We start from the raw sequence: 142751 nt of genomic DNA, 5'->3' as shown, positions 1-142751 counted from the left end.
GTAATATTGTTTTGTCGATATTTATGATAATATTTTTAAATTATAATTTATAATTTAATTTAATAATTATAAAAAAAATATAATTTTCTAAAAAATGGGCTGACCCAGCAAGCCTGTAGCCCACGTACTTGTGAATGGGCCGACCATTTCTTGACCCACACCAAAAATGGGCTAGCCCGACCTAGCCCGTAAAATGTCAAAACCTGTGTGTGTTAGCCCGAATGGGGTGGGCTAACCCATAATGACAGCTCTAGAATAAAGCTCCAAAATTTACTACATTTGGCTTAGAAAAGAAATAGCACTCACATTTCGAATCTCACCAAAAAATTTCTATATATACATATACATAAAATCAGTAAGATAAATATGCTTCTCTTGGACTTTTTTATTTTATATATATAAGAGTGTTTTACAAATGCAACTTGACAATTATAACATGTTCTCAAAATAAATGTTGACACCCAATTTTGACCCTCGTCGGTATAAGTTAATTAGTTTTTTAAATCTTGCAAAAATAAAATATATGTACATATATACATATATGTATATACATATATGTATATGTATATATGTATATCTTAAACCCATTCCTTTACCCATCAGCCCACTCTTATTCCCAGGCCCAAAAACCCCTCAACCCAACACTAACTTAAATATCCCAGGCCCAAATCCCTCATGCCAGCCCACTAGAATAATTCCTAATCCAGCCCACACCAATTACTCCCCTCCGTTCGGCCCACCTAAAATCGACCCAACCCTTTATTATTTAAACCGACCCAGCCCAGTCCCCTAACGACCCGGATCCGACCAGTTTCCCCTTCCCCTCTTCTTCCCCATTCTCACTCACGCGTTCAGCAGCCACGATAATTCCCCCAGAAAACAGACGCCAACAAATCCCCAAGCCAGCCGCGCTCTCTCGCTCTCTCCCTCATCTCCCCACGTTCTCGTCTCCCTCACGCGTCTCTCCCTCACGCGACCTCCCTCCCTTTCCCTTTCCCTTTCTCTCCCCATCCCATCGCAGCCTGCAAAAACACAGAAAAACAGAACCCCCAACAACCCCGCGTCTCTCTCCCCACACTCTTCTCCCTTCCCCTTCGCGTGAACAAGACGGAATGGCAGAAACCTACTCCTGCCGCTGTCACGCAGGTCTGCGACACGCAGGACGTCACAGTCGCCCTCGCCAGCACGCAATGGGTTTGACCCAAAGGGATTTCAAATTTCGAACTCGAAAATAGGCCGAAACCGACCTCAAATCGAAGCCCTAACGTTTTCCATATAAACCCCCCACCCTAGACTGAATGGGGTAGAGAAAATTTTGGGGAAAAAAGACTCGGCTCCCTCCGTCTCTGGTTGGAATTTTTGGGGTTAGAAAATTTGGTTAGAGATTTTTGTTGAAAAAAAAAGAGAGGCAGAACTTGGGTTGAATACTTTTGGAGGTTTTTGAGTTGGGAAAATGTTGACAAACCGTAGAGAGATTTTTGGGGAAGGAAAATTCGTTTGACTTCTTCTCGTTTTGGTTTCGGAAGATTGAGAGGTTGGAAGTTTGAGATTTTAGGGAAGGGATTTTCAAAGATTGAAAGTTTCCGGTGCCGTTTTCGCCATCCGCTGGTTAGTTCGAGTTGTGGAAGTTCGTTGTTGCCTCGCTCGTCGACTCCCGTTCGCTGCTCCGAAGAAGGTACGTTCTCCATTTTTATCGGTTTTCATGAAGCTTGAAATATGGCCTGCATTGCTGTGAATATGAGGTATTATGTCTGTTGGTTGCATTCGAACTCGAGAATATCGTATACTATGGCTTGTTTTGTTGTGTCCGCCTGTTTGTGTTGATTTTGTTCTTTCACGAGTTCATCATGGCATTGATTTTATTGTGGTAGTCGTGGTTGGTTCTGTTTCTTAGAGATCAAAACGACATCCTTGGTTCATTACTGCCATATATGTTAAGGTTTGCTTGATTCAAATGGGTTTAGTTTCGTGGATTAATGTATGAGATGTATCTACTAATCTTCAATCATCGAGTTGCTCAACTCTAAGTATCAAATGGAGATAGTGAATAGAGCGTGAGTTCTTTTGTTGATTTTGTAAAGAGGATTATGTGCTGCCGGTTTTCTGCTTTTTTTTTTTTGTTTGTTCGTGAAGGTTTCAAGTGTTGTCATGTTGCTCTTTTAGAGTTGTTTACTCGAGTATATGGCTGGAGTTCGGATGTGCAGGCAACATGTAGCTTGAAGTTGTTTCCATCCCTAGACATCACTAGTATTCTTACTTATTTCCTTGTGTTCTTATGCCTGCTATCAGCTTAGTCTTTAAATCGCTTGATTTGTTTTGGACGCTAATAGTGTGTTTTAATGTCACCCTTTTGTGATTGTCAAGAGTTTATGTGTTGCTATCCCTTGTCCATGTCTTCCTGATATAAGAACATGATCTTTTGTTTTCTTTCTTATTATCAAAAATTATCGTTCTTACTTTGGCATGAGGAGCTGGGTCTGACAAGTGTGCTACGTAGTTTTCTTCGTTTCTTGAGTTTGTTGTTAGCTGAATATCATGAATATAGCTTACAGTTTCATTTTAAAATCATATGGGATGGTTTGTTATTGTGCATCTTTCTTAGATAAAAGTGTGTTTTTGTTTAGTTTGTTTTCTTGCATATGTGTCGGTCGGATTATATATTAATTCTTTCAGTTGCTTTGTGGCATGTAAATCTGCTTGAGTTCATTGTGAACTTTCCTCCTCCTCTTTGCATTTCAAGAGGGAGCCATAAAGGCTCGGAAATCTCTATCGAGTCAACCCTCCAAGGCGTGAGGCATAAAGACTAGATTTTACAGAGATTGAAGAAATTTGAAGAAAGCAAATCAGAAGACCCTTTTTTTATATTTATTTTTGTATTTCATTTTGTAATGGGCATAAGCCCTTGTTGTTTACTTTCTCGTACTTTATTTTGTATGTTTAGACTAGGACAGGTGGCAAAATGGGTCGAAATACCCAAAAACAGGTGGGTCCAAAACTCGGTCAAGGCGAACAGTACCCGAGTTTGGACCCAAAATCTCTCTCTCTCTCTCTCTTTCTCTCTCTCTCTCTCTCTTTGATTAGTTGTTTACGTACTTGAGTATCGTTAGTTTTAGGGTTATAAAACTCCAAACCCCGTCGAAACGCCTTTCAAACTTTGTCAAGCTTAAAACTAACTTCTAAATGATAATTGGTTTCAAAATTTGTAGAGCTCGTTTAGATAAAACTATCAGGGAGCTTGACTCAAAAAATAGACTCGCAAAGTTGCAAGATAAATATTTTGAAACTTGTCAAATTGTCTTAAATATTTTAACTTGTCTAAATGAACTTTATAAAGGTTCAACTTCAAAATCGCAAAAAATATAAAATAGTCAAATAAGTTAATCGTCGGAAAACCGTATTTAACGGAGTGTCTTAGGTGCCTTACACCTTCCTAAGACACTAATAAGAATCCCGAACCCTTAAAAAATGTTTCAAAACAATTGTTCTGTTTAGGTTGTTTAGAAACGAAGTTTTCTTGATTTTTCTTAAAAATTAAGTGGCGACTCCTAAAAGTCTAAAAAACAAACTCTTTTCGAAAATCACCCCCTCTTTCGATAAAACAGAAATGGCGACTCCGCTGGGGACTTGGAGGATTCTAACCTTAAGATTAACGTATCTGATTATTTTTGATTAACTGTTTAAGTGTTTAAATTATTTAGATTTTTTAAACTGTTGCATACATAGCATACATACTTCCGTCAAACGACACTTTTTACATTTCCACTAAAGGACGATTATGCGGGTTCGCAGTCGTTCGTTAACCAAAAATCTTCTCGGGGCACCCTGACGAGTGTAGTTGATTACTTGATAGTCAACGATCGTTAATTGTCCCAGCCCAAGTAGTCCGCTTGGGTTACCCATTCCACTCTAAATACAACCCACTCTTAGTCAAACTAGGATAGAGCGAAACCAAATCCCGAAAATAGCGCATTGGCCTAAGATGAACCGACACCCAAGGAGTGTCGAGCCCATTAGAAAAGTCCACCTTGAGTCCAAAGAGTCTGCGGCTCGATAGGACGCTCATGTTAGTTGTTTAAATTTGAAGGATGTATTGCGTGTTTAACTAGTTGTTGTATCGGGGGATTGAAAATTAACTAGTTGTATGTTTTTGTAGATGTCAAGTCAGTTCCTTCACTTCAAAATGGTCACCCAGGCACCCGACATTCTTCGAGTATGGTGGGGCAATCTTAAGGAGTGTCAGAAGAGAGAAATCTCGATTTACTTGGGTCACCTACCTTCGATAATGGACTTCAAGGTATGGCCCACGTTTGTCGAGGTCATCACCCGATTTTGGGACGATAAGAAGATGGTCTTTCGATTTGGAGATGTCGAAATAACACCCACATTAGAAGAGATCAAAGATTGCCTTGACTCGATTGGGATGTGTGGCAAAAGGAAAAAGCGTCCCGATCATCACGTTCTCCTGCCAGATAGGCCAACCGAGACTGAGCTAAGAGACATATTATCCCTAGTGAATGCGAATTGGCTAGAGACCCACAACATTCCACTGATGAGGTTTTTCGAGAGGTGGGGGCACGACAGTTATTTTAGATTGTTCCCAGACGAATTTCATGATCACAGTACTTGGAGGCAAACTCAAGCTATCGCTTTCTCCGCATGCCTCTTGGGAACTATGGTGTTCCCTAAAGACGAAGGTAAAGAGATCGACACTCGGGTAATAATGGTAGTGAATGCCATGTTCAGAGGAGTCGGTAGAAAATCTGAAGAAAAGAAATATTGCTGTTTGGCCCCAGTCATCTTGTCCGACATTTACCGATCTTTGAGCCTGTGCAAGAATGGTTTCCCGTTTTTCCAAGGTTGCAACATCTTACTTCAATGGTGGTTGACGGAACATCTATGCAAAAGAGACAACCCCTAGCTACAGGGTTTGGCCGAACCAAGTCAAACAAGTCCTCTCGATAATTATGAGTTCTACTTGAGTATCCGTAAATTTCCAATTCACACCACCAGGGATGCGTGGGCAAAGGTGTTTTACAATTTGAAAGAAGGAGACATACAATGGGTATTACCGAGCTTCAGGTCTCAGATGATAGCAGCACAAGGGGCCAAATTGCCATTTTTAGTCCTTCCCGGCATCAGAGGATTGCGTCCTTACAACCCGACACGAGTAATGCGGCAATTTGGGAAAGTCCAAATCATACCCGCCCAAGGAGATGCCAGCTCTTTCATTGTCGATTACAACGAGAAGGACAAAATACCTTTCGCTAAAATTATCCTCCAGGAATGGGCCGGGCGTGTCAACATGAAGTGGGAGGTCACCGAAGACAAGTATGGAGCTGGGTATGTCGACGAATACAAGACATGGTTGCACAAAGATTTGCGTGGTGTAGTGGATCCAACACCACGCACGAGTCGGAAAATCGAAGACGTGGAGACAAGGCTTCAGATTTACGCGTACCATTTTCAGCAAGAGTGGGACTGAAGGGAGCAGGAATTTCATAAGAAGGAACAGGAGTTTCAACAAAGGGAGCAAGCGTACCAACTCCAGGAATTAGAAAATCAGAGACTTTTGGCCGTGACGTCACAAGAATTAGCCGACACAAGGACTTGTCTAATACGTTTGGACACTATTCTGGATGAGCAGATGAACACCTTACAAGCCGTACCAACATCTTCCAAAGCTGCGTTCGCTGAGCCATACGTGTTCACCAGCAAGTGCATTATCCGAGAAGAAGTGGAGAAGGCCAGAAGAGCAGCTGGATCATCAACCTTTTAACTCCCCTGCGTGGGATTGATTTTATATATGTATTTGCATTGCATCCCACTCCCAAGATGTATCCCGTTTGATTTTGATTGTGTAATGAACGCTATGACATCTAGTGAAATTCGTTTCGAGGGTACAATTACTTATTTAAATGGCGCAATACATCCTTCAGATCGCTAGGCCTACCCTTGGCACAAAAGGGTCACATGCATGTTTAGGACGCGATATATTTGTTTAAATGTTTATGTGTTATGTTGCTTTGAATGAGGGTATCGTAGACCCACTCCTAGCCAAAATTCAAAAGAGTATACAGAAGCCAACATTACAAATGTCCGACCAAAATTCCCGAGTCTCAAGTTTCTCACACAAAATCCATACCATAAATCCTAAATACCGCTCTATCATCTCAGGAAAGTTGAATCACCGCTATGGACAAAGGCAAGAACGTCCAGACGGAGCTCACTGAGGAGGAATTGCGAAGAAAAATCGAGCGAGTTACTCGAGAGATTCAGAAGGTTAAGGAGGAAGGACTCAAAGTAGACGTGACCACGACGATCTACAAGGCTGCGGTCACAACCTTGGATGGAGATCTGGCGTCACAGATAAAGAGAAAGAAGGAGGTCGAGAGGGAAACCGAAAGCCTAAGGAAAAGGTTGAACTTGCTTCGTTTGGAGATACACGAAGGAAAGGCGAGAGAGGCGAAGATAGATATTGAGACTGTTGTGTTATTGGACAGAAGCGCGGCGCTCGACGAGGAATTGGCGACCCATAGCGACCCAAAAGGCGGAAAATACCTCGCCCATGATCAGGGAGCAGATAACAGTGGCCCCGACCGTGAAGTGACTGAGGAGGATGATGAAGAAGAAATCGTCTACAAGCCTCCATTTCCGACTGTCTGAAAGGAAAGGAATGACGCAGCCACAAGACAAGAAATCCCCAAATGTGGTCTTCTAGAAATATCAATGTTGTTTTTCAATTCCCTTGTAATCACAATGAAAGAATGAATGGAAAATTTTCATCCTAAAATCCGAACTACGTCGGGCCTGAATTCTCCTCGTGAGATACGTAGGCAGCCTTTCCCGGCCCGGCCCCTATCACAGAAAATTTTCATTCTCCTCCATGTTTCGGAGATACGAAGATAAGATCAACGGACGTCGCAAAGCAGCTGCAAGAAGACCATAGCTCAATGTGATTCAGATTTCCCAAGATAGCGCCAAACAAACAAATTCCTGTTTGTTCAAAATATAAATCTGTCCTTATTCGTGGGTTAAGATATCCTCAAACAAAACGACTTGTGTGTTCATCTGTTTTATGTGCGATATTATGCATTTTGTACTCTGGATATGCACTAACAAATTTGCCTTTGAGTTGTTTTTACCTCTCAGGTACCTTTTACTGATCTGTGTCGATAAAGCTGGCAGATCATCCTTACTTCACCAGGTCAAAAGGTCCTACAGATTCCTTCCCTCGATCAAATTCAGACAAAGGAAAAACAGTTATGGGAGACAACAATGACGAAGTGCGTCTTACTGACGTTGTGGTGGCTCAGCCCACTGTAGTGGAACAGAATGAATTGATCATGCAACTGATGCAACAGATTGCTGAAATGAAAGTTGAAATGCAACGGAGACAGGATGCGCCTCCACCTGGATTTGGTACTAATATTGCTGATGCAAGACCTCCGGTCTACTTCCCTTCATCAAACATAGATCCAACTCAGAACCAGCCTTCTACACCTGTGCATAATCCGTCTGTGATTGACCTCACAACCCAAAACCCTCAATACGCTTCTGCATCTTACCAAACTCCTTCACCTCTTCCAAATAACCACCCTCAAATACCACCCCATCCTCAGAATACTCAAACTGCCCCATCGCCACAAAATCAAAACCAAACTCAAACTGCCTTCAATACCCAAGCATTTCATCCGCATTTGAGCCAGAACACCAATCCTCAGGTCTACCCACAGAACTACCAGACCGCCCAAAACGTTCCAAGTCCCTCTATAGCTCCACCCCTCCCCAAAAGAGCCACCTTCCAAGTTCCCGTTCCTGCCGAGCACGAGGTGCACGGTTCTGAGTTGGATCACTATGAAGAACAGGAAAGAGAATGGAAGGCGAAAGAAGAAGTGAAGATCGATATAAAGGAAGAAATCAAAAGGGCTATGAAACAGCTGCAGTGCATCCCGGACGCCGTCGGACTTAGCTACGCAGAATTGTGCATCCATCCAGATTTGAACCTTCCCGAAGGTTTTAAAATTCCGAAGTTTGACACCTTCGGAGGAGTGGGCAATCCTATGGCGCATTTGAGAGCGTATTGTGACCAGCTCGTTGGAGTTGGCAGGGATGAGGCCTTGTTGATGCGGCTTTTCAGCCGAAGTCTGTGTGGAGAGGCCCTCGAGTGGTTTACTTCACATGAAACCAGGCAGTGGCCCAGTTGGAATGCATTGGCTAAGGACTTCATTGACCGATTCGCCTACAATGTTGAAATAGTGCCCGATCGGTATTCTCTAGAGAAGATGAAGCAGAAACCAACTGAAAGCTATAGGGAATTTGCCTATAGGTGGAGGAAAGAAGCGGCGAGGGTAAGGCCACCCATGACCGAGAAAGAGATTGTGGACGTGTTCGTGCGGGTACAGGAGCCTGAGTACTATGATCGAATCATGTTGCTAGTTGGAGCTAAATTCGCTGAGATAGTCAAAGTTGGTGAGACTATCGAAGATGGTCTAAAATCGGGGAAGATAGCCCGTGTATCTGCGTCTCCTGGGTCTTCAGGATTGATAAGAAAGAGAAGAGAGGAAGTTGCCGCTGTCTCGTATGGGGGAAGAAAAACCCCTAGAAACCCGTCACACTCCCAAGATCGTTCCAGGCCGTCCCCAAAGTCTCACCGATCCTACTACCCACAATCCAATCATCCTAATAACCACAATACTGTCCCCACCTATCAGAATGCTCAAATTTCGTCGTACCAAGGTCCACCCTCTAATCTCCAAAATTTTTCTCCCATATACCCAAATTACCCTCAACCATGCCAGATCCCATCCCCTTATCAGAATATTGCTCCCAACTGTGCCAACGTACAGTCGAGCTATCGACCACCTCCGTCCACTTATCAAGTCCAAGCTCCATTATACCAGGACCCCCTCCCGAATTACCAAGCTACAATGCCAAATTTCCAGGCAAACCCTTATCCCCGGAGCCAAGCTCCTCGTACAAATACCCAAAATTATCAGCGGATGCCTCCCCCTCGGCAAAGCAGTTATGATACTTCCCGTCCGAGATCTGAAAAAAGGCCTTCAAGGAACTTTACCACACTTGCTGAAAGCCGGACCAAACTATTTGAGAGGCTAGCCGCAGATGGATACATCCACCCTGTGGGGCCCAAACCCGGGGATGTTAACTCGAAGTTCTACAGGCCAGATCAAAGGTGTGCTTATCATTCCAACAGTGTTGGACATGACACGGAAGATTGCATCAACCTTAAGCACAAAATCCAAGACCTGATCGATCAGGAGGTAGTTTCTCTTCAACCGGCGGTGCCAAACGTCAACACAAATCCGTTGCCGAATCATGGAGGTGACAACCTTAATATGATTGAAACGGATGAAGACGGGTGTGGAACAAAGATGATTACCCCTATTATGCATGAGGACTTGGAAAGGGCTGTCGCTTCTTTAAGCGTCAAAGAAAGGAGGAAGTTTGTTATTCTGACACCTGCAAAGGCTGTTGCCTTGGTGCCTTCGAAAACCCTCGTTAAGCCCAAATTTGTCATTGAAACTGTCGTGGCCCAAGGCATGACCAGGTCCGGAAGGTGCTACACTCCTGATGAGCTTGCTCTCGGAGGACAGAAGAAGGACCATGCTAAGAGGCCGATAAGCGAGGGGGAAGCAGAAGAATTCTGGAGAAGGATGCAACCGAAGGACTATTCCATCGTCAAACATTTAGAGAAGACTCCGGCTCAGATCTCTGTGTGGGCCCTGCTGATGAGTTCTCAGTCCCACAGGCAAGCCTTAATGAAAGCTCTTGATGATACATACGTACCCTCAGGTACAAGTAGTGATAACGTAGCCGCTATGATTCATCAAGTCATTCGGGGGCACCGAATCAGATTTTGTGACGATGAGTTGCCGGTCGAAGGAAGATCCCATAACAAAGCGCTACACATTACCGTGATATGTCGTGGAAAGGTTGTCAACTGTGTTTTGGTAGATGATGGGTCCGGTTTGAATATTTGCCCATTGACGACGTTGAGGCAACTAAATTTTGACCTTGGGAAACTGGAGCAGAATCAGGTCAATGTAAGGGCATTTGATGGTGTGCAAAGAGACACCTTAGGGGCAGTGACTTTGACCCTTCAAATGGGCCCCGCAGAGTTCAGTGCAATTCCAAGTATTGGACATAGAAACTAGCTACAACCTTCTTTTGGGAAGGCCGTTTATCCACATGGCTGGAGTCGTCCCCTCTACTCTCCATCATATGATGAAGCTTGTGTGGAAAAATGAAGAGTTAGTGATTCACGGCGAGGGAAGTCGCTCGGGCAAGCAGGTGTCGGTCATTGATGAGATGCCGCAAGGCGCAGACTTTTACACGGTGGAGGTGGTGAATGCCACCAACGAAGATTTGGCCCTCAACTCCATGCCAACCGTGTACAAAATGATAGCCACGGTGATGCTGCAAAATGGGTTCGAGCCAGGTTTCGGATTGGGAAGAGATTCCCAAGGAATTATTGAGCCTGTTCCGGTCCTTGCTCAGGGATCAAAGTATGGTTTGGGGTACATCCCCACAGATGATGATATGAAGATGAAGAGGAGAAGGGATCAAGAGTTGACTAAGCCGATCCCGCATCTCTATCACTCCTTTCCAATTCGGGAGCATGCCGAGCCTGAAGACGACGGGGAAGGAATCTGTGACCTGTTCAAGGAGATCAATGCCGTCATAGAGGAGGAGGCTGAGCCAGCTGGCTTTCGCGATGCTGAACCGGGGGAGATGCTGAAGAACTGGACGTCCACACCAATCCTGATGTCCCGGACTTTTGGGTAGAAAGGAATTATTTTGTGCATGCCAAAATCGGTGGTCGTTCGGAAGAGGCCCGAGACCCACCATTTCTGCATTTTCTTGATTTTGAATTTTGTTATGATTGTTTAAAGGGCGACATGGCCTTGTGCCATGACCCAACTTTGCATCTTGATTCAATTTAAATGAAAGCCTCCTTATTTTGACTTTGTTTATTCGATTGCTTGTTATATTTTACTTTTCTAATTTTGTCTGTTTATGATTTCAGTAACGTAAGTTACAAACCTGCCAACGTCATGTCATGTCATGAGCTAAACGAACAAAATGAGGCAAATGACGACGAGGCTGACGACTACGACGAAGAAAGTGGGGAACCAGACTATGTAGTAGAAGAGTTTCGACAGTTCGAGAATCAACATAAACCGAATCTGGAGGAAACAGAGACGGTAAATTTGGGAGATTCAGAATGTGTCAAAGAGGTTAAGATCAGCACTCACCTGAATGAAACTCAGAAGGAGAGCCTGATTCATTTGCTTACCGAATACAGCGATGTGTTTGTTTGGGAGGTCAGTGACATGCAGGGGCTGAGTACCGATGTCGTATCTCATAAGCTGCCTATCAACCCAGGGTTCGAGCCAGTGAAGCAAAAGACTCGGAAATTCAAGCCTGAGTTGAGTTTGAAGATTAAGGAGGAAATCACCAAGCAGATAGAGTCCCGGTTGGTAGAAGTAACGCAATATCCCACCTGGTTGGCGAATGTCGTTCCGGTCGCCAAGAAAGATGGAAAAATCAGGATTTGCGTTGATTACAGAGATCTCAACAAGGCTAGTCCAAAGGATAATTTCTCGTTGCCAAATATCCATATTCTGATTGATAACTGTGCCAAACATGAGATGCAGTCATTTGTGGATTGTTACGCGGGTTATCACCAGATTCTGATGGATGGAGAAGACGCGGAGAAAACGGCCTTCATCACACCTTGGGGGGTATATCACTACAGGGTGATGCCGTTTGGGCTCAAAAACGCCGGTGCCACTTACATGAGAGCCATGACGACTATCTTCCACGACATGATTCACAAGGAAATTGAAGTGTACGTGGACGACGTCATAATTAAATCCCGCGAGAGTTCGGATCATTTGACACACCTGCGAAAATTCTTTGAACGTTTGCGTAGGTACAACTTGAAGCTAAATCCCGCCAAGTGTGCTTTTGGAGTCCCAGCTGGGAAATTGTTAGGGTTTATAGTCAGCAGAAGAGGTATTGAGCTCGACCCTTCCAAGATCAAAGCAATTCAGGAGTTACCTCCGCCGAAGACGAGAAAAGAGGTGATGAGCTTCTTAGGGAGGTTAAACTATATCAGCCGGTTTATAGCACAATCGACGGTGGTATGTGAGCCTATCTTCAAGTTGCTGAAGAAAGATGCCCCAACTAAGTGGACTGAGGAGTGCCAGACCGCTTTCGACGCTATCAAAAGCTACTTGTCTAACCCACCAGTATTGGTTCCTCCGCGAGAAGGGAGTCCTTTGTTGCTATATTTGTCTGTCTCGGATAACGCCTTTGGATGTGTACTTGGTCAACACGACGAGACAGGGAAGAAGGAAAAGGCTATCTACTACATCAGCAAGAAGTTTACTCCGTACGAGTCTCGTTACACTTTGCTGGAAAGAACATGCTGTGCTCTGACATGGCTTGCCCAGAAGCTGAGGCACTACCTGTCGTCGTATACTACATATCTTATCTCCAGGATGGATCCGTTAAAGTATATTTTCCAGAAAGCGATGCCGACCGGGAAGCTGGATAAATGGCAAATGCTGTTGAGTGAGTTTGACATCGTGTACGTGACTCAGAAGGCAATAAAAGCACAAGCTTTGGCTGATCATCTTGCGGAAAATCCCGTTGATGAAGAGTATGAACCTCTCAAGACATATTTTCACGATGAAGAAGTGTCATTTGTGGGTGAAGATATCTCTGAAGATTATCCAGGTTGGAGATTATTCTTTGATGGAGCGGTGAATCACCAGGGTAAAGGTGTTGGAGCAGTCTTGGTATCAGAATCTGGTCAGCACTATCCTATGGCGGCTAAGCTACGGTTCAACTGCACAAACAACATGGCTGAGTATGAAGCTTGCATTCTCGGTTTGAAAATGGCCGTTGACATGAATGTTTACGAGTTACTGGTTATTGGAGATTCAGACCTCTTGATCCATCAAGTTCAAGGAGAATGGGCTGTGAAGAACCCAAAGATTGTACCTTATGTACAATATGTGCAAAACCTGTGTAAAAGGTTTCGCAAGATCGAGTTCAGACATACTCCCCGAATACAGAATGAATTAGCTGATGCTCTTGCCACCATCGCTTCAATGATCAAACATCCGGATATTGATTACATCGACCCGCTGGATATAGATTTGAAGGAGCATCCAGTCCATTGTTCACACGTGGAATCAGAACCAGATGGTTTGCCTTGGTATTTCGACATAAAGAGATACTTGGAGTCTGGGACATATCCAGAAGACGCCACATCTAATCAAAAGAAGTCGATACGTCGTATGGCTCTCAATTTCTTTTTGAATGGAGAAGTCCTTTACAGGAGGACTCCAGATTTGGGTCTTTTGAGATGCGTGGATGCTGCTGAAGCCGTGAGGCTTATTGAACAGATACATGCTGGAGTCTGTGGCACACATATGAACGGGCTTACCTTGGCAAGAAAAGTCCTTCGAGCCGGTTACTTCTGGATGACTATGGAGAACGACTGTTGCAAATTCGTGCAAAAATGCCATAAATGTCAAGTGCACGGAGATTTGATAAGGGTGCCACCTCACGAACTCAATGCTATGAGTTCACCTTGGCCATTTGTAGCTTGGGGAATAGATGTCATCGGCCCTATAGAACCGGCCGCTTCCAATGGACACAGATTTATTTTGGTTGCCATCGATTATTTCACCAAATGGGTGGAAGCAGCCTCTTACAAATCGGTAACCAAGAAAGTGGTGGCCGACTTTGTCCGCAACAATTTGATCTGCCGATTTGGAGTTCTAGAATCCATCATCACTGATAACGGTGCAAATCTCAACAGTCATCTGATGAAAGAGATATGTGAACAATTTAAGATTATTCACCGAAGGTCAACTGCTTATCGCCCTCAAATGAACGGAGCTGTAGAGGCCGCCAACAAGAACATCAAGAAGATTCTGAGGAAAATGATTGACAAGCAGCGGGGTTGGCATGAAATGTTGCCATATGCTCTACTGGGTTATCGAACGACGGTCAGAACATCAACTGGGGCTACTCCATACTTGCTAGTATACGGAACAGAAGCAGTCGTACCTGTTGAAGTCGAGATACCGTCACTGAGGATCATCCAAGAAGCTGAGCTAAGTAATGCTGAGTGGGTTAGCAAACGGATTGATCAACTAGCCTTGATTGATGAAAAGAGGATGGTTGCTGTTTGTCATGGCCAGTTGTATAGACAAAGAATGACTCGCGCTTTTCACAAAAGAGTAAGAGCCAGAAATTTTGAAGTTGGTCAGTTGGTTCTTAAGCGTATTTTTCCTCATCAAGACGAGTACAAAGGAAAGTTCGCACCAAACTGGCAAGGTCCTTACATGGTCCGCAAAGTACTATCCGGAGGTGCTTTAGTCTTGTCAGAGATGGATGGCGCGGTATGGCCCAAACCTATCAACTCAGATGCTGTCAAGAGATATTACGCGTGAAATTCGTTTTGCATTTCCCATCATTTACTTGTAATCTTCTGTTTGCTTGTATTTGTTCGAATTTGAATTCTTATCCCTCTTGTAACGAACTACGTCTGACCTGAATTCTCGAGAACGAGATACGTAGGTGGCCTATGTCGGCTTCGGTCACCCCATTTACCCCCCTTTACTATTTCTTTGTACCTGAACTACGTTCGACCTGAATTCTCAAGAATGAGATACGTAGGCGGCCTGTGTCGGCTTCGGTCGGTTTCTTTGTAAATTTTATTCTTGTTAACCTTTAAAGGGGAACTACGTTTGACCTGATTCCTGCCTCAACGGGATACGTAGGCGCCACAAGGGCTCGGTCATATCTCTCGTAAGATTTCTATTTCCCCCTTCTACAATAGAAACTGGGATAGAATTTTTGAGAGGGACTCAAAAATTCTCCAAAAGGAACCTTCTCCTCAGCGGATCAAACTAAAGACATTTCGAGTTTGCGACTGGGACAGAATTTTTGAGAAGATCTCAAAAATTCCGAGATTTGTTCGGTTACAGTGGAAAGATGAGCAAGATACTAAACTGGGACAGAAATTTTGAGGATGGCCTCAAAATTTCGTCATGGGACTTCCCCACAAGTCCGGAATGCCTCTGAAATTCATTCGACAAGCGTCGGACTCAAAGAAGCTCGTTAAGCCTGACATGACATGACTTGGCATTGACTTTTTCGAGATACTATTTCTTAAAAAATTTCTTGCTTCTCTTAAAAATTTCCCTTTTATATTTCATCTGTTTTGGCATAAGATATTTTCTTATCTATCAAGAGTCGGGAAATCGGGAAATCAACCGAGGACGTCAAGACAAGGAGCAAACAATCGAAGGGATCGACACAGATCAGTATGTTTAAAACTGACAATTTTTCTGTGGATGCAGGTTTATAGCTTCACTTCGAAATCGGCCGAATTCTTCCGACTGATGAATACGGAGAAGGAGAAAACTATCTCCAAAGCCGGTGATTTTATTGAAAACAAGAAGCATTTCATATCTTTATGCCAAGATGCTTGTGAATGTGTTTGTTTATTTCAAGCCATTCCCCAATACATGAAATTTACAAAGTGCCTGACAAGATTCAAAGGTGGATCAAAAAGGAATCTTAGCGAAGATTTCACGATTTCTATAGAAGACGCTATTTGCATTGCGTTATCAAAGCAAGATGATTATTGTCGATCAAGACAATGCATTACCTCAGAAGAGACAGCTATGCAATTATTATTTTTATCATTATCGATCAAGTCGATATATTATTTGGAGGTCGTCTTGCCGTTATTATTCACGGGGGCAATATAAATAATTATGCATGACGAGAAGATTTCATGCCTCGTCGAAATTTATACATCGCGAGAAGAATTTATGCCTCGCTGGAATTCATGCATCGCGGAAATCATGCATCGCGAGTCAATAATCATGCATGACGAGAAGATTTCATGCCTCGTCAAAATTTATACATCGCGAGAAGAATTTATGCCTCGCTGGAATTCATGCATCGCGGAATCATGCATCGCGGAAATCATGCATCGCGAGTCAATAATCATGCATGACGAGAAGATTTCATGCCTCGTCAAAATTTATACATCGCGAGAAGAATTTATGCCTCGCTGGAATTCATGCATCGCGGAATCGTGCATCGCGGAAATCATGCATCGCGAGTCGATAATCATGCATGACGAGAAGATTTCATGCCTCGTCGAAATTTGTACATCGCGAGAAGAATTTATGCCTCACTGGAATTCATGCATCGCGGAATCATGCATCGTGGAAATCATGCATCGCGAGGCAATAATCATGCATGACGAGAAGATTTCATGCCTCGTCGAAATTTATACATCGCGAGAAGAATTTATGCCTCGCTGGAATTCATGCATCGCGGAAGCATGCATCGCGGAAATCATGCATCGCGAGTCAATAATCATGCATGACGAGAAGATTTCATGCCTCGTCGAAATTTATACATCGCGAGAAGAATTTATGCCTCGCTGGAATTCATGCATCGCGGAATCATGCATCGCGGAAATCATGCATCGCGAGTCAATAATCATGCATGACGAGAAGATTTCATGCCTCGTCAAAATTTATACATCGCGAGAAGAATTTATGCCTCGCTGGAATTCATGCATCGCGGAATCATGCATCGCGGAAATCATGCATCGCGAGTCAATAATCATGCATAACGAGAAGATTTCATGCCTCGTCAAAATTTATACATCGCGAGAAGAATTTATGCCTCGCTGGAATTCATGCATCGCGGAATCATGCATCGCGAGTCAATAATTATGCACGAAGAGAAGATTTCATGCCTCGTCAAAATTTATGCACGATGAGAAGACTTCATGCCTCGTCAAAATTTGCACATCGCAAGAAGATTTTATTCTTCGCTGAAAGTTATGCATCGCGAGAAGATTCATATCTCGCAGGAATTTACGTATCGCGGGAAGATATTCATGACCCGCAAGAAGACGTACTTGGATAAAGAAAGAGCAATACTTATCCATTGGCCTCGACTGCATTATGTTATTTCTTATAAAAATAAACATCATGGAGAGCATCGAAGATGACAACAAAAGAAACATCAATATCGCATCAGCATTTATTTATTTATTTCGACATCAAGTATGGAATGCATTGAAGATGATATTGCAAAACACAAGGCATAAGCTTTATTTGCTGGACGTCAGACCGATCGAGTCGACATCGAACATGGAGGAGAACAATGAAGTGTCGACATGGTAAAAAGACACTGTCTCCCATCCTAATTGCATTTTTAAGCTGACGAGTTTTATCTCAGTCTTTGTCGAGAGCATCCAAAAGGGTGAATTCTCCAAAACCACAGGTGCGGACGACATCAAAAAGGATGCAGCACAATGTGGAACTTTTCTTAGCAGCGAACTGGGACATAGTCCAAAGAGGAATGTCAAACTCTTAGGACGCGAGCAGAGGAGCGACTTCCACCACGATCGAACCACCCCTCTCGAGGCATACGGGTTTTCTCTAGTTCTGTCAGTTTCCGTCTTGCGTCCGGAAGTTTTGTTTTATCGGGGGCGAGTTTCCAATCTGAGTGACAATGCGCCAGGAGCTTTGGAAATTATGTCCGTGTAAGTTCTTACCTATGGATGTGAAGAGCTCCACATTCATGGCTAAGAGGTTACAAGCCTCTTTTTCATACTCGTTTAATGTGTCGCTCGTCCAAAACCGAAGGTTAGCTAGCATAATAGTTTTCCTTTTCCAACGATCTAGTCGAACTACACACAGCCTGATTCCGAAGGTTTAAGGGTATGTAGGCGGATTCAATGTTGAAAACTCGGCTGTATTCCAACATTCGCTCTCGAATTCTATTCTCGAGCATTTCGATACCTTCATAATTCGGTGTCGAGGTGGCTTTTGATTCTTTGAAATCGTGCGGTAAATCAAGCTTATCGAACTACAAGTGGCCTGAATTCTCATATAGCCTGAGATATGTAGGAGACCCTTTTGCAAGAGTTCGGCCATAATTCCTAAACTCTTTGTCAAATCCTTCTTCTTAAAGGCGAATGGAGTTGGTCAAAATTGGTTCGGTTAACTTCATTTTCCTCGAGTTGCTTGCGTCAACCCAAGTAAAATGAGGGACAGTTGTTGACACCCAATTTTGACCCTCGTCGGTATAAGTTAATTAGTTTTTTAAATCTTGCAAAAATAAAATATATGTACATATATACATATATGTATATACATATATGTATATGTATATATGTATATCTTAAACCCATTCCTTTACCCATCAGCCCACTCTTATTCCCAGGCCCAAAAACCCCTCAACCCAACACTAACTTAAATATCCCAGGCCCAAATCCCTCATGCCAGCCCACTAGAATAATTCCTAATCCAGCCCACACCAATTACTCCCCTCCGTTCGGCCCACCTAAAATCGACCCAACCCTTTATTATTTAAACCGACCCAGCCCAGTCCCCTAAGACCCGGATCCGACCCGTTTCCCCTTCCCCTCTTCTTCCCCATTCTCACTCACGCGTTCAGCAGCCACGATAATTCCCCCAGAAAACAGACGCCAACAAATCCCCAAGCCAGCCGCGCTCTCTCGCTCTCTCCCTCATCTCCCCACGTTCTCGTCTCCCTCACGCGTCTCTCCCTCACGCGACCTCCCTCCCTTTCCCTTTCCCTTTCTCTCCCCATCCCATCGCAGCCTGCAAAAACACAGAAAAACAGAACCCCCAACAACCCCGCGTCTCTCTCCCCACACTCTTCTCCCTTCCCCTTCGCGTGAACAAGACGGAATGGCAGAAACCTACTCCTGCCGCTGTCACGCAGGTCTGCGACACGCAGGACGTCACAGTCGCCCTCGCCAGCACGCAATGGGTTTGACCCAAAGGGATTTCAAATTTCGAACTCGAAAATAGGCCGAAACCGACCTCAAATCGAAGCCCTAACGTTTTCCATATAAACCCCCCACCCTAGACTGAATGGGGTAGAGAAAATTTTGGGGAAAAAAGACTCGGCTCCCTCCGTCTCTGGTTGGAATTTTTGGGGTTAGAAAATTTGGTTAGAGATTTTTGTTGAAAAAAAAAGAGAGGCAGAACTTGGGTTGAATACTTTTGGAGGTTTTTGAGTTGGGAAAATGTTGACAAACCGTAGAGAGATTTTTGGGGAAGGAAAATTCGTTTGACTTCTTCTCGTTTTGGTTTCGGAAGATTGAGAGGTTGGAAGTTTGAGATTTTAGGGAAGGGATTTTCAAAGATTGAAAGTTTCCGGTGCCGTTTTCGCCATCCGCTGGTTAGTTCGAGTTGTGGAAGTTCGTTGTTGCCTCGCTCGTCGACTCCCGTTCGCTGCTCCGAAGAAGGTACGTTCTCCATTTTTATCGGTTTTCATGAAGCTTGAAATATGGCCTGCATTGCTGTGAATATGAGGTATTATGTCTGTTGGTTGCATTCGAACTCGAGAATATCGTATACTATGGCTTGTTTTGTTGTGTCCGCCTGTTTGTGTTGATTTTGTTCTTTCACGAGTTCATCATGGCATTGATTTTATTGTGGTAGTCGTGGTTGGTTCTGTTTCTTAGAGATCAAAACGACATCCTTGGTTCATTACTGCCATATATGTTAAGGTTTGCTTGATTCAAATGGGTTTAGTTTCGTGGATTAATGTATGAGATGTATCTACTAATCTTCAATCATCGAGTTGCTCAACTCTAAGTATCAAATGGAGATAGTGAATAGAGCGTGAGTTCTTTTGTTGATTTTGTAAAGAGGATTATGTGCTGCCGGTTTTCTGCTTTTTTTTTTTTGTTTGTTCGTGAAGGTTTCAAGTGTTGTCATGTTGCTCTTTTAGAGTTGTTTACTCGAGTATATGGCTGGAGTTCGGATGTGCAGGCAACATGTAGCTTGAAGTTGTTTCCATCCCTAGACATCACTAGTATTCTTACTTATTTCCTTCTGTTCTTATGCCTGCTATCAGCTTAGTCTTTAAATCGCTTGATTTGTTTTGGACGCTAATAGTGTGTTTTAATGTCACCCTTTTGTGATTGTCAAGAGTTTATGTGTTGCTATCCCTTGTCCATGTCTTCCTGATATAAGAACATGATCTTTTGTTTTCTTTCTTATTATCAAAAATTATCGTTCTTACTTTGGCATGAGGAGCTGGGTCTGACAAGTGTGCTACGTAGTTTTCTTCGTTTCTTGAGTTTGTTGTTAGCTGAATATCATGAATATAGCTTACAGTTTCATTTTAAAATCATATGGGATGGTTTGTTATTGTGCATCTTTCTTAGATAAAAGTGTGTTTTTGTTTAGTTTGTTTTCTTGCATATGTGTCGGTCGGATTATATATTAATTCTTTCATTTGCTTTGTGGCATGTAAATCTGCTTGAGTTCATTGTGAACTTTCCTCCTCCTCTTTGCATTTCAAGAGGGAGCCATAAAGGCTCGGAAATCTCTATCGAGTCAACCCTCCAAGGCGTGAGGCATAAAGACTAGATTTTACAGAGATTGAAGAAATTTGAAGAAAGCAAATCAGAAGACCCTTTTTTTTATATTTATTTTTGTATTTCATTTTGTAATGGGCATAAGCCCTTGTTGTTTACTTTCTCGTACTTTATTTTGTATGTTTAGACTAGGACAGGTGGCAAAATGGGTCGAAATACCCAAAAACAGGTGGGTCCAAAACTCGGTCAAGGCGAACAGTACCCGAGTTTGGACCCAAAATCTCTCTTTCTCTCTCTCTCTCTCTTTCTCTCTCTCTCTCTCTCTTTGATTAGTTGTTTACGTACTTGAGTATCGTTAGTTTTAGGGTTATAAAACTCCAAACCCCGTCGAAACGCCTTTCAAACTTTGTCAAGCTTAAAACTAACTTCTAAATGATAATTGGTTTCAAAATTTGTAGAGCTCGTTTAGATAAAACTATCAGGGAGCTTGACTCAAAAAATAGACTCGCAAAGTTGCAAGATAAATATTTTGAAACTTGTCAAATTGTCTTAAATATTTTAACTTGTCTAAATGAACTTTATAAAGGTTCAACTTCAAAATCGCAAAAAATATAAAATAGTCAAATAAGTTAATCGTCGGATAACCGTATTTAACGGAGTGTCTTAGGTGCCTTACACCTTCCTAAGACACTAATAAGAATCCCGAACCCTTAAAAAATGTTCCAAAACAATTGTTCTGTTTAGGTTGTTTAGAAACGAAGTTTTCTTGATTTTTCTTAAAAATTAAGTGGCGACTCCTAAAAGTCTAAAAACAAACTCTTTTCGAAAATCACCCCCTCTTTCGATAAAACAATAAATAAAATAAAATAAAAAATAAACAAATACACATTATGGCTTGGTCATGAGAGAGCTCTTATTTTTTTTAGTTTATCATCCTGTGTTTGGTATTCATATTAGAGTTCGATTATAATTTTGATTTCACGTCAGAAAGTTCCACGTTGAGAGATAAAGTGCTCCCTAACAAAGACGACTCAACAACTGGAGAAGCAAACTCTAGAAGCTCTTTGTTATTTTGAAATAGTAACATATCAGCCTCAGTCAAAGTGATTAGTACATTTATCCCTTCTCCACTTGGATCATCCAGGAACATAAATTTATTTTTAGTTGGATGTTTCACTTGAGTCACTCTTAGGGGGCTACCCCATCCAAAATCAATCTTATGTGACCCAAAAGTGCACAAACTTGTACAAAAATATATGTCAAATACATCCTCATTTGCTATGTTTACAATCTCTTTAATTTTTTCGATTGCATGTAAGGCTAGTTCCTTTGTGTTCATATCTTTCAATTCGTATCGAATTTGTTGTTTAGCCTTTTGTAACTCACCAACATAGTTTGGTAACGTTGTTTTATCTATACTCATTGCTCTTGTGCTAAAGTAACAAGTAGCATTTCCTATTGTGTTGAATGGAATAGGAGGGCGTAAATTCATTACATGGAATAACACAGTTGGTCTAAACGCGCCTGATTTTGCCATTGACACATCAACCCCACACTTATGAATAAGTGCTGTGGCAACTTCAATGCGAGATGGATTTTGTATTTGTGGATTTGTTGAAACAATACGATCCTTGAGTTTAGACAAGCTCGAAGATGACAAATTGTACATTCTTGACACACATTGTTGAGGGTCAGGCACAACATTATTATTTTAATTATTATGAGGTCAAAAATATATATTTTAATTATTATTTGTCTCATATTTATTATTCATATTTATATTTTTAAGTATGAATTTTATAGATTGCGCTAAATAGTATATTTTACTTGTAAAAGTAAATTAGTGTAAAGTTGAAGAAGTTCGAAGATAAAATGAATTAAAGATAAAAGGTTTAATAAGGAAATAAAGCAGTCAGCTTTAAGGGATTAAATTGAATATAATATTAATATTATAGATATGGAAAAGATCGGCAAAATTCAAATTGAATTGCAGTTAGTTGCTTCCACGAGTCATTCACATCAGACACCCTCAAATTTTGAGGCGGTTCGCGCACGGAAGTCGAATTCCGTTCAATTTTGGAATTACAATTGATTTTGTCTCAGTTATTTTATTTCTATAAATAGTCCATAAAAATAATTATTTCGGGATCAAATTATAGGGCGTAGGAAGTTGTCAATACTTTTTAGGGTTCTTTTTCTTCTTCTTGTTTTCTTAGAGATTAGGGATTGTTGTTACGGATTGAACATTGGTTTTATAAGGTTTATGAATTAATTCTTGGTTGTCATTATAAGTTTCTTCTATATTTTTATTTTAGTATTTTATGCTTTTGCAAAATAAGATAAATCTATTGACTAATCTTAAAAATGAGAGAGGAGGGATTAGATAGACCAGAGAATATAGAGAGCTTGATCGAACCATTAAGTTGAGGTGATTTGTGCTCAGGAGTGACGCCCGGACGAACAACTCGCTTGGTTACGAAACATGATGAAATATAAATGCTCACCAGTTAGTCTATTTATCCCCGCTCAACAATGTAGTAGGGGACTAGAGGTGTGAACCCGACTCATATAATTAACCATGTTAATTAGTAACTTGACAAAAAAAAATTAGTTTTAAACCAAAAATATGATACATGACAGCCAATACATGTTGCAGTCTTGGAATCTTTCAACTATTGTAAGTAATCTTATTATTTAATTTCTGCATTCTTTTCTTTTGGCACTCTTAAATAGATAACTAGAATAGTATAATTTAGAAAAGAATAGCTAATTGACAAGTCTATTGAGTTCGATAATCTGATTCTTTTAAGAGTCATTATATTACTTGCGCAACTACGTACACTTGCGTGTGCAATTGGGATGCATGTCATTTATGTCATATATGTGATCATCAATATTTTCATTGAAATGGTTGTCCTAAATCTTATTCTCTTCCCTCGAACCCCTATTATGATTCTTCTATTATTTATGTGGTGGTAGGGGCGATGAAGTGGAGAATGCAAAACAAGAGGTGCACAATGTGAATTACTTATGAAATGTACATGTTGGACAAGGTTGATTCAAAAATCACCGAACAATTATTTGAATGCGGGGAAGAGCACATAAAGTTCATGAAACAGCTAAATGTGCTGGACGCAATTCAATAGAAATTACAGTCCAAGCTGAATTAGAAGAGATTGAAGCCTAACAAGAAGAAAGTTATGGAGAAATAGAAATACTGTGTCAATCTTGGCTACAAGAACAAACTCAACTTCTAAAGTTTCAAGAGTCTATCCATGATTGTCTGACACACATGAAAACCCAACTAATTGAAGAAAGAGTTGAGCTCACACAAGAAATATATCGATTTGGCTCAGATATTCATGACTTGGAGACTATCTTGAACAAAAAGATTGAGGCATCTGATGTCCAATAACCAATTATCGTGGATAATGACCACCTAATGGAGCAAAAAGAAGAACTTCAACTATTGAACTACACATAATTCCTTAAAATCGATGTTGATAAAGAGTACACAAGTGAGAATATTGTAAAAAATGCTGCTCTGGAGTTGAGGCAACTTAAATCTCATTCAAAACATTTTTCTATAAAAAATCTTAACTAATGGATGAGTGTATAGATGAGGAATAAGGCTCCAACATTCTAAAGTTTTTTAGTCTACGCGGATAAAACGACATTCCTCACCTAAGGGCCAAGAAGTGCATGATGCGACATAAATAACTTGGTTCCTTTATCTTTATACTACCACCCCCAGAGAGGAGCAAACAAATTGATACAAAGTTAAGAGTACAATTCATAAGTTTAAAATGGAAAGAAAAATAGTGAATTTACTAATGTCGTGCCACGACGTTAGATTAGACGCTTATTGGGAGGCAACCCAATTTATAGAATAACTTCTTATTTTTTATTTTAATTTTTAGTGTCATTTTTTTTGTGTTTTTTATACGCGCAAAAGAAATTCATTAACTTACTATAAATTAATATCGTATCAATAGGCGCAAAAGAAATTCATTAACTCATAAAAATGTAACACATTGCAAAGGTAAGTTGAAATAAACAAGTGTTCTACAAATACAATTATAACATATTCTCAAAATAATAAATAAATAAACAAACACACATGCATTATGGCTTATTTCCCACCCAGTAGAGTCCGACTAAATTTAGATTCACACTGAAAAGTCCATATTAGCGAGTAAAGCGCTCCCTAACAAAGACGACTCCGAATTCCGGAGTTTTATCTTATTCTAGTGACTGGACAACGGGAGAAGCAAACTCTAGAAGCTCTTTGTTATTTTGAAATAGTAACATATCAGCCTCAGTCAAAGTGATTAGTACATTTATCCCTTCTCCACTTGGATCATCCAGGAACATAAATTTATTTTTAGTTGGATGTTTCACTTGAGTCACTCTTAGGGGGCTACCCCATCCAAAATCAATCTTATGTGACCCAAAAGTGCACAAACTTGTACAAAAATATATGTCAAATACATCCTCATTTGCTATGTTTACAATCTCTTTAAGTTTTTCAATTGCATGTGAGGCTAGTTGATTTGTGTCCATTTGTTTCAATTTATGTCGAAGTTGTTGTTTAGCCTTTTGTAACTCACCAACATAGCTTGGTAACGTTGTTTTATCTATACTCATTGCTATTGTGCTAAAGAGACAAGTAGCATTTCCCATTGTGTTGAGTGGAATAGGGGGGCGTAAATTCATTACCTGGTATAACATAGTTGGTCTAAACACGCCTGATTTTGACATCGACACATCAACCCCGCACTTATGAATAAGTGCCATGGCAACTTCAATGCGAGATGGATTTTGTATTTGTGGATTTGTTGAAACAATACTATCCTTGAGTTTAGACAAGGTAGATGATGACAAATTGTACATTCTTGACACACATTGTTGAGGGTCAGGCACAACATTAGGCATAGGTGGAGGATTATCTATTGGTGGAAGGAACAAAGCTCCATCAAACTGAGGAGATGGTTGGAAATTTAATTTATGATCGTCTCTAGCCATAGAAATCCAATCACCAAGGAACTTAAACGCGCTGTACCCATCAGCAACCTTGTGGGATAGACATATACTAATTCCCACTCCACCACAATCAAAATGGCTCAATTGAACCACTAGAAGGCTACTTCTTTCTTCTGATAAGGAATTACCCCAAGCCATATTTTGTGGGAACACTATCTCAATAGCATCATTATACGGATTGCTAAGTATTTCAGACATTTGACAATTGATATGAACATTAAAATACTCAGCGCCTATATCATTGCAATCAACATACTTATTATCCTTGATACGTCCCCCGAAGGGATAATAAAAGTATAATATTTTTGAAAGGGAATTTTCAAGAATATTGGATATTTGAGTTATGGTATGATTTTCAGGTTTAGAGTACAAGGCAGCAATTGGTAAATATAGAGTATTAGCTGTTTGATCTCTAAATGAGAGATTGCAATGTCTATGTGAAGAAGGGGTGGGGGGAGAAGGTGTAATGATTTTTCTTGAAAGAATTGTTGATGAGGCCATTTTTTTAGCTCTATGTTTTAATTTGAATTGCACATTCATATTTATATATAGTCTAATAAAAGTAAAATATCATTTTAATTTATGTGGTTTGATTCAGGCTAAGAGAATCAAATTAACTAATATTCTAATGTAGTTTTTTAATCTCATTTTAAAATAAAGCTCATATCATAGAGATTCTATAAATCATAATGATCAATAACTTACGAGATTTAGAAAAGATTGTGATTCAAAAAATAATTATTATTAAACTATTCAACTAATAATTAGGACATATGAGCCTAAAAAGAATATATGAAAATTTCAATTTAAGTCTCATAAAGGAATGCACATGGATAATTCCACCTTACAACTAAGCGATTGGAATTATAATCTCGAAAGTCGTATTATCTTTTGGAGTACTTTTATATCTATCCTAACTTTTATGTATTATTAGAAGGGTTGACTTATCTATTAGGAGAGATTAGTCCATGATAGGTGTGGGCGGTTCACCCAAAATGTTTTGGTTAAAAATTACGATTTTATGTTGTTGTATAGATTTTAAATTACTAAATATAAGATCAAAGGTTGACTAGTGGTTTGCGTTCAAATTCACTTTGAGGTTTGAAACTCAAATTAATTTTGCAAGCACTATGTTTAATTTTTTGAACCCCCTGACTCCAAATCTGTATTGCGACAATTTTCGATATATTAATTTTAAACATAGAAATATTAATAGATCCGAATCCTCTCCATTAACTCTTTAGTCCTCCTCAATTATCTATTAGTTTATTTTTATTAGAGTTGAATTGGTAATAGTTGACTTTGAATAATTTTTCCGTACGTTAGGCACACGATTAATTATTTTGAGTGTAATGTTATCAAATTGAAGATGACATGAAGAGCACTACAAGAAATCCCAACCAGTTAAGAATTAAAAAAAAATTAAGATTTCAATAATATATATATATATATATATATATATATATATATATATATATATATATAAAAGAAAAGACATAAAATCACAATAGAAGTTGTTCCTAATTTTATAAAAAGACACTTTAACTTTGTAAGCGTTCTATTACCTCACAAAAGTACTATATACCTTTGTAAATAGATCATTTTTGAACCATTTCTCATCAATAAAGTTTTTTAGTCCACATAGACAATACGACATTCTCCCGCTAAGGGCCAAGAAGTGCAAGATGCGACATGAATTACTTGGTTCCTTTGTATTTATACCATCGCCCCTAGTCAGGAGCAGAAAAATTGATACAAAGTTAGGGGTACAATTCATAAGTTCAAAGTGGAAAGAAAGTAGTGAATTTACTTGTGTCGTGTTACAACGTTAAATTAGGCGATTATTGGAGGCAACTCAATTTAGAGTGTAACTTCTTAATTTTTATTTTATTTTTTAGTGTAATTTTTTTGTGTGGTTTGTACAAGTTTTGGAGAAGTCTAAGTATCCGATATTTGGAGTTAAGAAGCACGTTTGAGCTTAAGTCTGGGTCACGACCCTTGATGTAAATAAAGTAAACTTGTTACTAGCTAGGCCTAAAGGCTTCAGGGAGTTTTCCTAAGCCCATTTTTAAATTTTATTTGATGTTTTGGGGACATGACATCTTTTTAAATGTGAGGTGGTGGAATGAACTCCTAATTTGTATTGTTTTATTGAGTCTTTTATTTTTTAGGATGAGTTCCTTGGCTTTTATTTTCGGTTCTTTTCCTTAGGATAATCCTTTTGAACCGAATATCTTTTATTTTTTTAGAAATAAGTTTTCTTTTAATTTTGTTTTGAGAGAAAATAAAAGACCCTTTTGAGTGGTGTGATACTTGCTATTTTGGCCTAATTTTTGAGTAGTACTTTCTTGTGAATGCTTGATTAAAAAAATGCAGACCCTTTGACATCTAAGCTCATGGTTGTGACTTTGTATATAACTTATTTTATTTTGTAATTTATTGTTATGATCTCGTCTCTCATAGAAGTGGAATTGATCCATTTTGATTAATACTTGTGCCATGTGTGATGAGAATTTGTTTATTCCGTATGTTACATCTTAGTCTAGAACTTGTATTGTAAATAATATCGGAATTATGTGTTGTCTCCATTTAATTAAAAAAAAATCTTTCAAAAAGAAAACAAGAAGAAGAAGAAAATAACAATTCATTCAAAATGAAATATAGTTCGAAGTACAAGCATTTCAAAACTTCCGAATACTAAATTTATGTTTACGTTCAGATGTTTTATTCGAAAAAATCAATTCATAAAAATGTAACAAGTGTTTTACAAATACAATTATAACATATTCTCAAAATAATAAATAAATAAACAAACACACATGCATTATGGCTTATTTCCTACCCAGTAGAGTCCGACTAAATTTAGATTCACACTGAAAAGTCCATATTAGCGAGTAAAGCGCTCCCTAACAAAGACGACTCCGAATCCCGGAGTTTTATCTTATTCTAGTGACTGGACAACGGGAGAAGCAAACTCTAGAAGCTCTTTGTTACTCTCAAATAGTAACATATCAGCCTCAGTCAAAGTGATTAGTACATTTATTCCTTCACCACTTGGATCATCCATGAAAATAAATTTATTTTTCATTGGATCTTTCACATGAGTCACTCTTAGGGGGCTACCCCATCCGAAATCAATCTTACGTGACCCAAAAGTGCACAAACTTGTGCAAAAATACATGTCAAAACAATCATCCTTTGCTATGTTCACAATCTCTTTAATTTTTTCGATTGCATGTAAGGCTAGTTCCTTTGTGTTCATATCTTTCAATTCGTATCGAATTTGTTGTTTAGCCTTTTGTAACTCACCAACATAGTTTGGTAACGTTGTTTTATCTATACTCATTGCTCTTGTGCTAAAGTAACAAGTAGCATTTCCTATTGTGTTGAATGGAATAGGAGGGCGTAAATTCATTACATGGAATAACACAGTTCGTCTAAACACGCCTGATTTTGCCATTGACACATCAACCCCACACTTATGAAAAAGTGCTGTGGCAACTTCAATGCGAGATGGATTTTGTATTTGTGGATTTGTTGAAACAACAATATCCTTGAGTTTGAGTAAGGTAGATGATGACAAATTGTACATTCTTGACACACATCGTTCTGGATCAGGCACAACATTAGGCATAGGTGGAGGATTATCTATTGGTGGAAAGAAGGAAGCTCCATCAAACTGACAAGATAGTTGGAAATTTAATTTATGATCGTCTCTAGCCATAGAAACCCAATCACTAAGGAACTTACACCCGCTATACCCATCAGCAACCTTGTGGGATAGACATATACTTATTCCCACTCCACCACAATCAAAATGGCTCAATTGGACCACTAGAAGGCTACTTCTTTCTTCTGATAAGGAATTACCCCAAGCCAAATTTTGTGGGAACACTATCTCAATAGCATCATTATACGGATTGCTAAGTATTTCAGACATTTGACAATTGATATGAACATTAAAATACTCAGCGCCTATATCATTGCAATCAACATACTTATTATCCTTGATACGTCCCCCGAAGGGATAATAAAAGAATAATATTTTTGAAAGGGAATTTTCAAGAATATTGGATATTTGAGTTATGGTGTGATTTTCAGGTTTAGAGTACAAGGCAGCAATTGGTAAATATAGATTATTAGCTGTTTGATCTCTAAATGAGAGATTGTAATGTCTATGTGAAGAAGGGGTGGGGGGAGAAGGCTTAATGAATTTTCTTGAAAGAATTGTTGATGAGGCCATTTTTAGTTCTATGTTTTTAAAATTTGAATTGCACATTCACATTTATATAGTAGTCTTAGTAAAATATCATGTCAATTTATGTATTTTGATTTAGGTTACAACATCAAATCAACTAATATTTCAATATAGTTTTTTTTTTATTTTTATATTTAAAATACAACTCATATCATAAAGATTCTATAAATCATAATGGTCAATAACTTACAACATTTAAAAAAGATTGTGATTCAAAAAATAATTATTACTAAACTATTCAACTAATAATTAGGACATATGAGCCTAAAAAGAATATATGAAATTGCAATTTAAGTCTCACAAAGGAATGCACATGGATAATTCCACCTTACAACTAATCAATTTGAATTATAATCTCGAAAGTCGTGTTATATCTTGGAGTACTTTTATATTTACCCTAACTTTTATGTATTATTAGAAGGGTTGACTTACCTATTAGGAGGGATATTAATAGATCCGACTCCTCTCCATCAACTTTTTAGCGCTCTTCAATTATCTATTAGTTTATTTTTATTAGACTTGAATTAGTAATAGTTGACTTTGAATATTTTTTCCGTATCGTTAGGCACATGATTAACTATTTTTAGTGTAATGTTATCAAATTGAAGATGATATGTAGAGCACTACAAGAAATCCCAACCAGTTTAGAATTAAAAAAAACTAAGATTTCAATCAATATATATATATATATATATATATATATATATATATATATATATATATAAAGACATAAAGTCATCATAGAAGTTGTTCCTAATTCTTAAAAAGACACTTTAACTTTGCAAGCGTCCACAAAAATACTATATACCTTTGTAAATAGATCATTTTTGAAGCACTTCTCATCAATAAAGTTGCGTGTGACACTCACTCTATTTGAGCCCTTTTAATTTTATTGTCCTACTATCAATATCGAAACTCCATGGTCTTAGTAAAATATCATTTCAATATAGGTGGTTTGATTGATCCCTCTTCAATTATCTATTGGTTTATTTTTATAAGAACGGAATTGGTAATAGTTGACTTGAATATTTTTATGTATCGTTAGACACATGATTAATTATTTTTAATGTAATGTTATCAAATCGCGCACTAAAAGAAATTCCAACCAGTTTTGAATTAAAAAAAAATAAGTGAAAATATGATCATGCATGTTGGTGATCTTATCTAAATCATGATTTAAAGAATATATATAGATAAAACTTTCATTGCCAGTAAGATAGAGTAACATTGTTGGACATGATAATGAGATGCATGATTTAAACTAAACAATTCCACCACTCAAGTTCCATGTAAATAAATAATATATATATATATATATATTATTCCAAAGTTGATAGAGTATGAGAATAAATATAAATAAATACAATTCCAAAGTTGATAGATGTGACGATCTGATTTCTTCATTAGGAAAAAGTCATTGGGAAACATTTGGGATCAGAAATTTTTTTGGTAGTAACTTGATATTTTTCTACCTAATTTAGATTTGGACGAAATTGGAGTTAGTGAGGTCTAGGGAAATCCGATAATGAATAAGAAATCTAATTATGAATTTGACCACATGAATGGATAGCTAAGACGTTAAGACCTCAGTTATGTGATTATTGAGCGTGACTAGATTCAAGAGTGAGTCACTTCTTCCAGGCTTCCATGGCTCTCTCTTCTTTAATTTCACTCTCTTTGGACTTAGACTATTTGTTTATTTAGTTTTGGAGTTGTACCCCTTGTTCTTAGACTTACCGTTAGTAGAGTTTTGGAACATTGACTTTCATGTTTTAGGGGTATTTCCACATTTGTTATTAGTTGTTAAACCTTTTGAGTTTAAGGGACTCTGTATTTACTATACTGTCAGTTAAATTTGCTTTTATATCTTTAAATGTCTAGTTTTTTTGGTTAAATTCGTTAGGTAGGTTGTAGTAATGGTTCTTCCACTGTAGCGTTAGTGTGAATGTCACTCTTGACGGTCTGGGTCGTGACAATAGAGAAGTGTAAATGCTTGATTGTATATATTAATTTGATAAGAATAAGAGTGTGTAGTATTACTTCTAAAAATTGCTTATTTTTATAATTATTTTTAAAAAATAACTTATGTTTAATTAATTCTTTTGAAAAGTGTTTTTGATAAACTAATGTGTTTGAGTAATTTGTTTTAAAAAAATACATTTGAGAATCAAATTACAAAAAGACGAATGTTAATGCACTTTTAATATAAATATTATTATAAATATTTATTATAATTTTTTTAATTAAATGTAAATGTACATATTCAAATTTTAATCAATATTATACATAAATAAATAAGAAAATAAATTAAATATAGATATAATATTAACATGACGATTTAAATATAATTAAAAATATCAAGCAACATAACTTTCAAAATCATTTCATCAATCAAATCACAACATACAAAAAACTTATCACAAATATAAATATATATATATATATATATATATATATATATATATATATATATTTGCAGTGATACTTTGATCTTGTAATAAATAATTTTCTGCTATTTTAAAAAAACAAAATCTTGTAGCTCCATTCCAACAATAGAAAAACTTATTCTACTTTTATCTATAAACAATTTTACCGATCTAAACACACAATTTTTTTTCCAAAATAAATATATTTTTTACTCAAAATAAGTGTTTTTGGCCTCGTAACAAAAATTCGAACCTCACCAACTTGTTTCAATTGCCTATTCCATCTCATCTTTTCACATGTTCATATATTCCCTTTTTTGGTTATTACCTCTAAATATAATCCTAAAAAGGGAATTATTTTTCCTATATATGTACCAAAATTTGGAGTTGTTTTCTTATCAATTATCAATTTTTGATTTTCTTGCATTCCCCCCCTTCACCAAAGAAGAAAGAAAAAAACAAAAATATGTCGATAAACATGAAATACAAAGAGATAATTTCATCCCTTCCTAGAAGAGAAGTTTCTCAAAATTTTACTTCTTTTGATTACTATCAATACAAAGGCTTTTGGTTCCCTTTAGCCTTTTTAGAATCAATTTTATTTATGGAAGAAAATTTCAAAGCACAACCTTGTAATATTTTTCTTTGTGGTTCTCTCAAAACAGGCACTACTTGGCTTAAATCTTTGGTCTTTTCTATTATGACAAGACATCATTTTGATGACTCTACAAACCCTATACTCACAAAACTTCCTCATGATTGTATACCAACATTAGAAATTGATTGTGACATCAATTTTACTTCTCTTGATGACACTAAGTTCCCATTATTAGGCACACATCTTCCATACACTTGTTTGCCACAATCTATAATAGATTCGAAGTGTAAGATCATTTATATATGTAGAGAACCAAAAGACACATTTGTTTCAACATGGCATTACACTAAAAAGCTTGAAGAAACCATCCCTGAATTCAAAGATAATCCTATCACACTCGAACAAGAAATCGAGTGGTTTCTTGAAGGAAAATCCTTGTATGGACCTTATTGGGATCACGTGTCTGAATATCTAAAAGCAAGTAAGGATCGTCATGGAAAGAACGAGATTTTCTTTTTGAAATTCGAGGACTTGAGGAATGATACGCTGAGTTATGTGAAGAAATTGGCTGAGTTTATGGGAAAACCATTTTCTCAAGAGGAAGAGGATCAATTTGTACCTGAAAAAATAGTGGCAACTTGTGAATTTGGAAATTTGAGTAATTTAGAGGTGAATAAGAGTGGATCGCATAATCCAAAACCTGGGATAAAAGTTAATAATAATGCTTTTTTTCGTAAAGGAGAGATCGGAGATTGGAAGAATCTTTTGAGTGAAGATGTGGCAAAATCAATTGACAACATAACTAAGGAAAAACTTCAATCTTTAATTTGGGATTGAATTTTTGAATTTTACAATATTAATATTACTTTTACTTCATTCAAATTTATCATGTTCTTTATTTTTCTTCTATTATGTCATTTCATTGATGTGTGTATTTTGTTATGGTTTGCAATTAATTAATAAAATGGTTTTTATGCACCTATGACCTAAGTTTGCTGACCAATTTTTCATTAGACATAATTATTAATGTTAATTGTTGTATGAAATTAATGTTATAACCTTAGCTTGAAACAAAATTATAATTCTTAAAATATTTTGAATGTTTCTAAGAAATCAATTAATTCACATGACTTTGACATTTTTCCCCAAAGAAATAAATATTTAATATTAACACCAAAATAATTGCACACACAATATTCCGTATCTTTAAAACTTCAAAATTAATTTAACAAGTACATTTTATTTATCATTATTAATTCCTTGTTAACCACCAATTCATTTTCCATCATATTCTGATATATTTTTAGTTTTTTTATTTGTCATATTTTTAGAATTATATAAAACTCAAAATACTTATTTTATATAGATATTTACAAAGAGTGCTAATTACCGCAAAAAATATATACTTAGTGGCAATTAAACTATTACTACTAAAGATTATTTTTTTATGTAATATTATTAGGAATTTGATTCCCTTGATTTCTTTTCCTTTTAACTATTTTGATATATCAACCTCTATCAAAGTGATTAGTACATTTATTCCGTCTCTACAAAGAAGAACACACGATGTTTTAGTGAAAAGACTGCTCAATTACTGCTAGATGCCACCATAGTATATAATAGATGTAGAAGCAGTCAATTAGTGAATAGAACAAATGGGTAGCCGGATAAATAGTTTAGGCCGGGAGTTCAATCAAGATAAATATTAAAAAAATTACCTAAATACATATCTTATTTTACCGTTATCTCTAAAGTTCTTTACCATTTAATTTTTAAAAAATTTCCTCCCGGATGCATCACTTTTCTCTCACTGATACATCCCTACTTGCCTCACAGATACATTTCTCCCCTCTCTAATACATCCATTCCCTCACGAATACATCCCTCCTCTCTCGGATACATTTCTATCCTATGTATGTGAATATCATATCCCCTCTCGGATACAGTCCTACCCTCTTAAATTCATCCCTCTCCGGTGTATTTGGATATCTACTAATGTATCCAGAAGTCCAATTTTGCATTCAAAACTCCAATGATGTATCCACATTCCATAAATAAATTTTAAGAGATTCTTGTAATTTGGATAAATAGTAGGGAACTACTGTAATTAGCACTTAACACTATGAGGTTGCATGGTCTGAGGATACAAATAAGTAGTGATGGAATAAGAAAATAGTGATCATATACAAATTTTGTTTCTTGTTTGGTTGCTATGTTTGGGATAACTTATCTCAGCATTTATACCATATAGATAAGATAAGTTAACCATGTACCTGATGGGATAAGTTTTTCTGTGATAGCTAATCCCAAGATAACTTGTTCCAAACCAAATGACTCCTATGTGATTTATGTAAACTTACATTAAATATATTGGGTTGGGTCTAGTGTTTTCAGAAAACGTTTTTGGGGTGAGTCCAGTCGAGTCTTGGGGCGGGATGTACAAAAAACACTCCGGGACGTAGATTCACTAGGCGTAAATCCTAAAATTTGAGGCATAAGTCCTGAGCATTAAAACGTAAATCCTAATCATTAATTTATTTTTTAAATATTTTTTGCTTTAAATCATTTAATTATTCGCGTAATGATACTTCTCAAATAGTATTTATTATACTTATTTTCTTCATTATTGATTATTAATACTTATTTCAAATCATACTATAATTTCTATATGTTTATAGGTTATTCATAAAAAAATATTTGTAAAATCATTGAAAGGTTTAGTGTTGCTTATTATTAGTAATAAAACTATAAATTGAATATGCATGAGACTACGCCAGTATGCTCCGTAGATCCACGAGGCTTACGCGTTGCTCCATACGGTATAAAAAGTTTCGCCTCATGCTGTCGTCTTTTAAAACACTGATTCTATCCAATTTGGGTAAATACTTTGCCTAAGAGGTCCAATTTATGTAGTTTTCCCTAAAAAATTATGTTACTTAATTGGGGGTATGGGATTCAAACCAACTAATATTCGATGTGGAGATAGGTTTTGGTTCGTGAACCGAATGTCTCACCTGGCGACTCTAGACTTGAGTCCCAAAATCACAGCCATTCAACGGGATTCAAAATGTCAGGGCTCGAAGACCTCTGGGACATGAAACAGTACTTTAAGGTTGTTCGCGCCCCTATCTTTTGACGACCGGACCAAGACACCTAGAATTTGTAATTGTATATTTAAAACTTAAAAGAAAATTCACATTATTAAGAAACTATATTAAAATCCTATAAATCACAATAGATGACAATTGAAAAGATTTAAAAAATATTAGAAAAGGTCGTGATAAAAAAATAATTATTTTTAAACCCTTCAACTAATAATTAGAATATATAAATTGAAAAAATCTTTGAAATGGATTCCTTCCCTTATTGGATCCTATGCTGTTCAATTCTAAATTAGTTAATTTAATATAAATATCAAACGTCGAATAAAAAATAAATGAATTAAGAAAGTGCGCACAACTTTGTTTTATTTATAAATAATTTAAAATAATTGACTCGTTGGTATAGGAAGATCAAATCATATCCACATTATAACTATAATGATGCTAATTTTTAATGAGATTATTATCATTTAATTTGGTTAATCTATTAATTAATTATTTGACATGTGCAAGAAGCGTTGACTTTACATGCAGGAATTTTTATTCCTTTTTTTTTTGGGGTTAAAGTTGTCTAATTTTGACGTTTTATTACAAAATAAGAAAATACAATATATTTATCTGTTATATTTTTAATTTATTTTAAAAGTTAATATTTTTCAAAGAGGTATAACATCTTTAATGAATAAATTTGTTTTGATATTCTATCTATTAATATAAGGTAAAATAATAAACTTATTATATTATTTTTTACCTCTGTCCAATTTTTTTTTTATAATTTCCCTTTTTTAAGTCAAATGATAATAATTTTGACTAACATTTTATGATGTATTTTTTTTACCATATTGATATGCAAAAAAATGAAATTTATAGTATTTTTTTATATAGTTTTTGAATATCTATTTTTTAAAAAAAATTGAAATTAATATAATCTAATTTAACGTTAAAAATTATTCAAATCTATTTTCAAAAAAATGCAACATAACAATTAAAAGTCAACAAAAAAATATTATTTTCTTAATAAATGTATCAAGTAAAAAAATAAAAAAATAAAAACAGAAGTATCAATTAATGAAAGATCAAACTTTGACAAGTTATTCATAGATATAATTTTGATACAATTAAAATGTGTATATTTACAAATTTCATAAAGATTCTATAGATTATAACAGTTAACAATTAAATATAGTTTTAAAAATGATCTAAATAATTGTTTTTAAAATTCTAAAATAATAACTAGGGCAAATAAATCATATCATATCCACATCAATGATGCAAATTTTAATAAAGTATTTACATGTAATGTTTTTCATTAATTAGTTAATTAATTAATTATATGATCAATGTGCAAAAAGAGTTGACTTCATGTAATATTAGTCGTGTGGACACATACTTTATTTTTTAAATAGGACATTCTTTACCATTTATGGAACTAAAACGAAACTCGAATCATCACTTATATTTTTTATAATTAAGAATAAATCAATAAATTATCAACTTAGTAAATTATATGGTCTTTGAAAATATTCGAATTTTTATTCAGGAACTAATCTAAATATGTATAAAAAATTTAAAAGAATAGAATATTCTTTTTATTTTTTTTATTTTTATAATTACTTATTTTATATTTATATTGTAATTGGACTACAAAGTTGTGAACCCTTAATGTGAAGGGTTAGGCTTGATTATGCCTATGTCTTATTCATTTTTTCTTAATCAATTTCAATAATATCTTATACTAATAAATTGGGAGTCCATAAAGATGTAATTTTTCTGTTGTAAATGAAAAATAATAATTCAAAAATTGGGATAAAATAAAATTATTAAATAATTTCTATCTTCCTCCACGTTGCAGAATTTTAATTGGACACTATAATTAAGTCCTAATTAATAGGATCCTAAGATCTCGTTTCATATCTTTGACAACATAATTTAAGTTTTAAATATATTGAAAAAAAAAATTATACAAATTTTGAGTAGTTCTTTTGGCAAAAATTAGAAATATTTCTTGATAATTGATATGGTCCTATGTAGGGCGTAAATATTGAAAAATCGAATCGAATCAAACTAATTTAGTTTTTAGACTTTTTGGTTCAGTGTTTGTATTTTTTTTATATCAAAAGTTGAGTTCTTCGATTTGGTGTAAGTATCGAATTTCGTGCACCAAAGAATTGAATTGACAAATATGAATTTTTAAGCATAATAAGTGGTCCATGATAACATCAATCCACCACTACTCCTATGTTTATACATAGTGAAAATTAATTTATGATTGTGGTGTAGTGGTGGAATATTACCGTTAACGAGAGGTCTTGAGTTCGAGTCTGAATGAGTCTAATAGAGTGTGATCTACATTAAGCTGGAGCTCTGAACATCGGATAGGAAACAAAAAAAAAAACTTATCTTGGAGGCTTAATTTTTTATGTTTTATTGGTTTCCCACCTAGTCCGTTTGATTAGGAGTGTGCATTCGATTTTTCGATTCAATTTTGTGTTATTCGATTTGGGTTATACTATTTCTGGTTTTCAAAAAGTATAACCCAATCTGAATAAAAAAACTGATTCGGTTCGGATTTTCTCTTGTCGATTTGACTATTCAGTTATAACTTATTTCATAACTACTTAATACCATAATCAAAGTTATATTTGCATGTTTAAAACATAAAATTTCATATAAGGAAAAAAAACTAATATTGAATCTCTTAAATATCCTATCCAATATATTGATGAGTAAAACATTAAAACACAATACTATCAATAGATGTCCAAACATAAAATCCAAACTAAATGTTCATGATGAAAATTCCTATGAAACTAACTTTAAACTCTAAAGTACTACCACTAAACACAAATCGCATCGAGGCCGTTGGACCAACAATTCGACTCATGTCTTAGTTTTGCTAGTTTTTTTTCCATGAGAGTGCAAATAATATGTGATATTTATAGTTATAATGTAAAATTTAATGCCTAAAATTTAGTGAAATATGATGGCAGTAATTTGGACCTAAATATTAAGGTGATATTGAATTACTAGTATCTTATATTGTAACCCTAAATATTATATGTGTAATTATTAATCTATCTCCCCCTTTATCCATAATCTCCTCCATCAAATTCATGTCTCAACACAGAAAACTTCTACGAAAAAGTTTCTCCAATAAAAACATTTATTACTGTCAAATAGGTTACGACTAGAACTATATCGGCCAAGATGAACACCCAATTTTTAACCTGGCTTCATCATTGAACAATCGACTATTGAACCTCGCTTAGTCATTGAATCTGGATCTAATATCATTTGTTAGGACCGAAAAAATTCGATGTTATGTAAAAGCTAGCAAAGCAAGCTTCGAAAGACCACGAGTAAGAAGACAGAGGAGAAATATACCAAAAGACACAAAAATTTAACGTGATTCAGTCAATTGATGTAAGCCCAACAAAGGAAATGAACAATTTACTATATCAATGAGAGTACAAAATATAGAGAAAAACAACCTTAAACAATTCACTCGGAATACATAGGAGGTTCACACAAGTATAACATACAGGGACGGACCCACATGGAGTCAGCCAAGTGCTCGAGCGTCCATTAACTTTGTTACGAAATATATATATATATATATATATATATATATATATATATATATATATATATATATATATATATCATTAAAGATAGCTAAAGCATGTCATATAATTTCAAAAAAACTATATACTAATTAAATTAAATTGAGCAGAAAAATAACTTTTAAATTTATTTCAAAAATTCTCTTGCTGAAGTAAACACCCAAATGGAGATGAAGAAAAAATATTACATAAATACTTTCTCATACTTCTGTTAACAGCACATAACTGACTAATATAATACAATATACACTGTCAAACACTATAACAGACACATAACTAACTAATAAAATAAAATATAAACTGGCAAATACTATAACAGGCACAAAACTAACTAATATGATGCACATAATTAAAAATTAATAATTATATCACATGAAATGAGATAGAGAAAGTAAATATCAAATATTCCTTCGTTCAATTTTACTTATCTACGATGGACTTTGCACATTACTTGAGGAATACTAATTAATGAACTAGTAAAATGTATATATTATCATAATATTTATATTAATCAATATATATATATAAATGAGGACCATAGACAAGGTGATGTGGCACCTCTCTATGGCCTCCATTCCTGTTTTTCTCTCTTTTTTGATATTTTCTTTTCTTTCTTTTCATGAAATAATTTGTTTATTAATTAAAAGAATTTAAATATATTTATTAATTTAATCATATATAATAAGTTACAAAAAAACCTCCATCTATTGATATTCTCACTTAAATAACATGTCTTTTCAATTTCTTTCTAACTATTTTTATGGCTTATCCAATCTATAAATACCTATCATCTATACAGATGTTGAATGTCCATTTTCATTTTTTCATTCTTTCTTTTTAGTAGTATAGGTTTTTAATTTTCTTTTCTTTGTCTTTTTATTCATCAATCATGTACATAATAAAAAGAAGACATAAAAAAGATGATGTCACAATATGACTTTCACTTTGATGAAGATCATAGATATATTCTTCAAAGATTCATCACATTATTTGGTATAAGTTCAACAAAATGAAGAAGGAAGCATAATTATCTTGGAGATTCCGGAAGATAGAGTCATAGTAGTATAAAAGTTTGAATGATTTCCAAACATTTTGAAAATTCATTATTGTATTATTTTGATTCCAATTAATATTATTCTATTCTCTTTTATTTTATTTCTTTGATTTGAACAAAAAAAATGAATATTTTGTTCATTGTTGTTGTCGTTGAAGATGAAAAGATGCACATTTTTTTATTATTTATATATACCTCAATTTATAGCTAATTAATATTTTAAATTTTGCCATGATTGAATTAAAACTATACTACTTATGGTACATTTCTTTTTATATATACTGGATATTGTTGCCCCTTATAATATATGATGTGGTATATCATATTAGTAATCAATCACAAAATAAATGAATAAATCTTATTTTTAGTATTAAATTTTTCCATTTGTTTCTTCTTCTTTTTTTTTTTGTCTTTTTTTAAAAAAATCTTTTCATAAAATATTTTTTTATTAATTATAAAATTCAATCATATTTAATATTGTAATAATATGAAACGAGTTACAAAAAAACTTCATCTATTGATATTATCTACTTAATTAGCATGTCTTTTCGATTCCCTTTTAACCATTTTTATGACTTATTTTATCTATAAATACCAATCATCTATGGAGATGTTGCATGTTCATTTCCATTTTTTATTTCATCTTCTTAGTAGTATAATCTTTTAATTTTATTTTCTTCATCGTTTCCTTCATCAATCATGTAATTAAGTAATCAAAAAAGAAGATATTAGAAAAGATGATGTCACGATATGATCTTCACTTTGATGAAGATCATTGGTATATTCTTGAAAGATTCATCACATTATTTGGTACAAGTTCAACAAAATGAAGAAAGAAACTTAATTATCTCGGAGATTCATGCATAGAGAGTTGCCGTAGTATAAAAGTTTAATTGATTTTCAAACATTTTGAAGATTCATTGTTGTACTATTTTGATTTTAACTAATATTATTTTGTTCTCTTTTATTTTATTTCTTCATTTTTGAACAAAAAAATGATTATTCCATATATATAATATTTTAGATTTTTCCATGGTTGAATTAAAGGTATATTATCTATGGTACACTTTTTTAATATCTATTGAATATTTTTGTCCCTAAAAATATATGATATGGTCTATTATATTAGTAATCAATCAAAAAATAAATGAATAAATTTTTTTTTAGTATTGAATATTTTTAATGATATATTCTAATTGAGCACACCCGGTATCACTTTATAAGAATACACTACATTGTTGTTGTTTTAATTAAACATATAAAATTTGTATTATTTAAGTTAGTAGTGAAATCGTATGAGAATATATGTAAATTTGTGGCTAATAAAATTAACTTTGATAGAACTTCTTTTATTGTAATTTGTTATTAATAACATTTTAAGTTTCTTACCTTTTCATTTTCTCCTATTAAATAGATAAGAGAGAAACTAATCTTACAAACATAATTGAAACTTTGGATTATCATTCCCTAAAATTAATCTCATTAATTTAAATTTACACAAATTTAAATGTCTAATATTTATATGCTCGATAAAAGTTATAAAAACATATAAAATATCAGTTGTAACCAAACTAATTGTTGATCAATTAATAAACTAAAGAACTTCACAGCTGCCATATATATTTTGTGATTCATTAGCCAACTAATTGATCTTTTATTTATCCTTGAAGAAAAAAATCTCAAAACGTGCAAAGCATCTAGGTTCTTATTTAATTATTCCATTTTAATAGATTAAATCCCCTCTACAAATATATCTATTACTTGTTAGATCAACAATTAATTTCTCAAGAGGACCAAAAAAGTGACTAATAACAACAATAGTTTTGAAGGGTCCTCTTCAATATTTAGTGAAAAAATGTCAGAAAAATCAAATGAAATTAAGAAAACTAAAACTATTTCACTTTACAAACTCTTTTCATTTGCTGATAATATTGACAAAATATTGATGTTTTTGGGAACAATAGGTGCTTTTGGCAATGGACTATGCCATATTATTGCCCCTCTCATGTTTGGGCAATTGGTGGATGCATTTGGACTAAACCTAACTTCAATTGTTCTTCAACAAGTTTCCAAGGTAATATATATATATATATATATATATATATATATATATATATATATATATATATATTAGATGATTTATTATAGTCCTGAGTTTCTTATCATAATTGCTAATATGTAATCTCTGACTAGCCCTTTTCTTGTAAGAAAATATTTATGACTCTACAAGTAGCAATCACAGTATAGTTCTAGGGGTTTTGCGAGTTTTGTGTAGGGCGGTAAATGGTGAGACACTTGTGTTAATATTTGTGTGAACCTCTTTGTATTCTGAGTAAATTGTATGTATTCTGTACTCTGTTTTATATAGTGAATCGGTTATCTCCTCTTGTTTGTGGATGTAGGTCGATTGACTGAATTTACTCCTTTATAAAATGCTTGTATCTTTTTGGCATATTTCTCGTTTGGCTTTTTACTTGTGACTTTTCGAGGTTTGTTTTGTTAGCTTCAGCATGGTTACCTAATGTGCCCTTCCTCTCTCCCTCGTCCTCCCTTGATATAAGCAAGAAGATCCTTTCTATCTTATTAGTCAAGTGCAATAGTTGTAATTTTTAAAAAAAATGTTAACTAGAAATAGAAAGTGTTTCGAAAGACGCCTTTTTTGCCTTGGCGGGAAGGACCTATGATAAAATCCGCCTTGTTTATCTTGACAAGTTTTTGGGATGTTGCTAATAACCAACGAATGACAAGTGCTTTTTCTTGTGTGAATCCTATTTTAATGAGACCTTTATGGGTAAATCCACTTATACATATTGTTTTGAACTGTTATATCGAGAGTTGTGCCACGTATTGCTTGATATAAAACGGATAAGTTAAATATTTTTGTCATTTGTTGAATGTTTTTTCACCATTTGATAGATAACTTGTTCGATGGAATGTCTAAACAAAATGCGTATGTGTAGAGAGTCCCACATCCCAGCTTTTAAGGCAGGGCAGGGCGCGGAGGTACACATGCCCCTGCCAAAATTCTAGTTTTGTTTTATAGGTACATATGTATCAGTATTGACGTATCTTGATACAAGTTGAAGATTACAGTGGTTAAAATGTTGCAAAATTTTCTTAAGTTTGTGTGTTGAATAGCGACATATTTATAATTTTTTTCATATTATGAACCTTGTTGTTTTTCAGGTATCATTAAAACTTGTTTATTTGGCCATTGGTTCAGGTGTATCAGCAACGCTTCGTAAGTCTTAAAGAACTAAGCTAAGTTTTGTTTCAAGTATGAATTAATAGCAAAAGTTGTTAAAAATTTGTGTTATTTGTTTGGTAGAGGTTGGTTGTTGGACACTAACTGCAGAGCGACAAGCTGCACGACTAAGGGTGTTGTATTTAAAAAGCGTTCTGCGACAAGAAGTTAGTTTCTTTGATAAGGAAGTAAATACAGGTGAAGTTATTGGGAAAATGTCTGGTGACATTTTTATCATACAAGATGCTATGGGTGATAAGGTACTATGATATATAAAAAAGTTCGGAAAATATGTAATATATATGTATATTATGAATTCTAACTATTGGTTATGGTTAGGTGGGGAAAATGATAAGGTGCATAACAATGTTTGTAGGAGCATTTTCTATTGCGTTCATCAAGGGGTGGCTTCTAGCACTTGTTATGATTTCACCTATCGTTCCACTGATAATAGTTATCGGTGTCATGTTCCTCTTCATGTCTAGACAGGCATCCCAGTCACACAAAGCTTATTCTAAGGCAGCCAATGTAGTTGAGCAAACACTCGGTTCCATCAGAACAGTATGACTAACTTAACGTTTATTCATTTATGTGTTTTCGTAATATGCCAAGTCTAACTTAATGTTATAGGTTGCATCATTCACAGGTGAAAAGCAGGCTTTCGAGAAGTATAACAAGTCCTTAAAAAAGGCATACAAATCGGGTATACATGAAGGACTTGTAAATGGCTTAGGCTTCGGATTGTCCCAATTTATTCTCTTCTGCAATTATGCTTTGGCTTTCTGGTTTGGTGGAAAGATGATCTTGGAGAAAGGTTATACTGGAGGTTCGGTGTTGACCATAACTCTAGCTGTGTTAAATGCTTCAATGTGAGTGTCGATGAATCTTCAAATAATGTTTTAATGTGATGATCTATCATTTACATATGTTCTTTTTTTTGGTTGGTAGGTCCATCGGTGAGGCATCTCCTTGCTTTGCTGCATTTACAGCAGGGAAAGCTGCTGCGTACGAGATGTTTGAGACTATAAACAGACATTCAGAGATTGATGTGTACAACAATAGTGGGATAATTTTGGACGACATCCGTGGAGATATAGAGATAAAACATGTCTGTTTTAGCTATCCGAGTAGACCGACAGAGAGAATACTCAACGAGTTTTCGTTGTTAATCCCAAGCGGAAAGTCTACTGCTTTGGTTGGTGGAAGCGGAAGTGGAAAGTCCACAATTATTAGTTTAATTGAGAGATTCTACGATCCACAATCAGGTGAAATTTTTATAGACGGACGTAATCTCAAAGAGTTTCAGGTTAAGTGGATTAGACAGAAGATTGCTCTAGTAAGTCAAGAACCTACATTATTTTCAACTAGCATCAAGGAAAATGTTGCATATGGGAAAGATGGAGCCACCAAAGAGGAAATCGAAGCAGCAATTGAGATTGCGAATGCATCTAAATTTGTTAACAGACTACCCGAGGTTGGTGTGTTTTTGTTTGATTTGATTAGAATATATGATGTACGTGCGTACGTAGATGATGTTCAATGGAATGAACTTTTTCCTGTAGGGAATAGAGACAAATGTCGGTGAACGTGGAACTCAACTCTCTGGTGGACAAAAGCAGAGAATAGCTATAGCAAGGGCGATTCTGAAAGACCCTCGTATTTTACTTCTAGACGAGGCAACAAGTGCTCTAGATGCTGAATCAGAGAGTCTTGTACAAGAAGCACTTGACAAAATTATGGTTGATAGAACAACCATAATAGTCGCGCATCGCCTCAGTACAGTGAGGAATGCTGATAATATTGCTGTCATTCATCGAGGCACAATTGTTGAGGAAGGTATAAACAAATGTGTATGAATTATTCTACACATTTTCTCGAAGCATTGCTCAACGACTTGAGCCAATGTTCTCGTATATTGAATGCTAACACTCATCATACATCTCAGGTAAACACTTTGAGCTATTGAAAGATCCTGAGGGAGCATACTCGCAACTTATTCGCTTGCAGGAAGTAAATCAAGAAAAAGAGCAACTTTGCCTCGATGATTCACAACTTCTTTCTACCGAGTCAAGACCAGAATCGAGTGAAAATCATGATACTACAGAAGTTAAAGGAATTCCTGAGACTATATTGACAAAAAGTTCAGATGCGAATTTAGAAGTATCTAAAAATCTCGAAAAAGGTCATATTATTCGCCTTGCACATCTGAATAAGCCCGAGTTTCCTATTCTTCTTATGGGAGCAGTAGTTGCAACATTTTCTGGTTCCGTCCTCCCGGCTTTTGGTTTAATGTTTTCCAACATACTTAAAGCATTTTATGAGCCACCTGATGAACTAAAGAAAGATACACAATTTTGGTCACTCATGATTGTGGTTCTTGGAGCAATATTGCTGATTTCATCTCCACTAGAGACATTTATATTTACCGTGGCTGGTTGTAAATTGATTCAACGAATTAGATCGATGTGCTTTCAAAAGGCTGTCCACATGGAAATCGGTTGGTTTGATGAGCCAGAGAACTCTGTTGGAGTGATAGCCACAAAGCTCTCTAGTGATGCAGCTATTGTTCGAGTTCTAGTGGGGGATGTATTGGCAAAAATAACTAAAGATCTTGCAGCTGCAATTATCGGGATTATGATTGCTTTTCAAGCAAGTTGGTTATTGTCTCTTATTATCTTAGCCATGGTACCGTTTATGATGGTCAACATTTATGTTCAGAACAAGTTTGCTAAAGGATTTGGTACTGATGCAAAGGTTTGTCAAGAAGCTTTGAAACGATAAAATGTCCGTTAATCTGCAACTGAAACCTTACTTTTGTTTTTGTTGTTGCAGAAGTATGAGAAAGCAAGTCGAGTAGTCAACGATGCAGTCAGTAATATAAGAACAGTTGTTTCATTTTGTGTAGAAGAGAAGGTGTTGGAGCTATATGAAAAGGGAAGTAATGTCCCAATAATGTCCGCGACTGGAAAAGAGATGATTAGCGGTATCAGTTATGGTATTACGTCTTCGTTCATTTTCCTTGTATATGCAGCAAGTGGCTACGCTGGCGCTACCCTTGTAGATAATGGAACAATTTCAAATTCTGCTACTTTCCGCGTAAGTATTTACTTAACATGCTTCAGCAGGCAAGACAATAATATCATATAATAAGTCCGCCTTATATGTCCTCGCAGGTTTTCCTTGCTGTGTTTTTTACGTCTATAGCTATTTCTAGATCAACCTTTATGAATGATTTTACAAAAGCTAAGACTGCTGCTGCTTCAATATTTTCTATATTAGATAGAAATTCAAAGATAGATTCGAGTAAACAGGACGGTTTAACTTTAGACCAAAGCAAAGGAGATATCGAGTTTAAACAAGTGTGCTTTGCCTATCCAACGAGGCCAAACATCCAAGTTCTTAACGGCTTCAGCTTGACAATTTCGAGTGGCCAGGTATATATATATGACTCAAATATCCGTTGCTCATTTAACATTGTGAATTTCATGAATTATGAACGTTTAGATTTGATTACGAACATACAGACAGTTGCTTTAGTCGGAGAAAGTGGCTGTGGAAAGTCTACAGTGATCTCACTCTTACAACGATATTATAATTTTGGTTCGGGTCAAATTATGCTTGATGGGATTGACATTCAAAATTTCAATTTGAAATGGCTAAGGCATCAAATGGGGCTCGTAAGCCAAGAACCAATTCTGTTCAACGAAACCATCCGAGCCAATATAATGTATGGGAAGGAAGCTGGAGATGCAAGTGAAGCAGAATTAATAGCTGCAGCAAAATTGGCAAATGCACACAAGTTCATTTCTAGCTTACAGCAGGTTAGAAAATGGTTCAATATAACGTAACGTAGGACTAGGAGGCTTACTTTTTTGTGCTTGTTCAGGGGTACGATACCATGGTTGGAGAGCGAGGTGCTCAGCTTTCAGGTGGTCAGAAACAACGTATCGCCATAGCACGAGCTATTTTGAAGAATCCTAAAATATTGTTACTTGATGAAGCCACTAGTGCACTTGATGCGGAATCTGAAAGGGTGGTTCAAATGGCATTAGAAAAAATAATGGTCGATAGAACTGCGATTATAATAGCACACAGATTATCAACAATTAAGGAAGCAGAGGTAGTTTGTGTTATCAAAAACGGAGTCGTTGCAGAGGAAGGAAACCATGATACTCTTCTGGGTAACGAAAACGGTCACTATGCCTCTCTTATTAAACATCATATTGGGTATAGATAATTTCATTTTCTGTTCGTTCTTAATACGTACTACGGAAAAGGGCCAAAAATAGCATTGGAACATCGCAAAAAGGATAATTAATTTGCCCTTTTGTTTACATTTTCCCAATTTTGTACCTTTTGTGAAATATAAGATTAGCTGTGACAACTTTACTATCACAATACAAGACAAATGGTAACTGGAGTGCAGATCGATGAAGAAGAAAGGGCAAGCACCGAAAGACAGGAATGATCAAAGAGAGGCCTGGTATTTTACATTAGAGTTTACCAGCGATAGGTAGAACACCGGCTCACAAACCAGATCCCTCCTTTTTTTTAGAATTCAACATTTATGATATGTTTTGCATCCTGTTCGCCCACTCGAATCGCATATGTTGGTTGAGAATTGCTTGGGAATTCATTCATAATGACTTTGTCAGGTTCTAGGGTGGCTACTCTTCAGGAAGTCATTGCTAGTAGTAACAACTTGTCACGATCCATTGGTTCATATAGAATCCGACTCACACAAACCGTCTTTTTTTTTCGATTGAGGGGTCGGACTCCCTGAAAATATAGCATCTCGTAAGTTTCCCAAAGAAAGACACAAAAAAGTATCGGGAAAGGAAAAAACTTCCTCGTTGGGGCTCCGTGCACTGGGAAAAGGTTACGCGACAAGAAACTGACAAGGACTTTCACTTTCTAAATAGAAAGGAAGAGGTCAGGCCCACCTTTCATAAGAGTAGAAGTTGTTACTCAACACTTGTATTTTGTTCGACCAATTCGTTAGGATTTTGCCTTGATTTATCAAAGGGAAAATGGTTTGATATACCCCTCAACTTTGTCATTTAGAGCTGATATACCCCTTGTTATGAAAGTGGCTCATATATGCCCCTACTTGTAAACAAATGGCTCACATATACTTTTTTCCTCTAACGGAAATGAAAAAAATAATAATTTTCAATCTAAATTTTTATTATTTTTTTCTAAAAAATATAATCCCATATGAGTAAATTTAATCCTCGTCAAACATTTTTTTTTTACTTCTTTTTGTTTCAATGACTAATTTATAGTTATTATTTTGATAATCAAATTTATTTATGTTTCACTAATATTCTTGTAAAACTTATTGTAGATGTCCAAAAAAAATTCGAATACGAAATTAAATTACAATACACACAAAAAAATAGTTTAATTTTTTTTCTTTAAACTAAGGAATGAAAGAAAAAAATAAAATAAGAATAAGAAATTCAAATAATTATAATAAAAGAGTCAAAAAATAATTTTTGTATGAAAAAAATTAAAATATACCTTGAACTTTTATAGAAGAATCATATTTACCACTAAATAATTTTTTTGAAAAAAATTATAAGTAATAAATATAAATTTAAAACTAATTATTTAACTTTCGTTAAATGAAGGGTATATGTGAGCCATTTTGTAACGGCAGGGGTATATGTGAGCCGTTTGTATAACGGTAAGGGCATATATGAGCCACTTTTATAACGAGGGGTGTATCAGCTCCAAATGACAAATTTGAGGGGTATATCAGACCTTTTTCCCTTTATCAAATCATGTTTGAGTTTTACGCTTTTATGAAATGAAAGTTGAAGCATTATGGAATAATTTTTCCGGAGAGGAAAATATAACTAATTTTCTTCAATATTTGGTTATTCTTTTCTAGGAAAAGGGTCTGATATACCCCTCAACTTTGTCATTTAGAGCTAATATACCCCTTGTTATGAAAGTGACTCATATATACCCCTACTCGTAAACAAATGACTCACATATACCCTTTTCCTCTAACAGAAATGAAAAAAATAATAATTTTAATCTAAGTTTTTATTATTTTTTTCTAAAAAATATTATCCCATATGAGTAAATTTAATCCTCGTCAAACATATTTTTTTGACTTTTTTTTGTTTCAATGACTAATTTATAATTATTATTTTGATAATCAAATTTATTATGTTTCACTAATATTTTTGTAAAACTTAGTGTAGATGACCAAATTTTTTCTTCGAATACGAAATTAAATTACAATACACACACAAAAAAATAGTTTAATTTTTTAATCTTTAAACTAAGGAATGAAAGAAAAAAACAAAATAAGAATAAGAAATTCAAATAATTATAATAAAAGAAGTCAAAAAATAATTTATATATGAAAAAATTAAAATATACCTTGAACTTTGATAGAAGAATCACATATACCCCTAAATAATTTTTTAAAAAAACTAGAAGTAATAAATATAAATTTAAAACTAATTTTTTAACTTCCGTTAAATGAAGGGTATATGTGAACCATTTTGTAACGGCAGGGGTATATGTGAGCCGTTTGTATAACGGTAAGGGCATATATGAGCCACTTTTATAACGAGGGGTATATCAGCTCCAAATGACAAAGTTAAGGGGTATATCAGACCCTTTTCCCTTCTTTTCTTAGAGGAAAAAATTTGGAGATCTATACTTATTTTCATAGCAGAGTACAATAGTATCGACAACGGAGTCGATAAGGAGTTTTGTTAATGTGGAGTTTCGTTGAGTTATGTCATAATTGCAAGTAACCATTATAGACATCCATATGTACCAGCAAGGTGTGTGCATGACCGAATTGGTTCGGGTTTTTCAAATATAAAACCAAATTATTTTTGTCGGATTTTGAATTTATAAACCAAATCAAATCAATAAAACTTGAGTTTTTCAACTTCGGATTTCTTCGGAGTTTTCGGGTTTTTCGATAGAGTATTCTTATAAACATATAATTTGCTTGTACTTTAAATATTTCTTTAGTCCTACCAAAATGCAACTAAGTTATTTCTCAAGAAAATAACAAAACAATATGATATGATTAATGACACTAAAATATTTAATAAAAATAATAATAAAATCGTGTAAAACATATTGAAAATTAATAAGTCATAATGAAATTGATCATAATTTAAAATACTAAATCATGCTAAAATAAGTATAGTAAATATTAGTTACATGACTAAATACTTAAAAAAAGAAGAAGTAAAATTAGATCATGTATTTTAATTGTCTAAATCTATATAAAAATAAAAAACATATATTCAATATTATTGTCATTCTTAGTGTTGAATTGATTTTCTTTTTGCATAATAATAATTTGATTTTTATTTAAATCTTATTATAATTGTCTAACATATATGGACTATAATCTTTATTAGATCATTAAGAATTTCAACTTTCAAACATGAAATAAATATACTAAAGATAAAAACTATAAAAAAGTATAATAGATATTTAAAAATTATATCAAAATAAGTATTTTACGTATAAAATAAAATTTTAAACTTATATATATAATGTCGGGTTGGTTTGGTCTCGGGTTGTTTTTTTAGTTGAAACCAAACCAATCCAACTATAGTCGGGTTTTTTTTCCAACACCAAATTAAGTCAAACCAAATCACTAGTCGGGTTTTTTCTCGGTTTGACTCGATTTACAGCTTGGTTCGATTTTCGGTTCGATTTTGTACAGCTCTAGTAGCAGCTCTATTCCATATTAACTGAGTTTTTGAGGCTTTTTTTATTGTTCAAAATTCAAGATGAATGTTTGAGAATTTTTTCATATTAGCTCTTTCATTTAATGAAGTTTGATACTTTCTAGGAGATAAAACACTTTTTTATATGCAAAGTTATATTTATGATTTCATAAAGGGCAATAGTGAAAAAGTAAGGTTTGAATTATATCTTTGAATGTTTTCCTTAACAAGTATGCATTGTCTCACAAATTCGTTTATTATAGAATAGAGGCTCAAATATGTTATCGAACTTTGAGAAAATACTCATTTATGTCATCCTTTAAAAGTTTGGTTCATCTATACCATTTTCGTTTGAGAAAGGTCCATCCATGTCATTATTTTATTTTTTATTTTTTATGACAAGGAAAAACCACAGTCGCTATCCTTTGGGTGCGCACTGGGTAAAACCTCTACTCCTATACGATAGCTTGCAAACCACATAGGAGAGGTAACCCGCACTAGGAAAGCTTGGTGTGACGAGCTCAACCCAGAAGGCAAAAACCCTTGCTTTCGCTGACAAGGGTTTTCGAACTTGAGACCTCTATATCAGTATTTATTAACTGAAATGACATAGATGAGTCTTTTTCTCAAAGTTTGATGACATATTTGAGCCTCTGCCCTTCAAAATGATTTAATTAATGTTATGACCGAATCATAACTGAAATACATGTTAACAATGAGATTTGATGTTTTTCTCAAAGTTTGGTGACATATTTGAGCTTCTGCCCTCTTAAAATGATTTAATTAATGTTGTGACCGAATCATCGTCAGATCATATTATATTATAACTGGGAAGTCCTTTAGCTCAAAGTTGGATAACGAATTTGCCTTCCCTTGAACATTATTTGAATATATATAACATTATATGAAAATAAAAGAATAATAACCATTTAAATAAACCATGAATAGGGTAAACATAAAGGCAATTGAAAGTAATAAATCTTTTTTCCAAGTGAATAATGACTTTCTTCAGGTAAATAAAGAAAGTATGTTTATCTTTAAGTAAATCATTGCATCTACATATACATTTCAAAAGGCATGGAAGATATAGGAACGCTATTTTAGTTAAGAAATCGAAAACTTTAAGACAATCATGAAGAACATATGAAGTGTGGTGTCTGCAGAAGAAACATATAATCATCAAGAATGAATGATGTGATGCAATGCATATCTCACCATCCCCAGCACGGACGATCTCCACGTGCCCAACTTAAACTCAATCTCATGTCAATGCATGTATACAATATTATTTCAATATAAGGGGATAATGATGCATCTCACTCAATCAATATCAACATAATAAATAACCACCTCAATTATCACAACTATACGGGTGTAATAAAGAAAACACAATCACACAAAATTTCAAGTCAATAATATATCAGCTAATGCCCATATGCTTTGGAAATTCTCAAATTACAATCCGCATTATATAGTAGTAACTTTTCGTTTTATAACACCGGTACTCGTACCAATGCCCGTCACATCATTGATACGAGACCTCCATCTTTCGCCCTTACCCATTTGTCTCTTTTTTTTTAATCTTAAATTAGAAAAAATATCCTTCAACAAGTCTAAAAAGTCTTAACATACCTTAGATGCCGAACTCGTGCCACGAATCTTTTAAGATTTTTCCTTTCCTTTTCACAAGGTTTCGGAACGTTCTCAATCTACCAATTATGCAATATTCGTAAGTAAGCAATTTTTGTAGACATTCAAATTATTATACGTCTATCATAGACGCTAAAAACTCACTCATATTTCCAACCAAACTCCAAATCTTGATATATAGTGGTATGCCAAATTTTTCATACTTGCTAAATTTCAAGCCAAGAACTTAACTCTAACCTCTTCAAATAGACTAAAATTCAATGTTAGATTATATAAAATAACACCTAATAATTAGTTACCTATCTCAATATATCAAACTTAAATCTTTATTTGATAAATAAAAAAAAAACATCTTAAAAATATCAACAGTGAAGTGCACTGTTAAGACGACCTTTGTTTCTTTTTTCCGTTATATACTATATCTAGTTTCTATTTCTAATAGAAAACATACCAAATGCCAATCATTGGCATTATTGCCTAATGATTGGCTTATAAGTTTGTCCCCCATTATTGATAAATATTACCTCCATAAGAAATAATTTAAACCCTTGACAGATGTACTTGAATCTCACATCAATAATATAATAAGGATAACAATTCAATTTACCCTTATTCAAGTTTGCAATTCTATTCGACAGAAAATTGTAAAAAAAAATAATCGTTCTTTTTCCTTGCCTGAACGACGGTTCTTCTCGGACGCCTAGGTATTGACTATTGAGTGAGCAGTTATCACTATTTCTGTTTCCCTCAAATTATGATATATTAATTTCAACTCCTCTGACTTATTTTAATACATGGGCTAAATATTAAAGGTAGTGTATGAGTTTTGGACTTAGCCCACTAACTATTAACTTATTATTTATTTAATAAAAGTTTCATCAATTGGATACTCATAGTTATCGAATAGCTAAAAATACCCCTTTAAATTTTTAAAAGGAGTCAAACTAGTCCTAGTTCTCAAAACGACCTAGCGGGTCGTTACAGTTAAGCTTCAATGTTTATGTTCTTTATAGAAAATGCAAAATGTGTAATTGAAATTTATATTTCTGATAAATTTTTGTCTCGCGTCTTTGTTATTTCATTAAAGGCATTAGATACATTTATTATTATTTTTCTATCATGAACTCATAGACATATTTTACCGTCATGATTCACATATTTTTGGTTTGATAGCAAATGCACCATTCTATTTTATGATTTATTTTAATGAATAAAAAATAAATAGTAAAATTAATATTGTTAATTTCAATATCTATACCTTATAACTCACTTCTAAATAAATAAAAAAATTGTAATGATAGTAAGGGACAAAAGTGCAACGCACGTTATCAGAAACTAGTATTATTATAAGTGAGCCGGTCCAACCTTAAAAGTTGAATTACCATTTTGCCCCTCCACTAAATTTAAATAAATTAATTTATTTTTTAAATATTAATATTTAATTATATAATGATAGAATATGAAGTCCAACAACTATACTTTAATTTTTTAGCTATGACATTATAATTATAATTAATTAGGTTAAATTAAATTAGAGTAGAAAACAATAATGTATGAAACTCTTCGAACTTTGTGATACTTTGATTTTTCAATTAACATAAATTTATCTATCATGAAGCAATAATGTGTGAAACTCTTCAAATTTTGTGATTCTTTGAATTTTGAAACAAAAATAAATCTATCTATCATGATTCAATGTGCACCATTAAAAAATTTTGATAGGTGAAAAGGTTAACAAAGAGATTCGAACCCAGGTTCAGCAACATTAAAAGAGTCGTAAGTACCAACCCAAGAGTCATTGGGCCAATTAGATCATTTATTCATTGGATGTTCTATGTAGATGAGCCGAACTTTTAACGGATAACATAAATGAGTCTTTTTTGAAAACACTGTTATAAACCAAATAATTTACCAAGTTCTTTAGCGACAACAGATGAACACAATATCTAACCTCCAAAATAAAATAAAACCAAATGCTGCAAATTAAAAAGGTAAAATTTCCAAGGAGAAATTAAAGAGCCTTATATCAATATACAGTGACTTACATAATTAGTTACCTCTATTCCATATGTGTTGACATGATAAAATGATGATTAGTGAAATTAACAATTTCTTGTTTGTTGTATGATGATATGATACGATGATATGATAAATACGACTATAAGCATAAACACTGTGTAAATCGAATCATTGAAAGAAAAAATAGTATATAATTGAATATCTTAAATTTTCGACAAATTTAACAAATATGAATCACAAGAAAATCCAATTTAGAAATGAATATGATGAATGAGAAATATACATAGAAAAATAATTAGATAGATCCCATATGATGTCTGACAAGAGAGGTATATTGTCCATTTTCATCACTAATAAGAGTATCATGATTTCCTTGTTCTACAATGACTCCATTTTTCACCACACAAATTATGTCTGCTTCTTTGATTGTCGATAATCTGTGTGCTACGATGATTGTAGTTCGATTTACCATGATTTGGTCTAATGCCATTTGGACAACCCTTTCAGATTCTGCATCGAGTGCACTCGTAGCTTCATCCAGCAATAATATTTTTGGATTCTTCATAATAGCTCGTGCAATGGCAATTCGTTGTTTTTGACCACCTGAAAGCTTAACAGCTCGCTCTCCAACAATGGTATCGTACCCCTGAAATCACAGTTTTTGGAGGTTTAGAAACATTGAAAGCACAGAATCTTGAAATAGTTAATGTGTCAGAGGCGGATCCAGAATGTGAAATCTATGTGTTCCTGGAACGACTTACTACAATTGAATTTACAGTCAAATATTTATAGATATTTCAAGATGAGATGACCTGTTGTAAGCCAGAAATGAACTTGTGGGCATTTGCTAGTTTTGTTGCAGCGATTATTTCTGCTTCAGTTGCCTCTCCAGCTTCCTTCCCATACATTATGTTGGCTCGGATTGTGTCGTTAAACAGAACTGGCTCTTGGCTCACAAGCCCCATTTGATGCCTCAGCCATTTCAAATTGAAATTTTGGATGTCAATCCCGTCAAGCATAATTTGACCCGAAGAAAAATTATAATATCGTTGTAAGAGTGAAATCACTGTAGACTTCCCGCAGCCACTTTCTCCGACTAAAGCAACTGACTGTAGGTAAGTAATCAAACATAAATGTTAATATCTAGGAAGACACTGAAGAAGTATGGAGTAGAGGTTATTAGACACGACATGAGATAGGAGGTTAGTTGGATAGTTAAGTGTGGTCACACTTAGTTCTCTGTCCTATTAGCCGTACTATTAGTCTTAATATTACTCTCGTAGTTTCTTGTCCTTTAGGCTTGGTTATTATCTGTGTGTTTTTTCATACTCCGATCATGTTATGACTAACGTTCAGGATTGGTTTGTCAAGTTGTTATTGATATTTTGCCATGACCTATTCATTTATGATATTTCTTTTTCTGTACTGGTTCGAATTGTTTCTTTTTGGAGCTGAAGGTCTATCGGAAACAACCTCTACCACGTAAAACTCCACAGACCCCACTTTCTTATTTTTGGTCCTTAATATATCTGACTAAGCACATTTAACCTTCAATTAATATTGTTGTGTACTTTTGATCCCTCTACTTGTGAATCTTTACAAATTTCCCGTACTATCAACTGTTATAGCATTCTATATGCCAAGTTTTGCTGTTATTCGGATAATATAATTCTAAAAATAATCTAAATGTCACTGTGATTTGAGAGATACACATACCTGTCCGCTCGGAATTGTCAAACTTAAGCCATTAAGAACTTGGATGTCTGGCCTCGTTGCATATGCAAAGCATACTTGTTTAAACTCTATCACTCCTTTGCATTGGTTTAAAGTTAAGCCGTCCTCTTTACTTGAATCTATCTTCGATTTTCTATCTAATATACAGAATATTGAAGCAGCAGCACCCTTAGCTCTTTTTAAATCATTAACGATGAAGCTTGACTGAGAAACGCTTATTGCTGCTAAAAACACAGCAAAGAAAACCTGCAAGGGATAGAATAAAGTTATATGAGGTAAGAGTTACTACTCAGAGAACCTATTTACAGGATCACTTTCTTTTTGGTCTATCTCAACAAAGAATTATACGTTTTATATTTAGAAACTATATAACTTTAAACTTGTCACTTCACCCTCGACGAGATGACTTGTAGGCTTAAAAGTATCTATGATTTTAACGGTATTTTAGCATTTTCCCTTTTTCATTTCTAACTTATCTCATCTCAATGACAAAGTTCAGGTATCAAGATTCAAGGTAGTAGGATTGTATATTGGTTTCTATATAGACTGATGGATGAAAGACGAAGAAAGCTTTCATAATTAAATCAAACTTCTAGTTTCCCTTTTCTATCATTGATTGAGAAAAGAAAGAAGCATCATATATAAAGATGCGAAGTAAATTAAAGCTTACGCGGAAATAATCAGTAAATGTAATTTTGCCATCTTCCATAAGTCGAGCTCCAACGTAACCACTTGCTGCATATACAAGGAATAAAAAGGTAGTTGTAACTCCGTAACTAATCCCACTGATCATTCCTTTTTTGGTCTTTCCCTTAATGTCACTTGCCTTCGTATATAACTCCACTACCTTCTCTTCTGCAGAAAAAGAAGCAATTGTTCTTATACTTCCGACTGCATCGTTGGCTATCTGACTTGCTTGCTCGTACAACTTCTGCAGAAGAAGAAGAAAAGAGAATGTTGACAATTGGGTTTTAAGCTGGTCTCTCGACTCGTGGTGGATTTATACAAGCCAACAGAAACGTAGTGAAAAAGATAATTATAAAACAAACCTTGGATTCTGAACCGAACCCTTGAAGGAGTTTGCTATGAAGATAAGCATTGCCTACCATGAATGGTATCATGGATATGAGAAATAGAGACAACAACCAACTTGCTTGAAAAGCAATCATAGCCGCAACAATTGCAGCTGCAAGATCTTTAGTTATTTTTGCCAATACATCCCCGACTAGAACTTGAACAACAGCTGCATCAGTAGAGAGCTTTGTGGCTAGTCTTCCAACTGAGTTCTCTGTCTCATCAAACCAACCAATTTCCATGTGGACAACCTTTTGAAAGCACATTGATCTAATTCGTCGGATCAACTTACAACCAGCCACAGTAAAAAATAGTGTCTCTAGTGGAGTTGTAATCAGAAGTACTGTTGCAAGAACCATAATCATGAGTGACCAAAACTGTGAATCTTTCTTTAGATCCTCCGGTGGCTCATAAAATGATTTAACAGTGTTGGTTAAAACTATTCCAAAAACGGGGAATACACAACCCGATATTATTGCAATTATTGCTCCCACAAGAATCATAGGAAACTCCGACTTATTAAGATACGCAAGGCGAGTAACTGGATTCTTTTCAAGCTTTGTAGATTCTTCTGAATTAATGTCTGAGCTTTTTGCCAATCTAGTCTCAGGAATTTCTTCAATTGCTGTAATATCATCATTGTTTCTGGATTCTGGTCTTAACTCAGTAGAAAAATGTTGTGCATCATCCAGGCAAAGTTGCTCTTTTGCTTGAGATACATCCTGTGAGCGAATAAGTTGTGAGTATGCTCCCTCTGGATCTTTCAATAGCTCAAAGTGTTCACCTGAGATATATAAATAATGATATTAGCATTCAGTATCCGAGAACATCGGCATGGAAAAGATATCTTGTATTATGGCTTCCCTTTGAATTTATAAATGTTTATACCTTCCTCAACAACTTTGCCTTGATGAACGACAGCAATATTATCAGCATTCCTCACTGTACTTAGGCGATGCGCGACTATTATGGTTGTTCTATCAACCATTATTCTGTCAAGTGCTTCTTGTACAACTCTCTCTGACTCAGCATCTAGAGCACTTGTTGCCTCATCTAGAAGTAAAATACGAGGGTCTTTCAGAATTGCCCTTGCTATAGCAATTCTCTGCTTTTGTCCACCAGAGAGTTGAGTTCCACGTTCACCGACATTTGTCTCTAATCCCTACAAGAAAAATCATTAAGTTAAAAAACAATGTTCATGTACGATCATTCGAATCAAGTCAAACAAAAACATATTAAAAATATGAACCTCAGGTAGCCTATTAATAAATTTAGCTGCATTTGCCTTCTCAATTGCTGCTTCAATTTCTTCTTTGGTGGCTCCCTCTTTCCCATATGCAATATTTTCCTTAATGCTAGTTGAAAATAAAGTAGGTTCTTGACTTACTAGAGCAATTTTCTGTCTAATCCACTTAACCTGAAACTCTTTGAGATTATGTCCGTCTATAAAAATTTCACCTGATTGTGGATCATAGAATCTCTCAATTAAACTAATAATTGTGGACTTCCCACTTCCGCTTCCACCAACCAAAGCAGTAGATTTTCCACTTGGGATTAACAATGAAAAATCGTTGAGTATTCTGTCTGTTGGTCTACTTGGATAGCTAAAACAGACATGTTTTATCTCTATTTCTCCACGGATGTCATCCAAAACTATCCCACTATTGTTGTACACATCAATCTCTGGATTTCTTTTTATAATCTCAAACATCTTGTAAGCAGCAGCTGTCCCTGCTGTAAATGATGCTAAGCAAGGAGATGCCTCACCTATTGAACTACAATATAGTTTTTAAATGATCAGCACATTAAACTTGAAACCATGTTACAAGTTACTCAAGATCGATCGACAAAATACTCACAATGAAGCAGTTAGCACAGCTAGAGCTACGCTCAACACTGAACCTCCTGTGTATCCTTTCTCCAAGATCATCTTTCCACCATACCAGAAAGCCAAAGAATAATTGCAGAAGAGAATAAAATAGGCTGATCCCATGCCTAAGCCATTTGCAAGTCCTTCATGTACACCAGATCTGTATGCCTTCTCTAACGACTTATCATACTTCTCGCAAGCCTCCTTTTCACCTGTGAACGATGCAACCTGTACAAAGTAAAAGTTAGAGAAAGTATGTTTAAATCTGATATAAATTAACATCCCTCGAAGTAAAAACCAATAACATCGCCATGACACATTTGGTTCATTAAAATGACAGGAAAATTAATAAGCTGTAAGGTTGAAGTCTTACTGTTCTGATGGAACTTATTGTTTGCTCAACTACATTAGCTGCTTTAGAATAAGCTTTTTGTGAAAGCGAAGCTTTTCTAGACATGAAGAGGTACATGGTACCAATAACTATCGCCAGTGGAACAATGGGTGATAGCATAACAATTGCTAGAAGCCACCCCTTGATAAACGCAGTAACAAATCCTCCTATTACCATTGCCATGCTCCTTATGAGCCTCCCCACCTGAGCATAAGCAAAACTTTTTTATATAACATATCCATATCCAAAACTTGTTTCTTTTTTACATTTTCAACAACACTCTCGTACCTTCTCGCCCATAGCATCTTGTATGACAAAAATGTCACCAGACATTTTCGCAATAACTTCCCCTGTATTCACTTCCGTATCAAAGAAACTGACGTCTTGTCGCACAGTACTTCTTAAATACAATACCTTTAGTCGTGACACTTGTCGCTCTGCAGTAAGCGTCCAACAAGACACCTCTAACAAAACAAATAACACAAAAAATTTAGCAACTTAGAAAAACAATTAGCACAAACAAAAAATAGTTAGTTAAGACTTACGAAGCAATGATGCTACACCTGCAGCCATGCCCAAATAAACCATTTTTAATGATACCTGAAAAATAACAATGCTTAACAAGAGTCATGATTGTTCATAATATACACATTCTGAAGGATTAGCAACAACAATGTATATGATAACGAATAACAATAGATTAATCATTTCAGGTTTCTTCTTTGGGAAGTTTCATCAAACACCTTCTCTACATAGTTTCATCCATCACATTGTCTACATTGTTAAGGTATTACTAGAGTCACCCATGTTTCATAAACAACATCTCTATCTCCGAACTACTAGGGGATGTTAAATGTGGCATAGCTAAAATTTTCACGAACGAGTTCAAAATCGAACTAACCAAAAGGAGTTCAACATATATAAAAGAAAATATCTTTTAGCCATATATGAATAGTAATTTTTCGTTCGAAGGGGGTTCGAATGACCCTTGACCACAAAGCGAATATACACTCAAACTTCCTCATATATCTCTTTTTATCGAATATGTTATTGTTATAAATAGTTAAAGTAAGTTTCAATAAACACGACATAATTTACTATAAAATCAATAAATATGAAATATTTTAGGTGTATTTTTTTATAATGAACTCTTTAACTTTTTTTTATTTTGACCCTCTCAATTATACTATTCATCTTATATGTTTATGGGAAAAGAGTCTCAACTTTGTCATTTGAATCTGATATATCCCTCGTTATAAAAATGGCTCATATATGCTCGTATCGTTATACAAACGGCTCACATATACCCCTGTCGTTACAAAATGGCTCACATATACCCTTCATTTAACGGAAGTTTTTAGTTTTAAATTTATATTTATTACTTCTAATTTTTTTAAAAAAATTATTTAGGGGTATATATGATTCTTCTATCAAAGTTCAAGGTATATTTTAATTTTTTTTTATACATAAATTATTTTTTGACTTCTTTTATTATAATTATTTGAATTTCTTATTCTTATTTTGTTTTTTTATTTCATTCCTTAGTTTAAAGAATAAAAAATTAAACTATTTTTTTTGTGTATTGTAATTTAATTTCGTATTCGAAGAAAAAATATGGTCATCTACAATAAGTTTTACAAGAATATTAGTGAAACATAAATAAATTTGATTATCAAAATAATAATTATAAATTAGTCATTGAAACAAAAAAAAGTCAAAAAAATATGTTTGACGAGTATTAAATTTACTCATATGGGATTATATTTTTTAGAAAAAAATAATAAAAATTTAGATTAAAATTATTTTTTTTTTCATTTCCGTTAGATCAAAAGGGTATATGTGAATCATTTGTTTACAAGTAGGGGTATATATGAGTCACTTTCATAACAAGGGGTATATCAGCTCTAAATGACAAAGTTGAGGGGTATATCAGACCCTTCTCCCTATGTTTATTTATTTAGTTATATTTTCAACACGCTCACTCATATATCAGTCTTAATTTTCCTTTTCCCCGAGACCTTGCTTGTTTTGATTCCATAATGTAGTTACTTTTTTTAAAAAAAAAAACTATTTACTTAATTATATTTTTAACACGATCTATTACATTCGAACTATAAACTTTTACGTGATTCAAAAGTGAATAGGGAAACTATATAAAAGAAATTGATTCATTCATCAGACTCATAACCTAAAGATTGCAGGTTCAAATCACGTTATTATTCCAGCCTAATCATTAAAACATTGTTCACAAGGGAACTAAGTGTCAAATAAATGACTATAAATACAAACACAAAGCGCGAAGACAGTTTTACTAGTAATCTAATGGTAACATAAATTTATGAAAATAAATTACCTTGGAAACTTGTTGAAGCACCCCTGAACTTTGATTTTGTCCAAATGAGTCCACCAAATCTCCAAAGAACACAGGCAAAATAACTAAAGATAGTCCATTGCCAAAAGCACCTATTGCTCCCAAAAACATCAATATTTTGTCAGTATTATCAGCAAATGAAAAGAGTTTGTAAAGTGAAATAGTTTTAGTGTCAATATTTCTCTCTTTCTTAATTTCATTTGATTTTTCTGACATTTTTTCACTAAATATTGAAGAGGACCCTTCAAAACTATTGTTGTTATTAGTCACTTTTTTGGTCCTCTTGAGAAATTAATTGTTGATCTAACAAGTAATAGATATATTTGTAGAGGGGATTTAATCTATTAAAATGGAATAATTAAATAAGAACCTAGATGCTTTGCACGTTTTGAGATTTTTTTCTTCAAGGATATATAAAAGATCAATTAGTTGGCTAATGAATCACAAAATATATATATGGCAGCTGTGAAGTTCTTTAGTTTATTAATTGATCAACAATTAGTTTGGTTACAACTGATATTTTATATGTTTTTATAACTTTTATCGAGCATATAAATATTAGACATTTAAATTTGTGTAAAATTGAAAAAAAACAGACAAGATATTCATCCTATGTTGCATCTTAGATGGCAATTCGTGTTATACTAATATTACGTCTTGTAAGATGTGTATGTTTACTTATTTAATTTTACACAAATTTATGTGTCTATTTGTGTACATTCAAAATTGAAGGACTTGGATGTCAACCGAAGACAGTACGTATTATATCATAGTTATGTATTTTGTGTTTTTTTGAAAATGTAAAGATCGATATTCGTGAGGGGATTGTTGGATTCCGTAAGGTGTGGATTAAAATTGAGTATGTGTTTTCTCAAAACGATGTAATATGAATACACATTTTCACATTGAATATGTTTGTGATTTTCTGATGAAAGAGCGATTACATCTGTTCACACTATTCTTTATTGAATATAAATATTTACTGCTTCCTCGAATTTTAACTTACGAAAATTTTATATTACTCTATTTTTGAAAGATTTAAATTTGATTTGACTACATTTTAGTATTCATTATACGCAACATAAATGTGTTTGATCTATTTCATCTCGAAAGAAAATAATCATATACCTCAAATACTAAGAAGGGATTAAGTTTTTTAAAATAAATAAATAAATTTAGTAAACTTGTTTTTTTATTTTTTTATTTTTTATCTTTTTACTTAAATTGATATATCAACTCACAGACTTGCACGTTGTTTAATTAAATTTATTTAAATAGAGCAAGCAAGCACGTCATGCAATAAATTAATTACTTTCTTGATGTTTAAATTACAACATGATTTTTTTAAAAACAATTAGCCTAAATCTTTAATATGATTGATTATATTCTCTTAAATATTCAAAATCAAATTATTTATTGAAACAAGAAAGCACGTCATTTCCTCTAAATTTAATAAAATTATTATACTGATGGTCAACAATTTTTTTTATATATTTTCCTATCACATGGCTGTACTTTTTAATTCAATTTTATAGCTACAATTAAAATCTGGAATAATATAATAATTAGCAACAAATTTTCAAAGATCTTATCTCAAATTTATATATCGAATTTCAATTTTTTCCTCCCTTTTAATTTTATACTATTATTTATCAAAATAAAAGAACGTGCCAAGTATAATTTGCACTGCTTTTTTAGTTTAATTTTGTAATTTAACGTGTTGCCATTACAAAATTGTTTTTCATACTATTATTAATACGAAATTTCGAATAATAACATGGGGATAAAATTCTTTAAGAATACACCGTTGGATTCATAAATAATTTAGTTTTAGAGATAATGATTAATTTTTTTAAAAAAATATTACTTTTTTTGTGAATTTTTTACATGAACTATTTATTCTTCGTATTTCAAAATCTGAAGTAGATATGATCATTAACTATTTATTAAAATAATTTCAAAGTTAATTAAATTAAGCGTTTAAATATAATCGTCAAAAGATCTGTAACTTAATTTACACATAAAATTTCGTCCATATATATTGATTAACTCATTAATTTCTAGATGTATTATAATAAATAATTGATGATATTATGTAAGAACCTTGCAAAACAAATGATACCTTGGATGTTTATAATCTATTATTAAAAAAAAATAAAAAATCTTCAATTCTTTATTTTTAAACACAAAGAGGAAGTGTTTACCGCATCATCAAATATATATCGAGACGTATTTTAATAAATTGTTGGTGATAATTTAAGAGGAAAAAAATAGTGATATTTTCAATTTTGGCCCAAATCTCTTAGCATTACTATTTTATTAATTACAAATAGATGCAGAAAATAACTAATTAGTCAACATCTACAGCTCATCTAAAGCTTCTCCAGGTGTAATTTATACTCCATCTGTCTCAATTTATATGACTTATTTTTTAATTAATTTTTTTTAAAATGGATACGTTTCTATATTAAAATAACAATTTCATTTTAAAATATTCATTTTAAATCATAAATTTTATTTTTCCTGTGTTAAATCAAACAAACTCGTTAATTATTTTGCTAGCCTATATAATTGTGATTATGGAAGTGTAAAAGACACATTCAAAAACTTTTTTTGATAGCTAAAATGGCATCATCAACCATTCTTTCTAGGAAAATGATTAAACTTTTATCCCCAACTCCATCTTCACTTAGACATCACAAATTATCTTTCATGGATTGCATAAACCTTCCTCAATATTCCCCATTTGCCTTCTTATACCCTAAACCTAAAAATCATACCAAAACACAAATATCACAAATTCTTGAAAACTCCCTTTCAAAAGTACTATCCTCTTATTATCCCTTCGCGGGACGAATCAAGGATAATAACACCTACGTCGATTGCAATGACATTGGTGTTGAGTATTTAAATGTCAGAATAAATCATTCGATGTCCGATATTCTCAATAGCCGCTGTAATGATGTTGCGGATATAGTCTACCCAAAAGACTTGCCTTGGAGTAGTAGCGTGAATCGAAGTCCACTAGTGATTCAGTTAAGTCATTTTGATTGTGGTGGAATAGGACTTGGTGTGTGTTTGTCACACAAAATTGTTGATGGATATTGTATAGCTAAATTCATTAGTGATTGGGCCAATACAGCTCGAGACATGGATTTCAAACCATCAATTAAATTCAATGCATCTACATTTTTTCCACTAATCGAGGGTGCACCAAATATTATGTCTATAAATAGTTCTCCTCAATCACAACGATACGTGTCAAGAGCCTACAATTTCTCATCCTCGAACTTAAAAAGACTCAAAAGGAGCATTACCGGAGTTCAAAATCCAACTCGCGTTGAAGTTGCGACGTCACTTATTCATAAATGTGGGGCGATTGCGTCGATGAAAAATTTGGGCTCGTTTAAACCATCTTTGATAAGCCAGGTAATAAATTTACGCCCTTTAATTCCGCTAGACACGATGGGAAATGCGACGTGTATCTATAGCATAATAGCAACGACGGAAAACGAGATAGAGTTGCCTAACTACGTCGCTCAGATGCAAAATGTTAAACAACAAATTCGAAACGAGTTGAAGAATCTAGATACGGATAAGATAGTTCCATATACACTTGAAAAAGTGAGAGGCATTGTAGACATAATGGAGAAGGATATATTTGATATTTATTTATCAACAAGTGTACACAATTTTGGACTATATAGTAAGGCTAATTTTGGATGGGGCAAGCCTATAAAAGTTTCTAATACAAAATATCCAACTAAGAAAAGTATCATGCTTTTTGATGACCCAAGTGAAGAAGGGATAGATGCACAAATCACCTTAACAGAAGATGAAATGGCAATTTTTCAAGAGGACAAAGAGCTTCTAGAGTTTGCTTCTCCAATGGTTCAATCAACAAAATAAATTTTTTAAGGGTGTCTTACGTTATTTTATTTCTTATTTTGAGAATGTTTTACAAGTTTGATTTATATTTCAACTTATTTCTTTTGTAATTTTGATGAATTTGATTTCGATTTACCATACTAGCTTAGGTTTAGTATTTCGATTTATGCAATCCATGAAAGATAATTTGTGTTGTCTAAGTGAAGATGGAGTTGGGGATAAAAGTTTAATCATTTTCCTAGAAAGAATTTTTGATGATGCCATTTTAGTTATCAAGAAAAGTTTGAATGTGTCCTTTACACTTCCATAATCACAATTATATAGGCTAGCAAAATAATTACGAGTTTGTTTGACTTAACACAGAATAAATATATTAAAATTAAATTGTTATTTTTTAATATAGCAACGAATCGTTTTTTTAAAAAAAAAAATTGATTAAAAAAAGTTTGATATAAATCGAGATGAATCGAAGTATAAACTAAACATGGAGAAGCTTTTAATTGTTTGGAGTTTCACACGACACATATGGAGGTGTCTAGACCTTTTTTGACAATTCTTTAATTAGAGCATCTCATTAATTCGTGATAATAATAACAATTTAGTGAATCTTATTGATCTTACCTTTAATTTAATGGGGTTGTGATCAAGAAGAATATTTTTTATATTATTTCTAGTAATTATTTAAACAATAAGAACAAAAAAGATTATTTTGTGCTTATTTGTTATCACAAGAAAAAGATGCTATTTTCTTCCCTCAAAGTTGGCATAGTGGCGCTTTATTTTAATGAATATAAGCGGAATATATGAGTTGGACAAAAATATTAGTTTTAGCTCAAATTCAATATATAAAATCAAATTCATAAGCATTCATAATGTTGATATTTCGAAATTCAAAACTCTTGAGATTTAAATTTTATACCTAATCTGATTCATATCCTTAATAGTACTAAAATAAGGATCATAACAATATCAATAGCCTATAAGTTACGAAAATTTAATTCATGTAAAGCTAGGACTAAACAATTAAAAGATAATACAATATTTTATTGTAAAAAAAATCTTTTACTCAAAGTAAGAAAAGTCACAACTTGCAAAATGTATAATTTCAGCAATCATTTTCCACTAACTTCAAAGAAAGGTTTTAGATTAAATTTTATAGTTTAAAGGACTAATTTCAGCACAATTAATTATATTTGTTATTGCTACTTTCAAGAAGTCAACCATGTTTGTTACATACTTCACCACATGCATAACTATTCACTTCAAATTAGGAATTATTACACTTAATAAATAACCCTAGAACTTATATTATCATGTTCACATTTCGATCGTGAATATTTTATCGTTCTTTTGATATTTAACATGATAAATATATAGATATAGAATGATTTTTTTTTATAAAATATAAATTCTAGGTTAAATTTTAAACTTAAAATATAAAATTATGATATAAAATTCTCTGTTATATAGTGTATTAAATATCAAAATATTTTATCAAAATTTATAGATCTTAGAGATTATATTTCTATAAAAATTGTTAATCATTATATTATATTAGATGGTTATTGTATTCTGACTAAAATATCATTAAGAATTCATCTGATACGAATGATAAGAAGTAATGAATCTCGGGATTAATTTTTTAATAAAGTTATTCCATAATAGTTGAGATAAATTACAAAAATAACTAAATCACAAAATCAATTATCTTAAAATTGTAATTATCAGTTTTATTTATCGTTGAGAATGGAGTAAATAATCTCCAAATAACAAACAAATAAGCCCTTAAAGTACAAGATACCCTTCAGATACAAAAACATCATACATTTTTATTTAGTTTTTTCACATTTTTCTATTCACATTTTGCCCATATTTTTCAGTCCACACTTTACACAAATAACCTTAACAATATGCACATATAATATATGATATGCACATATAATATATGATATTGTCCTATCAAACGTATTTAGAACATGTTACACTTTTCTTCAATGTGACACAACACGTTCTAAGAGTATTTTGCGGAATTAGCAATCTTTATAAGATTTTATATATATATATATATATATATATATATATATATATATATATATATATATATATATATATATATATATATATAATTGTATTGGAATTCGGAACTAATCTTATATAGGTTTTATATGGTAATTTTGTGTTATACGTTATGTATATTATATGTCACGTATGATACGTGTGTCTTCTTTTCAATTTTAAATAAATGTAAGTGTCTATTTATTTACGCTCAATGTCGGAGGGCATGAATGCTAGCTGAAGTCAAGTTAAATGACATATTTATGTATTATATATTATTTTTAGGGAAACTTACATAAATATACTACAAATAAACAATATTTACCATGTATAGCAATAATATTTTTTTCATTGTATCACTTTTAATACATTTATAATACACTTTTAATTCATATTACAAAAAAATAATTTATTATTCACATATAATACAAGTTTTATTGATGGATAATATATTTATCACACATTTTAATACACTTATAATACAATGTGTCAACTTCTTAACAAACAAGCATAATATATTTTTAAAAATAGTTATGACACAAATGTATTGTATAAATAATTCACTTTTAATACATATTGCAAATTTAACACAGTATTGATATAAATGGTAATAAATAAAAAAATTATCGCTAAAATCAGTCATTATTTATTAAAAGACATTCATCCAAGTAATTTTTCCTACATTATATGTGCATATTGTTGGGTTACATTACTTATGTAAAGTGTGAACTAAAAAATGTGGGCGAAATGTGAACAGAAAAATATGAAAAAACTAAAGGAAAAATGCACAAGTATCCTCTCAACCTAAGCCCGAAATTCTAAAGACACTTATACTATACTGAGGTCCTATTTCCCCTTGAATTTATTTTATAAGTAATTTTCTATCCCTTTTCGACCTAAGTGGCAGTAGCTTGAAAAAAAATCAATCAGCGTTGGGCCCACAAGATAGTGCCACATAGGCCAAAAAGGGGTACAAAATTATTAATAAAATAAGTTCAGGGGAGTAATAGAACCTTAGTATAATATAAGTGTGTCTTTGAAATTTCGGTCATAGGTTGAGGGGGTACTTATGCATTATCCCAAAACTAAATAAAAACGTATGGTGTTTTTGTATCTGAAGGGTATGTTGTACTTTAAGGGCTTATTTGTTTGTTATTCGGAGATTATTTATTGGGACAATTGTATATAATAGCAAATTGGAGTGGCTACTGTTTGATTTAATTGTGCTCCATAACAAACGTTTGCCAAAGTTTGCTAGTCCCCTCTCTTCCAAAACACTCTCTCGCCACTCTCTCATTCTCGCTCGCCACTCTCCCTCTGCTCTTATACAACAGAAATGTATAATTGTATTTCTGTTTTGTATAAAGCGAGAGAAAATTGTATATACACATGCAAAAACATATATCTTCGTGCTATACACTTAATTATACAATTTACAAACATTTTACTTCGATTCAATTGTATACAAATGCAAATTTTATAAAAATATTGCAGCGAAAAAGGCCAGTGAATCATATAATTGCAGTGAAATACAATTTTCTCTCGCTTTATACAACAGAAGTGTATAAATTGTGTTTCTGTTTTTGAATAAAGCGAGATAAAAACATATATCTTCTTCCTATACACTTATAATTATACAATATACAAACATTTTACTTCGATTTAATTGTATGCAAAGCAAATTTTATACACATATTGCAACGAAATAGGCTAGCGAATTATACAATTGCAGTGAAATAGGCCAGAGAATTATATAATTGCAGCGAAATAGGCCAGCGAATTATATAATTTAGGCCAGTGAATCATACAATTGTATATATATATAGCGAGACCAGCGAGTTATACAATTTAGGCCAGAGAATTATACAATTGTATATGTATAGCGAATTATATAGTTATATGTTTGCTATATAGCAAAATTATGCAAACTTTGCTATAAACATACAAATATAAATTTTTTGTTTACTATATATGAAAATTGCCCTTATTTATTTCATCCTCAACAATAAATAAAAATATATTAAAATTTTAGGATAATTGATTTTGTGATTAGTTATTTTGTAATTTTATCTCAACTATTATGAAATAACTTCATTCAAAAATTAATCTCAAGATCTATTATTTCTTATCATTCTAACCAAACGAGTCCTTTATGATAACATAGTCAGAATATAACAATCATCTAACTACAACAATTAAGCTTAACAACCGTCTTTATAACAAATTAAACATGCTATTTATAAAAGGACAATTTTCACATATAGCAAATAAGAAATTCATATTTGTATGATATAGCAAAGTTTGCATAATTGCGCTCCATAGAAACATAGAAACTGTATAATTCGCAATACATATACAGTTGAAGCAAATTGTATAAAACGAAATGTATAAAACAAGAAAGAGAAAGACATTTGGGAAGAGAACTATATAAAAACGAAGTGTATATAACGAATTGTATTATTATAAGTGTATAGAACGATTATATACAATTTGAAATTGTATAAAATGAGAAAGAGAGAAATACAAAAGAGACTTGACAAGGAATATACATTGAATCGAATTGTATAAAATGAGAAAGAGAGAAGTTAGATACAATTTGAAAATTGTATAAAACGAGAAAGAGAGAAAGGCAAAGGAAACCGGGCAGGGGAGTATTTTTATTGTATAATTATAAGTGTATAGGACGAAAATATATGTACTTGCATGTGTATATACAATTTTCTTACGCTTTATACAAACAGAAACACAATTTATACATTTCGCTTCTGTTTGTATAAATGAGAAAGGCGAGGGTGGCGAGCAAGATTTGGGAGAGTGGAGAGCGAGATCTGGAAGAGGGGAGAGAGGGGAACAAAAATATATGTATTTATACAATTTCTCTGTTGTATACAATTAGAAATAATTTTTATACACTTGTGTTTGTATAAAAAGTGAGGAAGCGATCGAGAGATTGGAGGAGAGTGGCGAGTGAGATATTTGGGAGAGAGGCGCCTGGCAAGTTTTTGCAGACGTTTGCTATGAAACGCAATTAAATCAAACCCTAGCTACTCCATTTATTATAGGTTATTAGTTTGCTATTATATACAATTTTCCTTTTATAAAATTATACCGATATATATATGACAACTATAATATATAATAATAATAATAATTTATATAGAAATATAATCTCTAAGATTATCAATAATAGATCTACAAATTTTGACCAAATATTTTGATATTTTAATACACTAAATGATAAAGAATTTTATATTTCAAATATAAAAATTAACCTACGAATTTATATTTTATTATAAAAGAAAAGTCACCATTCTATATCTACATAGTTGTCCTGTCAAAATATCAAAAGAATGATAAAATATTGACGATCAGAATATGAACATAATAATATAAGTTCTAGGGTTATTATTTAGTATAATACTTCCTAATTTGAAGTGAATAGTTTTGCATTTGGCGTTGTAATAGACAAGTTTGACTTCTTAAAAAGTAGCACTAATAATTATAGTTAATTCTACTCGATTAGTCCCTTAAATTATAAAATTTAATCTAAAACCTTCCTTTGAAGTTAGTGGAAATGGTTGCTGAAATCATACATCTTGTAAATCGTGATTTTCTTCTCTTGAGCAAGGGATTTTTTCATAGTAATATTTTGTGTTATCTTTGTTAGTTGTTTAGTGTTAGCTTTGTATGAACCAAATTTTCCTAACTTACAGGCTATTTTGATTTCTTCAATAATATTATTGTGATCCTTATTTAGTACTATTAAGGATGTCAAATCGAGATAGATATAAAATTTAAATCCTACGAGTTTTGAGTTTTAGAATACCAACCTTAAGTATGCTGTTAAATGAATAACTATTAATTTGATTTTGCATATTAAATTTGAGCCAAAACTAATAAATTTTATTGAACTCGTATATTCCACTTCTATTCATTAAAAAGAGGGAAACTTTCACATATTGTCACTTATAAAAAATTAATTACTCTTCATAGCTATAGTATGATAATTACAATTTGTAGCTACATGTCATATGGAGGAGAGAGACGAGCAAGACTAGGAGAGAGAAGAGAGAGGCGAGAGAGAAGGGGGAAGGAGTGAGAGAAAGGTGAATTGTATATGTATATTGGTTAGATAATTGTATATTATACATACATATTTGTATATATGGCAAGAGAGGTTGGGAGAGCGAGGAGAGAGGCGAGCGAGATCGAGAGAGGGAGGAGAGAGACGAGAGAAAGAGGTCAGAGAGTGGAAGAGAGGTGAATTGTATTCGTATATAATTGTATATAACTGTATATTATACATATACATTTGTATAAATGGTAAGCGAGATTTAGAGAGGGAGGAGAGAGGCGAGTGAGATTGAGAGAGGGAGGAGAGAGGCGAGTGAGAGAGGGCAAAGAGTGGGAGAGAGGTGAATTATATATGTATATTATAATATGTATTTGTATATCCTGCGGAATTATACATATACAAACATGACTAATTATACAAACTCGAAGTCAACTCACGTAACTAATGTATAATGTTAGTCGCAAGTGGTAATTATAGCCTATAGCTATAATGAGTAATTAAATAATATAAGTTTGCTTAGCCGCATAATTTTTTTTTTTTAAAAAAAGCGCCACTTAGCCAACTTTTTAAGGGAAGAAAATAGCATCTTTTTCTTGTGATATAAACAAGCACAAAATAATCCTTTTAATCTTATTTTTTAAATAATTACTAGAAATGAAATAGAAAAAAAAGTATTTTAAAATATATTCTTCTTGATCACAACCCCATTAAAATAAAGGTAAGATCAATGAGATTCACTAAATTATTATTATTTTAATCACTAATGAGATGCTCTAATTAAAGAATGCCAAAAAAAGGTCTAGTCATCTCCAAATATGTCATGTGAAACTCCAAACAAATTAAAGCACATGAAAAATAATTTTATGTCTTGAGAAAAGATGCAATGAAGGTTTATTTAATTATTCAATTTCAATTTTTGACTATTGTTTAGCTTTATAAATAATAAAATAATAACTTTACCTATTCTTATAAAGCCATCTATTAATAATACGTGAACATATTAAAAATAATAAAATAATAACTTTACCTATTCTTATAAAGCCATCTATTAATAATACGTGAACATATTAAAAAAATAAGTATTTCTAAAAATAAAGTGACAGATGTAATTCTTTTATTTATTATTAGTAAAAAAAAGTCAATCTCTAGATAATACGAATTATAAAAATTAATGAAGTTTGAATTCTCTATGGCTTATAGGATATGGATACCATATATATTATCTTCATTATATGGTATACTATATTATCACCATTTCATTCATAAACTAAACAAAAAATTTATGACGCGTTAAAAAATTTTATGTTAAGAAAATGTAAGTGTGTGAACATACTAAAAAAGATAATATTAGGAATAAAGATATCGATGACAAGGTGAGAATAATTTTCGTGGCGTAAAAGATAAAAGAAGCAAAATTTAGATAATTTAAATGTATGAAGGGAAAATGTGCAGATGCCCAAGTGATGAGGTGCAACAAGTTGAATCCAGTGGGTCCAAGAAGAGATAAATGTAGGTTAAAAAGTATAAGACCCACTCCACTACCGGTCCTACCATTACGATGTAGAACGAGAGCTCGTGTAGATCCTTTTATTCCAGCGTAACGGTAGTAAAACGTAATAAAATATAATAACCGCCTAATATAAGGGACAGAGCTATGGTAAACTCAACCCAAAATATGAAATTCAAAGGGCCCGGACAATACACGATACTACTCCAGATTATAAAGGAACATAACCTTAGAATATCTTGTTTTTCTTTAATTCCATCGAAATCATCACATTAATTCGTGATTGTTACTGTTCCCTTTAATAGTTTTTTTTTTACGATAATTCTCTTTTCACATACCTACGTATTGTACTTTTGAGCTGAGGATCATTCGAAAACGAATAAAACAAAAACACCAAGTTGGAAAATGAAAGAAAAGCATTGGAGAGAAAAGAGTGGTCCAAAGAAAAGCCAAAAAATTGCAAAAAAAAGGACTTATTAAAATGATTAATAATCACAATGTGCCGGAATATTACAAAATAGATTCCGGGCCGGCCCAACAATGTATTTCTCAACTCCGGTCAGCTAAATCCTGCCCGCGGTCAGTTCTAATTTTATTTACTTAAAACCCCTTTACTTTTTCTCAATATGAATTTTTTCTTCAAAAATTTCAAAAAAAAATTCAGTTTGTAATGAAAGAGTGAAGAATTCGAAGATCCAATATCTGCCTTAATTATCTATCACTGTAAGAAATTGATCTTCTTTTATGAGTTCATTTGTTAGTATAATTTATTTATTTATTATAATTTTTCTGATTTTTTTTTTCGTTTTATTTGGTGAATTTCTTGATTTTGTGGTGTGTTTATGTTGTGGAGAAGTTTGAAAAGATTGAATTTTTATGGTTTAATTTGATGTTTTATGTGGTGGGTTAGACGTATAATTTAGGGTTTTGGTAGATGACTTGAGTTGACTACTTTTTGGAGAGGGTGTGGAGCTAGCAAGGACCGAGGGGGGTTTGTTATGAATATCGTGTTCGGTGGAAAATTATACTGTTTATATATGGTTAAAATTATTATTTTTTTACGTGTGTATATACCTGAAATGTGATGTTTGATACATGGGGTGAAGTTAAATAGCTGGTGAAATTATAAGGGTGATTGTAATTATGAATTTTTCATATATTAAAATTTGGGGTTTTTGTTCTTGTATATCTTGTTGTACTTGAGCTGAGGGTCTTTTGGAAACAATCTCTTTAACTTAACGAGGTAGTGGTAAGTCTCTCCAGACCTCACTTGTGGGATTTCAGTGGGTATGTTGTTGTTGTATATCGGTTGACTATATCTACAACAACGATGATGCTTCACTTTTAAATGAAATGTTAGAGCTGGGATATGAACTTCTCTAAATTGTTTCATTTAAATACTTAATTTTGGAGAAGAAGGTGAAATGCTCATTAAGCTAATTTTGGAGAAGAAGGTGAAATGCTCATTAGCTTAAAAATTAGTGTTAAGATGAAATGCAATATATGATATGATATGATACAAGGGGTGACTTGATGAGCTGATGAAATCACAAGTCGTTAAGTTTCAAAGAATCTCTAGTTTCTAAATTTACAGGAGGATAATGAGCATGCACACTGAAAAAGTCCTAAGAAGCTAAGAAGAAAAGGATTAGCTTCTGAATTGAGCTACACAGATGGAGTAAGGCGAGAGAAGAGATAAGGAGAGATATTATTGATCTGATGATGAATGAACTAGCTTATACGCTTAACCTCGTTTTTTTCTATAAAGTAATTAACTTCATTAATGAAGAGATAAGGAGATATATTATCGTTGTTGATAACAGGGAATGTTGTACTTACACTACTATAGACTTGTCAATTTTGGAGTAGAAGGGCGAAGTTGGATAGCAACAGTGGTGGACTCGGGATTTTAAAGTCATGGATTCTCGACTGGCTTAACTAGAGTTGCTATAGCATATAGGCACTAAGTAATAGCGTGCAACTATTTGATATTTGATGGTGAAACTATCTAACAAGTAAACTATGATTAATAACAGCTAAAAAGATTTTTTTTATAATTTTCCTTGGTGTTTACATACCATAAAAACATATATAGTGTCATCAATGCTTACACTGAATTCATTTCCAAAATCAAAATTCATTGCAAAATTATTAGCTTTAGATTAGCATACCTTGAAAGTTCCTAAATTTGCACAAAAAATGTTTTGAACTATATTTAATTGGTCTCTCAGTCTCAGAAATCAATAGAAAAAAATAGAGGAAGGAGGGAATCACCTCTGCACAAAATCCAACTATTGAGACCACGGAGAGGGATAAGAAGAAAGTTGAAGCTTCATTGGGGGAAAAAGAGCTCTAATAGAGGAGTAAGAAGGACGTCGTTGAGGAAGAGCAATTTCTCATTGAAAGGGAAAAAGAAAAAAAAAGAGATGGTTGTTTTGGAGCAGAGTGGAAATTGGGAAGAAAGTAAAAATAAAAATGAGAAACTAAAAAGGAATAACAACAAAGTAAAAAGTATCATCTGAAAAAGACAAATTGCTCGAGCGGAGATTTGATCCCGCAGCACGAGGAAATACAGAGCTGCTTCATCTGCCTTAGCCAAATCGTACCCACTGACCTTTTCTGAGTCTTTGGTTGCTCGATCATACTTCAGCATTTTTTGCCTCTATAAATACTTAAACCCCAGTCAAAAGCAGTTGGTGCTCGAGCCACTGTAGTACTTTGATGGTTAGGTCACTTCTAATAAATGATGAGTTAACTGAGGTATAGGTGAATTAGTTGGCCAGAGAATTGTTATAATAATGTAAAAAGGGGTATCTGGTACAAAATTTCACATGGAATCAAGGAAAACCGGAGCATTTCAAGAGGACTAGATCTTTTGCTTCTCTGTGTGGTGAATTTCAGGAAGTACTGCTCTTTTATTTGTTTTGCTGACTTTGAAATTCTTATAGTACTTTTGAAGTCTGTGTCATTATTTTTTGTAGATAAATGAAATGTATCAGCCCAAAGGCGTTCCCAGTTCAAGCTTAGCACACAACAATGCTGCTGTCAATAGTCAGTCATTAGACTGTGGTGGCGGTTCAATGGACCCTTCCTGTGGAGGCAACAACAGTTCTAGTCTTGCCTCAAAGCAACGTCTGCGTTGGACCAATGAGCTTCATGAACGATTTGTTGATGCTGTAGCACAACTTGGTGGCCCAGATAGTAAGTTTCTGGACTTCCACTTTGTTCAGCCCCCCCCTCCCCCCCCCCCCTGCCTATGGACCCCAACGTCTATGTTGGAGTGGCTTGGGTGCTACCTTTGTTGGAACCATTATAGTGGGGTGCAGGGACCTAACTGCATATGCTGAAATGCTCTCAGTTTAACACCCTTTTCCGGCAAAATAAACAACCTATCTAGATCAAATATTATTTTTTGTACATATACCTTAATTCTTAAACACCTTAACAAAGACGCTTGCTCAAGCATATACAAATCATAAATAACCGAGGGTAGATTTTTACGTAAAAGCAAGCTTTCTCCCAAGAATCAAGGGGGTCAAATTTCACTTGATCCAACTGTTGGTTATCGTTTCATATATTTGCTCAAGCCATAGCTTTATGCAACATAGTGGGGAAAAAAGGAAACGACAGCTTTATCTTAATCTTTTCAATTGGAGATATAGAATCGACCTTTGGTAAATTTGCAAGATGCTACAAGTTTCAATTTGTATGTTTATATAATCTGTGATTTTTTTTAAAATTTTTTTTCTTGAAGCTGAAGAAGCTTTATGATCTGTGTGGTCTTCCATCAGTTAAATCATCAAATGATCTAGATTTGACAACTGTAATCACTAATACACCTTTTTCCTAATTAATGCTTACACTTCTTCCTTTTCTGAACGTCCCAAAACGTCTGACTATTCAACTGAAAGTATTACGACTTTATCTAACTACTTTAAGTTTCTAGAATTCAGATTTATCTAAGTTATCAAAATTTAAGCTTTAATTTGATGATTTCTCTTTCAAACTAAACTCTCAGCTTTTATAAAATATTTAGTCCACTGTAACTACTACTTGTATAATATATAAGTCAAGCTATCTTATACTCCATGCCAGTCAAACAATGTTACAAAAAGAGGAGGACGGAGGGAGTAAAAACTCTTTGAGGAGTGTACAAAGTTATCCTGTATTTGCTCGTGTGTACATGTGGTGTAGGGGCAGTATGTTAGAAAATCCAGCCTATCTTTTGGATGGCCTTTATATGTAACTGCTGTACTGTTAGGACCTCTTGCACTTCTGCTTTACCTCCTTGGTGCTCTTCATTAATAAAATTACCTTCCTTTGTGATAAAAGATTCTAAGAGCTTTTCTATGGTTCAGGAGCTACACCGAAAGGCGTTCTTAGAGTCATGGGTGTACAAGGGCTTACCATATACCATGTAAAAAGCCATTTACAGGTATAGATACATTCACCATGTTTGTACATCTTTTCTTTCGGGGTTGTGTTGCTTGTAACTGACTTGCATCTATTTTCCTGTTGATTCAGAAATATCGACTTGCTAAATATCTTCCAGATTCCTCATCTGATGGTAGGTTCTGATGGAATTCAAAATCTTCATGGTTGCGTACTACTTATATTTTGAACCTAGCTTGATTATTTGAAAATGTGGCTGAGGTTGGTTCTTCTCCAATAATGCTAACTTAGTGATGTGGCTTCATCTTGTGATTGCAAGGGAAAAACTCTGATAAGAAAGAACCAAGAGATATGCTTTCAAGTTTGGATGGTTCATCGTGAGTAGATTTTTCCTTGTTGCTTCTGTAGATCTCTTTTGAATGCTCACCAACTGAGAATGTATCTGAGCTTGTCTTGTACTCTTATCATGGCCGTTAAGGCGGTCTTTTGTTTAAAAAAATTGAAGTGGTTTCTATTTTTAAGGATCTTAAATATTTGACCTGAGAGAGAATTGTTTGTTAACAGAGGAGTGGAAATCACTACGGCTCTAAAGCTGCAGATGGAGGTGCAAAAGAGACTGCATGAACAACTGGAGGTATGTTCTTTTAATTATTTTTAGGTAAGATATAGTTATAGTCCCCAGGAAACATTTTATTGACAGGTAAACAATTGTGGTTCAGAGTTTATTCTTGTTGCTTTGTGTAGCAAGAATATCCTTCTCTTGTCCAATGGGAAAATTGTCTTCTATAAGTTGCAAAAAATAATAAGCAAATGATAGCCACGGACTTCTAATTTTTGCTTTAACCTTTTGTTTTTCAACATTACCGCTTAAACAAAGACCTGCAAGAATCCTTTTTCTTCATTTACGTAACTTGTCTGAAGAAAGTTTAGATGCATCAGTAAGTAAGCTGCATCTCTTAAAATGTGGTCTTATATTTATGCTAGTCATGAAAGCAGAGAGCAACTGCACTAGCGTGATATACACCATCCTTGCATTGTAAATGAAATGGAATAATGTAGCAGAAAGTATAAACTTTCCTCGTTTTCTAGTGGTTGAGATGGTAGAGACTAAGCCTTCCACATGGTTCTAAGCTATTACGAAGAGGAATGATGCACAATGAGAGGAATAATGCAAAAAATGTAACAGAAAGATTATCTTTTTCGTAGGTTAGCAATATTCCGTGTTAGAGGATCAAAACTCCCATATGTCTGACCATTTTCAGGCAGACTGTTGGACATGCGCATTGGGGGCAGAAAGACTATCTTTTTTCGTAGGTTAACAATATCCTGTGTTAGAGGATCAAAACTCCCATGTCTTACCATTTTCAGGTTAACTGTTGGACATGCGCATTCGCACAGCTAACAAACGAAGTGTTCATACGTTATAGACTAGCTTCATCATGCTCAAGAACATTTCCTAGTCACTGATAGAGTTTATCTATTGTTTCACCAAAGAGCACATGATTAATTGACCATTCTTTATGAAATGGACCGTAATTTAGTTGGGTAAAGTTAAATTCATCTTTACTTTATTTCTCCCGAGTTTGGTAAGCATATTATCCTGCATGAGGGACTCCTGTTAATGAAGTGCTGCAGAAGTTTTATGCTTGTGACTACCCTCATTTTTTCTTACATTAACAGGTGCAGAAACAGCTACAACTTAGAATAGAAGCTCAAGGTAAGTATTTGAAGAAAATAATCGAAGAGCAACAGCGGTTGAGTGGAGTTCTTTCAGACGTTCCTGGTTCTGGGGTCACTGCTCTTCCAACTGGTGACAACGGCCCAGAATCTGATAGCAGGACTGATCCAGGAACTCCTGCACCGTCATCTGAGGCTCCTCATGTTGATAAGCCTGTAAATGCACATACCTCAACCAAGAGCCTTTCTATGGACGAATCATTCTCCTCACATCATTCTCCTCTCAGTCCAGACTCTGATTGCCAAGAAACTTCGCTAATGGAGAGCCCTAACGGGGAGAGTTCCTCAAAGAAACAACGAGTGGGCAACGTGGCACTTCCACATCAGATATTGGAATCAAGCGTGAGCCCACCATACCAGCAGCCACATTCAGTTTTTATGATGAGGGACCAATTTAATCATACATCAGGATTATCTCTTGATATCGAGGATCATAAAGTTTCTGGTAGCAACATATAGTTATTCGATATTCGATGTCCTGCATCCTTCTTGTATTGTGCAACATGACTTCAATTCATCTAATTCTGTAACCTTTGATTGTCATATATATATATATATAGTACTCATTTGGTCTACCTCTTGGTTTCTAATGCAGTTGGTTTATGTTGCTCTTTTATCTCCAGGCTTAACTATATATTATATAATATAGAAAACAGCTTTTATTCATTGCAATATTGAAAGTACAATTATAAAGATGTCATTGTTGACACTTATTTGGTTGATTCAACAACTGGAGAAGCAAACTCCAGAAGCTCCTTGTTGCTCTGAAACTTGAGCATATCATCTTTTGTTAAAGTGATAAGTACATTTAGCCCATCTCCACTTTGTTCATCCATGAAAATGAAGTTGTTCTTATTTGGATGTGTTGCTAGGGTTACTCTTACAGGTTCACCCCATCCGAAATCGATCTTATGTAATCCAGTATTGGTCATGCCTGAGCAAAGATAAACATCATGTGTATCCTTCTCTATTATGTTCATCGCGTTTTTACCTAGTTCAAGTGTATATAAGGGCATCCTATCTTCTTTCATATCCTTCAACTTGTCTCGAAGTTGTTGTTTATCCTTCTGTAGTTTAGCAACAAAGTTTGGAAGTTTTACCTCATCTTCTGTCATTGCTGTTGTGAGAATGATACATGTTGCATTTCCCATTGTGTTCAGTGGAATTGGTGGGCGTAAATTCATAGCATGGCTCATCAGAGTTGGTTTGAACATGCCTGAACTCTCCATTGACATAGTCACCCCACATTTATGAACAAGTGCTGAGGCAACTTCAACGCGAGTTGGATTCTTCACATGTGATTCTTTTGTTACGATGTCCTTGAGTCTTGTCAAATTCGAGGATGAGAAGTTATACATTCTTGAGACATGACGTTGTGATGGACGCGTTGCAGGTAGGGTGCTACTCAAATTAGTTTCAGACGGTAAAGGGAAGAAAGTTGATGCATTGAACTGAGGAGATGGTTTGAACTCCATGTTTCGAGCTGTAGACGCCCAATCGTTTATGAATTTAGAGAGACAATATCCATCAAAAATTGTATGTGATGTACATGCACTCACTGCAACTCCACCACAATCAAAATGGCTTAATTGAACCACTAGTGGACTTCGAGTCAAGCTACTACTACTCCAAGGCAAATCTTGTGGGAAAACTACATCCACAACATCGTTATAAGGGTGGTTGAGAATTTGAGACATTGGACAATCTATACGGACGTTTAAATACTCAGCACCTGTGTCGTTACAATCGACGTAGGTATAATTATTATTGATTTTTCCAGCTAAGGGATAATAAAAGGACAATACTTTTGAAAGGGAATTTTCAAGTACTTGTGATATTTTGTTACTATAATTTTGAGGTATTTTAGGGTAGAAGAAGGCATATGGAGAATGTAGAGGGAAATTTATGTGATCCATGAAAGAGAGTTTGTGACATCTAAGTGAAGATGGAGTTGGGGATAAAAGTTTAATCATTTTTCTAGATATAATTGTTGATGATGCCATTTTAGCTATCAAAAAAATTAATATAAATTAAGCTAAGTAATGTTCCAAAATTTTGAATGTGCAATTCAATTGCATTTTTCACACACACATATATATAGATTGCACTTTGTGGTAGGGGTGTGCATTTAGTTTGCTTTTGAAAAAGTGTAATTTAATTCGAAATAAAATAAATTTGATTTAGTTTAACTTTTTTTTGTAGTTTGACTTTTTCGATGCGGCTATTTAATCATGTCAATAATGAATTACATAATCAAAGTTATATATATTTGCAAGTTGAATATATATATATAGGGAAAATGCACAAGTATTTCTTAACTATGACTAAAAATTCCACAGACACACCTTAACTATTTAAGGTCCTATATATTATTCCATGAATTTATTTTTTTTGTAATTTTATACAGCTTTTGTCTTACGTGGCACACTCCATGACTCCACGCAATTGAGGCGCGTGGGAGATATTTGGATGCCACGTAAGCAAAAAAGGTGCACAAAATTACAAAAATAATAAGTTCAGGGGGGGTAATAGGACCTTAGAATAGTTAACGTATGTCTCTGGAATTTCAGTCATAGTCTTGCGGGGTACTTGTACATTATATATATATGAAAAATGCACAAATACCCCCTCAACTTATGTCCGTAATCCCGGAGACACATTTATACTAAACTAAGGTTCTATTGCCCCCTGAATTTATTTTATAAATAATTTTCTACCCCCTGTCGGCCTACGTGACACTAGCTTGAAAAAAAAATGTCAACACACGCTTGGCCCACAAGATAGTGTCACGTATGCTGAAAATTATAAAATAAGTTCAAGGCGGTAATAGGACCTTAATATAGTATAAATTTGTCTATGAAATTTCGAATATAGGTTAAGGGGTACTTGTGCATTTTTCCTCTCTCTATATAAAATACTGAATCTCTAAAATATACTTTCTAATATAAATCACAAGTAAAATTTAAAACACAGTATCTAAAATTCTTTTCATAATTGTTCAAACATAAAATATAATCTTAAATCATAATGAAAGCCGGAAGGAAATAACTAAAAAGAGACGAAACTAGTTTACTCCAATTTTAATTCTAAACAAATGAAAAATTAATTCAAACTAAAATTCAATTTAATTATTCGATTTAATCTGAATAATGCACAGATATTATTTTTATGTTACTCTATTTTAAAGAAATTTAATCCTCTAGCTCTATTAGTGACAAATTCATTGTGTAGCGATTGAATCCAATTAATATTTTTTTAGTCACCTATTAATTAGTTGTAGTGATAGAATCCAATTAAAAAAATACAGCAAAGTTAGCTTCTAGGGTTGGCAGCATATATAAATTGATATTTGGTATATGTTATTAAATTTGATATAAGAAAAATATATTGAATACCCTATCGAATTATAAAATTATATATACAATTTATGAATATTACTATAATACTATAAACTAGGATTTAAATAAAATTAATTGTTTGGATGTTGGAACTTTAATTATTTTATTTTGAGCAAAATATTGTTTTTTTTTATGTTATTGATTAACAAAGGGAATTATTTGTTTTGATTTAAAAAATTGTGATTTATTTTGATTTTTTTTTTATGTTCGATTATTCATTCATTTCAATAATCAATAAATAACTAAAGTTATATTTGCAAGTTAGAAAAAATAGAAATATATACCAGCCACTAGAAGATGTAATAATATTAAATCTCTTAAATATATTTTATAATATAAATCACAAAAAAGATTTAAAACACAATACCTAGAAATATATCAATAGATGTCAAAACATATAATATAAGATTAAATCATAATGAAATGCAACAACTAAAAAATGACCAAAATGGTTAATTCCAACTTTAATATTACATAACGTAATTATTATTATTATTACTGTTATTGTTATTATTATTATTATATAATTTGACTTTTTCGGTTTATTGATTTTTATTTTTCTATATGTGAACCAATAAAAAAGAAGAAGAGTAAATTCTTAATTGGAAATCAATTCAAATTAAAATTCGGTACAACTTGATTTGATTTTTTGATTTAATCTAAACAGTTCTTATCCTATTTTATGCTATTATGTTCTTAAGAAATTTTAGTCTGGACATTAATATGAACTCTGAACATCGGATGAAAAATTAAAATGAATATTTATTAAGAAATTTAATCCTCTAATTCTAATAGTGACAATAGAGTTGGAGCAATTAAATTCAATAAATAATTTTTGTCACCTATTAGTTGTGGTGATATAATCCAATTTTAAAAAATACAGCTAAATTAATTGACTAGGGTTGGCAGCTGGGTCTAATCTTCATAGATTAGATGTATCTATTTTGTGGTTAAATTCCAAAAATACTTTTTATAAGAATAAATTAGATAGAGAAAAAGATTTGAAATATTTATTGGAAAAACTATGTAAATATACATACTTTACTATCATATTTAGAATAAAGACATAATACATATATTAAACGCTAAATTTGATTTCAAATTTTAAAACACACATTGACGTTGAGTTAGTATAAACACACTTATTGTACGTGGAACACGATTAAATATTAAACTCTCTTCAGGTTATCAAATATTTTTAAATCGTCAATTATATTAGCTCAGATTTTTTTTTATTAGTTTCCTCATTCGAATATTGTATTTGTATAATAGTTAGTTAATTTTATTTTATACATTTTGAGTCTATTTTATAATTAAAGGTGTATTATGTTTATTTGGAAGGTATATCTATATGTTCTATCATAAAAATGATGATTTTTTTTTAGGAAATACCAATAGATTTGAAGGTGATGACATGTGTTATTCGTAATACAAAATTTATATAAAATATCTTAAGATAAACGTGCAATGTACATTACCAGAATTAATAATCTTTAAATAAAATGCAAAAGCAAAGTATATCATCTTTGTTTTTTCAACGACTTGAAAACTCGAAACGACGAACTCCACCGAAACAACAATGAAGGAAAATAAATTTTAAACTATGAACCAAAATTTTCACATTTCTTAGCCATGGGATAAATACAAATTTTGCATAATTATTGTATCGTTTTTTCTAAAAAGAAAATTATTTTATTTTATTCTTTTAGTCTCTTGGATATTTGCAAATTATGTAAAAAAAAAAAAACTACAGATCACGATAAAAAATGATTTAAAATATTTAAATTTTAAAGGACATAGAAAATTCGGTTAACATCAAAATTCTATCATTGTCATATAAACTAAGACAAACAAAGCAACAAATATTATTTGAAAATGACGTAAAAATCACTATAGATCACAATAATTAATTTGAAATATCAGAAAAACAAATGAAAAATTGGTTGATTCTATAAATTTTATTTGTGCCACATGAATTCAGACATAGGGAATAATATATATTATTTAAAAATGGCTTAAGTCATCTACTGCCCCCTAAAGTTGTCCGCATAATTCACTTAGACACCTTAACTATGGCTTGTACTGTAACGACCTGTTTAGTCGTTTTGAGCAACAGACTTCAATTCTGGAAAAACTGGCAGAAGCGACGGACCCCACGACGGACCGTCAAGGGCACGACGGACCGTCGCAGGGTCTCGTTTCAAAACACTTAGAAAATCTGAAATTGGGTACTGAAAATCGACTCTCTGAACTTCGTAACGGAGTGGCAGGACGGACCGTCACAGGCCATTCACCCAAAATCAAGTTTCTGAACTATGCGACGGACAGCAGGACGGACCGTCGCAGGCGCGACGGCCCGTCACAGTTTGCATAATCCCAATTGAAGTCGGATTTCTGGTTAAGTTTTAAAGGGGCGTTTTGGACTATTCCTGCTATAATTATATATTTCGTGGGTTTATATTAATAACTCAAATGCTTGGGGGTTAAAAGAGGTACCCTTAAGTTAATTCGTGGGGTATTATTGCCATCTTTTATTCTTAATTATATACTAATTAGGGTAAAAGAAAGAGGGTTTGAATAAGAAAACAGAAAGAACAAGAAGGGAGAGAGAGAACCGATCGAGAGAAGAGGAAAGCACCAAGCTTTGAGGATTAACTTGCTTGATTTCAATTCTTCGGTGGAGGTAGGTTATGGTTTTCATGCTATTCGTAGTAAACTCTTAATAGCGAATGATATGTGTTAGTAGTATTGTAAAACCTTCTATATGTTTAATTGTATGCTTGCATGAATGATGTGATTATGTAATTGTGAATAAATAAGCATGATGAAGCTATTGAATCCCAAATCTTGAAAAGAAACCCTAATCTACTTTGTTAATGATGATGCCTTGGTATAGAAGAAGGCTTGATGAACGAAAGTGGTGAGATTAGGGGATCGGGTGCCACGTTCCGGTACCAGGATAGAATATGGATCGGGTGTCACGTTCCGACACTAGGATAGAATATGGATCGGAGTGTCACGTTCCGACACCAGGATAGAATATGGATCGGGTGCCACGTTCCGGTACCAGGATAGTATATGAGGATCGGAGTGTCACGTTCCGACACCAGGATAGAATATGGATCGGGTGTCACGTTCCGGTACCAGGATAGAATGAGGATCGGAGTGTCACGTTCCGACACCAGGATAGTATATTGAGGAGCGGAGTGTCACGTACCGACACGAGGGGAATAAAGATAATGAATCTTGAAATATGTTAATATATCCAATCTAATGAACTAAATTCCCAAATGAGTATGATGAGGAGGTGTGAGTCCTCATTGATGTGCTTGGTGTTGTAACCAAGGGTTATGGTAACTGTAAATGCTGCATGCTAAGGATGTTAGTTGATTTTATGATATTGCTTAATACATACTGTTTTCTATTTTGAGTTGGCCGATGATATCTACTCAGTACCCGTGTTTTGTACTGACCCCTGCTTTTATGTTTTCTTTTTGTTTATTTGTGGAGTGTAGCAAACGTGCCATCGTCTTCAACTCAACAGTAATTCAAGCCAGTCTTACTACATCGGAAATTCAGGGTGAGCTAATGCTTCTAGCTAGGACTGGATCTTCTTCTTCAAGTCTTGATGCCTTGAACTTCTGGCATGGACTAGCTTCTTATGTATTTTTAGCTTTTAGAATACTCTTAGTTTAGTCATTTGATCGTAGATGTTCTTGTGATGATGACTTCCAGATTTTGGGAATAATAATAGTTATTGATTTTATTAATGAGTTTAAGTCTTCCGCATTACTTTATGTTGATATTACATTGAAATGTTAAGGTTTAGATTGGTTGGTTCGCTCACATAGGAGGGTAAGTGTGGGTGCCAGTCGCGGCCCGAATTTGGGTCGTGACAAACTTGGTATCAGAGCATTAGGTTCGTTGGTCTTATCACACAAGAACGAGTCTAGTAGAGTCTTAAGGAACGGTAGGGGGACGCCTTTACTTTTCCTTGAGAGGCTATGAGACTTTAGGAAAATTCCATTCTTTCTTTCTTCTTTCGTGCTATTACTTGGGTCCAATTGGTATCTAGGTGATACAAATTGGTATCTGACCATCTTCACTCTATTTCGCAGATGGTTAGAACTAGAGCAACGACTACGCCAACATCAACACCAACACCGGCCAGACAAGAAACAACTGAGCCAGCCACTGGGGCTGTGGCTCGAGGAAGAACAGCGGCAAGGGGCCGTTAGAGGTCGTGGGAGGACGTTCTCTAGGGGAAGAGGACGAGCGCCTAGCCCATCTGATACTAGGGCAGTGACTCCTCCACCGACTGAGGAAGTAATAAGAGAAGGGGAGGATGGGGAAACTGAACAAGTGCAGAATGAGGGATTGCCACCCCAACCTACCCCAGAGATGATCAATCAGGTTCTGGCTTATCTTAGCGGGTTATCTGATCAGGGCCAGACACCCCCAGTGTTTTCTGCACCAGCACCTCAGGCTCCGGAGGTACAACATGCGGCTACTATGGCTCCCCGCATGGATGTTCCATTGGAAATAGGCACGTTTCCACGTCTGGCTACTGGGCCTATAATGACAAATGATCAGCATGAACTTTTCAGTAAGTTCTTGAAATTGAAACCTCCAGTCTTCAAGGGTGCGGAATCTGAGGATGCTTACGATTTTCTGGTTGACTGTCATGAGCTACTACACAAGATGGGTATAGTAGAACGGTTTGGTGTTGAGTTCGTGAGTTATCAGTTTCAAGGGAACGCCAAAATGTGGTAGCGGTCACATATTGAGTGTCAACCAACAGAGGCACCGCCTATGACTTGGGCCTCATTCTCTAGCTTGTTTATGGAGAAGTATATCCCCCGAACTTTGAGGGATAGGAAAAGGGATGAGTTCTTGAGCCTAGAGCAAGGTAGGATGTCGGTCAATGCATATGAGGCTAAGTTTCGTGCATTATCCCGGTATGCCACCCAACTGTGTTTCAGTCCACAAGAGCGAATTCGCCGGTTTGTGAAGGGGTTGAGGTCAGAATTGCGGATTTCGGCCTTACAGATAGCGGCAACGGCAAAATCCTTCCAAGAGGTGGTAGACTTTGTGATAGAAGTGGAAGGAGTGAAGCCAGACGACTTCACCCCGACATCGACATCAAAAAGGTTTCGAAAGGGAGGTGAGTTTAATGGTGCTTACACTAGAGGACAGGGTTCGGGAAGTTACTCAGTCCGACCAATTCAGTCTTCACTACAGACTGTAGTTGGGGGTCCACCTCCGACCGGTCAACACTTCTCTGAGAGACCTATGCATGAACCCAGAGAGTGCTATGGATGTGGGGAGATTGGACATATTAAGAGATATTGTCCAAAACAAAGTTACAGACCTCCAAATGTTAGAGGTAGAGGTGGTCATGGCAGAGGCCGTTATTCTGGAGGACGTGGTGGTCGAGGAAATGGTGGTCACCAAAACGGCCGAGGTGATGGGCAAACTGGAGCCACTACATCACAACAAGGTAGGGGCAATGGACAGACGAACGATAGGGCCCATTGTTACGCTTTCCCTGGGCGGTTTGAAGCAGGGGCATCTGATGCTGTCATCACAGGTAATCTTTTGGTTTGTGATTGCATGGCTTCTGTATTGTTTGATCCTGGATCCACATTTTCTTATGTATCTTCCTCATTTGCTAATGGTCTAACTTTACATTGTGAATTACTTGATATGCCTATTCGTGTTTCTACTCCGGTGGGTGAGTCTGTGGTAGTTGAAAAGGTGTATAGGTCTTGTTTGGTGAACTTTGTGGGGAGAAACACTTATGTAGATTTGGTTATCTTAGAAATGGGTGATTTTGATGTAATTCTGGGTATGACTTGGCTTTCTCCGCAATTTGCGATCTTGGATTGTAATGCTAAAACGGTGACGTTAGCCAAGCCTGGGACAGATCCATTAGTGTGGGAGGGCGACTACACTTCCAATCTGGTGCGTATCATCTCCTTTCTTCGTGCTAAGAAAATGGTTAGTAAAGGGTGTTTAGCTTTCTTGGCACATCTCAAGGATGACACTACCCAAGTGTCTTCGATTGAGTCGGTTTCAGTAGTCCGTGAGTTTCTGGATGTGTTCCCTGCAGATCTTCCTGGTATGCCACCAGATAGGGATATTGACTTCTGTATCGATCTCGAACCGGGCACACGCCCCATTTCTATACCCCCTTATAGAATGTCTTCCGCAGAGTTAAGAGAGTTAAAGGCACAACTTCAAGAATTATTGAACAAAGGCTTTATTAGACCAAGTGCATCTCCTTGGGGTGCTCCGGTTTTGTTTGTAAAGAAGAAGGATGGGAGTTTTCGAATGTGTATAGACTACAGACAACTAAACAAGGTAACCATAAAGAACAAGTATCCTCTTCCCCGCATTGATGACTTGTTCGATCAGTTACAAGGTGCTTGTGTCTTCTCTAAGATTGACTTGAGATCCGGTTATCATCAATTGAAAATATGGGCTACGGATGTGCCAAAGACTGCTTTTCAAACGAGGTATGGGCATTACGAATTTGTAGTGATGTCTTTTGGTCTTACGAATGCCCCTGCTGCGTTCATGAGCTTGATGAACGGGATTTTTAAGCCATATTTGGACCTCTTCGTGATCGTATTTATTGATGATATATTGGTATACTCAAAGAACAAGAAGGAACATGAAGAGCATTTGAGAATGGTATTGGAAATGTTGAGGGAGAAAAAGCTTTATGCCAAGTTCTCTAAGTGTGAGTTTTGGCTAGATACAGTGTCCTTCTTGGGGCACGTGGTTTCTAAAGAAGGAGTGATGGTGGATCCTTCTAAGATTGAGACAGTAAAGAATTGGGTAAGACCTACTAATGTGTCAGAAATAAGGAGCTTTGTTGGGTTAGCTAGCTACTACCGCCGATTTGTCAAGGGATTCTCTTCTATTGCTTCCCAATTGACGAACTTGACTAAGCAGAATGTTCCATTTGTATGGTCGGACGAATGTGAGGAAAGCTTTCAGAAGCTCAAGACTTTGTTGACTACCGCACCTATCCTTACCTTGCCAATAGAGGGTAAGAACTTCATTGTTTATTGTGATGCATCCAATTCTGGTTTGGGTGCAGTACTAATGCAAGAGAAGAGTGTGATTGCTTATGCTTCAAGGCAATTAAAAGTGCATGAACGTAACTATCCAACTCATGATTTGGAATTGGCTGCGGTAGTGTTTGCATTAAAGCAATGGAGACACTATTTATATGGGGTTAAGTGTGAGGTCTACACGGATCATCGTAGCCTTCAGTATGTCTTTACTCAGAAAGATTTGAACTTGAGGCAGAGGAGATGGATGGAACTACTGAAGGACTACGACATCACTATTTTGTATCATCCGGGGAAGGCGAATGTTGTAGCGGATGCTTTAAGTAGAAAGGCGGGAAGCATGAGAAGTCTAGCTCACTTGCAAGCGTCTAGACGCCCACTGGCTAGAGAGGTTCAGACTCTAGCTAATGACTTGATGAGATTAGAAGTAAATGAGAAGGGAGGATTGTTGGCTTCTGTGGAGGCAAGATCTTCCTTTCTTGACAAGATTAAGGGAAGACAGTCTGATGATGAGAAACTGCGCAGAATTCAAGATAAGGTATTGCGAGGAGAGGCTAAAGAAGCACAAATTGATGAGGAAGGTGTTTTGAAGATCAAGGGAAGGGTATGCGTACCCCGCGCCTATGATTTGATCAACACTATTCTGACAGAGGCTCATAGTTCAAGGTATTCTATACACCCGGGTGCAACCAAGATGTATCGTGACCTAAAGCAATACTTTTGGTGGAGTAGAATGAAGCGTGATATCGTTGACTTTATTGCCAAGTGTCCAAACTGTCAACAAGTAAAGTATGAACACCAAAGGCCCGGAGGAACACTTCAGAGAATGCCCATTCCGGAATGGAAATGGGAGAGAATTGCAATGGACTTTGTGGTTGGTCTTCCAAGGACAATGGGTAAGTATGACTCCATTTGGGTGATTGTTGATAGGTTAACTAAATCTGCTCATTTTATTCCGGTTAAGGTGACTTACAATGCCGAAAAGTTAGCCAAGATCTATATCTCAGAAATCGTTCGATTGCATGGGGTTCCACTATCCATCATATCAGATAGAGGTACGCAGTTTACTTCTAAGTTTTGGAAAACATTGCATGCGGAATTGGGTACTAGGTTGGACCTTAGTACTGCGTTCCATCCTCAGACCGATGGTCAGTCTGAGCGAACGATTCAAGTGTTGGAGGATATGCTTCGTGCATGTGTGATAGAGTTTGGTGGTCATTGGGATAACTTCCTACCCTTAGCGGAGTTTTCATACAATAATAGCTATCACTCAAGCATTGATATGGCTCCATTTGAAGCATTGTATGGTAGGAGATGTAGGTCTCCCATTGGTTGGTTTGATGCGTTCGAGGTTAGACCTTGGGGCACTGATCTCTTGAGGGATTCGATGGAAAAAGTGAAGTCTATTCAAGAAAAGCTTCTAGCGGCGCAAAGTAGACAAAAAGAATATGCAGATCGAAAGGTTAGAGACTTAGAGTTCATGGAGGGTGAACAAGTCTTGTTGAAAGTTTCACCAATGAAAGGGGTGATGCGGTTTGGAAAAAGGGGTAAACTAAGTCCAAGGTACATTGGACCATTTGAAGTACTTAAGCGAGTAGGGGAGGTGGCTTATGAGTTAGCCTTGCCTCCAGGGCTGTCCGGAGTACATCCGGTATTCCATGTGTCGATGTTGAAAAGATACCATGGGGATGGAAACTACATTATCCGTTGGGATTCAGTTTTGCTTGATGAGAACTTGTCTTATGAGGAGGAGCCTGTTGCTATTCTAGATAGAGAAGTTCGCAAGTTGAGGTCAAGAGAGATTGCATCCATCAAGGTGCAATGGAAGAATCGACCAGTTGAAGAAGCCACTTGGGAGAAGGAGGCAGATATGCAAGAAAGATACCCACATCTGTTTACAGATTCAGGTACTCCTTTTCTCCCTTGTTTTCCTTCTTGTGATCGTTCGGGGACGAACGATGGGTAAATTGGTATCTATTGTAACGACCTGTTTAGTCGTTTTGAGCAACAGACTTCAATTCTAGAAAAACTGGCAGAAGCGACGGACTCCACGACGGACCGTCAAGGGCACGACGGACCGTCGCAGGGTCTCATTTCAAAACACTTAGAAAATCTGAAATTGGGTACTGAAAATCGACTCTCTGAAATTCGTAACGGAGTGGCAGGACGGACCGTCACAGGTGTGACGGACCGTCACAGGCCATTCACCCAAAATCAAGTTTCTGAACTATGCGACGGACAGCAGGACGGACCGTCGCAGGCGCGACGGCCCGTCACAGTTTGCATAATCCCAGTTGGAGTCGGATTTCTAGTTAAGTTTTAAAGGGGCGTTTTGGACTATTCCTGCTATAATTATATATTTCGTGGGTTTATATTAATAACTCAAATGCTTGGGGGTTAAAAGAGGTACCCTTAAGTTAATTCGTGGGGTATTATTGCCATCTTTTATTCTTAATTATATACTAATTAGGGTAAAAGAAAGAGGGTTTGAATAAGAAAACAGAAAGAACAAGAAGGGAGAGAGAGAACCGATCGAGAGAAGAGGAAAGCACCAAGCTTTGAGGATTAACTTGCTTGATTTCAATTCTTCGGTGGAGGTAGGTTATGGTTTTCATGCTATTCGTAGTAAACTCTTAATAGCGAATGATATGTGTTAGTAGTATTGTAAAACCTTCTATATGTTTAATTGTATGCTTGCATGAATGATGTGATTATGTAATTGTGAATAAATAAGCATGATGAAGCTATTGAATCCCAAATCTTGAAAAGAAACCCTAATCTACTTTGTTAATGATGATGCCTTGGTATAGAAGAAGGCTTGATGAACGAAAGTGGTGAGATTAGGGGATCGGGTGTCACGTTCCGGTACCAGGATAGAATATGGATCGGGTGTCACGTTCCGACACCAGGATAGAATATGGATCGGAGTGTCACGTTCCGACACCAGGATAGAATATGGATCGGGTGCCACGTTCCGGTACCAGGGTAGTATATGAGGATCGGAGTGTCACGTTCCGACACCAGGATAGAATATGGATCGGGTGCCACGTTCCGGTACCAGGATAGAATGAGGATCGGAGTGTCACGTTCCGACACCAGGATAGTATATTGAGGAGCGGAGTGTCACGTACCGACACGAGGGGAATAAAGATAATGAATCTTGAAATATGTTAATATATCCAATCTAATGAACTAAATTCCCAAATGAGTATGATGAGGAGGTGTGAGTCCTCATTGATGTGCTTGGTGTTGTAACCAAGGGTTATGGTAACTGTAAATGCTGCATGCTAAGGATATTAGTTGATTTTATGATATTGCTTAATACATACTGTTTTCTATTTTGAGTTGGCCGATGATATCTACTCAGTACCCGTGTTTTGTACTGACCCCTGCTTTCATGTTTTCTTCTTGTTTATTTGTGGAATGTAGCAAACGTGCCATCGTCTTCAACTCAACAGTAATTCAAGTCAGTCTTACTACATCGGAAATTCAGGGTGAGCTAATGCTTCTAGCTTGGACTGGATCTTCTTCTTCAAGTCTTGATGCCTTGAACTTCCGGCATGGACTAGCTTCTTATGTATTTTTAGCTTTTAGAATACTCTTAGTTTAGTCATTTGATCGTAGATGTTCTTGTGATGATGACTTCCAGATTTTGGGAATAATAATAGTTATTGATTTTATTAATGAGTTTAAGTCTTCCGCATTACTTTATGTTGATATTACATTGAAATGTTAAGGTTTAGATTGGTTGGTTCGCTCACATAGGAGGGTAAGTGTGGGTGTCAGTCGCGGCCCGGATTTGGGTCGTGACATGTACCTATTGAACACTCTAATATTAATGGATATGTACTTATTGAACACAAAATGATGATAAAGCTTTTAAAATATTGTGTGTGTAATTCACGCACATTGTCCTAAAAAATAACCAATAATACTCCAACACGTGTCACATGGATCCAATTTATTGAATTTTCATTTTTGTTAATTCCAATCTTTAATTTTTTTAAAAAAAAATGATTAAAAAAGAAAAGAAAAAGTCATTCCTCCCCCACAGGAGCTACCCATCTTTCTTCTTCATCTCTTAATGTCCATGGACACCTTCTGCGACAATGAAAAAAAAAGGAAAGAAACAAATCACTCCCCAGCCATTTAGTTATATGTGCTTTCTTCTTCTTCTTCATTAGTTGTTACCCATTATTATAAATTAATGGAGTGAATATTGTAATTTTTGTGAAAAATAAATTAACTTTGATAAATTATTTTAAAATTAATTACCAAGAGAAATCGTGAGGATTTTAAAGAATTATATCAAATTTTCTGATATTATGTTACAACTTAATGTGTTGATGTTTGTTGATCGAAGTCGGAAATAGAAATGAACGTGAGTTGCCTTTAAAACTCTGATGTCCGATTATTTTTTTCATTCTTGCAAGTTCGATTTAACACTTAGAAGATTCAATTTTTCTTTTTATGAAGAGCAAAAAAAAAAATCAACACAAAGTTTACAACAATGAAAATGGGTAAAGAAGAAGACAATTGTTGATATAGCTTACAGGGAAGGGAGTGGGGGATTTGTTTTCTTTTTGGATATTATAATGCAAAATACCTTTTTTTAGTTATTTTTATTAATGCAATGCCAAGTGTCATTATAAGAAAAAAAAGGTAGAAGATTATTATTAATAAAAAATAAAAAATAAAAATTTAGACTTGTTCACGCGCTTCCATGCAGTGAGATGCACTTATTTTGTCATATCAGCATTTTATGCTTAATAGACCGTGTTTTGAATAATTTAAGTGTTCAATAGGTACAAGTCATAGTTGAGGTGTCTAAGTGAATTATGCGGACAACTTTAGGGGGCCGTAGATGACTTAAGCCTTTAAAAATTATATAAAAAGTACTATATAATGTCACATCAATTGCGAATGAGAGTAACATATATTGAACCTGTGCTGGTACAGGTTCACATATCTAGTATTTATTACAAATGCTTATGCACTTCAATTTTCTCATAAGAACATTGCAAGTTACCTTCTTGTCCGCAAATACATGCAAAAAGGGAAGTCTGGCACACAAAACATCCTACTTTAGCAGAGCTCGGAAAAGGGTCGCACCTTATAACAGATGTGATGTGGATAGCTTACCCTGGTTCAAGCATTATTGATTGCTTCCATGTGACGTATAGGTCACACGGAGACAACTTTACTTTACTGTTGCTCCAAGTCTCCCGTTCAACTAGTGCAAAGTTTCCTCAAGATGGTTTCACAATAACTAGCATTGTGCATTAACAAATGTCCAGCATTAGGAACCTCATGATATTGAATCCATGGGAGCTTCTCTGCTAGATAACGATTGAGTTCACGCGGAATAATTCTGTCATCGTGTCCTTGCCAAAGATGGACCGAACCTTCGTTATCTGGAAAAGGATTTGTGATATCCGTCGGAAAGAAGTCCCAGTTTCCGAAACCAACTATCAGGTCTCGATACAAACATTCAAACTCGCCTTGCTGTCGAACCTTCTCCTGGACAAAGACATTGTTCCAGAATTATGACAATCATAATGGTAAGAAAATACTGAATGAATCTATCTTGTTCTAATTTGATATAATAAGAGAAAAATCACGCTCGGTAGCATTTGAACCTACGACATTGGATTTTGGAGACCGACGTACTACCATAGGAGGTTTTTGAAAAGAAAGGGTAAATAATCATTTTATTGTTCTATCACGAGGGTGCTAGTTGGGAGTATGTTCTACACGGAAAATCAAAAGGCAAGCACAAAAACGAGTAATGACCCCCGATAGAGACTGGTACGATGAAATTCAACATTTTGTTAGTTCGGTTTTGATTGTGTCATAGCTCTATAATACAGATGTTATTTATCGTTGGATGAACTGCAGATATTGATCCCAAGAAGAAGACGGCAGGTACAGTAAGTCTGTGAACAGTCAACTATCGTACTGTAAAAATTGTGAAAAAAGAAAATGAGAATCATTTACCTGACCAGGACTCGGGGCAGAGGATAACTGCTTCAGCATTTCGAGATCTGGCGGACAAAATATTGCCATGTTCCCTTCCAGCATACTTAAAGCATGGAACCACTTTTGGTTCATCCACCAATGAACCAGCCATGGGGCATAATGCGCAATTCTGAATGTCCGTTGATCTTGTGGAAGCATCTTCCGGAGGGCTTGTTTTGATAGTTTAGCAGGATAACATGGCCACCAGTAATTTACAAACGGAACAACAAGGGCAACTCCGGCCAGCCTGCGTTGGACATTCAATTCGTTAAATAAAAGAATTGAAAATGTAACGATTTCAGGTATCATATTTAAAAACAATAAAAAACATGGTTAAGTTCATTTCCGAAAAAGATGAAAATGTACCTATTCGGTATGTACTTAAGACAACTCCATGCAGAATACGCTCCCATGGACAAGCCAACCACATAGAACTTGGGTCCTAGTTGTAACTTATCAGCTAGCTCCTCAACGTCAAATGCTTCACTCTTTACTGAGCGCTTTGGATGTGGATCACTCTCTCCATATCCAGCACGATCATATTGTAGAACATATATTTCAAGCTCTTGAATTAAGTCCTGGAAACAAAAAACAGAATCAGCAAAATGAAAATACGGAATTCAAGTACCAAAGGTTTATGAAAGACAATCTCCTCCTCTTTTTTGTCCTTCTACGACAATCTCCCCTTCGAAGGATAGAAGAAAATTACTCCCTATGTCTCAACTTGAGTGTCTTAGGTCTGTTGTAGTTCTAAACATGAAAGTGCAAAAGTTTCAAACATCAACGATCGAGCGGTCTTTAACATTGAAACTCAGAAAATTTTATCTGATTTTCAACCGTATTGCAGGTACAAACAAACTTGGTCATAACATACATAGTAGCTATAAAATGAACACAATAAATATAGAGTTATAAAAGTTTTCATACTTGGGATATCGGCAACATAAGGTCTTTGGAACTGTCAAAGCCATGAATAATAATTATCTTGTGCTTTGCCTTCTCCTTGGCAACGCCGCCCTCTTTGTAGGCTACACATCTCCCATCGTTGAGCTTGACCCTTCGCGAAGTCACCGGAGGACCATCTGGTGAGCCACAAACTTTTGGAGAGGGAGGCTTAAGTAATGCCAAATAAGCCCATCCGAGAAATCCAACTGTTGTTGCTACTGCTATTCGTGCAATCATAGCTGAAAAGACAAGGAATAAATTAGACAATAGTTGAATACGGTGGCAAAACTTATGTTTATACAACGTAAATGATATATGTCATATAAGTATGAAGTCATAAACTTTAATCTATTGCCTCTAGACAGACGGTACGTGTTTTTTGAACACAAATCAAACATTATTTGGCAGTAGAACTCAAATTTCTAATTAGATTTTTGGAAGGCATTTTTTCATTAAATGGTACACAGCAAGAACAGATATGAGAATAGTAGGTAGCTAAGGCACAAGTGGATCTTGCCACTATAAGGCATAAAATAGCTAAACTGAAAATATGGTGACAGATCATTGTGTTCCGCATCTTAAGATTCTGCCATAGTAACAAATACTAATTTATTTCCACTGGGGCTTTTGATCTAGAGGTAAGAGTACAGCACACCATGTGTGAGCTAGGTGCACGTCACGAGTTTGAACGACAGAAGAATGTTAATTCGGTCGAGAATGGTAGAGGCCCTCAGGGATTCCTCCGATATCGAAAGAAAAAGTCAATACTAACTGATCAACTAATGAAATCTGCAATGAGATTGTGGTACAGAGTTTCTCATGTTAAAAAACAATCCTGACTGTCCTACGTTTCGCTGTGATATAAAAACTTCCAAATTTCAGGAAGCCACAAAATGGCTTTCCTTTATATTACAGAAATCCACAGTAATTAGCTGGTAAACGTTCGCCATACCTGAGTTGTGGAAAATCATCTTCATTGAGATAACGGTAACTAGCAAGGAATTGAGAATTCTCGTTTACCATTACCTAAATTATTGTGTCTTTTTCAAAGTAAGATAAGATTACAGAAAAAGGATACTCTTGTTGTTCCTCAAATGACAGCAAAAACGGAGATGTCGAGGTACTAGCACAGTTGTCTACTATTTGACATGAACAACAACATACCTAGTGTAATCCCACAAGTGGGGTTTGGGGAGGGTAGTGTGTACACAGACCTTACCTCTACATGTTTGAATTATACACCCTATAATACCGAATAGGGTGAATAACTGTTGAAATGTAAGATATCGAAGTAATAACGGTAAATCATTAAATTCCCTTTATGAGATTAGATAACTAACTTCCAATAGTTAGTTAGTACGATGAGCTAATTCTTATCAGCAAGTCAGAAGTCAAATTCTTTTTATGGATCCTCTGTCAAATTCTTTATTTCAATATGTTCTAGTAGGTAAGATCCCTGTATGTGTCTACTGTCTAGTGCCTTAGATACGTCCTTTCCACGCTTAACTCTGACCCTGCAACCGAATTTACAAAGGCGCAGTTGAAGGATCCAATGCTAAATGGAATGGACCAATCCCAAACATAGTTATCACAATAAAGATCTACATCTAATGGTTCCAAGACTGCTATTGATATATGATTTTAGTGACCGAGAAATCTATCTAGAGTCGACCCTTTGGGCCAACCACAGCCTTTGAAACTCGGGAATGATGGCCCACCATTCTACCGTTCTCCACTTAAAATTCTGGATAGTTTGCTTGGCGTAGGTTCGAATTTGTGTCCTAAGACACAAGTCCTTCAACCTTTGCTACTACTGAGTTTATTATTACAAATAGAATCTTGAAACAAATGCAAAAGGAGAGTGTACTATTACCTTTGTTGAGCAGCAAATCGACGAACTTGACTGGATTCCACCTGTTCTCCTATAATCGAAACAGCAAGGAAGGAAGGGGATGAAAATCACAATTCTAGCCAGAAAATCCTTTTCCCTCTTTTGGATGTAAAATCATATGAAATAATAAACGGGCCAGGTTAAAATCATGCGAAATAGGATAAAATTAAGACACACCTAAATTATACATTTCCGCGAGTTTCATACCTCAACCATCCATTATTCCATTTACGTACCTAAACTATCACCACACACCTCGATGCTTATCTGGCCTACACGTGCCATATGTTCCTCACGTAGTCCTTGGCTTTTCAATTATTGGGTTAATGGCTAAGAGAACACCTAAACTATCACATTTCAGCGATTTTCATACCTCACTTATCCATTGTTCCGTTTACCTACCTAAACTATCACTCCCTTTGTGTTAAGACACACCTCGATATTAACTTAACCTACACACACATATTGTAGATCGTGATTAAAATATTTGGCCAACTCAATATCAAGGTATGTTTTAATACAAAGGGATTGATAGTTCAAGTAGGTAAACGAAACAAAAAAAAGTTAAGATATGAAACTCGCGAAAAAAGTGATAGCTTAGGCTAACTCTAGAATTAACATTCTAAGCGGATTGTTCATCATATGTTCATTTAGTGAAAAGCACCACATCAAATTAGCAACTACAGTACCACAGAACAGAACTATATGTAATCAATACAGTACGAAAAAATAGTTGTGGTATAAAACTAGCGAAAAAGTGATAGCTTAGGCGTGTCTTTGATCATTTAACTCTAAAATTAACATTCAAGATAAAAACATTTATAATTGGAAAAAGGCTCAAATATGTCATCGAACTATGAGAAAAGGCTCAATTATGTAATCCGTTAAAAATTTAACTCATCTACACCATTTTCGTTCGAGAAAAGGCTCATTCAAACCATTACACACCAAACTTTACCAGATGACATAGATGAGTCTTTTCTCAAAGTTCGATCTACATATTTAAGCCTTATCCCTTTTATAAGCAAATGGCTCTATCATATGCTCAGTTCAAACAACTACAACACTACAGAACAGAACAACATGTAAAACTAAATACAGTAGAAGAATCAGCTTAAAAGATGTATTAAACACAACAACACTAGCTAAATATTGAAATCACCAAACAAATCTCAAACCCCAAATCTCAAAAAATTCAAGAAAACAGGACAAAAGGCAATATTAGTTTTAAAAAAAAATCAAATACCCACTTGAAGAACAGATGTTGTTCTTGGATTTTCTGGTGTGAGGTCTAGCAGTTGCAACAGTAATCTTTTTACCACTTTGATTCATAGCAATAGTTGAGAATTGTGTATTTTGTAGAACATATGTTGAAGAAACGTGTATGAGAATATGTCTAATTAGGATAACATTATTGTCTACCTGTTTGTATTTTTGGTATCTACGATAGGACCCATGTTTAATCTGAATTTATATCGCGTAAGCTTTGTTAAGATATGTAAGGACGTATATTAATTTAAATTTGTGTCGTGAATCATTTCTTAAGCTAGAAAATGACATTTAACAAAATTATTTCACATGTTTGGACGTATGTTAATTTAAATTCATGTTGCGCAATATTTACTAAGGTAGAAAATGACATCTATCTAAATTGTTTCATATTCGACGCATTTAGTTAAGCATGAATTTATCTTATTTATTCTGTTGCAACCCTTTATGAGTTATTTCTTTAATTTTATTTCTTATTTCAATAAGGGATGATTTTTTTCAGCGAGATGTTGAACTTTACTGTTGACGGTAGTGATAAAGTTGGAATTTTTTTTCATTAAGGAATTTAAAAATAAGGAAAAGGGTCTGATATACCCTTAACTTTGTTATTTAGAGCTGACTTGTTATGAAAGTGACTCATATATCCTTACTTGTAAAAAAATGGCTCACATATACCCTTTTCCTCTAACGGGAAATGAAAAAATAATAATTTTCAATCTAAATTTTTTTTTCTAAAAAATATAATTCCATATTAGTAAATTTAATCCTCGTCAAACATATTTTTTTTGACTTTTTTTGTTTCAATGACTAATTTATAATTATTATTTTGATAATCAAATTTATTTATGTTTCACTAATATTCTTGTAAAACTTATCGTAGATGACCAAAAAAATTTTCGAATACGAAATTAAATTACAATAAACACAAAAAAATAGTTAAATTTTTTTCTTTAAATTAAGGAATGATAGAAAAAAATAAAATAAGAATAAGAAACTCAAATAATTATAATAAAAGAAGTCAAAAAATAATTAATGTATGAAAAAATTAAAATATACCTTGAACTTTTATAGAAGAATCATATATACCACTAAATAATTTTTTTAAAAAAATTATAAGTAATAAATATAAATTTTAAATTAATTATTTAAAATTCCGTTAAATGAAGGGTATATTTGAGCAATTTTGTAACGGCAGGGGTATATGTGAGCCGTTTGTATAACGGTAAGGGTATATATGAGCCACTTTTATAACGAGGGGTGTATCAACTCCAAATGACAAAGTTATATCAGACCTTTTTCCCTTAAAATTATGAAGAAACTACAAGAAAAAAATCATTTGGATTCAATATTTAAATGGTGTAATTTTCCGCTTTAATGATAATCTAAATGGAGTTATATTGTCGGTGATTGTTTGGATAAGAATTTCTTTTTCTGAAAATAAAATAAAGAGTTCACCATCTTATTAACTATCATGTGGGACTTTTGTCATATTCTTCAATACCCCACCTCACGACCAATATTGGATGAGATTGGTTTGCCCTGATATCATGTAAAATTAAGTCTTTGGTCTAACTTACACCCCAAAAACGGATTTAAATAGAGGAGGATTGCCCAAATTTTATGAGGAGTTCACCCATCACATTAATCATTTATGTGAGACTTTTTTCATATTCTTCGACACACCATCTCGCCCCTAATATGGGGTGAGATGGATCATGGTCTGATATCATGTAAGAAATCAGGTCTTGAACCTAATTTACATCACCAAAAGTTAACTTAAAGAGAGAAAAATTGTCTAAGCATTAAAGGAGTCCATACACCACATTCATCATTAATGCATGATTTTTGTCATTCTTCATTAGTAAGGAGACTAGGAAATTAAAGTGGTACAGAAAAAGAAAAAATGGCTTACACATGACGTTGATTGACCTAGAAAAGGCCTACGAAAAAGTCTCAAACAATGTCTTTTAGAGATGCTTGGAGGCTAGAGGCGTTCAAGTGTTATATACTAGGGTGATTAAGGACATATAAAATGGAGTCAAGACTCGAGCAATAACAATGGGACCAGTTGGAGATTCGGGACAAATATCAGCTATGATGGATTTGTAGGAGAGATTAGCTCTTAACCCGTTTTATTTGTCTTAGCTAAGGATGAATTGACATGGAATATCAAAGAACATGTGTCATGGTTTATGTTATTTGGGAATGACATAATTAGATTGACGAGGCTCGCGGCGGAGTTAATGTTAGGCTGAAAATTTGGATATAGACCTTGGAGTTTAAGAAATTTAGATTGAGCAGACCAAAATAGAACATTTGGAGGGCAAGTTTAGCGATGTAATACTGAAGCTGACGTGGAAATGAGGCTTGATACAACGCTAAACTTATTTACATAATCCATAAAGAGGCCCCGACCACTACTCTAACTACTCCATTCAATTCATATTATTCGTCTATATACCAAAAATGAATATTTTATTTTATTTGTCTAATTTAAAATATCAAGAGAAATTTATGTATCTTTATTATTAAATGACTATGTAAAATATTATTTGTCAAATGTAAATTTTCAAAAATATAATTATAAAATTGTTATAATAAACTAAATTTCTAAGAAATACTTTCTTTCAAAATATCAAATCAACATGAATTAAGTAAAATGAAACGAGTAATATATAAACTTAGCTAGATAGACATAAAAAGGAGGAAAATTTAGATTATAATGATAATTTATTATTTTATTTTATTTTTCAAGGAAAGGATATTATTAAAATGGCTCAAACTTCTTTTCAAGTGTCACCTTTTTAATTAAGACAAAATTAGAATAAAATATTGATATTTGAATAATGAGTACACAAAAACTTGATCGTAAAGAAGAGTTCTGCGGTCTTAAAATTAAATTTTAAATTTGTACGGTTGATTTTAGTAATATTTTTTTTCAAAATAAATAATAATAAAATAAGATGTGATTCCCAAAATATCAATTAATTAATATAAAATGTGACATAATTTTATGACGTATCAATATGTCAATTTTAATTCTTCTCAAATCAAATTTTCGACAAAATCGTATTACGTGATTATATCTAAATTCGCTCCTGCCAGAACTAATACATTCTTGATAAATTAAAATATATTAATATAATCGTTAAAACAAAAATACAATCTAATTTAAAATAATATTACCAGCTTTTTTAAAAAATATAAAATTATTCAGTTGATTGTTGAAAAATGCTAAAGGTGAAGGAAAGAGGAAGGAATGCAAGAAAATGATTCTATTCCATTTTCTTTTATTTTCTCGTTTATTTATTTACTAGACACATATATCAGTGCTATCACGAATCTAATATCTCTTATTTTTTTTCACTTTATATGATACGAATAAAAGTTAGCCTTGTCCCAATATATGTAGCAAAAATAGAATTTCAAGAGTCAATATGTTGTTAATTATAGTTCGGAACCACACGCGAAGCAGACATGTTGGCTGTCTACTGTGTGGTTAAAATGGAATAACTAAAATATAATATCAATAAAAAATATATTTACGTAATACGAAACATCAAGAGTCTCAAATCAATAAATAAATTGAAATTAAAAAAATAAATAAAACAGAAATAAATAAGCCAATACCAGTAGGCCAAACAACTAATTATGTAAATAAGCACACAATTGAAGCACACACGTTGACTTTCTGTTGTGTGTTTATTGACACTTATATATAAATAGTAGATATATGGTGCATATAATATTTTTATGTTATACTGATCGAGATATTCACAATATCTAAATGTACTAAAGTATTTATAAATGGCTAACTCTTATAAATAATAATATTATCATATAAAAATTTGGTATATTTTAAAATTACTATACTAAAAGCAGTTAATCGACAATTTAAAACTATTACTATTTTTGCATGTATAGGTACTGGTGATAATATTTATTCATGAATTTATTTTTGAAATAGTGTCAATTAAATAAATTTAAATCTATTTAAATTATATTATTTTTATATATTTATATGATAATAAATTATTTCATTAAAGTGTAAATGAAAAATTCAACACCATATTTCTTTCTCTCTACCTTCTTATATAGAATGAGCGATAGTATAATTTCATAAATTTTCATAATTTCATATTTCTATTAAATTAAATTTTATTTCTTTTCTAAAAATAATGTGCACATGTTTGTATAGTGACAAGAAATTGAAAGAGAAACAAAAATTTAAAGAAGGGAAAAATAGAAAATAATTTTTTTAAAATGTGAAGAAATTGAAACAAAAATATAAGAAAAATTTAATAGTACCACGTAAATAAAAAAGGACAGCATATATGAATCTCTTTAATTTAATCTTAAAATTAGTCATGATCTGATACAGTTAATATGTTACTCCTACTTTTAAACTGACGGATATCAGACTATAAAAATTTTTTTTATCATGATCGAGTTCTTGATCAGATATATAAACTCCTTAATTTATCCATTAGTTGAAAGAAATAAAAAAAATATATTTTTAAATAAATTTTTTAATTAATATGTTAAATTTTAATTGTCAATCAAAATAAAACACATGTGACATTTAAATTGTGGGCTTTTAATGAGCGATGAAGCCATCATAAATGACATAATACTTCAAAACTTTGGAGTATGACATAGTGACTTCAAAAATTGTCAAGTGCCAAAATTCTCCATATGTAATCATATAACATGTTTGCTTTATTTATTTATTTTAAAAAAATATTTATATTTGATATTTATTTACTCAATTTATTTTTATTCATGTCAGAAAATTTTTATTTTAACTTAAAATCAAGTCTAATTAAAAATGAAAAATTAATAGCAATATAGTAGTACATATTGAGACTTGAGAGGTAAATAAACGTGTGTCAAATAAATTGAAAATGAAATTTAATTTGCAAGTGTTGTTGAAAGTAATTAATATTTGTTATAAATAAAAATTAACCCCCAAGAGTTTAAATAAGTGAAAACTAAGTATAGATTTATAAGGTTACCTTAGCTTATTTAATTTTTTGGAATATATATTCATATAAATATTTATAATTTATTTCAATTATGACTTTCGAATTTCCTACAAAAATAAATGGAATGAAGTAGACTACAATATCTAATTGCAATTTCTTTTAAATTTGTAGGTCAGTATAATTAATTAAAATGAAAAAGTAAGACTCAATTTTGGGAAAATATTTATTTTTGCGTATTTATATCAAGCCAATGTAAAATGTATTATTATATGATTTAATAATATAAAAATAATGTATGAATTTAAATACTTAACATGCACAAATTAACTTGATATTAACAGTCGATGCGAATAAATTTTACCTCCCATTGTGTTCTAGAATAAAAATAAAAATACATCATATAATTTCTTTCTATATATTTTAATACTTTAATTTTAGTGGACAATATATTAAAAATATATATTGTTGATAAGAGATGATAACTTCACATGTCTAGTAAAAAAAAAAAAAAAAACGAAAAATTTGTTTTTTTTTCATAATTTTAATTTATTTTATTTATCTTACTTTTTAAGTTTGTTTTTAAAAAATTATCCTTTTTTCGATTTATCAACTCTTTAATTCTAACTTGTTAAAAATCATGACATCTTGATATACTTTACATCTCTTTAATTTAAAATCACGAATTTATCTTCTAAACTTTCTTAATTATTTCGTAATCAAGTTAAAATCAAACAAATAAATTAAACGAGCGGAGGTGAAAACATGTGTCAAGCAAGGAGGTTATACTAGTACACCTGTTAGCTCCATTGTGAGACAGATAGATTTTGAAATCCAAAATAAATTACACGTAGGTGTCTGTATGTAAATGTAAAAAAGAGACATAATTCTCTTATATTTTTTGTTTTCTTTATGTCTTTTGCAAGTTTGGTTTCTTTGATATAATTTGAAGAATTTTTCACAAGTGACAAAATTTTGAAGATGAAGGTTTGTTCTAGCTCTTTATAAAACTTTTATAGTTTAATTTTTCAATATGTTAACAAAACATCTCTAAAATGTATTCTATGATTTTTGAGTCTTGTCATAAATTAAATGTATTGAATGTCTCTAATTCTTGTTATTACTATTTGGAAAGTTTGAGATTGATATTTTCTTTAAAAAGGGTAAGGCACAAAGTCCTAGACTATCGTCGAAGTTTGACGCGCTCCTTAACTTTAATTAAACTAAGGTTTTATCGGCTTGAATTCTTTTTGTAATTTTTTACGTCTTTTTAGCTCATATGGCGTTCAAACTTTCACTTTCAAACTCCCTGAAGTTACGGAGTGTGTCAGGTATATATAAAAATATATAAAAAATTAAGTTTGGGTAATTGAATCTTAGTAATTTTTTACCTCTTTTTAGCTGCTTATGTGGCGTTTAAACTTTCACTCTCAAACTCTGTGGAGTTACGGTGTCAGGAACATATAAAAATATATAAAAAATTAAGTTTGGGTAATTGAATCTTAGTTTATTTGGAGTGTGTTTTTGAATTTCGATCATTTACTTTCGCGTTTACCCAAAAAAAGGGACTTATTTTCAGTGATTTTTTACTTTTAAACTAATTTTAGCTTTGAAAGTTTTTGAATAACTCTTAAAAGTGTTTTTGAACACTTCTTAAGGCCGTAAGAGTACCAAAAAATTTAGAAAGTTAATAGCTTGGGTTTTCAAACTTATGACTTTTAACTTAATAAGTCTGGAAAAATTAAGTTTAATTTTAAGTCGAATAAATTAAAACAAAGGGAGTAACTATTGTGGGCCACTATTACCATAAACCAAATATTGGAAGAAATCTTGTGAAATGATGACATCTTGTGCTTATAATTTCATTTTGTGTTTTTTAATTTGATTGGACGTGATACATGTAACATGTACCTCAATTTTCGTATCTTCAGATTATATAGGAAGTCTTAAGATCGAGTTTAAGTTCTATACCCCAACAGAATGATCCTACTAAATACTTTTGAAAGTCTAGATAAATGTTGCAAGATATCTATTTTTTGAAAATAAGATAAGTACCTGCCATACCAAAAGAAGTGTGACAGACGCTCATTTAAAAAAATAAATAAAATAAGACAAATAAATTGAAACAGATTAAGTAGGATTACTGTTTTTTTTTAATTAAAGATGAACAAATTGAAATGAAACGAACTAAATATGGTTATTGTTTGTTAATTTTTTTTTTTTGTGAAGGTTCATGAGAAAAGGTCTCACTCTCATGCAAGTGATGAAGAGAAGAAAGTTACTACAAGAAAGCAAAAGGCTGAGGCGGCGCCAAAGAAGCCGAAGATCGCCAATGAAGGCGAGGATAAAGATAAGGTTAATGGAAGATCGAATGCTGCAGATGTGGCAGCTGAATTTGAGAAGTTCTGTAGAGAGACAAGAGAACATCTCTCCATCAAACAAATGCGCGAAATTCTCGAAGCCAATGCCCGGGATGCTTCAATAGCTGATGAGGCTGTTGTTCCTAGATGGTTTGTCACATTCATCTTTCTTAATTTGTTATGCTTCTTTTTTGTAGTGTTTTTTAAGTGTTTGAGTTGAGGATCATTCGGAAAACAACCTCTCTACCTCCTTGCCTAAAAGGTTAGGTTCGTTTAAGTCGGGAATAGAGATAGATTGCATCTGATACACTATATCATGACGTGATAGCCAACTTTTAGGTGTGTGTACACTCTATCCACTTCAAAGCAAATCCATTTGCGAGATTTCATTTTTTGTGTTGCGTAGTTTAGCTTAACCATATCCTCTTTCGACCCCGGACTCCACCCGTGGGATTGTGGGATTTCACGGGGTATGTTGTTATTGTTCGTTTGTTTAAGTTACGCTCTCTTGGTTTGTAAGATTTTGCGCTTAGTAGGGTAGTTACCATAATTTTGGTTGAATCTTTACACTATTAACATAGTTTTAGCTTTGTTTTACGTTGTTACTTTCTCTAACCAGTGTGTTTTCATTTTTAAGATCTGTTCTAAAAAAGTTTTAACTTAGTACTATTCAACTTCGAATTTTTCATTTTGATCCATCGAGATACTTACCATATAGTCACACAAATGTCTGATAGTAAGCTAAGCTAAATTTATGTGGTACGCTTTCCTTTTTAGTTTGTTCTAGGAAGTCAGACTTCCTTACTCGGAAACAATTTAACTTTGAACTTTCATTTTGTTTGAGATATCTGTAACCACATAAATGATTTTTAGGTCGTCAAAATCATTACGAGTTCGAATTGGATACGAGTTTATATTTTTGGATACCTAATAACAGGATTTCGGTTTACACGTTTGTATAAAGAGATTTGAAGTGTTGCAACAGTTCAGTTTATAATATGGTTTCTTATCGAACTATGCTTGTTAGAGAATGTTGTGTAAAATGAACTTACTGAACTATGCTTGTTAGCCAAGACATACTATTCTATGGTCCTGTCGGCGATTGTCCAGTTTGTGGTGGCAAGTTAGAGTTGTCTGGTGACAGCTATCATTGCGAGGGAGCATATAGTGAGTGGTCCAGTTGTGTCTACAGCACTAGGTCTCCACCAAGAAGAGAGGAGCCTATAAATATCCCCGAATCTATTGGAAAAACTCCCGTCTACGAGGTGCCGAACACTTCTTTACATTCATAACTTGCTGTATAATACAGGTACAATGATCTAAGTTGACTATTTATTCATGTTAATATGATAGCTAATTGAGAAACATAGGGACCCAAAAAGTCGTCCCAAGCGAGAAATAGCTTCAGTGGATAAACCATTTGTAGGAATGATGATTGCTCTTTCAGGCCGTCTTTCTCGAACACATGTATGTATATACATTATTTCCGTATATTTATGTTATTAAAGTGCATTGTATGACATGAGGACTTTTTCTCTACAGCAATATTGGAAGAAAAAGATCGAGAAAAATGGAGGGAAAGTGGCTAATTCTGTTATTGGTAATGATCCAAACCATATGTTGATTTGATGCAATGACTTCGATTGCAATCTTAAAGACTAAAATGGCTTTCCCTTTTGGCAGGGGCAACATGCCTTGTGGTTTCTCCCTCGGAGCGTGATCGCGGTGGCTCGTCAAAAGTAGCTGAAGCAGTGTATGTGTAAAATATTTTTTTTGCATGAATCCGGTTAGTGTTGGCGATTATATCTCACAGCTAGGTGCTGTATGTTCCTCAGGGAGAGGGGTATCCCAGTAGTGAGGGAGGCTTGGCTGACCGATAGCATCGAGAAAAAACAAGCTGAAACATTAGATGCATACGATATTGCCAGTGACATTGCGGTAGAGGGGAAAGGTCTTGCACTAGATCAGCAAGATTCCAGTGTGGTGGCACTTGAAACCTTAACAGCTGAGGTACTATTGCAGGCTTTTGTATTCAATAGTGATCGGTTTCCTTTTCGATCTTTTACACTGAAACTTATAGTTATTTGCCAAAATTGGTTTGACATGGTTGTAGCTAAAAGTGTTTGGAAAGAGAGCTGTGCATATCGACAGTAAGCTGCAGGATGAAGGTGGAAAAATTTTAGAGAAAGATGGCATATTGTACAATTGTGCTCTTACTGTTTGTGATCAAGGGAGGAACCTGAACGAGTACGGATCAAGAACTAATATTTTTTTCTTTTATAATTTCAATGTAGTAACTAATAGAATGTTTAAAATGGTGAAGCTTCTGCATTATGCAACTTATCGTGGCGCGAGAGAATCGGTTGTACCTTTATTACAGGAAGGGAAAAATTGGTAACAGCCCCAGAGCAGATGACAAGTTGGAGGAATGGGAAAACGTGAACGATGCTATTAGAGAATTCGCAAAGCTCTTTGAAGAACTGACGGGAGATCAGTTCGAACCATGGGAAAGAGAGAAGAAGATTCATAAGAAAAATATGAAGTTCTTCCCTATTGATATTGTGTGTGCTCTATTTACTTCCTGGAATAAAGTATTTTTGGTGTTTCGATTGTTCAGTTTTAAGTATAAAAGATGTGGTGAATTGTAGGATGATGGCGTTGAAGTAAGGTATGGCGGACTAGGCCTTAGGCAACTCGGGGTTGCTGCTTCACATAGTAAGCTTGATCCGAAGGTAGCAAATTTAATGAAAGTCCTCTGTAGCCAGGAGATTTACCGGTAATGTCCTATAGGATTACTCTTTTTGTTGTTTGTTTACATGTGTACGTGACTCGTACTGTTATCTGTTGAATGAAGGTATGCTCTAATGGAGATGGGATATGATTCACCTGAGATTCCTATCGGGATGGTTACTGATCTTCATTTGAGAAGATGTTAGTCTTTCTCGTCTTTGTGCATTCTCCGCTGGCGATTGGCTACATTTTAAGTAACTTTGCAACCATACAGGTGAGGATACCCTCAAAGAATTTGCGGAGAAACTGAAATCTTCAACGCCAACGGGGAACAAAGCAGACGCCGCTTGGGCCGATTTCACCCAAAGATGGTTCACTCTCGTACCGACTACAAGGCCCTTTCCCTTTAAAGACTATGAAGAACTTGCAGACCAGGTAATTGCATATTAGAGGGTTTTGAGTTCCTCTTATAGACGTGTCATATGATAATATATTAATGTGTTTCTGTATTGTGAAAATTTAGGGTGTTTCTTCTTATGAGGCGATTCGAGATATCAATACTGCCTCCCGTCTTATAGGTGATATGTCAGGCTCAACGTTGGACGATCCTCTTTTTGAGCGTTATATGAAGCTAAATTGTTCTCTTTCACCTCTTGAGAAAGAGGAAGATGACTACAAAATGATAGTGAAGTACCTGGACAAAACTTATGAACCAGTGAGCATTGCCGATGTTGTAAGATCATTTCACTCAGTCTCCATACGTCAAGTCCATTTTGGATATCGGTTCATTACGAAATATCTGTAGCTTTGATCTGAGGTGAGGTTATCTGTTTTCTTCAGAGCTATGGTGTATCGGTTCAGAATATCTTTGCTGTTGAAGCAAGTGCATGCCCCTCTCTTGATGACATCAAGAAATTGCCCAACAAGGTTCTGCTATGGTGTGGTAAGTGATTCTTGGATCAAGATTCGATCTTATTGCGACTGAATGGATAGACCTTAAAATAACAATATGTGCATTACTTACTCTTTGCTTGCAGGGACTAGGAGTTCAAATCTATTGAGACACTTGCAGTTGGGATTCTTGCCTTCAACTTGCTCACTTCCTGTACCAGGTTACATGGTATGTTCAGCAGGGCATATAACATTTATTTTGTCAAAGTGTCGTGTTATTTTCTGCAAGTCTGTTTTCCTTTTCGGGCAGGGAAGAACTTCTTTGGGGTTTATATATTGTTGTTTTTTTGCAGTTTGGAAGAGCCATCGTTTGTTCGGATGCTGCAGCAGAAGCAGCCAGATATGGATTCACAGCTGTAGATAGGCCAGAAGGTTTCTTGGTTTTGGCTGTTGCCTCACTGGGAGAAGAAATTCAAGAGTTCTCCAGTCCACCTGAGGTACTGTAGAAAATGCTAATTGATTTTAGATTTTTCTGTTGCTGAGGATCTAACTTGGACAGTCGAGGTTGGCCATCCCTAACCTATCATCCACTGTCTTTTGGCCATCTCTTTTCTTGAGTAGGCAGTAAGAACCGATAGTCGGCTGTCGCCCCTATCATCCCGTATCTTCCGTGTCTCTTTTGTCTGGTCTTAGGTTCTTAGTCAACTCTTTTCTCACCTCCATCTCTCTCTTTTGGCTTGAACTTACGATTCGTGACTGCTGCTCATACGTGCCAAAGTAACTTGCTCACATGCTGGGTCCCTAAACTTGCCAGCTATTTGTATTTGACTCTGGACTGACTCAGGGATGGAACAAGTTGACTGACTTGGGGATGGAGGCTAGCCTACTTATTATGACTCCGGATTGACTCGGGGCCACAGCAAGTTGGGTTGCGGTATTGAGCTTAGTGCTAACTCTACTTCTCTCAGACTCCGGATGTACCAGGCTGGAACAAGTTGGGAGTGTGGTATAGAGCTGCAAGTACGGTGGTGGTCAGAGCTAACGTCGAATTTTGTACCAAATGCAGGACACTAAATCTCTGGAGGAGAAGGGGATTGGAGCTAAAGGGCTTGGCAAGAAGAAAACAGACGAGTCGGAGCATTTTGTGTGGAAGGACAACATTAATGTCCCTTGTGGCAAGTTAATTCCATCAGAGCACAAGGAAAGCCCTCTCGAGTACAACGAATATGCTGTATATGATCCACAACAGGTACTTATAATGATGAGAAAAAAAGATGGTTTTAATCAAGTTTCAATAGGCAAAGTATATATGGTGTTTACTGATCTTCTGTTTTTATTGTGTAGGTAAGCATAAGGTTCTTGGTGGAGGTGAAATTCGAGGAGAAAGACGTTGAGTATGAAGCAGTTGAGCTCGAGACTGAGCAGCAGCCCGAGGAGTAACCGACGAAAAAGTGAAGGAAGACCAGAGAAGGGTTGTTGTACATGGACATTTTGCCTGTTCTCTAATCAAGACTTTGTTATGGGATTTTGTAGTACTTTTTGGGGCAATAGGATGTGGGAACTTGTTTGTTAGATGTCCAAGTAAATCATAGGAAGTTTGTTTTTGTAGTTGTGGATGTTTGGTTCTTGATTCCGGTTAGGTGCTTGGGAACAATTTTGTGTATATATTGCAGCTAAGTGCTATAGTATATGCTATGTGGATCAAGTATTAGGTTCTACATCTTTTCTTCTTCTTAGTCCATGTGTTCTTTTGACTAGCATGTTCATTTGTAAGTTAAAATTATGAATGAATCGTTAGTATGGGCTAGGCCAGCCTAGTTTAGCTTAGCTTGTCTCATCAAGGTTAATATGAGTTAGGGTTAGGCCCAATAGGTACATACTAGGCATGGGTTATTATTGGTTAGCGTTGTTTGGGCGGTTAATATTAGTTACGGTTAGGCCCCATCTATGGGTTAAGCTTGTTTAGTCGGTTAATATGATTTATAGTTAGGCCCAATAGGTACATACTAGGCATGTTCAGTTGGTTGATATGAGTTAGGGTTAGGTTTGTTGATCTAGGCTCGTTCCGTCTAGTTGGTTAATATGGGCTTGGTTAGGCTTGTTTGACCGATCAATGTAGGCTTATTCGATTAGTCAATATGGATTAACGTAAAGCTTGTTCAACCTTGTTTTTCCTGTCAATAAAACTAGGGTTAGGTTTGTTTGATAGGCTTATATTGTACGTTTCCTCATTTCATATTATTTCATTGTCTTATCATTTTTATTTTTATATATTTTTTCATTCCATCTGAATATAATTTGTTTTACATAGTAGAGAATCCACCAAAAACAATCTCACTTCACTTTCTATCTATATTTTTACGACCTACGAGTAAAATTTATTATATTCTATCACTTTCTATCTATATTTTTACGACCTACGAGTAAAATTTATTATATTCTATTATTTTTAGACTCCACGATACAAATAATAACATGTATGATTCCTGAGTAGGCAGCCTTACGTGTATCTCACGCGTATGGCAAAACATTTCTCCTGTAGGATACTTTCAAACTTGTAATCCTCTTCTCCTGTAAATTGGATACTTTCAAACTTGTAATCCTCTTCTCCCCTGTAAATTCAACTTTCAAATTCTCAAATTTCGATTTTTTCAAGTATTTTCCGATCTCCTTAATTTGATCTCTAATCAATCTTTCAATTGAATTAGCCAAAAATCCCCTATTTCTAGGGTTCATATCTATCACCTAATCCACAAAAAAAAAAAATGCTCAAAAGTTTCAGAAAGATCCATTACTTAGGACACTGTTCACACGATTTTTTCTAAAATCAGCTTCCTTTCTGAACACCCTTTTGAGTTCTGAGCAAAACCCAGAAAGTTTTTTGGCTAGTTTTGTGGTTTCTCGGAACACCCTGTTGAGTTCTGATCAAAACCCATAAATTTGTTTGGTTAATTGTGTGGTTCTTCGGACACCCTATTGAGTTCTGATCAGAACCCAGAAATTTTCTTGGTTTTTTTTTTTATATGATCGAAGATGTATAGCAATTTTAAGGAGCAAGCAATTGAGTATGTAAGGCAAGCAGTGCAAGAGGACAATGGTGGAAACTATGCAAAGGCATTTCCGTTGTATATGAATGCATTGGAGTACTTCAAGACCCATTTGAAGTACGAGAAGAATCCTAAGATAAAGGAGGCAATTACCCAGAAATTTACTGAGTATTTACGCCGGGCGGAGGAGATTCGGGCTGTGTTGGATGAGGGTGGGAGTGGGCCTGGTCCAAATGGAGGAGATGCAGCTGTGATTGCTAAGCCTAAGACTAAGCCTAAGGATGGTGAGGATGGGGAGGATCCGGAGCAGTCTAAACTTAGGGCTGGGCTTAATTCAGCAATTGTAAGAGAGAAACCTAATGTGAAGTGGAATGATGTTGCTGGATTGGAGAGTGCCAAACAGGCGTTGCAGGAAGCTGTCATTTTGCCTGTGAAATTTCCTCAGTTCTTCACAGGTGTGTGTATGCTTTTGTTGGATTGTTTTTGTGTTATTGCTGCATTTTGCTAGTAAAGATTGTTGCTTTAATTGATGGTTTGCTTTGTGATTATGAAGTAGCTTAAACACAATCGTTTTTGGCATAATACATAAACAGAGGCTCAAACTTGGTCTTAGCTAGCAAGTAAGTTCTCCAACCTTGCATATGCACATCTACACACTTCAACTTGTCTCCACTATGTCCGATAAACACTCCAACTTACAAGATGGCCATCTAGACACCTCCTAAGTCAGCCGAGGCGTCTTGATGTGCACTCTCAAAGTTGGAGTGCTTACTTGCTAGGTGAGATCAAGTTTTAGTGTATAGTTTATGAATTATGCCTTATTTCTTTTGGGTGAATGAAGTAGAAATAAGTCAATAAGATGTTAGGTGTTGTTAAGGGATTATAGTGCTTATTATGCAGTGGGAAGTGGGAACTACAGGCAGTTATACAGAGTTTTATGTTGCAAACCAAACACTTCCGACTACTAGTTAGAAAGATTTTCACTTATGTCAGGGTTACATTGGTTCCAATAGTTATAGTTTTTAACTTGAAGTAAGTTTGAGTATTTACCTATTGAACGTTTTAAAGCATTTCAATTTGGGGAACGCTAAGGGCCAGGTTAGTCTATGGATAACCAAATGTGAGAAGAAAATGAAAATGCTTTCTGTTGAGCATATGTAGGAGTTCTTAGATTATTAGTTATGTTGTGGATGATTATTTTCTCTACATTCTAAATGCCTTACAACTCTTTACCATTTGTGTGTGGGTGTTTATGTGTGCATTTTGAAAATGTGAAGTTCGGCAAAGAAAGTGGGTATTCTTTGCCCGTGACTGCATATTTGTGAGAAAATTGTCTTATATACTTGGGAGACTGAATAGTTAATTGCATTGGCACGGGAGGTGATCTCCGAGTAAATCCCATAATATGGAATTCTCTTTATAGTTGGTCCAGGATTCATGTTACAACTCCTCCTAGCTCAACCAAAAAAGTTGTAGTGGGATAAAAATCATTAAGGAAAAAAAACTTGTGAGTTTTATGTTCTTTTTCTCTTAATGGGACATGAGAGATGGTTGAGTAGTTTTGCGATGTGCGCATCACATAACTTGAGTAATTCTTTGGGTGCTTTTGTTCACACCAATTTGAGTGCTTTTTTCCTCCTTTCTCATGTACCTACAGGCAAGAGACGGCCGTGGAGAGCTTTTCTTCTTTATGGTCCTCCTGGGACAGGGAAGTCTTACTTGGCCAAAGCTGTTGCTACTGAAGCTGACTCCACCTTTTTTAGGTATTTGTCCTCCTACTTGCAATTGTGTTTGTTTATAATGTTGTCCATTTTACTGCAAATCGGAGCTATCAACTTCAGGTATTTCCTGATTAACTGCAGCTTTTATTTTGGAAAAAACAGAGGCTTAAATTGCAAATTTGGTACATTATATCACCTGTCATTAGTAAATGAAAAAGATCTCAAGCAAAATGAGAATCTGCTTAGCAGCCCTAGAAAGAAGTCTGGGGAGAAAATGCAACTGATTTTGGCCATTTGATTGTTAGGTTCTTTATTTTATTTTCTGTATAGTTTATCTTTTGGCCGTCCATTCTCATAAATTATTATCTGTATAGTTTTTATGACCTTTCTTTCTCATAATTTGTGTTGATTTTCTTCTTTTCATAGATGATGTTTTTATGTAATCTGGTTCCTTTATCAAGAATCAGAAGTAATAAGGAACATAAAGGGCTCAATCACTAAATACAGAATGTGATTCAATATCCAAGGTCAACTAGGAAATTTTTACATTGCCTGAGTTTTCCTTCTTGGAGTGTGGGATGGTACTTGTGCCTTTCAAGTTGGCTGATGTAAGCCTCTTTATATACTCAATATGCCCAGAATGTTTTGTTTCGTTAGAATCTTAATTAGCTCTTGCTAATTTACCATCTTGTTCATGATCCATGAGTTAAAAGGGCTCTGTAGTTTCATGGGTGTTGCTCCTTATCTGTTGTGGGAGATGTTGTGTGATCAGTAATTATACTCCCTCCATCCCAAAATAAGTGTCACCTTGGCAAAAATCATGTCCATTAAGAAATCGATAAATATAATGTGTAGTTTACTAAACTACCTTATTTAATAAATGTCTTTTGAAAAATTGAACACTACTTAGAAGATAGAGTATAAGGATATATTTGGAAAAACACTACTAAACCACCTTATTTAATAAATGTCTCAGCATTATCCTGATTTTAACCTCTGGATGAGATCATCTTGTATATCTCCAGTTTGGTAGACACGTCTCACACCAATGCTAGTGATGCTAACCCATGAATCTTAAAATAAGACCAGTATATCATGCAATGTTGATGTAGAGCGGAGTCAAATTGAACCTTCAGTTAAGGCCTTGTTTGTGATTGCAGTAATTTCAATAACAAGCTTACAATAATAAAATTTTAGTAGGATTATACAATCAAAGATTCATCAGTTTTGTTTTGTTGCGAAGACCTCCAATGAAGGTCAACATGTAGAGCTTTTGCTTCGTAGTAGTTGTTCTTTTAGGCTAACCCCCCCAACAGCAAAAAAATATGTCCTGTCACCGAACTTCTGTGGGGGTTATTGGGGTGCCAAACATTTCCTGAATTGTGAAAACCAAGGGATAGCATGTGAAATCATGCAATATGTTGAGGTCTTTCTAGAAGCAAAAAGTAATATGTTTAATGGGCCCTTCTCCTGAAATTGTGATATTCTGTGCTGCCATTATGTGGGAGATTTCAAGATGCCTGCGTCCTCAAATGATCCTATACCTGCAAATATTCTAATCTTCTGCAGTTCTCAGTGGTAATAAATCTTCCATTTGTACTATTGACTTCTCTTTTAAACTTGCACATGACCATCTTGATGGATGCATATAAACATGAGTTCCTTGCATGAATATAGTCATCATGTGTCTGTTCTTTGTCCGTTATTTTTTCAGTTCCCCATTTTCAAGAACTTACACTGTAAAGTTGGCGAGTGCCAACTGCTATTTTCATGCAGTGTTTCGTCATCGGACCTTGTATCCAAGTGGATGGGTGAAAGTGAAAAGCTAGTTTCAAACCTTTTCCAAATGGCTCGTGAAAGCGCTCCCTCCATTATATTCGTTGATGAAATTGATTCCTTGTGTGGGCAGCGAGGAGAAGGAAACGAAAGTGAAGCTTCTCGACGTATTAAAACAGAACTCCTTGTGCAGATGCAGGTAATTGATCTATCATAATTCATAGCTATGACGTGGTTCCTTGACCTCTCATAACCAACTTCGACCTATCGGAAAGAAAAGATGAAGATAAATTCCCCTGGCTATAGATTTCTTTTTCTTATTTAATTTGTTTTTTCAGGGTGTTGGTCACAATGATGATAAAGTTCTTGTACTTGCGGCAACAAATACACCCTATTCCCTAGATCAGGTGAAGAATGATCTGCACTTTAAAGTTGTGGATCTTAGAAATTTATTGCTGACACCGAAATTGTCCTTTACAGGCTATACGGCGAAGATTTGATAAGCGTATCTACATTCCGCTCCCAGATTTGAAGGCACGGCAACACATGTTCAAAGTAAATCCCGTTCTGTGATTTTTCTTGGGAAGTGAAGTTCAAGGAAATATACTGCAGCTTGACTTGTGAGAGCTAGAGTTATTTAGATTGGCTTGTTACACGTGCAGGTTCATTTAGGTGATACCCCTCATAACTTAAGCGAGAGTGACTTTGAAGACCTGGCCCGTAAGACAGAAGGTTTTTCTGGTTCCGATGTTTCTGTTTGTGTAAGTCTGGACTCTGGACCCTAATGAATTTGACTTTATGCCCGAAATGTTGTTTGTGAGTTTGTAGTTGGAAGAGACCCTCTCCTACACCAATCCACTTGAATTTGCTAACACTGAAAGAAAAAAGGGGGCAGTTCCTCTTTATTCTCCTAATATATTTATATACTTTCTCTTCTTGGACAGGTTAAGGATGTGCTATTTGAACCCGTACGTAAGACACAAGATGCTGTATTCTTTACTCAGACTTCTAATGGTACCTGGATACCATGCGGACCAACGCAACAGGGTGCTGTGCAGACAACTATGCAGGAGCTTGCTGCTAAAGGACTTGCATCCCAGGTAGATCTTTGGGATATATTTATTGTTCAAGATCACTGCCATAATTAATTTTTAATCTGGTCACTTAGCCAAATACTGCACATGTCTGGAATCTTGATTTATTTCGAGTCACTAGTAATGCAATAATTAAATATGATTCTAACGTTACTGTCTACCCATCATATGGTTATGTTGAACTAAAATGTAAGATTTACTGAACTACATCTGTAAGTGTCAATTCTGAATAGCTTGATTACCCCGAAAAAGGAAGAATTAGTAGCTAATATTAGAATCAAACAATAATATACTCGGTCTGATCCTCACAAGTGGGTCGGGGGAGGATAGTGTCCTTACCCCTACCTTATGAAGGTAGATAGGCTATTTGTGACAGACCCGTGTCTCAGTAGCTGATATTAGAATCATCTAGTAATCTTTTAGTCTGAAGTTCTAATATGGCTTTGGATAAATTGTCATCTTAACGGGCTGGACTAGCTAAGCATCCTGCTGCTTAATGCCTTTGCAGATCATACCGCCCCCCATTACAAAGACAGACTTTGATAAGGTTCTTGCTCGTCAAAGGCCAACGGTTAGTAAATCCGACCTTGAAGTGCATGACAGATTCACAAAAGAGTTTGGAGAAGAAGGTTGATGAGATTGATGTATACTGCTACACCTGGAGTTTCCATGATCTGCGTTCTTTCTCCCCTCTACTTGTCTGAAAAAATTCGCATTATTCAAAGGCTCTTCAAATGGGAGATTGACATTGTTTCCCTTCTTGGGTTGTATCAGTTTTAGCTTTGCATGTATTTACCAATGTCAAGACAGTACATTTTGCTAGTTTCTTGGGTTGTAATTCTGTCTGCAATTATTTAATTCACAATTTGTCAGCCACTGTTGCTATTAGTAACAAAGTTGGTAACCTCTCTTTTCTTGTGGCCAAGGGAGCTTCCTCGGCATATAACTAGTAAAGTTGTTGTCATATGATAAGGAGGTTACGGGTTTGATTTGTGTCATCATCTATAGGAAACAAGAATAACAGTAAAACAATGCAATAGTATAACTCTAATTTCAGTATGGTAACTAATATTGAATGGTATGGTATGTTGTATTGGAGATGGAACTGATCTTCATTTTCTGAAATAAGATGTTATTAGTCTTATGCTCTTGGCAAACTCTTCTCTAGTAAAATAATATTCCCGTCGCTCATTTTTTATTTGTCACTGTTTAACTTAGCACTTTCGCAAAGAAAACAATTATTGACAAAGTTTTGGAAATAGGAAACGTATATAATAGACATAATAAGGCTCTATAACTATAGTTTCGATTGCTGTTGAGGCTACAATTGTATATTTTCGTCCATTTGTATACACAAATAGGGTTAGTACATACAATTTCTGAGTTCATACATTTCAAAAATTTTCACTCCATTTTGTATATTTACTTATCAATATATGTTATGATTTTTTAGTACAAATCAAGCTAATAGCAAAAATAGATAAAAATATGATTGTGATTTTAAATTAAAATTTCGATAAACAATAGCTATAACATTTAATATAATTTAAAGGTTTGGTAATTTGTAAAACGAAAATCTATTTTAAACCAATATTTAGGCCTTTTCTCCTTCCTTAAAAGAAGCCGACAAAGCACTTTTCCCCTGTAAATTCAACGTTCAAACTCACAAATTACGATTCTTTCAAATGTTTTCTTCTTTCATAATCCAACTTTCGATCTCTAATCAATCTTTTTCTTAAGCCAAAACCAAAATCCCCAATTTTTAGGGTTCCTAATCCACCCAAAAAAGCTCAAAATCTTCAAAAAGATCCATTTCTCAGAGCACTGTTTATTGGATATTTTTTCTTAAATCAACTTTTTTCGAATACCCTTTTGAGTTCTGATGAAAACCCATTAATTTTCTTGGTTAGTTTGGTAGTTTTTCAGACACCCTTTTGAGTTCTGATCAAACCCTGAAATTTGCTTGGTTAGTATTGTGGTTTATTTTATTTTATATGATCGAAGATGTATAGCAATTTCAAGGAGCAAGCAATTGAGTACGTAAGGCAAGCAGTGCAAGAGGACAATAGTGGAAACTATGCAAAGGCATTTCCGTTGTATATGAATGCATTGGAGTACTTCAAGACCCATTTGAAGTACGAGAAGAATCCTAAGATTAAGGAGGCAATTACCCAGAAATTTACAGAGTATTTACGCCGGGCGGAGGAGATTAGGGCTGTGTTGGATGAGGGTGGGAGTGGGCCTGGTCCAAATGGAGGAGATGCTGCTGTAATTGCTAAGCCTAAGACTAAGCCTAAGGATGGTGAGGATGGTGAGGATCCTGAGCAGTCTAAGCTAAGGGCTGGGCTTAATTCAGCAATTGTTAGAGAAAAACCTAATGTGAAGTGGAATGATGTTGCTGGATTGGAGAGTGCTAAACAGGCGTTGCAGGAAGCTGTCATTTTGCCTGTGAAATTCCCTCAGTTCTTCACAGGTGTGTGTCTGTTAGCTTTTGTTGGATTTTCTTTTTGTGTCTGTAATTGCTGCATTTTGCTAGTAAAGATTGTTGCTTTGATTGATGGTTTCCTTATGATTCTGAAGTAGCTTAAACACAATTATTTTTTGGCATAATACATAAACAGACACTCAAACATGTCCTTAGCTAGAAAGTAAGCACTCCATCTTGACACTGCAACTCGTCTCCACCGTGTCCGATGAACACTCTAACTTACAAAATGATCATCTGGACACCTACATAATTTAAGAGCTACACCAGTGCAGGGTATCCACGAGACATAGTGGGGACAAGTTGGAGTCTTTAGTTGCCAGGTGAGAGCTGAGGCCAAGTTTGAGCGTCTGTTTATGTATTATGCCTTTAGTTTTCTTGGATGAAGGAAGTAGCAATATGATGTTAAAGGTATTATAGTGCTTATTATGCAGTGGGTATTATAGGCAGTTATACGGAGTTTTATGTTGCAAACCATACACTGTGGAGTATTAGTTAGAAGACACTTATGTCGTAATTGGGGTAACATGGGTTCCAATAGTTCTAGTTTTTAACTTCTGTAAAGAAGTAGGTTTAAGTCTTTACCAATTGTATATTTTAAGCCTTTCAATTTGGGGACCACAATGTGCCAGGTTAGTCTGTGGATAGCTGAATATGAGTAAAAAAATGAATTGCTTTTTGTTGAGCATGTTTAAGAATTTCTTAGGTTATTAGTGCTGTTGTGGATGAGTTAACTTCTCTACATTCTAAATGTCTCTCAACATTTGTGTGAGCGCGTCCGTGCGTGCGTTTTGAAATGTGAAGTTCGGTAAAGAAAATGCTGAAGTCCACAATGAAGAAGGCTAGGCTGCCAAAGGGCGTTAGGTACAATTTTGAGAGTCTCATGACTAGATTCCTGAAGAGCCTTGATGTGAAGGTGGAAGTTCTTCGCCTGTGACTGCGTGATCTTGAGAAAATGGTCTTCTATACTTGGGTGACTGATTGGTTAATTGCCTTGCTTAGCAATTAGAGACAGTTAGTTGTCTGGCTTTTTCTTTTGGAATTTCGCTTTATACATGTTACAGCTCCTCCTAGCTCAACCAAAAAAGTTGTAGTGGGATAAAAATCATTAAGGAAAAAAAACTTGTGAGTATTATATTCTTTTTCTCTGTGTGTTATATTAGAGATGGTTGAGTGGTCTGCAACGTGTGCATGACATAACTTGAGCAATTTTTTGGGTGCTTTTGTTCACAACAGTTTGAGTGTTTTTGTTCTCCTTTCTCGTGTACCTACAGGAAAGAGGCGACCATGGAGAGCTTTTCTTCTTTATGGTCCTCCTGGGACAGGAAAGTCTTACTTGGCGAAAGCTGTTGCTACTGAAGCGGAATCCACTTTTTTTAGGTATTTGTCTTCCTACATGCAATTGTGTTATGTCGTCCATTTTATAGCAAATCGAAGCTATTAACTTCAGATATTTCCTGATTCACTGCAGCTTTTATTTTGTAATACCAAAGGCTGTATTTAAATTGCGAATTTTGTACATCATATCATCTATCATGTGTGAAGAAAAAAAAGATCTTGAGCAAAATGAGGATCTGCTTAGCATCCCTTAAGATTATAAAGGAAAATTTCAGAATACCAATAAGAAGTCGGGGGAGAAGATGTACCATTTTCTTGTTAGGTTCTTATTTAATTTCCTTTGTATTTTTTTTTTTTGGCCTTCCTGTCTCATAATTTCTTTATCTTTATAGTTCTATGACCTTCCTTTCTCATATTTTTTTGTTTATTTTCTTCTTTGCATGAACGATGTTTTGATGTAATTTGGTGCTTGAGTCAAGGATCAGTAGTAGTAAGAAACGTAAAAGGGCTCAATGACTAAATACGGAATGTGGTTCAATATCCAAGTCAACTAGGAGTCTTTTACATTGCCTTTGTTTTCCTTCTTGGAGTGTGGGATGGTGCTTGTGCCTTTGCGTGGAGTTGGCTGATGTAAGCCTCTTTATATGCTCAGTACGTCAAAAAGTTTGTGTTTTGTTTGAATCTCAATTAACTCCTGCTAATTTACCATCTTGGTCATGATCCATTGGCCTTGTAGTTTCGTGGGTGTTGCTCCTTATTTGTTGTGGGAAATGACTGTCTGCTCATAAAATATAGTATTTGTATTAGCTTTATTTTTGTTGAGATTTTATGGTTCTTTTGAGTGTCTACCTCCCATGAGGTTCTTTTCCTCCAGAAATGGCATATCTGGGTTGTCTCCCTCGGTGGTGTATCACTTGCAGATTTATACATCTAAGACAGAATCTGATGTTGGAATTGCTTGATAAATATAGTCTGGTATCCAGGGGTGTTGAATGTTTTGACTTGGTACCAATTTTATGGAGTAGTTGTGCCATAGAGGTACATCCACCCTTAAGTCATAATATAAATGTCTTTGCATGTGTATCTTAGGAAGTATTCAGGGTGTGAAGACTATAGTCTAGCATAAGGGGATGACCAATGAGTTGTGGGGGTTATTGGGATGCCTAACATCTTGTGAATAGAGACAACCAAGCTATAGAATGTGATATTATTGGATTGATGCCTTTTTAGAAACAAAATATAATATGTACATAGTACAATGACCCTTTTCCTGAAATTCTAATATACCCGGCTTCCATTTTGCGGGCGATGTCAAGATTCCTGATTCCTTGAATGATTCTATACCTGCAAGTATTCTGTGAAATCTCTGCAGTTCTCAGTGGTAATATATCTTCCATTTGCACTATCTAATTTCTCGTTTAAATTTGCACATAATCATCTTGATGGAGGCTTATAAACATGAATTGCTAACATGAATATAGTCGTCGTGTATCTGTTCTTTGTCAGTTATTTTCTCAGTTTCCCATTTTCAAGAGCTTACGCTGTAAAGTTGGCGAGTGCCAACTGCTATTTTCGTGCAGTGTCTCGTCATCAGACCTTGTATCCAAGTGGATGGGTGAAAGTGAAAAGCTAGTTTCGAACCTCTTCCAAATGGCTCGAGAAAGCGCTCCATCCATTATATTTGTTGATGAAATTGATTCCTTGTGTGGGCAGCGAGGAGAAGGAAATGAAAGTGAAGCTTCTCGACGTATTAAAACAGAACTCCTTGTGCAGATGCAGGTAATTGATCTATCATATTTCATAGCTATGATGTGGTTCCTGGACCTCTCGTAACCAACTTCGACCTATCAGAAAGAAAAGATGAAGAGAAATCCCCTTGGCTATAGATTTCTTTTTCTTATTTAATTTGCTTTTTCAGGGTGTTGGTCACAATGATGATAAAGTTCTTGTACTTGCGGCAACAAATACACCCTATTCCCTAGATCAGGTGAAGAATGATCTGCACTTTAAAGTTGTGGATCTTAGAAATTTATTGCTGACGGAAATTGTCCTCTACAGGCTATACGGCGAAGATTTGATAAGCGTATCTACATTCCGCTCCCTGATTTGAAGGCACGGCAACACATGTTCAAAGTAAATCCCGCCTTTAAATGAAACTACTTCATAAAAAAAAATGTTCAAAGTAAAATCCTGTTCTGTGATTTTTCTTGGAAAGTGAAGTTCAAGGAAATATATTGCAAGTCGATTTGTGAGAGCTAGATTTATTTAGATTGGCTCATTACACGTGCAGGTTCATTTAGGTGATACCCCCCATAACTTGAACGAGTGTGACTTTGAAGACCTGGCCCGTAAGACAGAAGGTTTTTCTGGTTCAGATGTTTCTGTTTGTGTAAGTCTCCTTAATGAATTTGCCTTGATGCCCACAATGTTTTTGTCTGGTTTGTACTGGAGGTAACAAAGGCGGGAATTCCTCAATGTTCTCGTCATATATTATATACTTATTCTTCTTGGACAGGTCAAGGACGTGCTATTTGAACCTGTACGTAAGACACAAGATGCTGTGTTCTTTACTCAAACTTCTAATGGTACCTGGATTCCATGCGGACCGAAGCAACGGGGTGCTGTGCAGACAACTATGCAGGAACTTGCTGCTAAAGGACTCGCGTCCCAGGTAGATATTTGGGACACATTTATAGTTTGAGATCACTGCCATACGTAGTTTTTTTTATTTGGCTGCAACTTTACCTTTCTCAATAAAAAAGTTCTTATGAGTTTTAGCTGGAATATATTGGGGCCGGGGCGTACGACTGCACATGTCTGGAAATTTGACTTCTTTTGATTCACTAGTAATACAGTAATTAAATGTGATTCTCGCATAAAGGTCTGCACATCATATGATTTTGTTGAACTAAAATGTAAGAAGAGATTGTGCTTTTAATGAACTACATCTAATAGCTGATATTAGAATTAACAACAACGACAACAGACCTGATGTGCTCCCACAAGTAGGGTCTGAGGATTGTAGAGTATACGCAGACTTTACCCTACTCTTGTTAGGTAGAGAGGGGTAATTTCCGGTAGATCCTCTGCTCTAGAAAAAGAATTACCTAGTAAATATTCTAGTCTGAAGTTCTGATATGGCTTTACATAAACTGTCTCCTTATCTGCCGGGACTAGTTATAAACAGCTTGCTGATTAATGCCCTTGCAGATCATCCCGCCACCCATTACAAAGACTGATTTTGATAAGGTTCTTGCTCGTCAAAGGCCAACAGTTAGTAAATCCGACCTTGAAGTGCATGACAGATTCACGAAGGAATTTGGAGAAGAAGGTTGAAGAGATTGATGTGTTTCCGATAACTACTACGCCTGGAGTTGCCGTGATTTGTATTTTTTCTCCCTTCTACTTGTCTGAAAAATTTGCGATTTTCAAAGGTTCTTCAAATGGGAGAGATTGACATTGTTTACCTTCTTGGATTGTATCAGTTTTAGCTTTGCATGTATTTATCAATGTCAAGACAGAACATTTTGCTAGTATTTTTGTTGTATTTCCTTTTAAAATACTAATTGCAATTACTTTGTAATCATTTCATGAGCATTCCTACTTACCTTCTGAAGTTACTGACTCAAAGTGTGCTCAAAGTTCATGACTGGTGCAAGCTTCATCTTCGAATGGATCTGACGCGTGTGTGCCAATTTTCACTATTATGAGTCAGTTGATTTCGATTAAACGAGATCGCCCCAGAGAAGAATGTACCCCAGATAAGAATGTGCCCATGAAGGTGTCATCAGATGTTGTAGAACAAGTTAAGCAAAATTGCTTGAAAAATGGAATCATAGGTACTTTGGCTAAGGGCAGGACCAACTACTCCAAGAACAGTTATCAATACACTAGTTATTGGTATAAATGACATGAAGAAATGTATATCTTATAACAAATCATATTGATCTAATCATTTCAGATATTTACATAAATGCAAATCAATCCCCAAGTGTTTGAAAGTAGCAAGTATCACTGTGGAATTAGTCGAGGTGCATGCAAGCTGACCTGAATATCATGGACATACTAGAGGCCTCCCCTCACAATTTCAAGAACCTAGGGTTGACCGCGGATGCATATTTGTGGAAAATCTAGCACATATGTGCAGCCTCTCTTTGATTTCAAGTCTGATGCATAGGCCAGCCAAGTCAGCAGAAGCAAAAGCTTGGCGAATATGTACTAGGCAGATGCTACTTGCAGCAATGCATAAGAAGTTACAATATATGAGGTTAAACCTACAACATAAGAAGAAAACAGTGAGGAATCCGTCATTTTTTATAAAATATGAGGAAAAACCTGAGATGTTTCAACTCATTGAGTCGATTCTGATACAGAATCGACTCATCAGTTAGATAAACTTCAGTAATGTAGCAAAGCATAAACACAGTTAATGGTTCTAACCTGTATCTGAATATAGATTTATGGGGTAGCAAGAAATCTCTGAAGTGTCAGCCGTTGTCAAAAGGCGTTACTGAATGGTCCTTCCTGGACTCTGAACAATTCCACATCCTTCATGAGTTTGACATGCTCAAGGTTAGGTTCAAATTAAAACATAATCAGAAAGAGGGCTAGAAATGAAAGAGCTGCCAGTTGGTCATCATTGTTGTTGCAAGACCACCTTTCCTACAGAATGCAGCATTACGAGCAGCAAGACCAGAAAAAACATGTTGAACAAAATACCTGATGACATACTTCGATTCTCGGTAAGCGACAAGAGGCTCTGACATTCTTTATCTGCAGGAAAGAAAACCTCCACTCAAATTAATTCTTCTGAGTTTCTGATTGTTTTCTGTAAGGCGGATCGCGATTGATCAACTGCTCTTAAAAATCAGCCAAAATGACACCATTTCTATCCCTCAGTCCGTAAGTAAAATTACTTGAATCTGTAGATATGTGAAGTTGGAAAATTCTCTGTTTCTTCCTCTAGACTGTGCAGTATCAAAGTTTGAATCCATGAACAAAATAACCGTGAGTCATAGTATTATCTGGGGGCTGATAATTGATGCAACTTCGGGTATAGGCCTGTCAGCTAAAGCTCCATTAGTTAATGGTGCCTTTGCTTATACAGGAACCAACTGTGATATGCTGCTATCTCTTTGTCTATTCGAAGAGCTTGAATTCACCAATAATCACCGCAAGAACATAGACCTCCTTTAAAGTGATGGAATCTATTTGAATCCCTGACGACTATTTGCCTTCCTTCTATCTTTGATATTAATTTAATAACAGTGTGACAGTCGCCACAAACTCTGAGATTCTTCACTATCTGAATGGGAATTCCTGGAGGCGCGGCAATCAATCCAAAAGCAATAGCTAACCTTTCACTGTGCCGAGAAAGAATGGTTTCTTTATGTTCATCTTCCACATCATGAAGAACATAATTTGTATCCGGTTGATATCCTGCATCCTTCAATCGGCCACGTAACTCTTCGAGTTTCATGTATATACTGTCAGATAGGGGATGTGAAACATCACCAGCCATGAATGAGTAGGTCTTATTCTTAACCTCAATCCAGCTATACCCAATCTCCTTTTTTACTTTTCTCACATCCATTAGTTTCCTTACTTTCGCTCTTTCTTGCCAATCTCCAGTTGCAGCATAGAGATTGGATAGGAGGACATATGCAGCTGAGTCCTGAGGCTGAAGAGAAATGAGATTCTCGGCCGCCAATTTCCCCAGCTCTACATTGCGATGAACTCGACTTGCTGCCAGAAGAGTACGCCACACAATTGCACCAGCAGGAAATGGCATTTTATTGATAAGAGACATGGCTTTATCCAGCATTCCAGCTCGGCTATACAAGTCTACCATGCAAGAGTATATCTCCATTTTTGGTGAAATATGAAAGTCGTTTACCATCATCTCAAAATATTTTTGACCTTCATTTAGCAGTCCAGCATGAGTACAAGCAGAGATAACTCCTATGAACGTTATATTGTCCATATCTAAATTCCTTTTCCGCATTTCCTCGAATATCTTTAGAGCTTTTCTTCCATAACCATGTTGGGCATATCCTGATATCATTGAGTTCCATGATACTAAGTCTCTTTCTGGTTGTCTCTTGAAAATCTCATTAGCACTTTCTATGTTTCCTCTCTTAGCATACATAGTTACCAAGGCACTGCTCACACACAAGGCATTACTGTGACCTGATTTGATCGCGCTACAGTGAAATTGTTTTCCTTGCTCCACTGATGCAATGGAAGTAACACACGCATTGATGACACTAGAGAAGGTAAACTCATTTGGCCTGACCCCATCTTTGACTAATTGTCGGAAGACTCTGACAGCACCTTGAATGTCTCCTTTTTGCGCATAACCAGATAACATAGCAGACCATGTAATAATGTCCTTCTCATCAATCTCTTCAAAAACTTTCGCAGCCTCATCAGTATCTCCTGTTTTCACATAGGCGTCTAATAATGCAGTTCCGACAGTAGGTGAGCTCTGGTACTCAGTTTTGATGACTTCTGCATGTACTTGGAACAGCGAAATAGACGGATGAGCTGCAAGAATAGTAGAATAAGTGAAATCGTTTGGCCTTATCCCATCCTTTTTCATTTGGCAAAAGAGATTCGCCGCTTGCTCTGGTCTATTATTCTGCATATACCCGCCAATCATTGCGGTCCAAGAAACCACATTCCTGAATTTATGCATTATAGAGAATAACTTGAAGGCATCATCCATCTCTCCAGACTTAGTATAAGAGACCATGAGCGCTGTTCTGATGTTATTGTCAAAATAGAACCCGTTCTTCATAACTCGACCATGAAGCTGTCTTGCAAAAACCAATTCTTTAAGGTTAGTACATAATTTAACAGCTGTAACATAAATCGATCGCGTCATATCCACACCTGCAAGTCTCATCTTGTGGAACAACTTAAGTGCTTCGGAGTAAAGCCCATTAGTCACCAGACCAGCTATCATACCATTCCAAGATACTTCATTCCTATCTCCCATAACCTCAAATACAGTTGTAGCCTCTCTAACCATCCCGTATTTCAAATACATGTTAATCAAAGAATTCCCAACAGACGTTATCGCCTCAAAACCACACTTGATAACCATACTATGCACTTGAATCCCTTCTTCAACTACACATTTATCAGCCAAAACTCCAAGAACTGTCGCGAAAGTAAACCCATTAGGCTTAACCCCTCCAACTAACATTACACGAAACACTTGTAACGCTCTATCAACCAACTTATTACACGAATAACCCGAAAGTAATGAAGTCCAAGTCACAACATTCTTGTTATCCTCCATTTCATCAAAAAATTTCTGACCATCATCAACATTCTCCATTTTCATATACATGTCAACAAGTGAAGTCCCAACACTAACATGGTCAAAGTAACCAGATTTAACACAAAGAGTATGCACCTGTTTACCAAAAAACAAATCAAACACACAAGCAGAGACCTTTAATATACAAGAAAGACTCGCCCCATCAATCAAAAATCCATTACGATGAATACCCACAAACAGATTCAGAGCTTCTACATTGAAACTATTCCGGGAGTACTCAAATAACAAGTGATTGTTCAAAGAAACTCTCTGAGACTTTTCATCAAACACTTGGTGTGCAGAGAGATAATTTGAAGATACAGAACAACTTGTTTGAGCTTCTTCTTCAAAATCAATGGCGAATGAATGAGAACAACAATGGGTGTTCAATGGATTCTTGAAATGCAGAAAAGGCCTAACTTTTTCCAAACACGACCTTAGAATCATTGCCGGTTTGTTTGATTTACAGTTGGAAACTGAAATTTAAGTAGTACTACTATGTTTTTAAAAAAAATATATAATTTCACGTAGCAATATTAAAGTTTGATTAAATTTTATTTTCAAAAATTGTATTTTGTAAAAAAAAAGTTATTTGGTGTTTAAAGTTCGTACGAGAGGTTCGACTACAAGTTTTTTTTCATATGTATTTAATTTAAAATTACTAGATTAATTTTTTTAAAAAATTAATTCAAATAGGTTACACAAAAAAATTTACTAAATTAATATAGACGGAATTATAATATATAATTATTTTTAGACGTATTATTTAATCGATAAATTTATAAAGAGTGTTTTCATATTTAGTAAAGATTAATTTTGAGTTGTATCTTACTAATTTATACATCATATTTATTAAATATTTGCATTAAAAAATAATATTTTATTATACATAAAGTATATTGAATACATTAAAATCATATATCCTATTAAATTATGTATCATATTTATTAATTTATATAAAAAAAATAGATTCATTATATACAAAGTACAATGTATGTGTATGATTCATTGCAACTCTCTATTTATTAAAACATTATAAAATAAATTCAATGATTCATTGTAAAAATACATTTATTTTTCCTATTTTTAATTGTTTTTCAATAATTAAATATTATTCATTAAATCTTTACTAAGAACATTCATTCAATATATAAAGGTGAGAGAATAAACTATATACAAACAACCTAGGAAATTCCTTAAAATTATATCAAAAAATAGCTTTTCATTTAAAAATATTATCTTTAAAAAATTATTAATTTATTAAATATTAACAAATATTTTTATAAAAATACTCATTTACCTAAAGTCGTAAACTGACTCGAACATTGTTACTATAGTAAAAAGAAAAACTCTGTCCCATAACTTTATGTTCACTAACCAAAAACAAAAAATTATTTTATGTGTGCGCCTTTGTCTTCTCTCAATTTTTTTTTTACCCTACAAAAAATTCTGTTTTTTTTTTTTCTGTTTTGTGTCACAAGACTTGAATAGTCTAGTAATTTTTTGATTATATTCTTCTACTTTTTTTGCAATTTTTTTTTTCAGTCTTTAATCTTTTTATTAGATTTGACAGTTAGCAAAATCATTGGATTTTGCATTAAAAATCTCTTTTTTAAAAATAAAACTTCAACCCCACTTCACCTTTTACTTTCAAAATCTAGGGTTTTTTTTAAAATTTTTGGAACTGAATTAATCAAGATCATTTTTTTGTCCAAATTTTACTCCTTTTTGGGTTTTTCCCCCCCTTTTTTTTGTTTTTCTCAACTAGGGTTTTATCTCTTTACTTTTTTTTTTCTTGTGGGGGTAATTTCATTTTTGTTGTTGTGTTTGATTTTGGGGTTTCTTCTTTGGTATGTTGATTTTGAAGTTGTGGGGTTTTTGTTTTTTGAGTTTAGAGTGAAAAAGGTGGAGTCTTTGGGGTTAAGCAGCAAAGAAATCAAGAATTTGAGAATTTTGAAAGATGATTGCTGAGAAACCTACTTGGATTAGACATGAGAGTATGCAGATTTTCTCCATTGATATTCAGCCAGGTGGTCTTAGGTTTGCCACTGGTGGTGGTGATCATAAGGTAACTGTTTTTTTATTCTTGTTTTTTTTTGTCTGGCTTTATTAACTTTTAGCTATTCATTGGTTGGCGTAGGGGAAATTTTAGTTAAATATTTTGCGAGCTATGTGCTAACAGTTTTAACTAGTTGATGAACATGGTTTCTGTTACTATCTACTGTCTTCATGTACTTCGACCATGGTGCATTTATTGTTCCTTTTTTAATAGGGTGCTTTATCATGCTTTGTATTGAAGCACTTCACTTCAATTATTTCTTTTTTGTTCTTCTTCGATATGCTTTTCCAAGCCGAGGATCTATGTGAAACAAACCTCTCTACTACCCTAGCCAGACTCAACTTGTGGGATTTAGCAGGGTGGTATGTTGTTGTTGATGATGGACATTTTTAGTTTATCCTGGATTTTGGAACCTGAACAATTGAAGTTGGTTCTGAATTCAATTAGTTCATCTTTAGTCTAGTACTAACAAATTTTCATTAGTTGGAAACTGTAAGGTTATTTTTTTTTCAATAGTGAAATGAAGATTGAGATTATATTATCTCTATGTGATCAAGGTTCTCAAGTGTTGGGGAGTTTAAAGTATGTTTCGTCCTTGTAAGAAATGCTATTTCATGAAAGGTTACTGGATTAGTTTTCTTGGGGTGGGTGGGTGAGGATTGTGCAAATTAGTTGAAGATCTAGCTTTTGGTATCACTTCTGATCCTCTGTAAAGGCATCTTTTTGCTTCTGTGTGGTTTATTATCTGTACTTAGTTTTGTTTGTTAGAGTGAGGAGCTTCTATCTTGATACTCATATCTGTTTTCTGCATTACTGCAGTATACTGTTACTAACGTAGTACTTCGCATTATATGCATTTAATCTTCAGGTTCGGATATGGAACATGAAATGTGTGGGTAAGGACTTGGAAGCGGATGAATCTACACCAAAACTTCTTGCCACACTACGTGATCATTTTGGGTCAGTGAACTGTGTTAGATGGGCAAAACATGGTCGGTATGTTGCTTCTGGCTCCGATGACCAGGTGATTCAAGTCCATGAGAGGAAACCTGGCTCAGGAACCACAGAGTTTGGTAGTGGAGAGCCTCCTGATGTAGAGAACTGGAAAGTTACCATGACATTGAGAGGACACACTGCGGATGTGGTAATGAGACTGATCTTTTAGCTTCTAAATAACTATATTGCTTGCTATGCAAATCATTTCTTTTTGATAACTGTTGTGTTAGACCGCACATGCGTGCATCTCGACTAATTTCACGCAATTCCCACCACCTCCTAATCCCTAGTGTTTGGATTTGAACCTCATGGTGCTGAACTGACATCATTGACCACACCCTTGGGTGCTCAAATCATATTAGTTTTGACAAACCTCTTTCTTAATATCCTATATTTGGCTCTCACTGTGATAGTAAGATCTGAGAACTTTGTCATTCAGTGGACCTTGAAATCATTTGAGTTCATATTTGCTTCTGAATAGATGCTTATATTGTCTAACCATGTACCTTACTAACCAATCGGGTTTCTCTTTCCATGTTTAAAGTAGGTGGATCTAAATTGGTCTCCAGATGACTCGACATTGGCTAGTGGTAGTATGGACAACACCATCCATATCTGGAATATGAGCAATGGTATATGCTCTGCTGTTCTGAGGGGTCACTCTAGTCTTGTTAAAGGTGTCACCTGGGATCCGATTGGTTCATTTATAGCTAGTCAATCAGATGATAAGACTGTCATAATTTGGCGAACAAGCGACTGGAGCCTTGCTCATAGAACTGAAGGTCACTGGGCAAAATCTGTGAGTTTCTTTTACTCTTAAAATTTTATTTTATGTTTATTCTGAAACTTATACCCTAACAATTGTGTCTTTTTTTCAGCTTGGATCGACCTTCTTTAGGCGTCTTGGATGGTCACCCTGTGGACACTATATAACTACTACTCATGGTTTTCAAAAGCCTAGGCACTCTGCTCCTGTTCTGGAGAGAGGGGAATGGTCTGCCACCTTTGACTTCTTAGGACACAATGCTCCTATTATTGTCGTTAAGTTCAATCATTCTATGTTTCGGAGGAATTTGGCTAACGCTCAGGAAGTGAAAAATGCTTCTCTTGGATGGTCAAATGGTTCTTCAAAAAGTGAAGGAAAAGAGTCCCAACCCTACAATGTCATTGCTATAGGAAGTCAAGATCGCACCATAACTGTCTGGACTACAGCAAGTCCACGTCCTCTTTTTGTTGCCAAGCATTTTTTTGCTCAAAGTGTTGTGGATTTATCATGGTAAGTTAGCTCATAGCATCATCAACATTGGTCTTTTTCGCAACAGTAAAGACATTTTTTATCTTGAATTGTCTTTGTTCTTTTTTGGCTTTGTTTCAGGATATAATTTTCTCTGTGCAGGAGCCCTGATGGATATTCACTGTTTGCATGTTCTTTGGATGGAAGTGTAGCCACTTTCCATTTTGATGAGAAAGAACTTGGTCATCAGCTATCCGATGCTGAATTAGAGGAGTTGAAGAGAAGCCGCTATGGTGATGTTAGAGGTCGACAGGCAAATTTAGCTGAAAGTCCAGCACAACTGTTGCTTGAAGCAGCAGCTGCAAAGCAGACTTCAAGCAAAAAACTAACTACGGTTCTTCCGCAAGTTCAAGCAACGTCAAAATCATCTGTTGATTTGGGTAGTGTGGTGATTGTTCCCAAACCACAATCTGATAATGGGAAAAAGACTGAAGGAGTTAACAGTGATAGTTTAGCTAAACCCGCAGCTTCTACACGCTTGTCAAGTCCTGTGAAACAAAGAGAGTACAGAAGACCTGATGGTCGAAAGAGGATAATCCCAGAATCAGTTGGTTTTCCTATCCCACTGGAGAACACCTCTGGAATTGCTCAATCTCCTGTTGTTGAATTTCCTAATATGACAGTGGAGCAAAGGAAAGATGATAATGGTATGGTACTGTCTGGTGCTAGTGTTAGAGATGGATTTGCAAGGAAAACAGTTAGTGTCAGTGCTGATCAAAGGGAGCGCTCAGGTGTAACTGCTAGAGCTACCATCAGTGATAGCCTCATCATTGAGAAGGTTCCACCTTCTGCATGCAAGGATGGAAGTGTCGGCATTGAACAGATGGGAATTGTCAAGGATCCTCCTCATTCGGGTACTGGTGGTACACTTTTAATCAGGGTTTTTGATAATAAAGAAGGGGTGGACATTGGTCCAATTTGCTTAGAGGCTCAATCCAGAGAACAAGCTGCCAATGATGTTTTGGGGACAGGAAATTCATTTGTAATAAAAGAAACTGAGATACTTTGTTCCAGAGGCGCTCAAACTCTCTGGTCTGACCGGATTTCTGGAAAAGTTACTGTTTTGGCTGGAAATGCCAACTTTTGGGCTGTGGGATGTGAAGACGGCTGCATTCAGGTGAGTTTCAAAAAGTTTGAACTACACACGTTATACTGTTTTCTGCACGATTGATTCTATCATTTGGACAAGTATCTTAGATGTTGATTGGTGGAATGAATCTGATTCTTTTATTTCCACTCATTTTCTGGTTATCTTCTGCTTTTGTATGTTGACTTTGTAGGGACTACACAAAAAATAAATTGACATGCAAAATCAGCAAGTGAATGTTTAGATTTAATTTTACCCTTTTCTTCCAGACTATCAGTCATGGGAATTCTCCCCTCTTCGCCAAGACGAGAAGTAGACTTGGGGGAGATTAAATTGATCTTCATAACACTTTGGACTTGATGACGGCTCCTCTTATCTAGTCCTTCCCTTTTTCCAGCTTTTCAAAATTTATTTTCCCCATTTCTGTCAGTTCTCTTCGCCTAATGAACAGACTGGCTTCTTGCCTTTGTGCTTTTCTCTTCCTCCCCTATCCCTGGGTGTTGTGCGTGTTAATTGATCTGTACATGCCTGAGTACCGTGAATCAGATTTTTGGCCTAAAATGCTGTCATCCAAATCCTTTACCTGCAGTTCTACTGCTTTTCAAGAAAGTGAAACATTTATTACTGCTGTAGTCTTCCCTTCTTTTGTGTTTGTCTGTTGCAAATCATCTCCTTGAGTTTTGCCCTCTTTACATCTATCATCACATTTTACATGAGTTAGGTTCGGTCTTTCCTAATATATACTGCCTCCATTTCATTTTATGCGACTCAATTTGACTAAGCAGAGTCTTAAGAAAGAAATGGTGACTTTTGAAACTTGTGGTCTTAAACATGCCTAATATCTGTGTAACTATAAAAGCTTGTCATTAACTTTTGAACGCTCAAGGTTGATTTGAGGACAAAAAAAGGGTTGCATTATTACATAGATCTCAGTTATTTCTTTGTGCTGCTAAAGATTCTTTTATTTGCTTGCTTACTCCAAATATTCCTCAAGTTGTATAATATATATATATTCTTATTCTCATCTTTGCTTGTAATAAGATTTATACAAAATGTGGCCGACGTGCCATGCCGACCATGATGATGGGATCTGCTGCAGTATTTGTTGATTGTGATGAATCTTGGAACTTTTTGCTCGTCACAAGGAAAGGTTCATTACATCTTTGGGATCTATTCAACCGGAAGTGTCTCCTTCAAGACTCGTTGGCGTCCCTTATGAACTCAGATCCCAAGGCAAATGCAGGTGAGTAATAAAAGTCCCAAGATTTAATTCATGTGTCTTCTGGCAGAGAATTGTGCTCCTTCTTTTTAAGCATTGCGACTGAGAACTGTGTTTTTCCTCTTTTATGCCTTGTCCTCAAGGGGATATTACTTCGCTTACAAGCTGACCGTTGTCCTGTTAAGTGTACTGCTGGAAGTAACATTTTCTAGTATTTCGCTGCACAAGAGCTGCAGTCATTTGTTTCTTTGTTGATTCATTAAATCCAAAATTGGACCAACATATTGCATCGTCTTAGCTGCATTTCATATCTTTTAACTTTTTCTTGATTTGTTAACAGGCACAATCAAAGTGATAACAGCAAAATTATCAAAATCTGGTTTTCCTCTTGTTGTCCTGGCCACACGGCATGCATACCTCTTTGATATGAGCCTCATGTGCTGGCTGAGGGTTGCAGATGATTGTTTTCCGGCTTCAAATTTTTCAAGCTCCTGGAGTTCGGGCTCATTGCATGGTGGTGAACTAGCGGCACTGCAGGTGGATGTTAAGAAGTTCCTGGCTAGAAGACCTGGCTGGAGCAGGTCAATGTCCATGTTTAGTCTGTATCTTACTATATTAGCATGTTGAAATGTTATCAGTTACAGTGTGACTTTTGCTGTTTGAATAACTGTACAGTTGGCATTTATGTGTAAGTTTCTTGCCTAATTTTGTTTTGGCGGCTCATCTCTCTTACTAAAGTTTGTGCATCTGCAGAGTCACTGATGATGGGGTACAAACACGTGCTCATTTGGAGTCTCAATTGGCGTCTGCTCTTGCTTTGAAGTCTCCTAGTGAATATCGTCAATGCCTTTTATCCTACGTTCGGTTTTTAGCAAGGTCTGTCATGTAATCCTTCGGTGATACGGAATCTTCATTTAGTACTCCCTTTGTTTCAGTTTATGTGACACTATTTCCATTTTAGTTTGTTCCAAAAAGAATGATACGTTGCTATATTTGGAAACATCTAACTATTAACTTCCCATATAACTTAAAGAGAAACATTTATAGCCATACAAATTTTATGGAATGATTAAGACCACAAGTTTCGAAAGTCTTTTTTTTTATATACTTAAAACTTTTTGCCAAGTCAAATTTATCTCACATAAATAGAAACAAAGGGAGTATCCATTTTAATCCATTGGTTAATGTTGGGAACTTCACCTTTAAAGTAAAGTGATTGATTAAGTTGAGAGTTGCAAATGAATGTTTAGTGCTAGATGGGCCTTTGGGTTATGTAAGAAACTTTTAAGTCTGTAGAAATTGTTTTGCCTAAACATTTGACGGGGGCTGGTTTGGAGAAACTAATAATTCTAGTTGAAGTTGGTTGAGAACCATGAGGTCGGAGGTTCAAATCCAAGGCAAAAACACTAGGTGATTTTTTCCCATTTGTCCTAGTCTTGGTGGACAGAGTTAGTTACCTGGTTTCTGTTGGTGGTAGTGGGAGGTGACAGGTAGCAAAAGCTGCCGTGATTCCACGTTGATAAAAAAAGAAGAAAAATTAGTTCTAAGAGCTGAATTTCTGGATTGTGAATGGTGCTATGTTCGTATTTATGTAGTCAGGGTTTACTTTGTTATGGCATGTATAAAATCCTCTCTATATTCATTTATTATTTGTCTAATTCATTTTACTTTTAGTTTTTTTTCCTTTCTGAAGTGTCATAATTGGAGAAAGTCTTGTTTGACTTTAAGTATTTTGCTTTCTGGTATTAGTATATCTCGGCTCTACATGTGTTTTGACTAGTGCAGAAATGTTTTAGTCGGTATTGTCAAAGATGAATTTCCACCTTATTTTAATTCTCGAGTATTAAAACATATGATTGCTCTTTAAATGCAGAGAGGCAGATGAATCACGCTTGAGAGAAGTTTGCGAGAACTTTCTTGGGCCTCCCACAGGGATGGCTGAGGCTGCATCCTCTACGTCAAATAAACCTGCTTGGGATCCTTGTGTACTTGTAAGGGCTTCTCACACTTCTCTTTTACGTATGTATTTCTTTTGGGGATTAGCCCAACTGCGGCTCAACTCCAACAATATCTGCAAATATCTGTTATTGTCTTTGTACATGAGTATGACCTTCCATTTTTCTCCGTCCTCTCTGACCACTTCTTATTCCATCACTACAGAGAAAAATGGTGATAATTAATTAGCATGTTTTTTTTCTTTTTTGAATGATATGAGATATAGTCAAATTTAATGGTGGTGTCCAGGCCATTGCGCGCACCTCGACTATTCCACTGGTACACTTCCCACAGGTGCTGGCTAGCAAGATATCTTCAAATATATTGGATCATGTATTAGAAAAAATAACATCATATTGCAGTTACGTGTGCAGTACTATTGCTTTTTGCAATGTCCAGCTTAATTTTCACATCTGACGAACTATGTCAATACTTTTTTGAATAACTCAAGCTTGAAAGTAGGTTTCATAGTCTAGCGAGAGAGGATTCAATTGTTAATATCTTCCTTGAAATTATGCCAATCTTCTTGCAGCTCAATGTAGGAAGTTGGTGATAAAAAGACCAACGACAGTTGTATTGTTTTAAGATGATGTTTTTGTTTTCTTGGCACCATGTTCATGCAGCATCTTGTTGTTATAATATACCTTCTTTTTATCCGTCACACATATTCTTTCATTTATTCATTTTTTGCTCATACTCGCTGGATTTCATTTTCTCAAAGTGAGATTCTGATCAAAGCTATCCATTTTCAAAATGAAATTCAAGTATTTAGAGATTAGTCTCCATGCTCAGTTACATAAATTGGCTGGCTTTTTATCAAGTTCTTGTTATCCCGACTATTGCAGGGTATGAAAAAGCAGAGACTCCTTCGAGAAGACATACTTCCAGCAATGGCCTCAAATAGAAAAGTACAGCGGCTACTCAATGAGTTCATGGATCTCCTCTCAGAATATGAGATACCTGACACAAATCTTGAACAGAGCAACGTTGCAACCACCACATCAACTGAAATGAATCTCGAACAGACCAAGGTTGCCACCACTACAGATAAAATGGATACTGATCTCCCTATGACTCAAAGAGCAGCCCCCAAGACACTAATAACTGATCCGACACCTTCTACAACTGTTAATGACCGAGATGATCCTGCTCCTCCTGCAGTACAATCAACTGAACATGTTGAGCCTTCTACACCATTGAAAGATCCTATGGACTCCGCTCAAGAAGGAGCTGATGAAGCTAAATCTGTACCGCCTCCAACAGATCAAATGAATTTGGATCCACCTGCATCAGTTGAATCAGAACCATTTCCGTCACCAAAGGAAAAGGTTTCTTGATGTCTATGTTTTCATAATATTAGATGTGATAGGCACCTTAAAGTACTGCTGACACAACAACTGATGCTGTGGACTGTAAAAACGATATTCCACACGCAGCTTCCAGGCTGAATGTCTGAGTGAATGCACCTAGAAGGCGGTATCCAAGGTATGTAACATGATAGACTTTTTGTTGTAGTGGAGTTTGATTATATAGTTTTTACGCCGTGTGAAGTTAAAGGTGTATGTACTCTCTCCCCTAATGAAGACATTCATTGAGGTCTTTGAGCATTCATATTCTAATGTTGAACAGCAGTTCTCAGAACTTGCAATAAGTACATCTAATTGTTTACACATTTGCTTAATGTTGATCTCACAGTTGGTGAAATATGTCTTGTCATTTCTTTAAATGAGCATTTCCTTAAATATATTGATGTAACATCAGTGCTATCGAAGGCACGTTAGCGCGTGGGTGCTTAACGTTGTCATCGATTTTCTCTAGACATACTTTTCCTTGCCAATGAGTAATTCTGAAGAAGCAACTAAACAATTATTTCTCTTTATGCTATTCCCCCCCTTCAATTTTGGTATATTTTGCTAGTTATTCATTAAAGTTAACGCTTTATTTGTGCTTCGCGTTTAAAGCTCCTACAAACCTTTTTTTTGGCTTTTCACCTTTGATTACATTGTACCAATCTCATTATTCTTATAATTTTGAGTTAGGAATAAAGTCGGTGAAATGTGGATTCCTTCAACTATATGTATGTATAAAGTGAGAGAGAATATAAGTTATTCATATTTGTGAGTATTGAAACACACAACGATGTTGAATTGGCCTTCACACATCTATTGTCGATTGGAAACATATATTTGGCTAGCTCGACATCATGTTATAATAAAAAAAATCATAATTTAAATATATTTTTGATCATTAATGTTATTTTCGTTACGAAGCTTAGAAGGCGGTTAGTCCACACTATTAATTCAACAAATTTTAACATTGAGTGAGCCCCATAGTAGCAAAATTTAACTAAGTTCTCAAACTTAAATGGTTCAATTCGATTAGACCATTATTCAAAGTGTACAAAAACGAGGTTCACAAATATTCAATAATCATTGAAATTAAGCATGATATACAAATTTATTGGTATCATCAAAAAAAGAAAATTATTTATTATCACATTGAGATATCGTGTCAAAACATTTTTTCCTAAATGTGTGTTCGAAAAGGAGCGGGGTCGGATTTGATATAACAATATAAGTTTTTTCTCAAACGCGTGTCTATCACCCACTTTGTAGGGTTTTTTTTTTATTGTGTAAGGGAGTTGATGATATACTTCATATCGAAATAGAGGCAATACGAGCCTCGTAAAATTTAAGACAAAGTTATACTTGAAGACAAGTTTGAAGTGATAAAATGTTTGTGAATATATATAACCAAACATGAAGTTATTGCACAAATATGGATTGTGGTACACTGGTGGGATTATTTCACCCTTAATCACAGGTCTCGAATTCGAGCTCTGGATATGGAGAAGCCCCTCCTGAATGAGTACTGTAAAACGTGAACTTGGGAGAGAGGGAAGATCTCGTAAAATTTAAACCATATCGTAATATAAATTGTCAATTTAAAGAATAAGTTGGTTGTATTCAGAGATAATAATTTGCAACCCTTGACTTATATTATTATATAGTATAGAAAATAGGTTGATTTGTTTATAAAAAATATTTTCTATGATCTTGAGCGACACACATTACTATATAATGATCGAGATTGATGATTACGATCTCAACCTTCGAAATAGATTCAAAACAAAAATTTAAAAATAAATGAAAATATCATTCATTAATAGCAGAAAAATTATATATTATATTTAGATTTTTTTAAATGAACGTGAAACAAAATTAAAATGAGGATAAAATTAGGAAGGAGACCGTAGAGAATATAAGCTAGTGATATTTGAATTAAAAAATAATAAAAAAAGTATTGTTTTTGGACAAAAATTAGAGTTAATGATAAAAAAGAATATATTTTAATTGCCACATTTTCATTAGTTTGATATCTCAACTATTTATTGTCCTGTCCTATTTGTCTATTTAAATTATCCTACTTTCATGAGTTTCATGCACTTAACTATCATTCGATCTGTATTAGAACACATATCG

At 34.8% G+C, this 142751-nt stretch overlaps 15 protein-coding genes and 1 non-coding gene across 34 annotated transcripts; 8 read left to right on the top strand and 8 right to left on the bottom strand.

Annotated features, from left to right (window-relative positions):
* Nucleotides 1–21401: 21401 nt before the first annotated feature.
* LOC101244744 (acylsugar acyltransferase 3-like) lies at nt 21402–22142 on the bottom strand (the record flags this gene model as incomplete). Its single annotated transcript, XM_004251336.2, has 1 exon — nt 21402–22142. A coding segment is annotated over one exon (741 nt), but the record flags the coding sequence as incomplete, so codon positions are not given.
* Nucleotides 22143–24429: 2287 nt separating this feature from the next.
* LOC101244456 (acylsugar acyltransferase 3-like) lies at nt 24430–25994 on the bottom strand. The gene has a single exon (XM_004251335.2). It carries the CDS (start codon nt 25979–25981, stop codon nt 24680–24682), a length of 1302 nt encoding a protein of 433 aa, XP_004251383.2. The 5' UTR covers nt 25982–25994; the 3' UTR covers nt 24430–24679.
* A 2208-nt stretch (nt 25995–28202) lies between these two features.
* On the bottom strand, nt 28203–29767 carry LOC101244158 (acylsugar acyltransferase 3-like). The gene has a single exon (XM_004251334.5). The coding sequence runs from the start codon at nt 29757–29759 to the stop codon at nt 28422–28424; it is 1338 nt and encodes a 445-aa protein (XP_004251382.3). The 5' UTR covers nt 29760–29767; the 3' UTR covers nt 28203–28421.
* A 3097-nt stretch (nt 29768–32864) lies between these two features.
* LOC101243863 (flavonol sulfotransferase-like) lies at nt 32865–33599 on the top strand. The gene has a single exon (XM_004251333.4). It carries the CDS (start codon nt 32865–32867, stop codon nt 33597–33599), a length of 735 nt encoding a protein of 244 aa, XP_004251381.3.
* An 8680-nt stretch (nt 33600–42279) lies between these two features.
* On the top strand, nt 42280–48966 carry ABCB15 (ABC transporter B family member 15). Its single transcript, XM_069291333.1, has 12 exons — nt 42280–42614; nt 43727–43781; nt 43869–44044; nt 44124–44345; nt 44415–44653; nt 44733–45258; nt 45347–45620; nt 45730–46538; nt 46617–46880; nt 46958–47218; nt 47309–47605; nt 47671–48966. The coding sequence occupies exons 1-12, from the start codon at nt 42396–42398 to the stop codon at nt 48019–48021; spliced, it is 3693 nt and encodes a 1230-aa protein (XP_069147434.1). The 5' UTR covers nt 42280–42395; the 3' UTR covers nt 48022–48966.
* Nucleotides 48967–55342: 6376 nt separating this feature from the next.
* ABCB18 (ABC transporter B family member 18) lies at nt 55343–62930 on the bottom strand. 5 transcript variants are annotated; one of them, XM_019211207.3, is made up of 13 exons: nt 60984–61143; nt 60786–60840; nt 60655–60704; nt 60529–60590; nt 60223–60444; nt 59839–60077; nt 59229–59754; nt 58868–59141; nt 57955–58763; nt 57576–57836; nt 56888–57151; nt 55984–56280; nt 55343–55817 (listed from the first exon to the last, which is right to left on the bottom strand). In XM_019211207.3, the coding sequence occupies exons 1-13, from the start codon at nt 61000–61002 to the stop codon at nt 55467–55469; spliced, it is 3429 nt and encodes a 1142-aa protein (XP_019066752.1). In that variant the 5' UTR covers nt 61003–61143; the 3' UTR covers nt 55343–55466. The 5 variants fall into 5 exon arrangements, with proteins under 5 accessions (XP_019066752.1, XP_010313352.1, XP_010313354.1 ...); XM_010315050.4 differs by lacking the exon at nt 60984–61143 and adding an exon at nt 62594–62930 and having other exon boundaries at nt 60529–60704; XM_010315052.4 differs by having other exon boundaries at nt 60529–60704; nt 61142–61276.
* Nucleotides 62931–65213: 2283 nt separating this feature from the next.
* Nucleotides 65214–66609, top strand: LOC104644770 (acylsugar acyltransferase 3-like). The gene has a single exon (XM_010315049.4). It carries the CDS (start codon nt 65237–65239, stop codon nt 66518–66520), a length of 1284 nt encoding a protein of 427 aa, XP_010313351.3. The 5' UTR covers nt 65214–65236; the 3' UTR covers nt 66521–66609.
* Nucleotides 66610–74635: 8026 nt separating this feature from the next.
* LOC101257437 (protein PHR1-LIKE 1-like) lies at nt 74636–80840 on the top strand. 3 transcript variants are annotated; one of them, XM_010315048.4, is made up of 7 exons: nt 74636–74715; nt 77118–77337; nt 78495–78571; nt 78661–78703; nt 78848–78905; nt 79093–79162; nt 80209–80840. In XM_010315048.4, exons 2-7 carry the CDS (start codon nt 77127–77129, stop codon nt 80722–80724), a joined length of 975 nt encoding a protein of 324 aa, XP_010313350.1. In that variant the 5' UTR covers nt 74636–74715; nt 77118–77126; the 3' UTR covers nt 80725–80840. The 3 variants fall into 3 exon arrangements, with proteins under 3 accessions (XP_010313350.1, XP_069146794.1, NP_001307345.1); XM_069290693.1 differs by lacking the exon at nt 74636–74715 and adding an exon at nt 74760–74859 and having other exon boundaries at nt 76368–77337; NM_001320416.1 differs by lacking the exon at nt 74636–74715 and adding an exon at nt 74772–74859 and having other exon boundaries at nt 80209–80831.
* Nucleotides 80841–80906: 66 nt separating this feature from the next.
* Nucleotides 80907–82330, bottom strand: ASAT3 (acylsugar acyltransferase 3). The gene has a single exon (NM_001375924.1). It carries the CDS (start codon nt 82266–82268, stop codon nt 80976–80978), a length of 1293 nt encoding a protein of 430 aa, NP_001362853.1. The 5' UTR covers nt 82269–82330; the 3' UTR covers nt 80907–80975.
* A 13280-nt stretch (nt 82331–95610) lies between these two features.
* Nucleotides 95611–101090, bottom strand: LOC101256939 (uncharacterized). 4 transcript variants are annotated; one of them, XM_069291754.1, is made up of 6 exons: nt 100850–101090; nt 99582–99630; nt 97691–97947; nt 97130–97341; nt 96743–97010; nt 95611–96259 (listed from the first exon to the last, which is right to left on the bottom strand). In XM_069291754.1, exons 3-6 carry the CDS (start codon nt 97943–97945, stop codon nt 95975–95977), a joined length of 1020 nt encoding a protein of 339 aa, XP_069147855.1. In that variant the 5' UTR covers nt 97946–97947; nt 99582–99630; nt 100850–101090; the 3' UTR covers nt 95611–95974. The 4 variants fall into 4 exon arrangements, with proteins under 4 accessions (XP_069147855.1, XP_004251049.1, XP_010313349.1 ...); XM_004251001.5 differs by having other exon boundaries at nt 95611–96265; nt 100850–101080; XM_010315047.4 differs by having other exon boundaries at nt 95611–96265; nt 99582–99698; nt 100850–101042.
* On the bottom strand, nt 100419–100623 carry MIR9478 (microRNA MIR9478). The gene has a single exon (NR_130099.1). It is a non-coding gene; the product is annotated as a microRNA MIR9478 (primary transcript).
* Nucleotides 101091–106732: 5642 nt separating the features above from the next.
* LOC101267967 (protein ADP-ribosyltransferase PARP3) lies at nt 106733–113549 on the top strand. The gene is made up of 18 exons (XM_004251329.4): nt 106733–106837; nt 108080–108360; nt 109280–109475; nt 109564–109677; nt 109753–109810; nt 109894–109963; nt 110046–110220; nt 110324–110457; nt 110534–110771; nt 110859–110986; nt 111065–111141; nt 111215–111375; nt 111464–111673; nt 111781–111883; nt 111978–112060; nt 112185–112328; nt 112898–113080; nt 113176–113549. The coding sequence occupies exons 1-18, from the start codon at nt 106832–106834 to the stop codon at nt 113269–113271; spliced, it is 2457 nt and encodes an 818-aa protein (XP_004251377.1). The 5' UTR covers nt 106733–106831; the 3' UTR covers nt 113272–113549.
* A 745-nt stretch (nt 113550–114294) lies between these two features.
* Nucleotides 114295–120455, top strand: LOC101256646 (protein SUPPRESSOR OF K(+) TRANSPORT GROWTH DEFECT 1). 6 transcript variants are annotated; one of them, XM_004250999.5, is made up of 8 exons: nt 114295–115333; nt 116536–116641; nt 118376–118574; nt 118714–118782; nt 118856–118930; nt 119038–119136; nt 119320–119475; nt 119978–120455. In XM_004250999.5, the coding sequence occupies exons 1-8, from the start codon at nt 114865–114867 to the stop codon at nt 120101–120103; spliced, it is 1299 nt and encodes a 432-aa protein (XP_004251047.1). In that variant the 5' UTR covers nt 114295–114864; the 3' UTR covers nt 120104–120455. The 6 variants fall into 6 exon arrangements, 2 of the variants coding, with proteins under 2 accessions (XP_004251047.1, XP_069147541.1); XR_003244430.2 differs by having other exon boundaries at nt 114334–115333; nt 118345–118574; XR_011212465.1 differs by lacking the exons at nt 118714–118782; nt 118856–118930; nt 119038–119136; nt 119320–119475; nt 119978–120455 and adding an exon at nt 115432–115498 and having other exon boundaries at nt 114328–115333; nt 118376–118476.
* Nucleotides 120456–120856: 401 nt separating this feature from the next.
* Nucleotides 120857–126878, top strand: LOC101256349 (protein SUPPRESSOR OF K(+) TRANSPORT GROWTH DEFECT 1). Of its 3 annotated transcripts, none has more exons than XM_004250998.5 (8): nt 120857–121942; nt 123229–123334; nt 124873–125071; nt 125211–125279; nt 125351–125425; nt 125583–125681; nt 125808–125963; nt 126503–126878. In XM_004250998.5, exons 1-8 carry the CDS (start codon nt 121474–121476, stop codon nt 126626–126628), a joined length of 1299 nt encoding a protein of 432 aa, XP_004251046.1. In that variant the 5' UTR covers nt 120857–121473; the 3' UTR covers nt 126629–126878. The 3 variants fall into 3 exon arrangements, 2 of the variants coding, with proteins under 2 accessions (XP_004251046.1, XP_069147540.1); XR_003244370.2 differs by having other exon boundaries at nt 121040–121942; nt 124842–125071; XM_069291439.1 differs by lacking the exons at nt 124873–125071; nt 125211–125279; nt 125351–125425; ... (1 more) ...; nt 125808–125963; nt 126503–126878 and adding an exon at nt 123426–123561 and having other exon boundaries at nt 121040–121942.
* A 282-nt stretch (nt 126879–127160) lies between these two features.
* LOC101256059 (pentatricopeptide repeat-containing protein At2g27610) lies at nt 127161–131240 on the bottom strand. 2 transcript variants are annotated; one of them, XM_010315042.4, is made up of 3 exons: nt 128012–131240; nt 127733–127840; nt 127161–127566 (listed from the first exon to the last, which is right to left on the bottom strand). In XM_010315042.4, exon 1 carries the CDS (start codon nt 131064–131066, stop codon nt 128451–128453), a length of 2616 nt encoding a protein of 871 aa, XP_010313344.1. In that variant the 5' UTR covers nt 131067–131240; the 3' UTR covers nt 127161–127566; nt 127733–127840; nt 128012–128450. The 2 variants fall into 2 exon arrangements, with proteins under 2 accessions (XP_010313344.1, XP_010313345.1); XM_010315043.4 differs by having other exon boundaries at nt 128024–131185.
* A 699-nt stretch (nt 131241–131939) lies between these two features.
* On the top strand, nt 131940–140973 carry LOC101255760 (protein HIRA). 2 transcript variants are annotated; one of them, XM_004250996.5, is made up of 10 exons: nt 131940–132687; nt 133547–133822; nt 134222–134473; nt 134553–134950; nt 135071–136085; nt 137097–137298; nt 137615–137855; nt 138028–138150; nt 139148–139265; nt 140115–140973. In XM_004250996.5, the coding sequence occupies exons 1-10, from the start codon at nt 132580–132582 to the stop codon at nt 140604–140606; spliced, it is 3225 nt and encodes a 1074-aa protein (XP_004251044.1). In that variant the 5' UTR covers nt 131940–132579; the 3' UTR covers nt 140607–140973. The 2 variants fall into 2 exon arrangements, with proteins under 2 accessions (XP_004251044.1, XP_069147787.1); XM_069291686.1 differs by having other exon boundaries at nt 132022–132687; nt 134219–134473.
* The last annotated feature ends 1778 nt before the right edge of the window (nt 140974–142751 follow it).

Source organism: Solanum lycopersicum, chromosome 11, assembly GCF_036512215.1.
Source record: "Solanum lycopersicum chromosome 11, SLM_r2.1".
In the NCBI taxonomy this organism is placed as follows: Eukaryota; Viridiplantae; Streptophyta; class Magnoliopsida; order Solanales; family Solanaceae; genus Solanum; species Solanum lycopersicum.
Note: the sequence above shows the minus strand (reverse complement) of the source record. Positions and strands in the feature narration are given on the sequence as shown.

Excerpts from the sequence above, each read along its gene's own strand:
- LOC101243863 (XM_004251333.4), top strand. The coding sequence starts at position 32,865 with ATGACAAGACATCATTTTGATGACTCTACAAACCCTATACTCACAAAA.
- LOC101244158 (XM_004251334.5), bottom strand. The coding sequence starts at position 29,759 with ATGTGCAATTCAAATTTTAAAAACATAGAACTAAAAATGGCCTCATCA.
- LOC104644770 (XM_010315049.4), top strand. The coding sequence starts at position 65,237 with ATGGCATCATCAACCATTCTTTCTAGGAAAATGATTAAACTTTTATCC.
- LOC101256349 (XM_004250998.5), top strand. The coding sequence starts at position 121,474 with ATGTATAGCAATTTCAAGGAGCAAGCAATTGAGTACGTAAGGCAAGCA. Across the intron at positions 123,335-124,872 it reads GCGGAATCCACTTTTTTTAG|TGTCTCGTCATCAGACCTTG; the intron begins GTATTTGTCTTC and ends ATTTTCGTGCAG. Across the intron at positions 125,426-125,582 it reads CACGGCAACACATGTTCAAA|GTTCATTTAGGTGATACCCC; the intron begins GTAAATCCCGCC and ends TTACACGTGCAG.
- ASAT3 (NM_001375924.1), bottom strand. The coding sequence starts at position 82,268 with ATGGCATCATCAACAATTATATCTAGAAAAATGATTAAACTTTTATCC.
- LOC101267967 (XM_004251329.4), top strand. Across the intron at positions 109,678-109,752 it reads GCCGTCTTTCTCGAACACAT|CAATATTGGAAGAAAAAGAT; the intron begins GTATGTATATAC and ends TTTTCTCTACAG. Across the intron at positions 111,674-111,780 it reads CAGTGAGCATTGCCGATGTT|AGCTATGGTGTATCGGTTCA; the intron begins GTAAGATCATTT and ends TGTTTTCTTCAG.
- LOC101256059 (XM_010315042.4), bottom strand. The coding sequence starts at position 131,066 with ATGATTCTAAGGTCGTGTTTGGAAAAAGTTAGGCCTTTTCTGCATTTC.
- LOC101244456 (XM_004251335.2), bottom strand. The coding sequence starts at position 25,981 with ATGGCCTCATCAACAATTCTTTCAAGAAAAATCATTACACCTTCTCCC.
- LOC101255760 (XM_004250996.5), top strand. The coding sequence starts at position 132,580 with ATGATTGCTGAGAAACCTACTTGGATTAGACATGAGAGTATGCAGATT. Across the intron at positions 137,856-138,027 it reads AGAAGACCTGGCTGGAGCAG|AGTCACTGATGATGGGGTAC; the intron begins GTCAATGTCCAT and ends GTGCATCTGCAG. Across the intron at positions 139,266-140,114 it reads CTTGGGATCCTTGTGTACTT|GGTATGAAAAAGCAGAGACT; the intron begins GTAAGGGCTTCT and ends CGACTATTGCAG.
- LOC101256646 (XM_004250999.5), top strand. The coding sequence starts at position 114,865 with ATGTATAGCAATTTTAAGGAGCAAGCAATTGAGTATGTAAGGCAAGCA. Across the intron at positions 116,642-118,375 it reads GCTGACTCCACCTTTTTTAG|TGTTTCGTCATCGGACCTTG; the intron begins GTATTTGTCCTC and ends ATTTTCATGCAG. Across the intron at positions 119,476-119,977 it reads CTAAAGGACTTGCATCCCAG|ATCATACCGCCCCCCATTAC; the intron begins GTAGATCTTTGG and ends ATGCCTTTGCAG.
- LOC101256939 (XM_004251001.5), bottom strand. The coding sequence starts at position 97,945 with ATGATTGCACGAATAGCAGTAGCAACAACAGTTGGATTTCTCGGATGG. Across the intron at positions 97,011-97,129 it reads CTTAAGTACATACCGAATAG|GCTGGCCGGAGTTGCCCTTG; the intron begins GTACATTTTCAT and ends TGTCCAACGCAG. Across the intron at positions 96,266-96,742 it reads CTGCCCCGAGTCCTGGTCAG|GAGAAGGTTCGACAGCAAGG; the intron begins GTAAATGATTCT and ends GTCTTTGTCCAG.
- ABCB15 (XM_069291333.1), top strand. The coding sequence starts at position 42,396 with ATGTCAGAAAAATCAAATGAAATTAAGAAAACTAAAACTATTTCACTT. Across the intron at positions 43,782-43,868 it reads AGGTGTATCAGCAACGCTTC|AGGTTGGTTGTTGGACACTA; the intron begins GTAAGTCTTAAA and ends TTTGTTTGGTAG. Across the intron at positions 44,045-44,123 it reads AAGATGCTATGGGTGATAAG|GTGGGGAAAATGATAAGGTG; the intron begins GTACTATGATAT and ends GGTTATGGTTAG.
- LOC101257437 (XM_010315048.4), top strand. The coding sequence starts at position 77,127 with ATGTATCAGCCCAAAGGCGTTCCCAGTTCAAGCTTAGCACACAACAAT. Across the intron at positions 78,704-78,847 it reads TCCAGATTCCTCATCTGATG|GGAAAAACTCTGATAAGAAA; the intron begins GTAGGTTCTGAT and ends TGTGATTGCAAG. Across the intron at positions 78,906-79,092 it reads TCAAGTTTGGATGGTTCATC|AGGAGTGGAAATCACTACGG; the intron begins GTGAGTAGATTT and ends GTTTGTTAACAG.
- ABCB18 (XM_010315050.4), bottom strand. The coding sequence starts at position 62,827 with ATGTCAGAAAAATCAAATGAAATTAAGAAAGAGAGAAATATTGACACT. Across the intron at positions 58,764-58,867 it reads AGGCAAAGTTGTTGAGGAAG|GTGAACACTTTGAGCTATTG; the intron begins GTATAAACATTT and ends TATATATCTCAG. Across the intron at positions 55,818-55,983 it reads TCATTTCTGGCTTACAACAG|GGGTACGATACCATTGTTGG; the intron begins GTCATCTCATCT and ends CTGTGATTTCAG.